The 129516-nt window shown below is 35.4% G+C and overlaps 2 protein-coding genes across 2 annotated transcripts; both read right to left on the reverse strand.

Moving 5' to 3' along the window:
- Positions 1 to 1910: 1910 nt before the first annotated feature.
- Positions 1911 to 8348, reverse strand: LOC126973886 (zinc finger protein 277). Its single transcript, XM_050821246.1, has 2 exons — positions 7938 to 8348; positions 1911 to 7155 (listed from the first exon to the last, which is right to left on the reverse strand). The coding sequence occupies exons 1-2, from the start codon at positions 8182 to 8184 to the stop codon at positions 6119 to 6121; spliced, it is 1284 nt and encodes a 427-aa protein (XP_050677203.1). The 5' UTR covers positions 8185 to 8348; the 3' UTR covers positions 1911 to 6118.
- Positions 8349 to 17092: 8744 nt separating this feature from the next.
- Positions 17093 to 95914, reverse strand: LOC126973870 (protein NDNF-like). The gene is made up of 13 exons (XM_050821224.1): positions 95610 to 95914; positions 53576 to 53743; positions 50564 to 50673; positions 49927 to 50015; positions 49121 to 49239; positions 30697 to 30953; positions 30127 to 30218; positions 26574 to 26732; positions 25910 to 26018; positions 24341 to 24510; positions 22645 to 22793; positions 20589 to 20699; positions 17093 to 19919 (listed from the first exon to the last, which is right to left on the reverse strand). The coding sequence occupies exons 1-13, from the start codon at positions 95612 to 95614 to the stop codon at positions 19781 to 19783; spliced, it is 1677 nt and encodes a 558-aa protein (XP_050677181.1). The 5' UTR covers positions 95615 to 95914; the 3' UTR covers positions 17093 to 19780.
- Between the last annotated feature and the right edge of the window lie 33602 nt (positions 95915 to 129516).

The following is a 129516-nucleotide window of genomic DNA, read 5'->3' on the forward strand; positions in this document are numbered from 1 at the left end:
ATAGGTATCTACTGTTGTAAACCCGTAGAAATGTAGCTAAAAACACAAATAAACAGGACCAATATAACTTTCTCAATGCCTGCTAAACGAGTAAAATCCTCAAGAACAATAAAAAGATACGCGTCTTTCATAAACTTAATCTTTTCACAAAGGAAACCGTTTACAAAGAAGCAAAGTCATAAAAGGGTAATATTCAAAGCAATAAGAATAAAAGGGTAGGTGTCATAAAAAGTATTATTCAATGATTGCGAAGAAATATTTTTTTGTAGTTAAGTGGATGTCATGGGTCACCAGGTATAATGTTTTTTACTGGTGGTTTGACTTTTATACCCAGGTGTCGTGGAAGGCCATTGATCTGGGACGCGACTTGTGTAGTAAATACGATAGCGATCCCACACCTTGTTACTTATTACACATTTAAAAGGCGACTGCGAAATCTATTCAGAACTTGATGTTTCCTTTTCCGCAATAAGACTCCGTTATTTGGTCCATTTTGCTAGCTTGTTACTCCGACCAGCCCAAATTGCCCCAGAAGTGCAGCTGTTCAAGAACATTAGAATTTGGAGGATTTTTTACCTTTGGTTGGCCACTCCCGTGATCGTTTCATCTTTGACCAGATATCCTCTGCACTTAGGCACGTCCGTTACGCCAATTATGAAAAAGAGCTTAAGATTAGAGATTTAAGCAACGACTTTAAATACTTTATTAAATTATCAGAAAATAATATAAAGACATGCCCCAAAAGTATTTGGTCTTACGTTAAATCCAGAAGAAAAAATAACAGTAACAATCCTAAGCTGATGTTCGATGGAAATGATGAACTTTCCTCGGAAAAGGAGATAATAATATGTTCCGCCTTTAACAATTTGTTCTCTAGGAATTTTAATAGTTCATCTAACGATCAATCCTTGCCTGGAAATATTGTGGCTCGCGATCCACACACACTATTTATACTGGTGAAAATTTTATAATTAAACAGCTCAAAAGCATTGATGCGACGAAAGGAAACGGTAGTGATGCAATACCCGCGTTATTTTATGCCAAGTGTGCGAAGCGTATTGCGCGGTCTATTTCATGTCTGTTTAACCGATGTTTTCGTGAAGGTTACTTTCCGAAAATTTGGAAAACGTCCATATAATCCCTATTCACAAAAAGGATACGAAGACGAAGAAGATCTATTGAGAACTATCGCCCCATCTCAATACTAAATACACTTAGTAAGCTCATGGAAAAAATAACTCTTCAATATTTTTATCAAATATTGTATTGCAATATACCTGCACAATAACATGGATTTATATAACATCGCTCCACTAGCACTAACCTAACCATCTTCACTAACGATGTATTGCAGAGTATGGTTGCTGGCGCACGGGTGGACGTGATCTACACGGACTTTGAGAAAGCCTTCGACCGACTAGACCACACTATCCTGCTAGGCTGCTACTAAGTTACAAGAGCTAGGTATTTGCGGTGATCTCTTGAGGTGGACGGAATTTTACCTGCGCAATCACCGCCAGTTAGCAGTAGGTGGGCATCGTTCAGACTACACAGACAACCCTTCCGGGGTACCGCAAGGATCGGTGCTTTCACCTTTGTTACATACCGCATACTTGATGTAGGAAAATAATTTCAATACACAAAATTCCTTATCTACGCAGACGACACAAAAATCTACAATAATAACTGATTAATAACCAATCTGACTGTCTGAAACTCCAAACTGATCTAAACAATTTGAGAAATTACTATAAGGCTAATAAAATGAAAATTAATAAAAGTAATGATTAATTTCATATCCTATTTTGAATAAAAATGTTTAAATTTGAATTGTTAATTGGTTGGTTGGTATTACATACTTATTATCACATAGAATATACGAGATGTACTTAGGTAATAAAACTAAATCATATCATATTAGGGTATTTTAAACTTTATTATACAACCATTTTACATTGTTGATATTATACTATTCACATGACATACATACAATATGTTATGTTTTTAAAGTGATAACCCTCACTTCTAGGATTAATACACAAATAAAATTTGAAAAACAAAATTTTATAAACGATGAGATGAAGCCACAACCTGAGAGTTGAACAAAGCAAACAGAATTTTATAACGAGGAGGTACTCGAACGGTTAGCTCAAGTTCAGGTTAGAGCACCGGCACGGAACGTCAGAGGTCGTGGGTTCGAGTCCCGCATCGTTCATAAAATTTTGTTTTTCAAATTTTATTTGTGTATGACCTACATAATATTATTCACATAACAGAATGTCAGAATTATGTGTTTTTTTTTAAGAACCCTGAGCGACGTATTATGCCACAAAGTACTTTTAGGTGTACGTCTTTAGTTGGGCGATATACATATGTTTACAAAAAGTTTCCAGAAAAAGTAAAAAAACAAAAAATGTATTACGAATTTCAAAAGAATTGTTAAAATATGTTTATGTAGGTCACTTAACATAAACCGCCGTCAGGCTAGGTATTTAAATTATAAATTTGATTGTAGGTATCGACATTTTATAAAAAAAACCTAAAAGTTCATTATTCGCAGGTCGAGACATTCATTTCCGAATGGGTCCCTATTGTTTTTGACTTAAAACAACTCAACTTAAAGTAACTCAACCTCAGAAAGGGAAATCATTTCAGTGCGGCTCTTCGTAAACGTCTTGCCAGTAGTGCGGACACGCACCTAGCGCGTAATTTTTGGGATTTATTATAGTATAGAGGGCGCTCTATTCGCGTGTTCATCTAGTGTCAGAGGCCATTATTTTCTAAAATACTTTTTTTTGTTTGCTTTTTCTTAAGTTTTAGGATTTCATGTTGTGTTACTGTTTTTATATTATTATAAGTTATAATATATTATATTATTATTATTCAGGAATTATTCTTTTTTTATATAATTACCATTTAATTACCAGCGTTATTATTACATTATAATTTAACCTGCCAATCTATGTTAAAGGCATAAATACATGTATAGTTTATAGTATTAATTTACAGAATAGAAATGCTGTAAAGTTTGCTTGAATAAATAAATAAAATTCATCAACTATTTACCTATCAACAAGTAAAATGATTACCATTATTAATAAGTGATTTTATATCCAATTTTAAATAAAATTATTTGAACCTGAATTAGGCAGATCGTACTGCTTACAATCAGGTGAACGTAGATGTAGTCTCGTCATCTCTTGTCATAAAAAATAGAATTTAAAAAAATACGAAAATATATACCAAATCATCGATGTAAAAGTCAGTTAAAGTTACACATTTCTTTATCCTTTTAAAATTATATCATAAAATCTGATATAATCGCACTAATCAAATAAAATAAAACACTTGTTATTTAATAGCACCATCAAAATTTTGGTTAATTTAATGACGAATTTTGGGCTCCATATTAAAGAAACAGATGTGTGGCGTTCTTCTACAGTACGGTTTTCAATCAACTTTCTGCCACAGCTCTTGTGATTCTCGTAAGCTACTGAAATCTTAGGGTCAAAGATTTTTAATGTTTAATAATGTTAAAAGTTTAATAATGGCCACTTTATATGTGTATGTATGTATGTATTCAATTTGTGATGAATTAAGTAAAATTAAAATGAAATGAAGGTTTGCGGTTTCTTGAATACCCATTTAATATATTATTTAATTCAAAGTCTATGTATTCATTATTTCATAAGAGGAATTCAATCTCTGTTTGGAAGACAGTCTCACACTTGCCCATTTTAGCTTCATTGAGGACAACATCCCACATGTTAAGACATTCGTTAAGTTATCACAACCATTCCTTTTAGATAGCAGACGATGAATAAATCAGAAGCGTAACAGGAACTTATTTTTATCAGACTTTGCTCAAAACTAATTGCAACAAATCACAAAATAATGAGCTATTTAGACAGCTGATAATTTCATTTCTCATGCTCGGAAAGTATTTGTTGTCGTTGTTGTTTGTGTCTTAATCTGATTATTGGGTTGAAAATGCTGCTTCCCTCCATAGAGAGGGAAAAACTCATACAAAATACTTCCTACCTAAGGGCCGGAATGAACTTTAAAAATAGAACTGCTGTGAAGTGAAGTTTTATGTAAAAAGAACTAATTAAAAAAAATGCTGTGGCCATGTGACTTCCTAAACAGCCAGTGTGAACTTAGCGCAAACTTCTTTGAGAGGAATAAACCGCAACAATTACGCGGTAAGTTCTATATTTAAAATTTAAAAAGTCGACATTAATTGGCGGGATACTAATCTGTGCTTAGATGAACAACTAGTTTTATTTTCCTCATATTCGAAATGAAAATTAGAGTGTTTAACTCGGGTAAAAGTATCAATTCCTACTCGGACTATAGCCGACCTCGCTGCGCTCGGGCGTCTAAATACCTCGGGAATTGATTCTTTCGACCCTCGGTTAACAGTCTACTATTTTATCCTAGCAATCATCCTATTCGCATATGACAGCATATAATATTTCATACAATATTTTTTTTTTCTTTCATAATATTATGTTTCAGAGGTTATACCTTAAATAATTTTTACGTCTCGACAGACTATGACAGCTGTGAAAACGTCGAAAAAAATTGAGTTTAGAATTAGTACGAGATTAGCCTCTATTTTGAGCAATTCACGCACACTAAACTAATATTCCTGGCCTGTTTTTATTGGTTGTCTAACAGCAAGAGACTCTGTCTAGATATATTAATTATCTAAGTATATTACAAATACTTTACATATTTCATGCTTTATAAGTGGTAGTTAAACAGATTTAGTTCCTATCCCTATGATGAAAAAAGGAAGCAACATTTTAAAACTATATGTAAGATGCAATCAATCAACTGTCCGGTAATAAGTTATACTCAACAATTAATTTTTTTAAAGTATCACCCTAACTTCTGTTTAATTACACAAATTAAATTTGAAAACAAAATTAATCTCGCGTTCCGTGCGAGCGCTGTTCCACTACCATACCAAGATTTATGAACGTGACGTCACTATAACGATTGGCTCAGTGGAAGAGCGCTCGCGCGGAACGCGAGAGAGAACGCTTCGACCATAAATTTTGTTTTAAAATTTAATTTGTGTAACTTTTACTCATTTAGATTTTTCAGAATATTGCAACTTTGTCAGAGAAGTGTCATATATAAAAATATAACAACAAGGAATTGTGTAAGAACTATCACTTATAATGCATATACACAAGTTTTTTCACAATGCTTAACTTAAAGAAGTAATAATTTGTTAAATTGAGGTGTCAAAAAAGGACATAAATCTGAATATATTATCTATTTAATTTTTTTGGTTAAACTAGATTATCCTCCGCCAGACCAATATATCCTTTTCAATTATTATGGGGGAATGCGAACAATTCATGGACCACTATTATTTAGGGATGTAAACTGTTAATGAAATTTTCAATGTCCACAAAAATATCACAACCTGCAAAGGCACCACAACTTCACCTGTCAGGCCAAAACCCTTTTTTTTTAGAAGAGAAGGGCAAACAAGGCTCCATGCACACGGGTCATATGGTGGTATGATCACTGTGGTCCATCCTGTCTCTCCAACCTTGTAAAGCATACTCAACAGGGTAATAATATAAATTGGTATCTAGCAGACAAAGATTGTACCGGGATACTGTAGTGACAGTCTACCTGTCCATCCATATCTATTCCATATATACCAGTACTTCAAAACAACACCTACTACGGAACTATTGGGTGATCACTTCTACGCAGAATCTGACTTCATTTTGTGTGAAGAACTTTTTCTACTAAAATCTTATTGTATGTAGATGATTGTTAGGCCTGATTTCCAGTAAATGTTATGCTAAGACTTTTATAGGTTAGAGAAAGTACGATTTCAAAATATTTTTATCAAGGGTTTTAATAAGTATCATGAAAAGTTATTGCTCCTTGCTTCCCTCAGTACTATTTGCACTGGTTTCGGACCCAGTAAAGGTTTTCACTTCACCCATACGATAATTCTATTTGAAGTACAACATCCTAATTTGTCTTTAACACATTGACTTGGGTTTAGTGAGGCATCACACAAAGCACAATATAGCAATGTAGGCCAAAGCCTTAAAATCAGTCTTCTGCTTAATGTAGCAAATACCTAATCACTCAGCACGGCCATTGCCATTTCCTTAGATATATTATCTGACAAGTTATTCTCTCTGTCTACTTCTGGATCGTCACTGGACCACCAACTTTCATCATCATCTTGTATAAAACAAAGGAACAAATCGTCTTCATAAGTAGGAAAGTAATATTCCGGTTGGTCCCAGTTTGCCCTCTGTAGAACCCAATGATTTGTCTCTTTAATGTGCTTTTCTAAGTTAATTCGATCATCAAACTTAGTATCGCATGACAAACATTGTTTTAAATGTATTTGACGTCGGATATAATTGACAATTTTAACTTTTTGGTAAAAATCCATACCTGCTGTTGCCTTTGCAAAGAAGAATTCATGTTTTCTTTCCATGTGGTCTAAAATACTCTCATATTCAGTCTCTGTATGATCACAAAGCAAACAGGTGATGGCAGGTCCGTTTTCTTCAGTCCATTCGGACCACTCAGGGTCACTATCCACATTAGAAACATTATCAACATTAGTCCTAGGCTTACTCAATTTCTTGTGTTGATTTGGTTTTACAGTAGGTTTATCTCCAATATAATGCACTAGGAAAAATTTGTCATACTCTTTATTTTGAGCATTAATTCGCTTATGGCCCTTCTTGCGCATATGCTCCTTCAGTATAGTGCGATCTTTGAATATACCTTCACAATATATACAATGAAGCTGCTCTAACTTGGAACTGATAAAGTCAACTAGATTGTCAATAAATACAAGGTTTTCTGGCTTAGCGATATGAAAGTTGTGTTTTTCATACAAATGATTGAGATACATAGCTCTAGTGCCTACGGATGTGTAACGGCAGAACAAACACTCCTTTGTGTAGTTTTTATCCTCCCTTTCATACGCATGTCGCTCCAGTAGTGATTCTAATTTACTTTGTCTTAAGTTTAGCCTCAACTCCTTATCTTCTGGTAAAACATCACTTAACAGGAAGTATTCTTCATTTTTGGATTTTGTTCCATCAGGTTTATTATCTAACAGCATAGTTGTACAATAGTATGGTAGATTTTGATCTGTAATGATAAAATCAGAATAGTAACCAAAATAACCAGTGGGAGGCTCCTTTGCACAGGATGCCAGATAGATTATTGTGAAGCAGTAATGTGTAAACATAACTATGGAACTTACTAAAGGGCACTATAGCTAATGAAATTACTGAGCAAATGAGACTTAACATCTAATGTGTCAAGGTGATGAGTGCAATTGTAGAGCCGCTCAGAATTTTTTGGGCTATTCAAGAAGCCTGAGCGGCACTGCATTATAATTGGCAATAATCAATTACCATCAACTGAATGTCTTGCTTGTCTTGTCCCTAATTTTCATTAAAAATAAAAAAACACAATATTAGATTAAAATATAGAATTGATTGAGGAAATTCTATAGGTCTTATTTTTCATGAATACTAAGAGAAGAATATTCCTTAGCACCAGAGGTGCTTTACATGATGAGAGTCCTCTAAACCTCCTCCAGTATAATCTCAGACCCTCAAAATGCAACAAGGCATATGTCTAGCTTGAATCAGGGATTCAGATGTTGAGAACAGTAATTGCGGCTGATAAGTGTAGGCTGATGCTAGAAGTGAGTAACAATAATCAAATCAACAAAAGACATGCTATATCTTCTTAAGAAATCTGTTATCTCACGCAATCAACAGTTGGTAACAATGGTACAAAATAATGGTGTTGATTTTGCGATTTAGAATTTAAAAAATAAAACTACTTACTAGAAAGGACTAATAATTGTTATTGTACTTCGGAAGCCAAGCACTTTATATCTGAATTTAGTTTGATCATACCTTTAAATCTAGACTTCCAATACTTTACATAGCCCGGCAAATCAGCTATGTCGCTTACATCAGCTATTACAAGACGATGTTCCATAAAAAAATGCGTCAGCATATCTTTTTCAAAGGTGGGTAAAACGTATTTACTATCACACAAAACACATTGCACTTCTACAGGCTCATCGCTCTTGAATATATTATCCTTTTGAATTTTCTGGTGTAATGTTAAAGGTCCAAAGAATTTATTTTCGGCGGACATTTCGCAAATTTTCTTGCTTCTACTTGTATTGTTAAGTAGTTCCGAAATAAAAATATAAATAGTACACTCTTTAACCAATGTAATAATTGGATTTTTGAGCCTCTTTATTTTTATTATTATTTACAGTTCACATGATTACATTACATTATTGTGTTCAGTGTTCACCGATATTTTTTTTTTTTTAATATTAATTCGTTCTTTCGAACAGGCTATAGCCAGGGGCCTTACTGCCTTGTCGTTAGTATTTTCATTTCTTTGGTATTTATTATTTTCACTATTTTGTTTTACAAAAAGTCCAATCCAGTGTTCTCATTTCATCTTACATTATTTCCATTTTCCTTTTCCAATTATGTATATTCGATAGCGAATATTTATAGTAGTTTCTTTCATCAAATCCAATCCAGTCTTAAAGTCATCAGTTATTTTACCATTTCCGTTAATGTATAATTCTCTAAAGAATATTTTCCATATTTTCCTTTTAGTAAGTCCAAATCCAGTAATATAGTCTCTAATAATTTTCCCCTTTTCTTAAAGTCAAATCCAGTGTAATTTGCATAACTTTTTAGAATAATACCTACCTATTTACATTATCTGTTCAGTTCGCGAATTGCGCTATGCTATTACTAGTTGTATATGTACAAGTTATAACGTATTTACATAATTATAAACAAATTTACAACGTATGTATCTACAAATTACAATGTATTTACAGTACTACATACAAATTTATACAAGGACATATAAGTTGATGTGTCCTTTAATAGGTCTATTACTGAGAGCGGGATTATATTGGGTGCACCATATATTTCCAGTAGCTCATCCATCAGCACAAGGCGCTGTATGCCAAAGGACGAACAATCAAAAAAGATGTGATCCAGAGACTGATCTTGTTGCTTATTACAATGGTCACAAAAAGGAGAGGAGACAATTTTTTTGCGATGAAGATGAAAATTCAATCGATAGTGACCAATACGCATTCGTGTTATTGTAGAATAGAACTTTCTGTGAGCGTTATTTTTAAACTTACAAAACCAGGGTGTGCTATTAACGGGATTATCTAACAAAGTATACGAATGAGCCTTATTTTCAACTTCTGTATAATTGTACCAATATCTTCCCCAAAGAAGAGTCATACGCTGTTTTAGATTACTTATTATATCTGTATATGGTATGTTAATGTCTAGATCTTTGCAATCAGGATATAGGGATAGATCGGATATATTAATGATAGTTCTAGCTAGAAAATCAGCGCTTTCGTTTCCTGCTACTCCTATATGGGACGGGACCCAAACGAAATCCACTTTAATATCGATTAAACATAGTTCGAACCACAATTCCTTTATAGCAAAAATGATGTAATTGATGTTAGCACTCATTTTGTTATTTGACAAACTTTTTAACACACTCATACTATCACTAACTATTACCCACTTCTTATTAAGTTGATTTTGTTTCTTAATATGCTTTAAAGCAAAAAGAATAGCGACGGCTTCAGCAGTAAAAATACTGGCATATCTATTAATCTTAAAGCCAATACCCTTCCTAATTTCAGGAAGGTAGATTGCAAAAGAAACATTATTATTGTTTTTTGCGCCATCCGTATAAACAAATTTACAATTAGACCATTCTGACAATAATACATGAACCTCCTCTTTTGAAGTTAAATTTGGATCTATTACAACATTAATTGCAGAATATTTACATCGAAAAGAACCTGCATGGCAGGGAAGTATATCATTATTCCGATGAATATTTAAATCTTGTAGAAATTTAAAAAATGAAGAAAAATCTTGCAAGATAAACAACTGTCTCTGAAATGAAGACGATTGATAAGCAATAAGATTCTTAAGAAGATTGTTCGTCGGCAAGCTATAGAGCTTTAAAATAAATCTTTCTTTAAGATAACTAAATCTAATACACAAAGGAGGAAGGTTGGCCTCGATTTGCATAGCAGCTATTGGGCTAGTTTTAAGTGCACCCAATATTGTACGCATACATTTATTTTGTATTTTATCCAGACTATTAACAATTTTGCTGTCTGCGGCGAAACAATGAAAGCCATATTCAAAATGACTACGAATAAGCGATTTATACAAAATTAACAATATTTTAGGGTCCGCTCCCCACGACGTTGCACACAAAGATTTTAATACATTATAAGCTTTATTCGCTTTAATTATAACACTATCTGTATATTTTTTCCAAGAAAGTTTTGGAGTAAATGTTACACCTAGAAATTTTATGTCACATGAAATAGGCAGTGGAATACCATTGTATAAAATGGGAGGCAATATGATGCGTTTACGACCAATCACAAAGACTTTTGATTTGGTTGGATTTACATTTAAATTAAGATAAGAAAAGTATTGATATAAATTTACAAGTGCTTTATTAATAGTAGCGGCTAAATTAATCAGATCAACTCCCGATACATAGACGACTAAGTCATCTGCATACTGTAGGTTTACTATATTTGGCCCCAAAATAAGGTTCAATCGTCTTATGTACATAATAAAAATTAAAGGAGACAATATTCCCCCCTGACAAACACCTAGAGAAGAAAGTCGTGGTCCATACAAATGTTTATTAAATTTTACATATACTTTTCTGTCAGTCAAAAAGGATTGCATCCAATTTATTATTTTACCTGGTATCCCTAACATTGATAACTCATCACAAAGCACGGCAATATTTACACTATTGAAGGCACCTGAGATGTCAAAAAATACAGACAAAAGATACTGATTACTTGCTAAACATTGATGCGCATCAAGCTGTAACTGCGCTATACTCTCCCTAGAAGACCGACCTTTGCGAAAACCAAACTGATTATTAGGCAAAAGACAATTTTGTTCTATAAAGAACTCGAGACGTTGTTTTAGAAGCTGCTCAAATATCTTCCCAACACAAGACGTGAGAGCTATAGGTCTATAAGAGTCAGGTAACATTTTATTTTTGTCTGGCTTTAAAACTGGGATTAAACAGTCTGTTTTCCATTCTGCAGGAATAGTATTCTCCTTCCATAGGCGATTAAGATTATTTAAAAAGATGTTGAGACTGTGGCAATTAAGTTTTTTGAGTAAAATATATGGAATGGTATCAAGACCGAAAGATGTATCTCTTCTAGTAAATAAAGCGGATTTTAGTTCTTGTAAAGAAAAAGGCTCTATCAAATATTTATTACTATCATTAACAACATTTACATAGTTAGTTAACTCATTTGATACAAAGTCAGAAGTATACTTTTGTAGAAAATCTGGAATCCAACTATCATTCAACACACTGTCAGGAATGTAAGTTTTGTTAAATTTGAGCATGTATTTCCAAATTGAAGACAAAGGAGTACAACGATTAAATGAATTGCACAAGCCTATCCAGCTATTTCTTCTTTCACTTTTTAAGATAAGTTTTTTTAAAGCCCGCAATCTCTTAAACTCCACATAATTTTCATCAGTGGAGTTGTTTTTAAAATTAATGTAACCATTTTTAGCATTTAAAACTGCTTCTGTACACCTCTGATTCCACCAAGGCAACCAAGGATATTTAAAAGATTTTTGTGAACAAGAACTAGTAACATTATTACTATTAGAACTTTTGGAAAACAGACAGCTAGGGATTGACTGCTTGGCAGCAGAAAGTAAAATATTACAAAAGGAATTAAAAGCATCTATTGAAGATAAAGTGTCAAATTTAACATCATCCAAATAAGAAACAACTAAGTTACTATACATATTCCAATTCACCTGCTTATAATTAGGGTGAGTGGGCAAATGTAGATTATTACATAATGTGTTTTGCAAACTACTACTATCACTACTTACTGCCATTTTTATTATTACAGGGAGATGATAACTACTGCCCAGAGGACTGTCAATAACTGACCAGTCACATAAAAGAGCCAATGATGGAGTTACCAAAGTCAAGTCAAGAGCATTACGACGCCAAGATGGAGATCCTATTGTGGTAGCTTGACCATTATTCAGAATAACAAGACCATTCTCATCTATAACCTCTAAAACATCTTTACCTCGAGGCAATGTATCAACACATCCCCACAACATGTGATGAGCATTGAAATCACCTGCAAATATCATTGGCTCTGGAATGGACTTAATTAAACTGTTTAAATTGTTTTTATTAAATGGAGGATTTGAATTGGAAGGACTGTAAAAACTCACAATGCTCAGTTCTTTGTTATTAATTTTAATTTTAATGCAAACATTTTGTAGAGCACTATCAAAATATGTATTTATGTTAGAAAATGTGATATTATTATGAATAAAAATTGCTACACCATTGTGTTTATTACCACAATCATTCCTTATTGTGTTATAGCCTTTTATTAAAAAATACTGATGTGGTTTTAACCAAGTTTCCGAAATTATAGCAATATGGATATGATTTTCATATAAAAACCTTGTAAAAATAAGCCTATTACTAATAATACTTTGAGCGTTCCACTGCACTATATTCAATGTATCCATAATAACAATTAACTAGATGTCTTTTTTCTAAAAGTGTTATTCAGAATTTCCTTAATACTATTTGAATTTATAGTTAACTTATCTTTATTCGTACAAATTTGTAAAACTGCTTCAACCAAGAGGTTCATAAATTTGTCAGATTTTATAAGATTGCTCAGGTGTGTGTCAATATACTTTGAGTTTAATTGAGGGAAAGCAGATTCATTGAAGAGATCTGAGTATCTAACACTACGGGACTTCACTTTGTTTTCTTCAATTTTTTGTTTTTTCAAAGGACAGGTAGATGAGATAGCTATGTGATCTCCACCACAGTTGGCACATTTTGTTAAAGTTTTTGGACACATTTTAAAATTGTGATTGTCAGAACATATGGAACAAACTTCATTGTTTCTACAAAATTTAGCAATATGGCCAAATTTCATACAGCGTAGACACTGTTTAATAGGGGGTACATATACATTAACCTCATGCCTCCAGTGATCAAGTGTTACATACTCAGGTAACAACGTTGATGCAAATGTGACTGCAACAGTTTGCGTTGGAACAAAGGAGACAACACCCTGTGGGTCCTTTACTCGCCGCATGAACCTTCTCACAGCAATAACTTTTTTACTCGATGCAATTAATTGATGAATTTTTTTGTTGGAGTAATCAGTGGGAACAGAAGTAAGAACTCCAGTGACCTCCGTTTCAGAAGCCGGAATTGAGGCAACCATCTCCAACTCGCTAAGTAACTTTTCATTTTTTAAAAATACATTCGCATTGTTAGGCAGGTCAAAGGTAACACCAACTTTAAAAGCATTAACGGACCTCAGGTGCAACACACCCGATACGCAATGCCTCCTGATTCCATTTGACAGACCCAACCTGTCCTTGTCTGATATTTTGACTTCACCCTGCTTGCGATTGAGAAATACAATAAATTCCTTCTTATTTGAATTTTCGTCGTACAACCTATAATAATTTGTCGCTCTATAAGGGGTATACTTCTCTTTATCCTTTCTTCTTACAATGAGACGTTCAGTCACCTCCGCGTCAGATACCGAGGATTCGGATAGGGGAAGTTCGTCTGCTGGTTCTGCGTCGCTCTGGCCGTTCTTCGGCCTTTTACCTGTACGCTTCCCCATGGCGATGGGGAAGCGCACTTAACAATTTATATACAAAAATCGAATATTTATAAACCAGGATAAACAATTTACAAGTATGAAAAATATATGCACAATGAACAATAATTTAAACAATTTTTTTTTGTATAAGCGCGCCTTCCTTCGTTCACTCGTTCCCGCCAAAAAAAAAAAAAAACTGTTCACCGATAAGAATTTTCGTTGCCAAATGCCAACAGTGAAGTCAAGATCACTGTCAGTGTCAGTCATTACCATTCTTTTTTTGGATATTATGACCTGGTAACTAAGACCTTTACGTCGAGATTTTTTTATAATCTAAATAATATTTATACTTTTCATTTCACAGTTCACTTATCACTTCACTTTATATTGTTAAAATTGTATTCTTAATATATTTATATCATTATATATTAAACCATTGTTTATAACAGTACGCAATGATACATAGAGTACATACTCACACAGGCTTACAAAGCTACCATAGTTGTAAGCATTGGTAGTTTTCCAATTAAAGAGCATAATGCGACTCAGTGCCGAACAGTGCCGAATTGTGCTGATGCTTAATTATTAGAACATGCATTAGTTTTAAAATGCACCAGCGGAGTGCGTTTGTTTAGTTCAGTGTTAAAAAAAAAAAAAAAACATAGAGTTAGCAATCTAATAAGAAAATGAGATGTTGTCTTGTTCATTTAAATATGTTGATTTCCACAAAAACATTTATGATGTCTGCTCCATTAAATGATTCGATCAATCCATTGCAATATTGACAAAAGTATAATTCTGTTTAATAAATTTGTATTAGTATACAAATATATATAGAATTCTAAAATGAAATTGTATTCACATTTTAATTGTGGTATATAAAATTAAATAGTCAATGTTTGTACCTTCATTAGTTTTAGTTATTTAGAGCATTGGTAACAAGACCATCAGCTCAAACCAAAATACAATAAACGAAGAATATTTAAATCATTTTTCGGTAAATTTGTACCTTTATCCATACTTGCATTTTTTTAACACAGTCTGAATTAAGTTTTATTATTTCTAAAAAACTACGACGAAACGAAGATGGCGAATGTGACATTTTCAATGAAATCAATATGGGTATCATTTTCAAAGTTTTGGGAGTGTCAATTACGAATATAACATTTATTTTGAGATCCAAGATAGCGGATGTGACTTTTTCAATAAAACAATATGGGTATCATTTTCGACAGCAAGAAATGTTTGCGTGCCCATAAACATGTCAATGGAAATTGAGCTCTCTGTGACGCAGCGATTTAATGACGAAGCTCAATCTAGACATGTTTAATATATAAGCTGCAGAGCTATTCCACTATAAAACTGCAACTGCACCGCAACGCGATGCCTGTCAAAAAGATCATTTTTTTATATATAGATTTGATAGATATTCGTATTCCACTGAGCACTATTATTTTGCAGGATCGCTGCGATGCTCTCATTCTGTATCTCAAACACAATCAATGTATGGTCGGATATAACGAAGTTTATCCTTAGGTGGCATGGCATGTAAACAAAATACTATTGCAAATAAGCCTGCAAAGTACCTATTTGCAATATATAAAAGTGGCAAGTGATTCGCCCTGCAAAATATGCTCGTTTGCAACGACAGAGGAAAGATAAGGGATCAAGGAAATTATTTCCACACACTTTAAACAACTTTATTAAGATTCTTGATTCTTTAAGTTTAAGGTTTTGTTAATAATACGCTTTAAAATATTATTTTTCAACAACCTATTTTCAATTTTAGTTATATTTACCTACTTAATATTGGTGGGCCCTTAACCCAATAATTTAATAATTAATTAATTAATGAGGAGGATGAGGATTTTAATAAGTATTGCACTCGTCTCATTTAGACTCCCGTGAATTCGCCGGCTAGTGAGGCTAAAGATAGAACAAACATTTTAACCATTATTAATCGATATAATATATAAATATAATAAGTGGAAATGAAATTCAACAAAATAATTTTATTTTTGACGCACGTCCCGTGACAGGTGTAGTACAAGACGTAGAAAGACGCAGTATCTTGTTGAAACACAAAGGAATCTTGTCGTTCAAAGAGTACTGTCTCCCCAGTAATTCGCGCAACTGTGATGCAATTAAGTAGTAAATTGATACTCTGAGTTTATAGTCTTGCATCTTTTTAAAGTTTTTTTTAAGTGAAACTTCTTCAGGCGCATGAGGGTAACATTTTTACGAATGAAACGCAATAGAGCGTCACAAAAATTTGAGACGTTTTTGTTCAAGAAGAGAAAGAGGTTATTGTTCAAGGGAGAGATCGATTAACACCGATTGAGGAAGAGTATATTTTTTTACTCTCGGGCTTCCCTACTAGCCTAAAAAAATCCTGCACGATACACGTGCAGGATTTTTTTAAATCTAAGACGGCCGCCGCGCAAAATTATGATTTCAACATTATGGATATCGTATCCGAGGTTCTCGAGGGTGCAGAAAACGAATTGGGGATCATTTTTGAAATCCAAAATGGCCGCCGCGCAAATATATGATTTCAATAATATGGATATTATCATCTTTTTTTAAATCCAGTGTCTATATGTACCAGTAAAGTGTCACAAAATGTGGGACGTTTTTATCCAAGAAGAGGGAGAGGGAGATTGAGACCAATTGAGATAGAGTGATAAAGGGCGAACGTAGCATGAAGCACATGGCACCATTAGTAAGTAAACAACTTCGCTACTAGCTTTATATCAGACAGTATTAGCCTGCAGCTGTGAGTAAATAGAACATCTTATAATTTCTAATATTGACAAAATACATTTGGTTAAGAGAACAGATTTGTATAATAAAATTGATATAAACGAGGTTTCAAAATTAGTTTTCCAAAGATGTTTCACTTCTGACATGTGTTTTTTATATTGTAAGGTACATCCACCTTCCAATATAAAAAAAATGGCGTATAGGAAAGTTGTTCTGAGTAGAAAGTGGATAACCACGTTCCACTGACAACTGCAAACTTGAGGCCTTCGCTGATCAGCTTGGTCATTTTGCTAAGACGATTTTTCCGCTCTCCGATGTAGGTAGTTATCTCACTATCTGAACTTCCAAGTGCTTGCAGTAAGTGATGATTTGACCGAACTCTTACAGCATCCCTGCACAGAGGTGCTTAGTGGTGGTTCACCGGCTTAGCTTCTAAATATTCGGTTACGGTTGCAAACTATAACTAGCGGGCGACCACGTTATTTATTTGAGGGAGGATGAAGGGGGTTTAATTATTTCCCATATTATATATTTTTATTTCATTAAAAGAATCAAAAATGTTCAAACATTTATTTATGTATTAAGTAGGTACTTACATCTTGATGTAAAAATAATAGGAACTTGCAATTTGTTCAGTTTTAAATGCCATTTTACAAGAGAGAGTTCGTTTACTACAACCAAATTTACCACTTGAAATAATATATGATAAAATTATAGAGTGCTACATTAAAAAAATACTTATAATAATTAGGTATTTTCAATTTTGATCGAAAACAATATCAAAGTAAGAAGTTTATAAGAACGTTTATTTACTTATTATAATCATAATTTAATGTATTTTAGTTATAATTAAATTACTTATCCAGAAAAAATATATTCTCGTGACAAAATAAGAAGACCAGACTTAAATAAATGTAGGTTAGAAAAAGAGGAATCCGTTAAATGTGAAATCATGAAGGGTTTCATTTAAAATATTATATTATGTATATCAAAATAGTTATAGGTATGTGCACGGACTTGTAAAAAAAGAAGAACTCCGCGCCGTGATATTAGCAAGTGAAGCACCTTTATGCTAGTGTGTGTGCGGTTACGGGGGATACCTGATACACAATTTATTCTCACTTAAATAATCATATATCCACAATTACTTTTATAGTATTATTTTTACACTTTTTCACAACAAAATATTTTATTGCGATACAAACTGATCTGTCACAGACGATGGAAAATCTCATAATGGCGGCCGATCGGCTTATTTTAGTGTAAGTGTGGGCGTGGGGCTATGTATTTACACGTTTACCGGCTTGTTTTGATGCTTCACTGTAATGTAAGGTGACATGGAGTCCGTCTTTTTTTACTCGTCCGTGGGTAGGTGTAATATTTGGCCATAATATAAATATTCCTTTATTTCAGGATCGTTACTTAAAGACTATTAGGAAAAAAGCTAGTCGGTATGTACCTCTATTTCATGAACTATTTAGAAAATAAAAATAATGCTTCTCTTAACATTAGTCTAGGCCTATTTCTGAATGTATTTTTTAAAAATTGTTAAAATACTAAGTACTAGGTACATAAGACCGAATTTTCAAAGCTTTATTAGATAAGTCGCTTAAATATTAAAACAAAATATTACCTAGGTACATTATTAATTATTAAAAACAATTTAATTCTATTTACAGTTACCTACACTTTAAATTGTATTTATTAGATTCTTAGGCTTAGGTTCCTAATCAGAACCTGTTTATTTAACTAGTTTTTCGGATTGACTACTGTTTCAACACTAAGGACTCCTTGTTAAAATTTTACCTCCTGTTAAAGTAGACATGTTAGCAATACGACTTCGATCTCCGCAGATATAATCCCAACCAAAATAAAATAACTACTTAACTCTAGGAAAACAGTAAATTTTATAAATAAAAATAATTATAACTTTTTTTATATTTTTCATCCATCCATAAGAATGGTTTGAAAAGTACATTAAAACCAGGATTTTAAGTATTTATTGATTCGTTTCATTCATCAAATTTTGAAGGTAGAAGTCATAAAACCATGGCATAACAATTACTTATTGTTTTTAAATCATATTATTACAAATAAAATCAGTAACAGTTATTTTCTTTATTCGTAGTGGACAAAGAATTTTCTCTTCTAAATGTCATAATGTACCATTTACCAAAGAGGATGTAAATACTACCTAATAAGAGCCGGGACTGTCGAAATAAAAATTTAGTGTAGTATGAAACGTGCAGTGATATTTGATGTAAGTTTGAAATAGTAATTACAATTGGGCGACGATCTGGCTAAGATTGTCATCAAACAACTGTAAAAACTCCTTAAAACGTAGTGGATTTCGGATATCTCTGTTTTTACAAGATTATAGCTGTCATCTGTCAATCTATCAATGACTGCACGTTTCATACAATCGAGTGAATCGCTTTCTTACGGCCGTTCCCAATATTCAATCTATCTCTTCGAAAATCTTAACGGTCGTTGAATTTTCTGTCCCAATAAACTTATCGACGGTAACTCACTGTCTGTCAATGGGACGACGTATAGCTTACCATCGATAGAAGTTTGTATGGAAATTGCTTTTCCTGCGTCCGAATATAAGGCGATAAGAATGACTTATAGGATATATTGAGACAGCTTCAGATTATTAACAGCTAATTACTGACAGTAGAAGGAAGTAATTTATCTCTATCTGTATATAGTATATTGGGAACGGCCGTTAAAGAGTTTCGCTAAGCTGCCATTTACCATCTCTTCGGGAAAGGTGAAGAAATGAGAAAAGGAGAGAGAGAAAGAAGTGAAGTAGTTTAATGTGACGAAGTCAAAAAGATACTCATTGCGACACTTTTAAATAACATTTAAAACTTCGTCGTTTTACAAATCATTTTAATTACAATATAATATTTGAAGTGATGCAACAAAAAATACTCAATCGTCAAAAACTTAATGATTTACTTGAGTAAGTTAACAAAAAGAAATGTAAATTAATAAAAAAACACTACAGATGTTATTGAGTACAGTAGTCTGATGCATCAATACACACACGCCATTAATAAATAGAGGTATAATGCGAGAATTTTATTAACCTATACCACGTATAAAAACATAATATATAACTATATATAGGTACATAAGATCTTTAATTTTAACAACATGAAGCAGAAAATCCGATGTCGGTTTTATCTATACAAATTATTAATACTGATTCACTAAATCTCTCTATTTTACAATTAATTAATCTTTGCATGAAACATTCGTGTCTACGTATAATATTTTGTACGGGACAGGACTGCCCTTGTTGGCGGCTGTCACTTGAATGGCGTATTTGCGGCCCGCTCTCAAACCAGCTAACTTTTGCACGATTACCCTCGTCCTGAAAATGTTACATGTTGAGATCTTGTTGCAATAATAATGGAAAAAGACCAATTTAAATGTATTTTTGTGGAATATTTTTTTTAAATATCATATTATTAATATGACATAAAATACAAAATATATTTATCAGTTCAGAGGATCCTATGAAAATGGCGACTAGACCACAGCGGTGCCTATTTCTACCGGAAACCGAAAGTGTGCAAAAACGTTGTCTATTGGGAACGAAGTAACTGAGTTACTGGGTTGTTGGGACTTAAAATCTTATGTCTAAATACACCATGAGCATAGTTTGCTCAGAATTTGGGATTTTTCTGAATTTTGTGCGGCACTACTTCAAGTACGTATAGGCAACACGTACGGGCAATTTTATGCTCGTTTTTAATCGTAAAAAGTATTTTGTCTTTCCTGCATACATATTATTTGCATAGTTCGTCAGATAAGTGAGTGAAATGTCAAATGCTTTCACATTGGAACTAGACAATGATCCATCATGGATATGATGTTTTCTCTGACTTGTTTCAATTATTTCAAGCGTCAAAGGCAGAAATTAACTCTAATTAATTGTCGTTGCTGGTTATTGGGACAATAAATACAATAACTAGGTAAACATAGCCTGTGCATGTACCTATCTTATTAATAAATATTATCGTAAAGTAGAAATACATACGGTTGATGTTGCACGTGATTTTTACATTGCACTTTTGTCTCCGAGCCTTTAGAAGTTCCGCTACAGCTGTAGCCGTCATCCGAAGACGTCTCTCTAGCGACTATACAATATCTAAAAGAAAAAAAAGGAACAACTGTAACAATTAGCCATAAAATTAATGTAATATGAAAAAGCACAAAGAGACTTTCATTTCATGTAGACTTAAAGCTCTGTTCAAACTAAGCCAAATAACGCGCGGGAAACGGGACGCGACTTCCCGCGTGTCATTTTTGGTTCTTCAGTGGAGAAACACCATGCATTTTGAGATCCAGCAACAAACAATCCCGCCGGGCGTCCCGCTCTTGTTTCGCTTCAACTTGAGCGACTACTCGCGTCAATTTGAACAAGTCCATACAAGTTAGCTGACACAATCGGCGCGAGCGACTTCCGTCCCACGTCCCGCGCGTTATTCGCCTCAGTTTGAACAGAGCTTTAGGCTCATTTGGCATTGTTCACGTTAGATCTCTTTTCGGGGTTTCACAGGGAAATTTAGCTGTTAGTGTATCTAAATTCAATGAGGAAATTATGATTAAATCTCATTAGAAATATAATTGAATAAGCTGCTCTTTTCTTGTGTAAGTAAAATATTTTCGTTATGACATGAACATATAATATTCTAATATATAAAATTCTCATGTCGCGGTGTTTGTAGTTAAACTCCTTCGAAACGGCTTGAGCGATTCTCATGAAATTTTGAGTGCATATTGGGTAGGTCTGAGAATCGGACAACATCTATTTTTCATCCCCCTAAATGTTAAGGGAGGTCCACGCCAATTTTTTTTTTAATTTTTTAGAACTTTTTTTAAAAATTTGTATGATTATGAGTCAGCATTAAAAAATACATACAACTTAAAATTTTCACCCATCTACGATCAACAGTTACTTTTGTATCGTGATTTTAATATTGGCAAAACAACGTTTGCTGGGTCAGCTAGTCTAGTATCTATAAAATGAAACTAAAGTAAAATCTATAATACATTCTGAAAATATTTAAATATAACGAATCAATAAACTAGTGAATGAATATTTGAAAAACTTATTTAATCTTATGAATGAATAATAAGGAGAATGTTCAAAATACTATTTTCGCGCCTCAATAAGGCTACTGGAAACCCAAGCGCTGGCAGCTATCTCGGTCAACGGATCAGCCCAGCTATCCAAGGCGGAAATGCTGCCAGTATACTTGGTACGCTTCTACGTAATGATAGTTTAAATTTTATGTACTCATAGTATTGTAAATATAGTTATAAAATTTGTTTTGTTTGAAATAAATAAAGCAACTTAAAATTTTGTCTGTTATAAATGAGTCCATTTTATCGTTGATTAAATATTACTCAATGTCATTGTACACAATTTAATACGTAATTAATAGTAAGGCAGTTCTAAAACTATATATCTTATCCCGTCCGTTGGGCGGCCGATGCCAGAAAGCGCATGGCGCCATGGCCAGTCTTAAGCCGCCGCACGTTACCGAAGCCAAGGTCAACGGGCTCGGGTTACACAATAAAATTTATTGCTTTTGAAGTGTTTCGGCTTGTTTATAAAAACGAACGTCAATGCTTTTGTTATTAAACAAGCTAGCGCTTATATATAAACAATAGATACTGCGTAATTTAAACAAATTTCGTTTTAAATAGGGCTGTCATGTATTTTTTATGATTTTTTTAGATTTACCTACATTTACATTTCGATTATTACTAATGAATGTAGTAATTTTTTATAACTAAAATATACTTCAAAGTTACTAAAAAGTAATAGAATAGTTACTAAAACATCATAGATAATACAAAAAAGAATTTTTAAATCGACTGCTACAGATAATTCTTAAGGCTGACCGCATTTTGACGGCTTGTCGTATTTTACACAGATAAAGTTTTGAAATTAATTATTTTTACTTTTATAGTCTGTTAAATTAGTAAAAATACTGGGCTAAGCCAGGTGTAAGAATAAACTTATATTACACCAACAAAAACAAGACGTCTTCTTGTAATACTTAGAAGAAATTAAAAAAGAATACCTTATAACATTCGTTGAGTTGTGGTAAGCAGGTAAAAAAGCAACATCAACGGATTTACAGGATCTTCGCGGTCGAAGCTCTCTAACAGTTGAGCCGTCTTCTAGAAGTTCTGGACTGGTTAATCCCCAACGCGAGGTTGATGCTGTAACCTGGAAGAAAAAAGGGTAAAGAGGTGTCTCTATCATAGTAAATGTGTTTTTTTTTTAAATCTCATCTCCTACCCTTCCGAGGATACCACCAGTGCTACCACGCACCCGGCCGAGCAAGGATGTATCATCTCGCTCTCATTGTTGTATAAAAATAATTTATTAGAAAAGGAGGACAAACGAGCGTACGGGTCTCCTGGTGTTTAGTGATCACCGCCGCCCACATTCTCTTGCAACACCAGAAGAATCACAGGAGCGTTGCCGGCCTTTAAGGAGGGTGTACGCGCTTTTCTTGAAGGTACCCATGTCGTTTCGTCCCGGAAACACCGTACAAGGAAGGTAATGAGCTCATTCCACAGCTTTGTAGTACGTGGAAGAAAGCTCCTTGAAAACCGCACTGTGGAGGACCGCCACACATCCAGATGGTGGGGATGGTGATATCTTAATTTGTGGCGTGTCGTGCGAAGGTGGAATTCGGCCGCAGGAATCAGGTGAAACACGATGTTGTATATTTATCTATAATATAATATATGCGTACTCTGTAGTTTGTCTATTGTTATATATTGCAACACAATACCAATACATACATACATACATACACACTCACGCCTTGTTCCCGTAGGGGTAGGCCGAGAAAATAGAATGCCATTTGCTTCTATCCTTACAAACCTCATGCGCTTCCGCTACATTCATTACTCTTTTCATATATGCTCGCCGGTCGCGGGTGCTTCGGACCTCTCCTTTTTTCAAAACGTCCCCAATTTGGTCGACGAATGTTCTACGAGGTCTCCCGCGATCGACTTGCCCACACACACTTGCCTTATATATTTGATGCGTCATTCTTTCTTCACTCATTCGCTCCACGTGTCCAAACCATTTCAGCATTCCTTTTTCAGTCCTTGTCACAACATCCTCTTTCAAACCACAACGCGCTCGTATTACCGCATTCGGAATTCTATCAGTCAGTCTTACCCCACACATACTACGCAGTGATCGCATCTCAACTGCGTTAATTCTGCTTTTATGCTAACAATACCAATACATAGTATTTAGAATTAACATCCTCTTTATATACAATAGTTATCAAAGAGAATTTAAACACTACGTTCAATAGTTATCTAGATGCAGTGAAATTCCCGGACTAATTCAAATATAAAAACGAGTGTGTTATAGACTACAACTCGACTGAATAAAAACAAATTAATATTAATTTATAAAATAAATCTTATAACTATATTTACAATACTACGACTACATAAAATTAAAACTTTCATTGCGTGGAAGCGTACCAAGAATACTGGCAGAATTACCGCGTTGGATAGCAAGGCTGATCCGTTGACCGAAATAGCTGCCAGCGCTTGGGCTTCCAGTAGACTTATTTATAAAATTGTTCAAGAACGAAATGCAAATCAAATAATCACCGTTCGCAAAACGCTAGCGTAATTTAGGTAGCAGATTCTAGTAAGTATGCAACTTTTCCAGCCAAGATAAACTTATTGAAACTAATTATTCTAAACAAAATATAACATTTTATTAACAATAAAACCAACCTCAACATTGACGCCTGAATCTCTGTACCACCTAATAGGTACCACGCGTACCACATATCGAACCTTGGATTCTTCAGAACTGGAATCAAATTGCACTGAGCTCTCGTCACTTATTTCTTGTGTCGAAGAATTTGGAATTGGAGCTGCTACGAAGAACTTTGCGTGGGGATCTGAAATTAGTTTAATGTCTAAATGGCTCAGATTTTTAAATTTCTATCATAGAAGATTTGATAGTTCATATGTCTAGATAGAGTCTTTTGCTGTTAGATAACCGATAAACACAGGCCAGGAATAATAGTTTAGTGTGCGTGACATGCTACGTCTTAACACGCGATTTGTATCAAACTTTGTGCTAGTGTGCGTGAATTGCTCAAAATAGAGGTAAGTTCTAAACGTTTTCACAGCTGTCATAGTCTATCTAGACATATAAATATGCGCAGAAGTTATAGTAGGTACCTATCTATATAACTGCTATACAGTTTGATAATTAGGATTTACTTAGGATTCTAATATTAAACTGTGGAGGAAAGCAAACGTTTTATAGTTTATTGTGTGTCTGTTGTCTCTCCCGTACAAACTAATATAAATGTAATATTATCTTATATAGTACATAGGTATTCCCCACGAACTTTTAGATAGAACAATAATTCTGAATTTGAAAGATAAAAGAAAGATTGCAAGTACTATCTTCACTAACCAGAAGGCATAAAAGTATTTTGGTAAATTAAGGCAAGAATATGTTATTGTTTTTTTTTTAGTCATATTCTGATCGTGCTTGTATAGGAATGAATATTTTAATATCTGAAATGAACATACATTATTTGATTAACATTTTATGTTAGTTAACATATAGTTTTTAGATAGATAGTTTGTTAATTGTCAAACCAGATTTAAAAATAACTGTTACAAAATAAACATAAATACATACATACATATAATCACGCCTCATTCCCGTAGGGGTAGGCAGAGACCACTTCTTTCCACTTGCTACGATCCTTACATACTTGTTTCGCTTCGTCCACTTTCATTATTCCTTTCATACATGCTCTTCGGTTTAGGGTACTCTTGACCTGCCCTTTTTCCAAGACGTCCCTGATTTGATCTTGAAACGTCAGCCTAGGTCTACCCTTTCGAACACTTTCATTCACACTGGCCTTATACACTTTCTTCGTCAATCGTTCTTCATTCATTCTCTCGACATGTCCAAACCATCTCAGCATTTTACAAAATAAACCGGTATTATAATAAACCATAGCTGGATAACCATAATATGACAGATAATTTTAACAACGAATTTATAAAATTGTAATTAGAACAGTATAAATCATTAACTTTACTTTTAAAAGAAAACGATTATCTAATTTAATTTAATTATTGCAAAATGTAACGCCTGTTAAATCTTACAGCAATTATTATCTATTATTGAAACTGCAATAGACATATCATAGAAGTAAAACGTAGCATTTACAGTAAGTTTTAAATAATATAAATGAGATTTACAATATGGTAAAATAATTTTAACTCTATTCATTTTTAATAGCGTTTGTTTTTTGTTGGTATCAGTATTACCTATGTCTTTAATCATATATAGTCGTTTTCCTTTGACCAGAACTTCAACGTCGACAGATCCTCCACAAGTTGAAATTGCCAACCATAGACCACCCTTCTCCTGGGATGCCTAAAAATATATCTATTAATTAGTGAACTACCTTCCCATATTTTTTTACTTATTACATAGGACACCAAGCAACAATAAACATCTTCCAACCCGGTGTGTCGCCGTGAAAGGTTACAAAATCTACATATAAATTGGGCATTTAAAAGCATGTCTTCACCTGCAGAAGGGTTCTTTTTTTTTATTAATTTACAATTATTTTCTAGAAGTTACCGTTTCCGAAGGTATCTTAATATTTTTATGAAAATAAGGGACGAGACGAGCAGGACGTTCAGCTAATGGTAATTGATACGCCCTACCTATTACAATGCGGTGCCGCTCAGGATTCTTGAAAAACCCGATAACTCTGAGTGGCACTATAATAAATTGCGCTCGTCATCTTGAGACATAAGATGTTAAGTCTCATTTACCCAGCAATTTCACTAGCTACGGCGCCCTTCAGACCGAATCACATTACTGCTTCACGGCAGAAATAGGCGCCGTTGTGATACACATAATCTAGCCGGCTTCCTGTGCAAAGGAGCCTCCCACTGGAAAATAACATAATACTAAGCCCACCTTAAAATAATAAACGCTCTTCGTCTTTATGTCGTTTCTGACCGGGATGTTTTCTTTGAGCCGTTTAGCTGTTGAAGTCTTAGGCTTAACACTACCAGTAGCTAAGAGAGAGCCTGCTCGACGATCCTTTGCCACGCCGAATACACTCACAAAATATGTCTGAAAGTATAAATATATATTACTAAATAAATACTTGGGAAAGGTGTATTTTTTGAGTTCGTATGACTTAAGTGGAAATGATATTCATCATCAGTCGGAAGACGTCTACTGCTGTACAAAGGCCTCCCCACAGATCTCCACGACGATCGGTCGTGCGCTACACTCATCCAATGTATTCCGGCGATCTTGACTTCGGTTCGATTGTCGGTTCATATTGTGGCCTTTCAACACTGCATCTTCTGATACGTGGTCGCCATTCGGAGGAGGACTATAACTTTTGCTCTTTTGCTTTCCTCTTAATAGTGATTTTCATTATTATAACACTAGAAATAAACGATTGCTTGTAACTAATTCTAGTAGGCTTCATAAGAAACATAATAGCTTTAAGGGTAAATGTATACACTTCTATAATAAAGTCGCAGCCACTGTTCAGGCATTATCTATAAATAAATTTAAATGTTTTATAAAAAATTGGCTCTGTACTAAATCCTATTAGACCACAGCTGAATATCTAAATGATCGGACAGCCTGGGACTAGATTGTGATTATTTTATAGCGATAGAAATGACTGTACAATATTGTATATTTTTATTGAAAAGAGCGCAAAAAAAGAATGCGGGGAGAGTTTCTTGCGCCGCTTCTTCTCTCTCAGAGCGCCATTTGTTTCCGAAGCGGTAGTAGTATTTAGTAGTTATTAGAAATGACATCAAAAAGAATTCTAAAGGAATAAATTTTGAGCAAATAAATGCCTTTTATGTCTTTACTATTAGGAGGAGGGTATTATGTAAAGGCTAAGTTATTTCTAAGCTGATAAAAAATTGGATCTAGCTCGACAATGCGGTAGGGCGTATCCCGACCTACGCGAGTTCGAAGTGCGCGTCTTCCATATATTTAGGTATGTACATTAAATGTATTTTTTGTGTGTAATAGGTACTTCTACTTTTACCTACAGCGATTTATGTAATCAATTATTATTAAGCCTTAAATTATTACATAAATCCAAACTAACACATATTATAAGTTATTCATGTGCCATTTTAGAACACACCGTTTTTTACCCCGATCACCTAGAAACCCAACGATTTTAAGCCTTTTTTAACCTACTTCAAAAAGGTTCTCAATTCGATCAGTATTTTTTATGTGTGTACACCGATTACTCTGAGATTTATGATCCGATTTACGTAATTCTTCTTTAGTTCGATGCAGAATATATGCCATTTGGTCACATAAAATGTTGATATAGTTTTCATTTTATGAAAATTTTTGTCGACGTGGATGATATTTGATTTTTTGTGTAAGCCGTACACAAAAGGAGGAGGTTAGGAGTTTTCATGAAGGTTGATAAAATATTATTATTAACTGACACTAAAAAGAATAAAATAAAAAACTACGTCTAAAAACCCGACTTAAAAAACTGAAAAGTATCAAATAACTAAAAATTTAATTTAATACTCCTCTTATGCAAACCTTTACCTCTAATATAAATAAAATACTATTATTCGTTTGTGCTACATATTGATGGTTTTGAAGTTAATAGACCTTTGGCTTGGCACCGACTAGGTACCTTCACTCGCCACGCGTGACTTTGAGCGGGATAGCTTCGTCTAGAACAAAACAACCCAAGCGGAGAGACACGCGTGGCCAGATCTCTTGATATCTTACAGTAAGTAAGCTGTTTATAATATTAAGTTTTAATTTGTTTAGGGCTTGGCACCGACTTAAAACCTATCAATAGTTAGCACATATAAATAATAGTATTTTATTAATATTAAAGGTAATGGTGTGCATAAGATATTAAATTAAATTTTTAGTTACTTGATACTTTTCAGTTTTTGAAGTCGGTTTTTTTAAACGTAGTTTTTTTCATTGAGACCTTTCCAACGAAATAATCTGTATCTATTGTGGTTACTGAGGAATAACATTTACAGAGCAAAGTATATACTCGAGAACGGACTATTTATACCAAGGAGAAAAAATTTGGGTAGAATAATGATATATTATTATAAAAAAAACATTCAATAAAAGCTAAATTGAGTTATCGCGGTACATCGAGTAAAAACAAGCGATACGGTCGTAGCACCCTTATCTCGAAGCAGTTCCGACCATTTTCTACCCCCAATGACTTCGTTGTGGATAAATTTAGAATCCTGAAGAGAAGGCCTTACTTGGCCTTCTCAGGCTATTCTATGTATTTATTTAGCAAATAAAAATATTTTCAATATTGATATGGTCACTTATAAGATGTTGATAGGTTAGCTAATTATGTAATTACTTGTAATAATATTGACACACTTTTTACACAAATTTTCTTGCCCCAAGTTAAGCATATATAGCCTGTGTTATGGGTTACAAGACAATGATATATTTAATACAATATACTTACTTAAAAATACATAAATTCATATAAACATACATAAATACATTTAAACATCCACGACTCGGAAACAAACATCCATATTCATCATATAAATGCTTGCACCTACCGGGATTCGAACCCGGGACCTCTAGCTTAGTAAGTAGGATCGCTAACCACTCGGCTATACAGGTCGTCTTATGGCAGAAGGATCCTTAGGTAGGGACTGTATAAATTGACAATCTTGGTATTACATGGATCTTACAACTATTTACAGTAGAAGAACTGAGTTGTGAGACTTTTTTACAAGTTGTTTTTTTAATGGCATAAGGCGTATTTCAGTTAAAAATGCTTTTTGTTATTATATTATGTAATTACAAAACATTTTTGCTCACTGAGTCTCTTCTGGCTTCTTCTCAGGTGAGACGCAATAGTGAAGCTGACGAGACGAAGCGATTGACCCTTTTGAATAAAGAAATTTTTGTACAACCAAAAAAATCTTATGTTTGATGACGCAAGCTTAAGAATTAGGGACCCAACAAGTATAGTAGATAGTATAATAGATAGGGCTATAACTCTTTTTAGTTATGCAACAACTATGCCCTTCTATATCTGCTTCTTTTTGATAATGTTGTTAAGTGATCACCGCCGCCCACAATCTCCTGCTACACCAGAGGAATCACAGGAGCGTTGGAGCGGCCTTTAAGGAAGGTGTACGCGCTTTTTTTGAAGGTACCCATGTCGTGTCGTCCCGGAAACACCGCACAAGGAAGTTCATTCCACAGCTTTGTAGCACGTGGAAGATAGCTCCTTGAAAACCGCACTGTGGAGGACGCCACACATCCAGGTGGTGGGGATGATATCCTAACTTGTGGCGTGTCGTGCGCAGATGGAATTCGGCGGTAGAAGTCAGGTTAAACAGCTCTTCGGAACACTCCCCGAGATAAATGCGGTAGAAGACACACAATGAAGCGACGCGACGTCTCTACGCAAGGCCAAGTGATCCAGCCAAGATCTAGATATTAATGAGAGTAAGCTTACCGTACTGATATCCAAATTTTCTATTAAGTGATGAGTTCTGTCACCAACGCAAGCAATAACCGGGTCTTCATTCGAGACTCTTGTGCTTCGACCTATAATTCATTCAACAATGAAAGGTATAAAATATTATTTATTAATTATATTGTAGAACTATTTTTAATTAATAGAATAATAATTATGTAAAACAATAGACTAGTAATACAGGTTTATTTTGTTGACTACACGTACTCAAAAGCAATTAAATACTGCCATTTAAAATAAACGTTATTTATCAGTTTTCAAAAAAACTGATTTATCTGTTACTACAACTTAACACATTTGTGAAAAAAATGTATCCAACGAAACAACTTTTACTTTTTTGTGCTTAGCTTTGTGTGCGTTCGTACAATTCACAATTGTATTCATAAATCTCCAAACATAGTTGACGTTTCTGTCCACTCGCTACTCGTTTCCCGCAACTGGTGGATCATGTTGCAAATATGAGAATTATGTGCAAAAATATGGGCAGGATTTTTGTATGTTATAATTTTGTTAGATAATCGTACAAAAAAAATAAATCAGAACTCTCACCGAATTTTTTTCTCCGATAGACACTTTTGAAATTTCCTTTGTAAATATCGAATCTGTCCAAGTCGAACCCCACTGAGTTTTCATCGTGGCTTAAATTATGATCCTTTTTAGTGCTCTCGTTAGATTTTTCATTACTATGTCGATTTGATTTCTCCAGTCGACACGATCTCGTGTCAAATTTTGCAGCGCAAAGGGACGTGTAGTTCTTCCGTTGTGACGCAACCACACAGTATGTTGTCTCTTGAGGGTCGACCGGGCTGTAAAAAAATAATATGATCGCCTGGTACCAAAATACTCTATAAAATTAATTTCAACGACTGTTTAACAAATTTTCAATCAGAAGTTTTTACTGCACCGCTACCATATTTATGTTCTCCTAGTAACTATGCAGTAATTACGTCGTGCAAATGTCGGCAGAATATATTAAGGTATACTCGCGTCATACATAAGACAATCTCTTCTTCAACTATGATTGCCTGGTACGAAAACACTGTATAAAATTCATTTCAACGACAAGTTTTCACTTTAGCGCTACCATATTTATGTTCTCCTGGTATCTATGCAGTCATTACGTCGTGCGAATGTCGCCAGAATATTATGGTATAATAATTACATCATACATAATAAAATATCTTCTACAACTATGATTGCCTAGTACTAAATCGCTGTATAAAATTGTCTTACAAATTTTTGATCAGGTCACGTGTCATGACGCGAGTTTAACATTTTATACCCATCCCAAGAAAAGTGCTCAACGCCGCTAAAGAAGATTTCACTTAAAAAATGTTTTGTTAAAGAAGAATAGATAGCTGATGGCGGACAGGGGGTCAAAATAAGAAAATGATTGAAAAGAGCGCAAAAAAAGAATGCTGGGAGAGTTACTTGCGCCGCTTCTTCTCTCTCTCTCTCAGAGCGCCATTTGTTTCCGAAGCGGTAGTAGTATCTAGTAGTTATTAGAAATGACATCAAAAAGAATTCTAAAGGAATCAATTTTGAGAAAATAATAACTGCCTTTTTATGCCTTTTTTATTAAGTTTTATCATAGGGAAGTAATGCTGAAAGCTTAATTACAAATTAAGTAAATTAATAAAATCAATTTTTCAGTAGCTCCTGCAAATTACCCTACACCACCGTTCTCCCACGACTTCAGCGAATAAACCTCGCAGCATCAGGCCTCTTTCTATCTTCTCTTGAAATACTTTCCCCCTTATTCATAATGGTCGGCTAACTTTAAACAGCTGCTTAAGAGTGTTTCTTCTCATTCTGACTTAGGTCAATAGATGAAGACAGAGTGAGAATTAGCAATGGTTAAAGTTAGCAGACTATTATGAATAAGGGGGTTTGACTCTAAGATATCTACCGCGTTGATGATAGGGAGAAAAATATGACTTTATATAAATAAAATAGTTCACCAAATAATTAAGGTTAGATCACGGTTGGTGTTTTCATTTACGCTTATTGGATTTGTATGAAGTGGGAAATCAATTTGAGGCTACATACCTGCTAAAATACACTACACTTTTGTGGGTTCCAGTAAAGATCGTCTGTATATTTCCCGAAAAGTATGTATGTTAAGATTCAAGCAAACTTTTGTTCCCACTATGTTTGTAGACTTTCTAGTATTGGTGGATGAGAGGTCCACACTTAGTACAGGGACTATTGCGATTAGATTGGAAGTATTTTTTAGGTCACTAAAATATTTTAACTTCACCCTTGAAAATTTTGAAAAATCGGGAATTTATTGGTTTTACCCCGTTTTTCAAAAATCGAGATTTGATCAGATCTCGACGTTTTAAGGTCCAAGGAAGCTTCCCTGACTGTTCCGGCGATGGTGTCCGTACGTCTGTATGTATGTGTGTGTGTATGGATGTATGTAAACCTCTAATAACTTTTGAACGGCTCGACCGATTTCATCGCGATTGGCGCAATTCGAAAGGGCTTGACCAAACTTAGATATTTAATACAATTAAGATTGAATTATATAGATTTTGAGAGCTCTCAAATCAACTGTTTTTTTTGGGAACGATTATAAATGAAACGGCTTTACCGATCGACTGAAAACTGCGTGAAAATCGGATTATTCGTTCAAAAGTAATTGCGGTTTAAAAATTTATAAAATAGGGTTTTGTTTAACCTTTATCAGACATGAGTTCGAAGAGCTCAATTATGGAAGGTCGCAGGGATGTCCTTAAGGGGCAACCGCTTTCCTAATTTATTTTATTGTTATTTCATAGTCTTTTGTCTCTGTGACTGCTTGTTTTTAAATAATATCAGCGACACTATGATATTTGGAAGCTTCAACTTTACGCTCAACCTTACATGTACAAACTAATTCAAAAACGATTCATCGCCTTCCTTGCTTAGATTTAGTAACGTCTACAATATTTGTGCAGGTGAAAGACAATATACCAGCGACAAGTAAAAGTCAATTAGTATGTATCTAACGTATTGGAACAACTTCAAGGTTAACAGTTACCAGTCATTCCTAGTTGAAGTATTTCGTCAATCCTATTCAATCGCTTTAATGGCAAGATGAATCTTCCCTTTATAGAATCTTGCTGATTGAAAAAGTTGCTTCAACTTGCGAGTTTATTCTAAATGGGCTTAATTATTTCTCTGTAATTGTATGTTTTTCTTTCAGCAAAGTAAGGCATCATACTAAATAAAAACTAACAATATAATAATTAAATTAGATTTATGAGACTATATTTCTTATGACGTATTTATTCTAGTATATTAGATATAAGATACATAATAGCTTTTAGGGTAAATGTATAACACTTCTATAATAAAGTCCCAGCCACTGTTCAGGCATTATCTATAAATAAATTTAAGTTTTATAAAAAAATGGCTCTGTCGTAAATCCTATTACTCCACTGCTGAATATCTAAATGATCGGACAGCCTGGGACTAGATTGTGATTATTTCATAGCGATAGAAATTACTGTACAATATTGTATAATTTTATTGAAAAGAGCGCAAAAAAAGAATGCTGGGAGAGTTTCTTGCGGCACTTCTTAACTCTCAGAGCGCCATTTGTTTCTAAAGCGGTAGTAGTATCTAGTAGTTATTAGAAATGACATCAAAAAGAATTCTAAAGGAATCAATTTTGAGAAAATAAATACCTTTTATGCCTTTTTATAGTGTGAATTGACATTATATTGAGATGCACTAAAGAGTCTGTGGTTAAAATAGTTTTTACTTCTTACTCTGCGGTCACAGCATCTATCGCTATTATTATATTAACAGATTTGGAGTGATTTTTATTTCGTTATGCCGAAGGAGTAAGAACTTTCGTGCGTACATTTTGCGTACTTTTCTTCCCAATTCTCATGACATGTAAAGTATTAAATTTCCAGTTGATAGCTTTTGTGCCAATACAAATTTTTTCTCACACATTCCTTTGAGAATAGATCAAACTTTCATTTCAACGACGTTTTTTGTTCCCTGTTCAAATATCACGTGAAACGGCTTCGCCCGCGTAGCGCTCTTAATATAGAAATATCTCTTAAGGCATTACGTATTCAATAGATTCAAATTATTATTCTGTAATACCGGTAAGTACAGAGGAAGATGAATGTAAAGGAAAATATTTAGTGTAACGGCTCTCTTTTTATAAGAGTTGATATATGGCATTGATGTAAGTGTTAATTACAATTAACAGCGTCTAATTAGCTGATCTCTTTGAAAATATTGTTGCGATAAAATTAAACGCTGTCCAGAAAAGGACATAAGTGCCTATCGACTACTCACTTAATTGTCGAACAGTTATGAGGGAAAACAGTCGCACGTGTTGAGAATAGTCGTCTTCTTGATACGGTTAGCTAAATGGTTATCATTCCGACTTAGAATCGACTTGACAGCTCTTGAAAGTCATTGAGCGAGACGTAAAGCAATTAATAAAACAAAGGTTTTGAAATTAAATTAGTTATACGTGAGAATAACCCAGAAAATGCAAAATGTTTACAATTAGACATATTTTGACTTACGATCAAAGAGAATGTAAATACTACGTAATAAGAGGCGGACTGCCTAAGTAAATATTGAAATTTAGTTTAGTAGTGATCTGACATAAGTTTGAAACAGTAGTAATTATATTACAGTATGGCGATTGGCGACGAACTATAATCAGCCCAAGTTTGAAGGCGAACAATTGCTAAAACGTAGTGGATTTCGGCTATCCCCTGTTTTTTCAAGAATATAGCTGTCAATTATGGCTTAAACTACAGCTAACCTACAGCTAATGTTACAATTACATATATAATAGTATGTTGAATATAGATGAAAACATTGATATCTCCTTTTCAAATTTTCTTAATTTTAAATAACAAATTTATATTGCTCTCCAAAATTAGTAGATTTTAGATTTTGAAATATCACATGTATTTAGTATGGTTATGATGTGCCTTACTTTAATGTAAGTACATTTAAACAGTTTTATTATATTTGTTTAATTGTCAGTGTATAAGTTAATAAATTCTATTTAGTTGGTTAACCTTTGTGAATAAATAATACTCATTCAGCGTCACCTTAAACTTTTTAATCCCCAAGAACCTTTACTTAATTCAAATTTATACAAATTCGACACCATGTTCCGATAAACTTAAAACAATAGACTAAATTTCTAAGAAATAAAAGATATTCTAACTTTTTTTATCTAATCATATTTTCAGCTTTACCAGCCAGTTTTTAATTGGTTAATGTTTACTTATATTTTCATTCTCAATATTTTGTGAACTACCTATAGTCGGAAATGTAAATAGACAATTCTATGTAATTCGAGATTAAAAATAATAAAAATTCAGAGCTTCTCAAAATTTTTCTAGGTAGTTTATTTTTTATTTACATATGTCAATGACGTTCTATACATACAAACAATGCACCTCATACAAAATCAAAGCCGAAATATGGTACATGCCTCAAATGACACCATATTATGGTCCTTCTTGGTACTTGGTACCTTAGTACCTTCGACTGCTATGTCTATACATTTCTGCGTTTACTCCAGTTGTTTAAAATATGGTTGGACAATAGGCAGCAATGTAAACACTATTTCAGTTTCAGCTGCCTATTTTGAATTTAGAACGCGATTTGGACAGTGACATCAGTGGAGTAGTTAGGTATTTTTTTAAACCCAGACAAATATAAGTTATAGTTCGTCAGCCTGTCTCTATTTTCCGATCAAGATCTGTTCAGTCGGAGGGTTCTTACGTTTTTAATCAAAAATCACATTCATACTACTAAGGGGAAAGTTTGTAGGTTTATTTATTGGTTTGTGTTTATATTTGTTAATTCTTTTGCGTTCTAGAGGGATTTGGATTTCATAAGTTAACCTTTAAGGTAACCTTTAATATGAGAAACTAATACTCAAATATAATATTTTTATTCACAAAAAATAATTCGTTAAACTGGTTATTTAAATGTTAGGTTCTTTGTATTAAATAAAATTTGTCTTTTAGACTTAGATTCTAGGGTATCTTTTTGGTATATTTAGTGTGAACGGACATCAACATATATATGTATGACAGGTTTTGTCAAATTTTAAATGTGGTTAAATCCATAAAACTTAAAAACTATAGTGGTGTAATATAAATTTACTTATTTAATTTCTTCACATCTCTCTCTAGCTACCTGGCGCCAATTCTCTTTCATTATTTCGTGTATGGGAAGGCTGAAAAATATTAGCTTTCACATATTTGCGATGTAAATAAGTATCGATTATCACTAGGTAACGATACTTCCGTGATAACGTGTAAATAGCACTAGTATGTAATTGTTCACGTTCTTGTAAGCCGTTTATATTACACAAAATACAATATTGCTAATCATTGTTCACTAGGCTTTTTACATTTTTAGTGAATTTGAACTACACTAACTAATAATTTGTCTTAATTTGTTTAGATTTACAAAATTTAGTGCATTGCAACATTATTACAGATTGCTAGAAATTCAGCCACAGATCGCACCCTTACTGTAAGTAGTTAACGAGCTTCATTGATCATCATATTTTACTACGACAATTACTTGACCATAACGACGTCATGGTTGGTGACTCAAATATGCAAATAGCACAAAAAAGATTTGGCCTAGTATCGTTGAGCACCTCCTCCTTTTTTGAAGTCGGTTAAAAAGAGCGACTCTATTGTTTTCATTTCTGATTGTGTCCCATTCTGACAAGTGGGTCTTGTCTGGGGTCAATAAAAATGATATTTATTGTTTTTATTGATTGATATTTTAATTTACTTACTTTTTGCATATCAATCTTATATAAATAAAATAACCGTACCGATGATAAGTCACACCATCTTTTTTTGAGTCGTTAATGTATTATTTAAGCACTTTTTATAGCACACTTAGGCTTGACGCACGACTAAGGAGAAAAGTGTGCTTACATTGTATTTAAGCACACTTTTGCCGTTCCAATATCAGTCTGCGAATGATATGGCCATATGTATAGAACGTCATTGACAAATGTCCTTATTTCATTTACCAAAAAAACGCTCTCTGAAGAGCTTGATGATGATGAATCGGAATTGGTTACTCTTATTATAAATTATATTTTCCGCAGCCAACTTGTCCACCGCAAAAGTTTGAAAATTTGATTTTTATCTTTTTAAGATTTCAAATAACTGAGCTTTTATCATATTTTCTTAATAATTGATATTTTTGGATATGAGCTAATCAATAATATGAGCTTTCCGTCAGGCAGTTGCGTGTTTCTATTTTAACCTTCGGGAGCACGGACTAGTAAAAAAATAAGCCGATTAACGTGTAAATACATAGCCTCACGCACACACTTACACTACTACAGGCCGATAGGCGGCCATTATGAGAATTGTCATCGTCTCTGACAGATCAGTTTGCGTCTCAATAAAATATTTAAAAAATGCCGTCGTGCGTTGTGAAATAGTGTAAAAACGATACTATATAAGTATTTGTGGCCATATATGATTATTTAAGGTAGAAAAAATTGTGAAACTCGTATCCCCCTAACCGCACACACACTAGCATAACGGTGCTTCACTTGCTAATATCACGGCCTTCTTTTTTTACTCGTCCATGTTCGGGAGTGGTAAAGGGTATTATCTAAAATTAATACCGAATTATACCTTACTAGCTACTGATAAATTATTAACAGCAGATAAATTTATTGACACTGCAACAACTTCACGTCATAGCGTTTGAGAACATATTTAACAATTAAAATATAACCGATCACTTCAAATAAACATAAATAATTCTTTTTAAATACAATACAGAAGAATATTGTACTCAAATTGAAATCTTATATTGGTATATTAAAGTATAAAATCGTACAACTGCTTAATGTCCTTGCATAAAAAGTTGCAGAATTCAAACTTGCCTTATCAGATTCTTTAGTCTATTTAAGTCGGTGTCATCCCGGTTAGTTCGTGCTACAAATAGTATGGATTGCTTGCGATGATATTAAAAAATAGGAGATGAATTGAAATGTTTTAAATGATTGCCTCTGTGGTTACAATGTGGTTTATAACGATAGTTATTGAATTACTATAATTTCCATGATTTTTTTTATGTTTTTTGTTCTACGTATTTTTAGCGTTTCATTATCATACCTGTAAGGTATTATTGTCAGGACAATAACCTTATACGACAAGATCATTGATACGTCTAGATCTTAAAATGCATAAAAGGCATTTATTTTCTCAAAATTGATTCCAGTGAATTTGAGATTGGTTTAGATTCACAATTGAACTACCTCCTAAACAGCTCGACCGATTTTAATGAAACTTTCTGTGTGTCTTCAGGTGGATTGGAGAATGGTTTAGATTCACAACTGAACTAGCTCCTAAACAGCTCGACCGATTTTAATGAAACTTTCTGTGTGTCTTCAGGTGGATTGGAGAATGGTTTAGATTCACAATTGAACTACCTCCTAAACAGCTGGACCGATTTTGATGAAACTTTCTGTGTGTCTTCTGGTGGATTGGAGAATGGTTTAGATTCACAATTGAACTACCTCCTAAACAGCTGGCTCGATTTTGATGAAACTTTCTGTGTGTCTTCAGGTGGATTGGAGAATGGTTTAGATTTACAATTGAACTACCTCCTAAACAGCTGGACCGATTTTGATGAAACTTTCTGTGTGTCTTCTGGTGGATTGGAGAATGGTTTAGATTCACAATTGAACTACCTCCTAAACAGCTGGCTCGATTTTGATGAAACTTTCTGTGTGTCTTCAGGTGGATTGGAGAATGGTTTAGATTTACAATTGAACTACCTCCTAAGCGACTGGACCGATTTTGATGATTTTTTTGTCTGTTCCAATAGGAGCTCAATTGAAATGTTTTAAATGACTGCCTCTGTGGTTACAATGTTGTTTATAACGATGGTTATTGAATGACTATAATTTGCATGAATATTTTTTATGTTTTTTGTTCTACGTATTTTTAGTGTTTCATTAGCATACCGGTAAGATATTTGCTAATTATTATTGTGAGTACAATAACCTTATCTATATCAATGATATAACTTGATTTTTTTTATAAAACATTTAATTTTTTTTTATAGATAATGCCTGAACAGTGGTGGACTTTATTATAAAAGTGTATACATTTACCCTTAAAGCTATTATGTATCTTATGAAGTAATCCCTTATTTCTAGTGTTATAATAATGAAAATCACTGTATAGAAAAAAAGCTTAGATTAAGGATTGGTGTCCGCTGCACTCCAACTAGATACCTACTGCAGGCGTAGTCGAAATTAATAAATACAAAATACTTACTGATGAAATGTGTCAGTGTCTTTCTTATTTCTTGTAGTATTATTTTTACACAGTTTCACTAGGCTACGCGGCCTTCTAATTTCAATTATTAGCAAAGATTAACAAAACATGTGGCACGTCAACGTCACTCATTGTTCGAGACTGGCTCGAGTACGCCCACTTGGGCGTAGTATTATTTGCCGCGATTTGCGACTAACGCCTGCGGTAGTTGGAGCGCAGCGGAGACCAATCCTTAATCAAAGAGTTTTGAGAAAACAAATGACGTAATGAAAATAAAGAACGAAATCTTTGAATTGTTCCTAATAATAATAAACTTTATATATCTAACTAGCTGACACAGCAAACGTTGTATTGCCATATAAAGTAATGAATAAAATCCATTGCCATCTCGCAACTCTATTGCGGATCTGTGGAAGTAATAGAATAATATATAAAAATCGCGATAGAAAAATAGATGTTTATCGTAGACAGGTGAAAATTTCAAGTTGTAGGTATTTTTTAAAGTTGTATCATAAAAAAATAAATAATTTATCTAAAAATAAAAATAAAAAAATTTTTGGGGTGGACTACCCTTAACATTTAGGGGGATGAAAAATAGATGTTTTCCGATTCTCAGACCTACCCAATATGCATACAAAATTTCATGATAATCGGTCAAGCCGTTTCGGAGGAGTTTAACTACAAACACCGCGACACGAGAATTTTATATATTAGATTAAAAACTAATAAACTAATTACTAATGTGACTACTGTACAGCTTAAAGGAATTTATATCTTGTTTTTGCAGCGGTTAGTTGTTTTCACATTTACTCTTTTACGGGAGGCTCAATTAAGGATCGCTGTCAGGTATTTTATTGCATTGATCGCACTTTGATCGCTAAAATGTCTTGCCGGTTTCAACTTGACTATGTAAACATCCCCAATATTGTATCGATAGCGAGAACTTGAAGCATTATAGCGCAAATAAACGATTATTTTTAATTACAGAGGCTAGATTAACAAGTTAAATACTTTTATAAAAGAGAAGTAGGTACTATAGGCACATTGACGACCCCTATAGCCCAGTGGTTAGTGACCCTACTGAGCTACAGGTCCCGGGTTCGAATCCCGGTACAATCATTTGTATGATGAATATGAATGTTTGTTTCCGAGTCATGGATGTCTATATTATGTATTTATGTATGTTTAAGTAAGTATATTGTATTAGATATATCGTTATCTTGTACCCATAGTACAGGCTATGCCTAGTTTGGGGCAAGATAATTTGTGTAAGAGTGGGTCAATACTATTATTAACAAATTTCTAGAAACTGTGATAATTTTAATGTTTACACCAGTAACAAACATTTTTTTGAAGTGAAGGTTACTTTAGCTGCGATAAGATTTTTCGTTAAGAACGTTTGGGCACGTTGTGGTAGGGGAAAATCTTATGAGTATAATCCCTACTAATAATATTACAAATGTGAATGTAAGTTTGTTTGTTACGCTTTCACGCCTAAACCACCTAACCGATTTTGATAAAATTTAGTACAGTGATAGAAAAGGACATAGACTACCTTTTATTGCTAAAAAAAATAAATGGAGGGGTTGAAATAGGGGATGACAGTTTTTATGGAAATTCGTCATTATCGAAGATAAAACCATTGAACTTTGTATTTAGGCACTCGATAAGAAATAATTTATTAATATTTGTTCGAGAATTTTTAAAACTTTGACCTACATATGGATTGAATAGGTTGTAAATTAAGGTTCACAGGGAAATACTATAAAAGAGATTGTCCATAATGATAAGGTATATCCGCTGTGTCATAGAAGAAACGCCAGCAGCAGCGGAAAGAGCAGTTTGTATATTATGTGTATTATTTGAAAAGTATCCTAAAATATAAAGAAAATTGCCCAAACTATTCAACGCAGACATAGTTATAAATATATATAGTTAGACACTTTTTGGATGAGTGAAATCTCGTGAGTTCGTGTCACCGAAATTCTTATAGCAGTATATCTGTAGCTATACAGCTGACGTATTTAATGGATTTAGAGAAAAGTTAAATGTGAATATACTGTGCATTGTTGAAATAGTGTTGTTGTTTGATTAATATATTACCTACTGAAAAAGAGTTTTAAAAATAAATTTTAATTAAAAATTCAAATGTTTTTGAACATAATGAAATTTCAAATTTTAATACTAAAAGTTCTTAGTTTTCACTTCTATCTAACTAATTCTAGTAGGCTTCATAAGATACATAATAGCTTTAAGTGTAAATGTATAACACTTTTATAATAAAGTCCCAGCCACTGTTCAGGTATTATCTATAAATAAATTTATATGTTTTATTAAAGGTATCTAAATAAATAAATGTCTAGGTCATCGCACAGCCTGGGACTAGATGAGGATTATTTTATAGCAATAGCAATGACAGTACAATATTGTATATTTTAGTAAAGAGTGCAAAAAAAGAATGCTGGGAGAGTTTCTTGCGCCCCTTCGTCTCTCTCAGAGCGCCACTTGCTTCCGAAGCGTTAGTAGTATCTAGTATATTAGAAATGACATCAAAAAGAATTCTAAAGGAATCAATTTTGAGAAAATATATGCCTTTTATGCCTTTCATCCTGCTGAAAACAGAGGCACGAATGGACAGCAGAGTCTTAGGCTGAGAAGTATATAGTGTACTTAGACTTTGCTTAGACTTTACTTAAGTAAAACTCAGCTGAGTGCGATAAAACGCGAACTTGACTTTTACATAGCGATGTCTTAGCTTAGGCTCAGCATAATTTCAGTTTTAAAATTACTATAAAAACGAAACCAGAGATGCTAAGTTAACACTCAGCTAAGTTTAAGTACCAATTTATTACAGTGGGAGGCTCCTTTGAACAGGATGCCGGCTAGTTTGTGGGCACCACAACGGCGCCTATTTCTGCCGTGAAGTAGATTAGTGTTAGTATAGAAGTATTTTTAGTGATGTGTAAATATTACTGTGTTGCGGTTTGAAGGGCGCCATAGCTAGTGAAATTACTAGGCAAATGAGACTTAACAACTTATGTCTCAAGACGAGCGCAATTGTATTGCCGCTCAGAATTTTTGTGTTTTTCAAGAATCCTGAGCGGCACTGCATTGTACTGGGTAAGGCATATCAATTACCATAAGCTGAATAAAAAAACCTTAGTAAAATCTCAGCAAAGTCTATGTACGCTATAGATCTCAGCCTTAGAGGGCTCTCGTTGGTAACTCTTGTATTTAGAACACTAAAAGCAACATGTAAGTTCGGTGGCCTTTTAATAAAATTTGCAAAAATAAAAATGTTAGAGCGGTTATTTTTATTATGTAGAGGAATGTTGCCACGGAAGCTGGGCGGTAGGCGTACTGGTTCAGGATCTTTATTGAGCGCAGGAATTCCCGCAACTACAATGTTGTGGAAATGAGAAGACAATCAGAGGCTTTGAGTGTATAATTATTTTACAACCGCGGGGACAGGTTGTCTCGCCTTCTAGTAAATATAGTGGTAATAACTCCGGAATGCTTTATTTTTGAACGTTTAAGGCTTTTATTACATTATTATCGTAATCGTTAACTTGCATGTATTCCTATTAAAATGCTTGCCTGTGCCCACGATTTTGATCCCATTAGGCCTTGTTCACATAGTGAGATGAAATATATTTATTGCGTCGAATACAGTACCTATACATTATAGATCTTAAATTTATTGCAGTGTTTTCTTTTTTTTATGAAAATAAGGGAAGATACGACCGAGACGTTCAGCTGTTTATAACTGATACGCCCTGCCCATTACAATGCAGTGCCGCTCAGGATTCTTGAAAGAAAAAATTCTGAGCGGCACTACAACTGCGCTAGTCACCTTGAGACAGAAGATGTTAAGTCTCATTTGCCCAGTTATTTCACTAGCTACGGCACCCTTCAGACCGAAACACAGTAATGCTTATACATTACTGCTTCATGGCAGAAATAGGCGCCGTTGTGGTACCCATAATCTAGTCGGCTGTGCAAAGGAGCCTCCGATTTCGATCACTTAAGGCCTTGTTTACATAATGAAATGAAATGAAATTTATTTATTGCGTCGAATACAGTATACATTATAGATCTGAAATTTATTGTAGTGCCTTGTATTCGGCTAATTTAAATTAGCATGCAAAAAGTATACTTAAAATTTAACAAATTATTAACACTATATTTTTTTTTCATTTAAACAGGAATCCAGTAAATTGTTTATGGGGTAAGTTTTTAACAGGTAGATGATTGAAAAATTTATACACATTGCGTTGCTTCTATTTAGGTATAATGTTGTTCTGGGACAGTGGCCATGAACCAGTCATAGGGAGTTGTCGAAAAAAAAAAGAACAGAAAGTCAGATAACGGCTCATCTCACTACACAAGCGAATTCTCCTTTATTCTTTAGCTTTCTTTCGCCGTCGTTCGTAAAATGTGAACCTACTGATGAACAGCACTAAACAAAAGACAGATTAAGGTTTCCTTCTTCTTCACTCACCAGCTAAACATATTCGTTCTCTTTCGTCTCATAGCTCACTATCGTCGTCGTTTATTATATGTGCACCCGGCTTCAGAGAATGACGGTGAATGGAAGACAAATAAGTACTCCATTCTCCTTCACTCACCATGATACACATATTCTTTTTCTTAGGATATTAAATAATAAGTTTAATTATAATTATTGATTAATTTCTCAGGCTATTATTTAATAGCGTAATATTGTTATTACTTTGTTAACATATCTTTTGATGAAAAAAAAAAACCCGCTGAGTTTGTTGCGCCCATTTTTCTCAGGTCTGAGGCATTCTTTTTGGAATGGTAGTTTTTGACTTGCAATAAGTGATGTCACATCCTATTTTGAATAAAAATATTTGAATTTCGTTACATATCTCACTATCGCCGACGTTTGTAATATGTGGACCCGGCCTAAGCAAGATGGCGGCGAACGAATGACAAATAAAGATCTACAAACTCCTTCGCCATCCTTGCTATAAATATTCTTTCTATTTTCTATAGCTCTGATATTTGATTGAGAATTTTTATAAGATAGCTCTCTTTCGCAATCATTCGTTATATGAAGAGCAGGTATAAAATTCATATCCCATAGATCGTAAAAAGTTTCATAATGTGTGCAAAATTACATGACGATTGAAACAACTAATATTATACTATTTTTTATGAGAAAAGTAAAGAGACTAGCTATACGTTCACGGTGGGTATATACGCCCTGCCTATGACAATGCAGTGCCACTCGAGATTCTTGAAATACCCAAAATACTGAGCTGCATCTCAACCACAACTGCGTTCGTCACTTCGAGACATGAGATATAACGCCCTTTAAACCGAAACAGAATAATGCTTGAACACTACTTTTTGAGGCAAAAAAAGGCAACGCTGAGGTACTTTTCTAGATGGTATCCTTCGCAAGTATTTATTACTCCTCATAAAAGATCTGACACATGATACACAAGATGTATATGCTTTTACAATATGATCCCAGAAAATATGTTACGAAATTTAAACGCGTTGTTAAAAAGCGACCAAGTGCAAGTCGAACTCGCCCATGGAGGGTTCCGTAGCAACAAGTAAAATAATATAAAAGTTCTTGTAGTTCGTTGTAACTTTGATCGATGTTTTAATAATAGTATATTTTTGTAGTTATTGATAATACTATTTATTACGTATTATATATTATCTAATATATAAAATTCTCATGTCGCGGTGTTTGTAGGTTAACTCCTTCGGAACGGCTTGACCGATTCTCTGAGAATCGGATAACATAATATATATTTCATCCCCCTAAATGTTAAGGGTGGTCCACGCCGAATTTTTTTTGTCATTTTTTTTGACAATTTTTTTTAGATTCGTTTGATTATGAGTCAGCATTAAAAAATACATACAATTTCAAATTTTGACCGATCTACGATCAACAGTTACTTTTGTATCGCGATTTTAATATCGGCAATACAACGTTTGCTGGGTCAGCTACTTATTTATAGTATTAATGCTGCTTTAGGATCCACATAAATGACGTCGTGGGCAGCATCTAGTGACGAAATAGGATTCAAATGACCAATAGTATCTAGAAATAAGGTAAAGGTTTAGTGTATCACTTAAATTTTGAAATACAGTTAAGGGAAACAATTTTGTGAGAAGAAATTTGATTAATAATTAGGTACTTAGGCCCCATATCCACCACAGCAGAGAGTAGGGGGGACGAGAGGAGAGGAGGAGAGAAATGAGACATCTTCTATCCTCTCCTCTTGATCAATTTCCACCGAAGCTAAGGGGAGAGGAGAAGTGGAAATAATGAAATCTGATTGGTTATCAAAATACATCTCCTCTCCTCTCCGCTTTGGTGGATACCGGCCCTACCCCTTTTAGGGGTATGAAAAATGGGTGAAAATATATTTTTTTATTTTTTGATAAATTTTTTTATTGTATTTTATTATGATTCAGCATTAAAAAATACGCACAACTTCAAATTTTTAACCGTGTACCATCAATACCTATTTTTGTATCGCGATTTTTATATTGTTCTATTCCATCCACAGATACGCAATAGAGTTGCAAGATGGCAATCGAATATAATGATTATTGTAGTACGATAAATTTTATGTACGATATATTTGGTAGGTCTGAGAATCGGTCGTCATCTATTTTTTATACCCCAAAATTTTTAAATATTGTTTATTTATTATTACTTTATATGGCAATTGAATGATATACCAATCTAACTTTCTCCATGCAGTTAGACATGAGCGCGAGTTAAAGCTAGTTAAAACATTGAACAGTGTGAACAATTCCATAGTAGTAAGTATCGAAACCATACACGGCAGCTCATAAATTGATCTATTTGTGACGATCAGACAGCTTGTATGGTTTGAGAGAGTAACGGTGCCAACTTGGCAAGTTTTTACCCATAACCAGTAGATATGAATTTAATAACTGCGATATACACGCTCAGATAAAGGCAATAAAATAGACGGAGCTTTTGCTATTGGGAGCTCTGTAATGACCGTGGGGAGTTGTCAAGATACGTCATATTCATGCACCACACAAAAATGACTTCCGAATATATTATGTAGATACTATTAAAGACATATTTTGAGAGAACATAATTACGCCGTTGCTATGTCAAATATTAATATTATGTAATATAAAATAACGCCTCAAGCGGTTAATTTTCAGACACATATTCACTTGTTAACATTTATAAAGTACTAGCTTTTACCCGCGAAGTCGTCCGCGTAGATAAAGGGTTTCTAAAAATTGTTTGGAATTGAAGATTATCTCATGTCGTATTCCAGTTCCGGTTCCCGTTTTAGCTCCCATTTGTTCGAGGAAGATTGCTATTGGTATAGTTATGACTCATCGACGTGAATTTCAATTTTAACAAATTACGCGGGAACCATATATTTTATCGTACTAAAATGTAGCCTACGTCCTTTCCCAAGCTCTAGTTTATCGCTGTACCAAATTTCATCAAAATCGGTTCAGTAGCTCCAGCGTAAAAGCGTAACAAACAAACTTACATTCACTTTTATAATATTAGTAGAGACATTCTAGTTAATTCATGTCAAAGTCGATTACAACGTTGTGTATACTTTTAAACTTAATAACCAGGGCTGCCAAAGATATTTTGACTAAATTTCATTCTCTACACGATAAACAAAATAATATTATTCTACTATTCCACAATAGCGTATTTTTCTCTTAATGCTTATAATATTAATTTTTCAAATGTCTAGACTCTCTTACCATATTTCACACAATATAATTAAATACTGTCGAATAATACCTGAAGATTTGTGAAAATCAGTTAAAGACATTAAATTCTTCACCAAAAATATATATAAATCTAATTGATTAACTGGACGCGGTCCGTCTATTTTTTCATTAGCAGAATATCTAACAGTGATGAGAAATCCTTTCGCAGCTCGTTCCATATCGGACTTGCTCAGATTTTCCGCAGAAAAACCAAGTTGCTTCATACTTGTTATTTATGAAGAAACAGCATGCGGTCTAATTTTCGCAATTAATTGATACAGTTACGAACACATACATAAATGTAACAACTGATTATGTGAACTCATTTGCGCCTTACAAGGTCAAAAAACCGGAACGACATGTTTTTTCTACGGTTGCGTTTGCTTCTGTTGTTTACACGACATTTACGTCAAAATAAAGCCAACTCCTTAAGGCCCGGTCTCCACCAAAGCGGAGAGGAGAGGAGATGCGTTTCGATAACCAATCAGATTTCATTATTTCCACTTCTCCTCTCCGCTTAGCTTCGGTGCAAGTGGATTAAGCGGAGAGGAGAGATGTCTCATTTTTCTTTGATTTTGTGCCGCGAGCGAGCAAGCGGCGCGGCAAAGCGGAGATGTGAGATGTCCATAGTAGTACGGCCGAGCGGCGTGGCGCCCTTTTCCCACATCTTGCACACCCGAAATCGTAATTTATTCGATTGAAAGTACTCGAATGCAAAATGCGTTCCTTTCCTATCTTTAACCGACGATGAAAAAAAGGAGGACGTCTTCCTTTCGTACATATCAGTTGACTGATTTCGAGCTCTCACAGCTCACGTCCCCGCTATGCAGAGCTCTCATCTCCTCCCCGCTTTACATTTCCTCTCCGATTTGGTGGAAATACCTTTACCGCTTCGAGGCTAATCTCCTCTCCTCTCTGCGTTGGTGGAAACCGGGCCTTTGGCTGTGGACCGAGCCAATGGCTTGGGTAGTGGTGCTAATAGTGGAGCTAGATTATCTCTCTCGCACAAGATCGCAATTATTGTTATTATTAATTGAAGAGGTTGGCTATTTGACTAGTCATGGTGAGTCCTAGTAACACGGCGTCCAAAATTGAACTATTGTTGTTCGCCACTCATACTTATAGCTCGTCGTCAAGAACTGTCGCATTTACGAACCGCAGTATATTCTTGACGCAAGTATTACAAACAACATCTGAGAGCAGGGTGTAGTTACCAAGAATGGTGCTACGTTTATGCATTAGTGGGCCGCAATCGCAGAGGCGATGAAAAGGCGTTTCATTAGCATCAAGGCATAATCTGCAAGTTTTATCGTTTTTGATTCCGACCACATAGAGGTCCCTGTTTAGGCGACAGTGCCCAGTTAGCATCCTGGTGAGTATGCACAATTTTTCCTGTACGGCTCCAATCGCGTATCTACTGTTGAATGCCGTAATCAATGCTCTGGAATGGTTTAATTAAACCATTATTAATTAAACATATTACAATTATCGTCCAATTTTTATCCAACTGTAAAAGTTAGAGTAGTGACTTATTTTCGCACTGTCTGTAAAAAATAGATGTGTAAAAAAAATTGTCTCATATTGTGTAATTTTTTTTTTTTTAAATATAAGCTTTATATAAATTGTCAAGAACTGGTTAATTATGCGCTATTTTGGCGATTTAAATGATTAATACGGCTGCACGGGACGGAACCCTTTGCCTGTCCTAATAATAGATGAAGAAACCAAAAAAAAACGAATGACGCAAACGTCAGGTATTTTAGGAACCAACTTCGACCTGTTACTTTTGTGTTAGAGTGATGCGCGCGCATCTTAAAATTTCACTCTCATAATTTTTTCATAACGCGCCTGAAGAAGTATAACTTCAATATGAAATCGTATGTTACCTGGGGTCCCAGTTAGCTGAGAGTCTCCGACGTGACCTGGTACGGAGACGGATTCGTACCAGGCGTGGGGCTTCAGCCCGAACGCTAACAGCGGCCGTGCCCCCCTTTGATGAGAATAGCTGTAACGATCAAATTCAAATTCAAATATTTTTATTTCGAAATAAGATATGATATTACTTTTATAGATCCACAATATATATTACAAATACATTATATTAGATGCAAATTTCTTTAAATAACTACTCAACTAAAATAAATAATATTAACTTACAAATTTAAGCAAAATCTAAATCTAATCTTAAGTATATTATTTACAGGAGTCCTTTCAGGCAAGGTTCCGGAGATACTGGCAGCGTTACCCCTTTGAATAGCTAGACTAATACTTTGTTTGATAATATTTTGATATTACTTAATTAATTAATTTACGGGTAATTGATACACCCTGCCCATTAGAAAACAGCGCCGCTCAAGATTCTTGATAAATCCAAAAATTCTGAGCGGCACTACAATTGCGCTCATCACCTTTTGACTTAAGATGTTAAGTCTCATTTGCCAAGTAATTTCACTAGTTACGCCGCCCTTCAGGCCGAAACACAGTAATGTTTACAAATTACTGCTTCACGGCAGAAATAGCCGGCATCCTGTGCAAAGGAGCATCCCACTGGTACTTAAGGCTCATCTGAAGGCTTAATCTGAAGGGCCGGTCTGTCTAATATACAGATAAGCCGACACTTTATAACAAAATTCTATTACATGCGGTTGAAACCGCAAGGAGAAGCTAGTCTAGTAATAACCAAATGACGTACTTGTAGAACATATCTGTCCTGTTTCCTGATGACTGCTGACAGAGTGTTTACATCCCCGCCACTGAACTCCTGGACTAGCTCCAACGTATCTGTTAACGCATCGTTAAATTAATTTATGATAACATCCTCCATTCAATACATCTTAATTAATGTTCATATCAAAAGTAATGCTTCAAATCAAAGTAACATCTCGGGGTCACATCTCATTATGCCATTGCATGTCTTACGGCCATTTTCAATAACGTATCTCTAGTTACGGATACATTGCTGTCACTGTTTAATGACAAGATTTCATCTATCCATAGTAATGTCCAATATAGTTATAGTCCAATGTTTTATGTCGATAGGTTTTTGACATGTAAGTAAGCCTAAAAGGATAGATTTGTCTACATCTAGTAAGTTAAACTAAGGATAGATAAGTTATTGAAAACGGCCGTATGGGCATTCAAATAGAAACCCCGTGGGCGTGGCTTAACCGTGAGCTAATCTCTTTCAACCCTACACCGGATAAAAGAGATAGCAAGTACGCAAAACCGTCCAAAATCAATTAACATAAGTACTTTTTAAATTGTCGTTTATTTAATATTATCTTAAAGTAATAAATATTCTTGTATTTAGCTATTAATGTGAAACATACCGTCTCCGTATTGGTCCCCGCGATACAATGCCCAGTGGAAATCCCTTGAGCAGGGACTCACAGTGATGTAAACGACCGATTGTGTTGTCAAATTTGTATTTAATTGCAGGCTGTAAAAATAAATAAAATATTAAATTATAAGCAACTCAATTTATTGCCAGATGTTAAAGCAGGGATGCTCAAGCTTGAACTGCGGCGACCCAGTGCTCTGTGAACGGCTGGATCAGAGACATCGCGTAGGGAGTGTTCGGAAGAGCTGTTTCACCTGATTCCTGCCGCCGAATTCCACCTTCGCACGACACGCCACAAGTTGGGATATCATCCCCACCATCTGGATGCGTGGCGGTCCTCCACAGTGCGGTTTTCAAGGAGCTCTCTTCCACGTACTACAAAGCTGTGGAATGAGCTTCCTTGTGCGGTGTTTCCGGGACGATACGACATGGGTACCTTCAAAAAAAGCGCGTACACCTTCCTTAAAGGCCGGCATCGCTCCTCTGGTGTTGCAAGAGAATGTGGGCGGCGGTGATCACTTAACACCAGGTGCCCCTTCGCTCGTTTGTCCTCCATTTCCATAAAAAAAACTGCTGGCGATTTACCTCAAAATTACTCGACTAGGATCGATCTACTCTGAGAGCCTTCAAGTTTGTGTGATGAAGGATTGTCGTCTAGGTAGAGTGTCACGATGACATAGATATTAGTTTTGCGCACAATAATAATATTATGCATTTTCTTAGTCAAGGTAAGTGTATTTCTGCTCTAAAATGACAATGAAAAAACTCATAATTATTCAAAATTGCGAGTTTATTTGTTCTTACAAAAAAACGCGGTCTAGTGTCTAAAGTTCTTAACTTAACTAAAGAGTGACTTTGGATGTTGAATCTGTATGACACTGCATGTGCTGAGCATACTTTTCATAAGATGGTACGTAATTACTGATTTTAGTTACCTAAAATAAAATCCGTGAATAGTTCTATATCGGATTTTTTTCTCGAGATCAACTCAAAATACACTCGGTCGGTCAGGTCTGCGCAGCGGTCGATCGCAATCGAGCACCGTTTGAGCACCTCTGTGTTAAAGCATTAGCCTTGACTTTTCAATCTGTATTCAAAAATAAGTTCCGAGCTTGCTATCTCCAAATATTTTTCGCTTTCACACGACCTGATACGATATGAGTACCTTCCAAGAATCGCGTACACCTGAGAAATCTAAATAAGAAGGTACTAGAAGTGACAAAGACGTGTAGGCTTTGAATTTAGAACACCAGCGAGAAGGTAGTGATTTAGTATTTTTTGGAACGGAGAACGTGAAATGTATATACATTTCGATATATCTAACTGCAGCGGTAACTTTCATTAAGGTGTTATTCAAATTGCACAGCGCTACTAACCTACATTTTTATTCACCTAGAAGTTGCCTCTCTTTCTGTCGCGTGACTCTTACCTCTTCTGACGACATTGGGGTTGACTTTTTATCTAAAACTGTACCTACCTAGTATAAGGTTATCTTTTAAAAATACCTCAGTTTTTTCTATAATACAGATAGGTATGTAATGTGTGTTGAGAAATCTAACCAAGAAGGTACTAGAAGTGACAAAGACGTGTAGGCTTTGAATTTAGAACACCAGCGAGAAGGTAGTGATTTAGTATTTTGGAACGTAGAACGTGAAATGTATATTAATTTCGATATATCTAACTGCAGCGGTAACTCTTCCAGAAGCAGAGATCTTTATCAATCAAAATATAGCATTTCATCGGTAAATCTTTTATCCCTTTAATTTACCACGGGGAGTGTTCCGAAGAGCTGTTTTACCTGATTCCGCCGCTGAATTCCACCTTCGCATGACACGCCACAAATTAGGGTATCATCCCCACCATCTGGATGTGTGGCGGTCCTCAACAGTGCGGTCTTCATGAAGCTTTATCCCACGTACTACAAAGGTATGGAATGAGCTTCCTTGTGCGGTGTTTCCGGGACGATACGACACGGGTACCTTCAAAAAAAGCGCGTTCACCTTCTTCAAAGGCCAGCATCGCTCCTGTGATTCCTCTGGTGTTGCAAAAGAATGTGGGCGGTGGTGATCACTTAACACTAGGTGACCCGCACGCCCGTTTGTCCCCCTTTTCCATAAAAAAAACCCGTGACAAATGCCGTAGAAGACACACAGTGAAGTGACGTCTCTACGCAACGCCAAGTGATTTAGTCGTTCACAGAGAACTGGACCCCTGACAATTCAAGTAAGCGACTCAACGCTCCTTTTTGGGAACCTAGCCTTAGACCACTCGCCAATCTGACTTGAAAGCAGTAGTGGAAATTGATAATTCAACTTCACTACGCTGCGCGGCCGGCTGTAAATCGGCATGCGATAGATGGAAGAAATAATTTGAGACGATGTAGTTAAAGTTTCACTTTAACTAATGTAATTATCTATGTAACATCTAGTCTACCCTCAGTGCACCCCTATTTCCTCCCTTAATAATATATAAATCAAGATAATAAACTAAATCTGAAATCAAAAATCACATTTCTTACCCTTATACGGCCGTTCCCAATATTCAGTCTCTTACTTGAGATAAAAATCGTAACTATCGTTGACTTTCCTGTCCCAATGAACCTATCGGCGGTAGCTCACCTTATCCGTGCACGCCGTCTGGCAATGGGACGACGCTTACCAGCGATATAAAGTTTATATGGAAATTGCAATTCACGCGTCCCAATATAAGGCGATAAGAATGACTTATCGGGTATATTGGGACAGCTTAAGATTATTTACAGCTAATTACTGACAGTAGAATGTACTAATTTATCTCTATAGTATATTGGGAACGGCTGTTAATGTACTGTCTATCTCTTTTATTATATTTTATTATATTCTGTATTACAAATGGTTGCCTGAAAGAGATCACTATATATAAGGCCGCAATTTGCATCATATGATAGTATGATGTATGTTAGTATTTAGTTTATATTTTGTTAATGTGATGTCAAAAAAGTGTAATAAATAAATCTGCTTACTTTCTGCTTTCACCTTCACCGAGTCTATACAGCGTCTGGTTATCTGTCGGAAGCCACTCCATAGTTCGTGATATGGGCCTGGTCACTAGAACACTTGGAGCTGCTAAACCTACACCAGCAGCGTGGAGAGCAATAAGAGCTAGTCTTAACGACAGCGTGTTCAAGTTGCTGGAACAAGGAATATCAATTTAAGATGATGATTTATACATTAAGCTTCGGTTGCACAATGAGGCGAACTTTTGAATCTCTCAATGAAACCCGTTTATGTTAAATACGTTTTCGTTTTCTTCAAATTTTCAAAAAAATCAAAAAATCAAAATTCATAATTCAAATTTTCAATATTTCAAAATGTTTAAATTGTAAGTATGCCACTAAAATAGCATGCCATTTAAATGTTATTAATAATAATATAAGTAACCTATTTATTAAATAAATTTTTAAAACCCGATATATTTTACATTTATAATTATTATTACACAGCTCATTCTAAGCTAACTGAAATTGAGTAGCTTTGCTCTAATGCTATTTGTCATCCAAATAATCATTTTGTAGTATTATGTAGTATTTTATGCGTATTGAACTAGACTGAGTCAACCTACGTTAGGGTGAAGTCGGCTCGAGTAGACTAACACCCTTATTCATAATGGTCCGCTAACTTAAAACAGCCGCTAAGGAGTGCTGTTTCTCATTCTGACTTAGGTCAATAGAAGAAGACAGAGTGAGAATTAGCAATGCTTTAAGTTAGCAGACTATAATGAATAAGGGGGTAAAGATATAAATACATCATCGGATTTGGTACGGCCGAACTATCGGATGCGGTTGTGTGTCGGACCCTATTCGATGTTATCGCATGGTCAAAGAATATAATATATTAGTACAAGTTACGGAAGTCTCACTCTGCAAAGTTAATTAAAGAAATAGGGACTCTTGTTGTCATTCAATAAGGTGTAATTCAGATCACACAGCGCTACCAGCCTACATTTTTATTCACCTAGAAGTTGCCTCTCTTTCTATCGCGTGACTCGTACCTTTTCTGACGACATTAGGGTTGACTTTTTATCTAAAACTGTACCTTACCTAGTATAAGGTCATCTTATAAAAATACCTCAGTTTTTTCTATAATATAAATAGGTATGTAATCGTTATTTTTAATCAATATTCTGTCGTTGTCAAACCTACATTAGTTGCAGATAGTAATGTTTGTGTTGGAAGGCCACGAAATAGTCAAACCTACTTAGTTTAAAGGAAATAAATAAGTAGCTATCATGAACGGTAATTTCATTATAATAATAATCATTTTAAATTAGATTATTTCAGTCTTTAGGAAGCTTAAAAAGATTTAATTTGGGTCGCTGTGGCCTTTAATATGCTTTGCTTTATTTATGTTTCTTCATTTTTAAAATATCGGTGGGAACTGTGAAGCAGGTGACAACAAAGCTCGCGCATGCGCACTGTTTGCTCGTGAGTCCCTGCTGCCTGGCCTACTCTACTGTGTACGTACTTACGATTTCGATACCTACACGGGGAGTGTGACAGGCCTGACATGGTCTATCGCACAAAATTATTATTTTTATTACCGTACGGACCGTACCGAGTAAGACCGCGGACCAATTGATACGAGGCGTCCACCGGACCGTCCGATGGTCCAACCGGACCAAATAAGACCGTGAGTTTTAAAAATTACTAGATTAGTCTAAGTATAAGACAATATAATATTTTTATAATATATTGTAAATGTTAATATTCATAAATATAAAATAATAATATAACTGTAACAAGTATTATTAATGATGAAATAAGTGTGAAGGTTTCATTTTTGTCCTATGGCCTTAAGCACACTTCGTTTCTTCGTGTCGCGCAGTAAAGCTACATTAATTGAATCACCCTACAAATCTTAGCGGATACTCCATAGGGAGTGCCGCTTGCGCCTCTCTCTCCCCAAGAGAAGGTCGCCTTCGATGAAGGCTTAAAGGGCACTTGCCCAAAGCCAATCTCAGGTGGTGTTAAGTGGGTAGGCACCAAGGTTTTACGTGAGTCCCACATAACCAACGCAGACTTCGGCTGCGTTGGTATGCATAAGCTTTCACCAACTTCCTCCCGTCGTTATCCTGGAGGGTAGCCCTTTCCCTTTGCTTGGGCACAAAAAAAATCACCATACAACTGATTCTCTAGACAGAGTAACATTTATAGATAAAATTGAATGATACACGCATAACCCTTTTTTTTATCGCGCAATCGGGTAACAACTCAAAATCTCATTGCTGACAACCCTATTCCGATTACTCGGGTAAGATCGCCAAACATCGATGACAAACATGCTCATTTGCACTCTTATACAAAAACACTGACCGAAGTCAATACACCTTAAAGCTTACACTCATCAGCAACCAATAACACGTGCCATTTTTTCATAAGGTTATTGCAACCGCGTAATACCATTCGGTTCAATATGCTCACATGACGAAATGACCATAAATCAGCACTCGCACCACAAGCTCTCATTGTTTTCTGCAAAAAGCTGCTCAAAGATTTCTCAAATAAAATAATTTAAGCAGAAATAACCCTAATAGCTTTAAACATACCAGTTATATTGGCGTGTTCATTTTTATTTAATCGTACGTCGCTGTGCCGCCGAACAAGAAATCTTGGAGTAGTTTTAAGTTGTAAATTTCATAATGATTTAGTGTTTTCATTTGTTTGCTGCGTACAGAGCTGTTGCTTGCGAGTACTTAATTTTAAGTTATAGGGATGTTGTAGGTGTTGTATAAGTAATTAAAGATTCAAAGCGCACAAGTTTCTTGAAATAATTTGAAGTTAAGTGTATAAATGGTTTGACAACCCGACAAGTAATTGTTAAGATACATATATCTTAAAATACAGATTGGGCTATTCAACTAGATACAGCACAACCTAAGAACAATAGCTTTTATATTACGGCAACTATTAGATGCTTGTGCGCGTGACATCTTGACACTCAATGGCGTCTTTCAAATTTTGTAACATACGCTTCGTGTTATTTTATATTGAAATAAATAAAATACAAAAAAAAATACTGATGATATGTGATCCCAGTGTCTTCCTTATTTCTTGTAGTATTATTTTTAGAAAGTTTTATTACGCAACCCGACATTTAGGTTCCAATTATTAGTAAAGTTTAACAGAACATGTGGCTCGTCAACGTTACATATTGTTCGAGTACGCCCACTTGGACGTAGTCAGAGATAATCTAAACTAAATCTGGATATGTACAATATGGAAGTAGTAGTAGTTGGCGCACTTTGCGACTAAGCCTGCGGTATCTAGTTGGAGCGCAGCGATGACCAATCCTTAATCTAAGACAAGGTCTCTGTCTATAAAATCGAAATCAGGTTGAGTTTGTTTTTATAGGAGCCATCAATGGACAAGTCCTGTTAATGCTGACAGGGCATAGAAGTATTTTAAATTGATTTATTTATTTTAGTTATTTTATTTTATTTACTTTTATTTTTACTTCCTTCTGTTTTAGTTCACTCAGTATTGAATACGATATCCGATGGTGATTTTAATAACTCGCCTCTCGCCTCCTCACAACTCAAGCACATCTCACCTATAACTATGTATGGATTTACAAACCTATCATGGATGACGCCGACTCAAAAAATTACAATAATCGTAACTAGAATTAGATTAATTAATTAGATTGTATAAAAATACGCAATTATTTTTATACTTTTTAGTGCATATTATATCTATTGTTTTGAAATAGTGTTTTTGAAGTCGGTTGTTTTTTTTTAATTATTTTATGATTTTTAGCAATTTACTATGTACTTCAGTACACTAACTAACAATTTGGCTAAATATGTGTAGATATACTAAATTTTTCAATGCAGCAATAAACGTAAGCGCTTCGCAATTTGATGACAGACAGTAAGTAATTCTGCCACAGATCGCACCCATACTGTAAGTCGCTAAGGAGTCCCATTGATCTTCACATTCGACTACGACAATAACTTGGCCTTGACTATGTTATGCTTGATGATTTAAATTTTCAGATACCATAAAGAAGAATCGGCCGAGTATCGTTAATTTACTCCTAAGAATTGAAGAGTTCCGTTACTTTGTCATGGATTCCGTAATCAGAACTTAATCAAACTATCACCACAATCTTTGAAGTATATCCTTTCCAATAGAAAAGAATCATGGAAATAGGTTGGCGCGATATTGAGTTAATCGTAAATTTATCATCCACATTGCTATATGTAGCAAATTTAAGACTTTTATGGTTTTCTCATGGATGCCAGTGTCAGATTTGGACAAAATTACCACACGGGAAGCATCAGCTTTCAAATAAAAAAAGAATCACCAAATTCTGCTCACTCAGTCGAAAGTTTGGTAGTTTTTTTGAGGTGACAAACATAAAAAAACATACCGACGAATTGAGAACCTCCTCCTTTTTTGAAGTCGATTAAAAAATGCCTCTCAAAGAATTTATCACTTCAATTTTACTGAAAGAGCTTATAGGTATGGTGGGCCTAAATTAGGATATAGACATAAATATTTATTGAGACTATATCATAATATACCCTTTTAACGGCACTATAAAATAGAAAAAAGTACTTTGTTATAATCCCTACTAATATTATAAATGTGAATGTAAGTTTGTTTGTTACGCTTTCACACCTAAACCACTGATCCGACTTTGATGAAATTCAATACAGAGATAGACTAGAGCTTGGAAAAGGACATAGGCTACCTTTAATTGCGAAAAAATAAATGGAAGAGTTGAAATAGGGGATGGAAGTTTGAATGTGAATTCGTAATTGTCGGAGATAAAACCATAAAATTTATATTTAGGTACTTATAAGTTGTAATTTATAAGCATTTGTTCGAGGATCTTTGAAAGTTTAAGCTACATGGGGATGAAATGGAATATTAAAGTGCGTAGGGAAATACTATTAAAGAGACTGTCCGCAATGACAAGGGATATCCGCTGTATCATAAAAGAGCGCCACTAGCAGTGGATAGAGGAGTTTGTAGGTAAGTATGTATTATTTGCAAAGTATCCTAAAAACTGAAAATGCTGCCCAAAGTAACTATTCCACGCGGACAAAGTCGCGGGTAAAAGCTAGCAGAATTGTTTATAAATTGGCAGATTTTCAAACATAACTAGTTCCAGATTTGACCAGCGTTGACAGACACACGCGTGGTGCCAGTTGCGAAAAATTCCAACAGCATTTATTTCTCTTTTCAGTGGAGACATTTTGACGTTCCAACTGTAACGTACCACCTGCTACTGTGCTTTCAAAATATATACAAACATTTACATTTATTGTATCTTTATATATTACTAGCTGACCCAGCAAACGTTGAATTGCCAGCATAGTATCATCATCAACTGTAGTTAATCTACCAACTACAGGTAGCTAAGATTAAGTCTGTTTTTTACTTCCTCAGAAGACGGATACAAAGATTCTAATTAGCTATTCATTTATGCTATTCTTTCAATTTGATTTCTGAACGACGGGGGACTCATCAAAGAAAAAAACAAAATTGTTTTTTTTTCCATTCCGAACATTTTCATATTTATTCAACTTTTAAACCTTCTCTGGATTTCCACAATTAATTTAAGACCAAAATTAGCCAAATCGAGTTTTAGCGAGACTAACGAACAGCAATTCATTTTTATGTATATAGATAATTCTTCAGTACGTGTGTTGAGAGTGAACTCCTCCTAAACGGCTGGACGGAGTTGAATGAATTTTTATGTGTGTGTTCAAGTGGATTCGAGGATGGTTTAGATTCACAATAATTGTACTACCTCCTAAACGGCTAGACCGATTTTGATGATATTTTTGGGTGTTCCAGTGAATTTGAGAATGGTTTAGATTCTCAATTTAGTCCGATACGGATCAGCCTAGCTATCCAACGCGGAAATGCTGACAGTATTCTTTGTACGCTTCCACGTAATGATAGTTTTAATTTTATGTAGTCATAGTATTGTAAATATAGTTATAAGATTTGTTTTCTTTAAATAAATTTATCAATTCAGTCCATATATCATTCTCCTGCCCATGTGTATGTTAGTGAACTCCTCCTATACGGCTGGTACCGATTTTTGTTCAGGACAACGTCTGTAGGGTCCACTAGTATAAGTATACATAATCGTATCATTTGAAAAATGTGTAACCGATAAATCTTGATACTTATTCGATGTCACCTATCACTATTTATTATAAAACATAGTCGTCCGCCGCGTCTCTCTGTCTGTTTGTTCGCGATAAACTATAAAACTACTACACCAATCTTCATCCTGTTTGCCCCAATGGATAGCGTGGTTCTTCAGGTAGGTTTTACTATATCATTTGTTAAAATTTTATGTATATTTTTGTACACCTTAAAGATATTTGTTGGAGGTGTCAGAAAAAATATGCCGTCAAGGAGCTTACAACGAAAACGCTGTCTAAGCCCTTTGAGATATAACAAAATAATGTATGGAGGAATTGTGCATCTTATGCTGTGTTGCCGACCAGTGTTGCCGAGTCACTTCTTTTGTAAATGTTAAGGAATGTAAACAAAATTTCAAATTCAGTGTTGTTAGCCCAGCAGAAATAATTAAAACTTTCAGATCCTTAGAAATGAAAAAAACTGCTGATATATGGGGCATATCTGTAAAAATAATAAGTTCTGTTATTGACGTCATAGCACCATATCTAGCACTAGTTTTTAATAGCTGTATTGAACATGGCGTGTTTCCTGACCTTCTGAAGTATAGTAAAATTACACCAATATTTAAATCGGGACTCACTTCTGACCCAAATAACTATCGCCCTGTTTCGGTGCTGCCGACCCTTAGTAAAATTTTTGAAAAAACTATTTTAAGTCAAATGCTTACTCACTTTAACACTTATAAGTTACTTCATATAAAACAATTTGGCTTTACTAGGGGACGCTCGACTACGGATGCAGGTGTTGAACTCATTAGGAATATTTTTGAGGCCTGGGAGGAATCACAGAATGCACTTGGTATCTTCTGTGATTTATCTAAGGCTTTTGATTGAGTTCAACATTCAACGCTGGTCAGGAAGCTATGCCACTATGGTATAAGAGGATCTGCACTGGATCTTTTGATCTCATATTTAAATAGTAGGATTCAGAGAGGCAGGAGATCTCCTGGGACTCCTCTCGGTATGGGGGTACCACAAGGGTCTATTCTTGGACCCTTCCTCTTCCTAATTTATATAAATGATCTACCTAACCTTGTAGAAAAAAAACACAAGGTGGTATTGTTTGCGGATAACACTTCACTTATATTCAAAGTGAAACGAAGCCAAGTTTTATATGACGAAGTAAACAATGCTCTATCTGACATCGTGTACTGGTTTAGCGCCAATAACTTATTGTTAAATAATCATAAAACCAAATATATTAAATTCACCGCGCCAAATGTCAAAAATGTAGATGCGAATATTTTATTAAATGGAGAGGTGGTAAAACCAGTGGAATCTGCTGTATTTCTTGGCATTACTCTTGATTCCAAATTGCAGTGGGGCCCCCATATTGAAGGATTGGCGAATAGGCTTAGTTCTGCAGCATATGCGGTTAAGAAAATCAGACGGTTAACTGACATAGATACGGCGAGATTAGTATACTTTAGTTATTTTCATAGTATTATGTCCTATGGTATATTGTTATGGGGCAGTGCGGCCGATATTAATACTATCTTTGTGCTGCAGAAGAGGGCTATTCGCGCGACTTATAACCTAGGTCTTAAAGAAACATTAAGAGAAAAATTTAAAGAAATAAACTTTTTGACTGAACTTGACAATACATTTTTGATAATGTTTTGTATGTTCATAAGCACATTGAGGAATTTTCTAGAAACTGTGACATTCATAATGTTAACACGAGGAACAAACATAAACTCGTTATGCCTACTACTCGGTTGGGTCGAGTTAGTAAGTCTTTTGTTGGGCGATGTATATGCTTCTACAATATGATCCCAGAAAATGTACAAAACAAATGTGTTACGAAATTTAAAAGAATTGTTAAAAAAAGATTGTGTGGGAAAGGTTATTATAGCATAAACGATTTTCTTAATGATTTCTGAATTTCACGGACTGGGATTAAAGTGAACACCCTCAGGCTCTTTAATTATTAATGTTTATTGTACGATATTACATTGTAATCCATATTTTATATAAAAAAAAAGCCCGCTGAGTTTCTTGCGCCCATTCTTCTCAGGTCTGAGGCAGTCTCTTTTGAATGGGTGGTAGATTTTGACGTTCAATAAGTGATTATACATCGTATTTTGAATAAAAATATTTGAATTTGAATTTGAATATACTGGCCTACAGAGAAGTCAAGACAAGTTAACTCAGTTGGAAGAGCACTAGCACGGAACGCGAGAGGTCGTGGGTTCGAGTCCCGCATCGTTCATAAAATTTTGTTTTCAAATTTTATTTGTGTATTAATCCCATAAGTGTAACTACAACTTGTGTAACTTTAAAAACATAACAAATTGTTTAGATTTACAAGAGCGACATCTCAAGTCAATTTCCTAATATGCAAATATTGGGGTTGAGCAGGTTATCAACTGTAAAGTAGATCCTGTAGATGAAGCCACAACCTGAGAGTTGAACAAGACGTACAAGATTTATCAACGATTCGTTACTCGAAAGGTTGGCTCAGTGGTCTTCCACTCGCGCTCGCAGGGAACGTGAGAGGTCACAGTTTCCCGCATCGTTAAAAAAATTTGTTTTCAAATTTAATTTGTGTAATTAATCACAGAAGTGAGTGTTATCGCTTTAAAAAAATAACAAATTGATTAAAATATAACTACTTCGAAGTCTTTGGTCATAAATATAGTATATATATAATATATATAAATGTATACACTTCTACAATAAAGTCCCAGCCACTGTTCAGGCATTGTCTATAAATAAATTTAAATGTTTTATAAAAAAATGGCTCTGTCGTAAATCCTATTACTCCACTGCTGAATATCTAAATGATCGGACAGCCTGGGACTAGATTGTGATTATTTTATAGCAACTGTACAATATTGTATATTTTTATTGATAAGAGCGCAAAAAAAAAGAATGCTGGGAGAGTTTCTTGCGCCGCTTCTTCTCTCTCAGAGCGCCATTTGTTTCCGAAGCGGTAGTAGTATCTAGTAGTATAAGAAATGACATCAAAAAGAAATCTAAAGGAATCAATTTTGAGAAAATAAATGCCTTTTATGCCTTTTATGCCTTTTATATATATATATATATATATATATATATATATATATATACGTATATATATATATATATATATATATATATATACGTACTTACCGTAGGTAAAAAAAATATCGCAGTAATCTGAGAGAGTGCGTGGTATATGATAAGATTACGTACATTAATGTGCGTAAGTAAAATTGTTCATGTAAATCAATTTCTGTTTTATTTTTCATAGGATAAAAAAAAGAAACAGGTTTTTAGTTCGTCTGAATTTTTTTCTTGTGTGTAGATAAGTTACTGAATTAACAAAACTTTTCTGCCTATTAAGTTTGAAATATTAAGTAAAAGTGAAACCTTCTTTAGGCGTGGGTATTACTTTATAGTTATTGAATGAGACTGAGTCGTCACGCTGTCCGGTATTCTAGTTAAATAATAAAATATAATTTAAATATTAACATTCATATTATAATATGTTATGTCTGCTTAACATATAAATAATATTTATGTTTAAGGCAACAGTAGGATTTCAAAGGTGACGTCACAATATATTTTACGAAAAGTCTAACGTTTTGAGATATTTTCGCAAATAAATTAAGGGTTTTAAAATTTTCAAGTAAGAATTCACAGATTGTTAATATCACTTTTTAAACATCAAAATTTAACACTTATAGGCCGACTGTTTATCTGAGTCCTCGCCTGCGGGGTACAGGGGCGCGGGGGTATGACGACAAAGGGGACCGAGACAGGTGCGGGCGGCAGCGGTCGGACTATAGATTAAGGATTGGTGTCCGCTGTGCTACAACTAGATACCGTAGGCGTAGTCACAAAGTGCGGCAACTAATACTACGCCCAAGTAGGCTCACTCGAGTCAGTCTAGCTTGAGCACAGCGAATACCAATCCTTAATCTACGATCTAACATCTAACATCTATTCGAAAATAATAACATGCCTCAGATTAAGCCTATGATTAATGCCAGTGGAAGGGACCACCTTCATTCCGAAGGTGTTGCATTATTGAGAAAGTCTATATATGTTATTGTATATACCGTTTTTATTATTAAAAATAGATTGGTAAATACTGATGATTGGTAATGACTGTGAGAAGAAAAAGATCAATGCTCTTGAGATGTGGTGCTGGAGAAGAATGTTCGGTATAACGTGGACGGAATTCCGTACCAATGAGTCCATTCTTCAGGAGCTCGGCATCAAACAGAGACTGTCTACTACCGTACAAGCTCGCATTCTGACTTTCTTCGGGCAAGTATCGCGACGTGGAAGCGACTCCATAGAACGCTTAATAGTGCAGGGTAAAGTCGAGGGCACTAGACCACGAGGCAGGTCCCCGATGAGGTGGACGGACCAAGTGAGGCAAGCTGTCGACGGTACTCTGCATGAATGCACGAGAAGAGCGGCAGTTCGCGACGAGTGGCGTCGCATTGTGAAACAGGCCACTCTCTAACCTCGACGTGACGACCACGATCACTCTGACAAGAGTTTAACGCCGATGAAGAAATACTGATATAAAATGTTTTTTTTTTTATAATAATAAGGAGCGAGACGAGCAGAAGGTTCGGCTGATGGTAATAAATACGTCCTGCCCATTACAATGCAGTGCCACTCAGGATTCTTGAAAAACCCATAAATTCTGAGTGGCACTACAACTGCGCTCGTTACCTTGATATATATATATCTATATACCAAAGATATTAAGTTTCATTTGACCAGTAATTTTACTAGCTACGGCGCCCTTCAGACCCCATTTGCCGTATCACCGCTCTTCGAGAACACTTCCCTTAAAGCCTCGCCTAGTATCGGAATACTGGGTCTCGAAATCTCGAGCAATTGCCAATTCCGTGGCCATCTGGAGGGCAAAGCCAAACTGGCTTCAAAGACACTGGGCGTCATAAATAGAGCACGGCAATACTTCAAGCCGGCCCACATTCTAGCGCTCTACAAAGCGCAGGTCCGACCTCACATGGAGTATTGCTGTCATCTCTGGTCTGGCGCACCCCAGTATCAGCTCGATCCATTTGACCGCGTGCAACGCAGAGCAGCTCGAATTGTCGGGGACCCAGTACTCTGTGAACGGCTGGATCACTTGGCGTTGCGTAGAGACGTCGCTTCATTGTGTGTCTTCTACCGCATTTATCACGGGGAGTGTTCCGAAGAGCTGTTCAACTTGATTCCTGCCGCCAAATTTCACCTTCGCACGACACGCCACAAGTTACGATATCATCCCCACCATCTGGATGTGTGGCGGTCCTCCACAGTGCGGTTTTCAAGGAGCTTTCTTCCTCGTATCACGAAGCTGTGGAATGAGCTTCCTTGTGCGGTGTTTCCGGGACGATACGACATGGGTACCTTCAAGAAAAGCGCGTACACCTTCCTTAAAGGCCGGCAACGCTCTTGTGATTCCTCTGGTGTTGCAGGAGAGTGTGGGCGGCGGTGATCACTTAACACCAGGTGACCCGTACGCTCGTTTGTCCTCCTATTCCATAAAAAAAAAAAATGTTACATGTTAAAATACATGTTCTGCAACAACATTACTGTTTCACGGCAGAAATAGGCGCCGTATCTAGCCAGAATCCTGTATAAAGGTTCCAGTATTACAATTATTGAAACAGATTTACAATCTCCACTAGATTCGATGAATCACTAAATTTATTGAAAGACGCATGTCACTGCGAATGTCGTAAATATTTTGTAGCGTTGGTGATTTCTAATTTTACATTATTTATCGGTGAAACGTAGATCTCGACAAATTTCTATGAAATAATATTGTGTTATCAAGTCCTTAGTTTTTTATAAGGTGTGCTTGGTAATGGATGATACTGTAAACTTTTAATTCAAGAAAGTATTAATATTATTATAATTCATTATATCATAATAATATATTCATTAAGTATATCATATATAAGATGCTTTAATTCATTTAAGAAACATTCAAATTTGTAATAGAATTTTTTACTTTAAACTAAATTAATGAATTAACTTGTAATAGTCTTACGCTCATATTTATCATTTTGTTGTAATTTTGTTTTTGAAAATAAGGGACGAGACGAGCAGGACGTTCAGCTCATGGTAATTGATACGCCCTGCCCGTTACACTGCACTATCGCTCAGGATTCAGGATGGAAATATTGGGGTTGAGCAGGTTATCAACTGTAAAGTATATCCTCTAGATGAAGCCATGAGAGTTGAACAAAGACATATCGAGATTTATGAACTTTACGTCACTCGAACGGATGGCTCAGTGGAAGAGCGCTCGCACAGAATGAGAGACGTCGCGGGTTCGAGTCCCGCAACGTTCATAAATTTAATTAGTATAATCAATCCCAGAAGTGAGGTTATCACTTTAAAAAATAACAAATTGTCCATATGTTCGTTTATTCATCTCTATAAAATCGGCATCGATCTCGTAATTCCACTTCACTTTAATTCGAGATGCTTAAAAAAAATCAATTTTTGGTTTATTTTATTCAGACATGCCAGTGTGAATATACCCTTACGGCCACAGAGTAACAAAAGTGAAACTATAAATAAACAGTCTGCCGGCCCGTCTGTCTGCAATGTCTTCTGTTTTGATGTATTTTGCTTTACACACGGATTTGGAGACGTCTGCGTATTTATAACTTCAAGGATTAACACGCTTCGATTCAAGTACATTCGTAAGTGACTTGTACTTTTGTTACGTTCGAGCATATCCGTGTATTATAATTAACGGCTTTTCACAATATACTATCTACAGATAGAGATAAATTACTACCTTCTTCTGTCAGTAATTTGCTGTCAATAATCTGAAGCTGTCCCAGTATACCCGATAAGTCATTCTTATCTTCTTCGAGTTTCTTGCGCCCATTCTTCTCAGGTCTGAGTCTCTTTTGAATGGGTGGTAGTTTTTGACGTTCAATAAGTGATTTTAAATCCTATTTGGAATAAAAATATTTGAGTTTGAATATCGCCTTATATTGGGACGCGAGAATTGCAATTTCCATACAATCTTCTATCGCTGGTAAGCTATACGTCGTCCCATTGATAGTCAGCGTGTACGGATAAGGTGAGTTACCGTCGATAAGTTTATTGGGACAGAAAAGTCAGCGATAGTAACGATTGTTATCTCAAGTAAGAGATAGACTGAATATTGGAACGGCCGTTTATCAACACAATGCATCCATTAAACGATAATTTATATTTATTCAAATAATTCTTTTATAACATTTTATGAAATAGCTTATATCATTTCAAGAGGACTCATATATTGGATGTAGCACCTAAGAAACTAAATTTGTTATGTATATTACAGCCATTGTAAATTACTATATTTGATCAGAAAGAGTGGCTGTTGAGTTTCTTATATGTTCTTCTCACGAGCTCAACTTCTTACGAACATATGGTAAACTCAGTAAATTAAAAGTAATATTTGTAGTGACGATTCAAAAGAGCTTTGTTTTGAGCCTAATTGAATAAAGTTCATTTGAATTTGATTTTTTTTATGAAAACAAGGGATAATACACATTCCAATGCAGTGCCGCTCAGGATTGTTGCAAAAACCTGATTGTTGCAAAAACCTGAAAATGCAATTCTGAGCGACACTACAATTGCGCTCGTCACCTTGAGACATAAGATGTTAAGTCTCATTTGCCCATTAATTTCACTAGCTGCCGCGCCCTGCAGACCGAAACAAAGCTGTAATGTTTATACATTACTGCTTCACGGAGAAATAGGCGCCATTGTGGTACCCATTTGACGACTTGTATAGCCGAGTGGTTAGCGATCCTACCTACTAAGCTAGAGGTCCCGGGTTCGAATCCCGGTAGGTGCAAGCATTTATATGATGAATATGGATGTTTGTTTCCGAGTCATGGATGTTTAAATGTATTTATGTATGTTTATATAAATTTATGTATGTTTAAGTAAGTATATTATATTAAATATATCATTGTCTTGTAACCCATAACACAGGCTATATATGCTTAACTTGGGGCAAGATGATTTTTGTAAAAAGTGTGTCAATAATATTATTATTATTATTATCTAGCCGGCTTCCTGTGCAAAGGAGCCTCCCACTTTGACAATGCTCACAATATTCAACTTAATATAATTACAAGTAGCAAAATATAGCGATGCATGATAGTACTAAGAAATCAGGGAGCATTTCCGCATAACATAGCTAGGCTGATCAGTTGACCGAAATAGCCGCATGTGATTTCCGGCAGTTCTATTGATACTCGTTGATAGCACTTGGTATAATCTCAGCACACCAGGATTCCATAGACTTAGTCTCTCAAAAAAAAAATGGCGCAAACGTATAAGCCTTTTAAACGTAAAAAAAAATATTGAATTAGGCGTTACTCTGCGGAAACCCATAATTACACAAATGATTTAAGTTTTAATTCCGCCAATGTTTGTTTTTAAAACAATTCGACACGTGCTTCGCTTCTACACGAGGCATCCTCAGGACGTGTTGTCTCACCAAAATCTGGCACGAGACTGTCAACAGTCTAAAAATCTACAGAAAACTTAATTCATTTGTATATTTAAACGTATTTTACCAGTGGGAGGCTCCTATGCACAGGTTGCCGGCTAGATTATGGGTACCTCAACGGCGCCTATTTCTGCCGTGAAGCAGTAATGTGCAAGCGTTAATGTGTTTCGGTCTGAAGGGCGCCGTAGCTAGTGAAATTACTGGGCAAATGAGACTTAACATCTTACATTGTCTCAAGGTGACGACCGCAATTATTATAGTGCTGCACAGAGTTATTGGGTTCTTCAAGAATCCTGGACGGCACTGCTTTGTAATGGGCACGGCGTATTAATTACCATCAGCTGAACGTCCTGCACGTCTAGTCCTTTATTTTCATAAAAAAAGACAATGCTGACGATATTCAACTTGATATAATTATAAGTAGCTCTGTAATCTCAGCACCTGGATTCTTACCCCCTTATTCATAATAGTCTGCTAACATAAAGCATTGCTAATTCTCACTCTGTCTTCTTCTATTGACCTAAGTCAGAATGAGAAAAAACACTCCTAAGCGGCTGTTTAAAGTTAGCAGACCATTATGAATAAGGGAGTTGGTGTCTCGACAAAAAAGGGGGAACCATATAAGCCTACATATATGTACATATATACCTACATGTATATATAAGCCTTACTGTGACTGGAATAGTTGTGCTATTTGTCGACATCAAATTCAAATATTTTTATTTAAAATAGGATTCAAATATTGTTACTATGGATTAAACTTTTAGCTTAGCTAATCGAAACACAATAATGCTTGCACTTGCATAACGACAGAAAGCACCGAAGCATCGGGTAAAAAAATTAACCCACCAGATATATCATGGAAGCCAATAAAATAGTTCTTAGAATTTTTGTATGTATGTCTATGCGTTTGTGCACGCTATTCTCAGAGAGTGCTAAATCGGTTGAATGCGGTTTTCACTGTTTCAATTGAATTTGAAAACAAAATATATAAACGATGCGGGACTCAAACCCGCGACCTCTCGCGTTCCGTGCGAGCATTCTTCCACTGAGACTTTTGTTTACAAAGTTAATTTGTGTAATTAATCCCAAATGTGTGGGTTAACACTTTAAAAAAAATAACAAATAGTTTTGGTGTAATATAGTTTAGATTTTCGCTTCTTTCCAAATTCTAAAAGAAATCCATTTCAAGGATTAGATTGTCATTTCGATTGTTTATTGCTTGTACGGAATAAACGAGCGAAGTCGCGGGATGAAGCTGTACTCAATATATTCCTACGTTGTTAGAAAACACTTTTCAAGTAAACGAACAAAAACTAATTTATATTTTACTCATGAATCAAATTCATTATTTCGAAAAAATGTTTACTTGTAGCGTATAATACACGTTAATGATATGCAAGAGACAAACAAAAAAAAGTGTGTGTGTCAGCTCCGACGCACGACTGGAGTTTACTCCTCAAGAACGATTGTCTTTGAACAGGTACTAAACAAAATCAAGTCCAATGGAGTCGGTTACAAACAGACATACAGCAGAAGCTAATAAAAGCGTATTAATTACAAAATCAAATAAATCATTAACGCTCAAAATTTGTCAGGAAATGCCCAAACACAACTCCTGTTAAAAGCGGAACTCAAAAATCCAATTTTAAGAAGTCTATCAAGGAAGTTACTTTTTGGCACGCCCTAATAGGTATATTATACTACATGCGTCAGCTACCACGCAGTATACTGTGTATGCTGGCTACACACAAGTATATAATATAAACACAGACACACAACTGAAAAGTAAAAGGTGCGCGAGAAATGATGCGCACCAAAAACGTTACTATCCCATTTGATGAGTAGGTTTTACTCTCCATATTTTTCTCATACCTGGCGCCTTATATCAAAATCGATTCTTAAGGAGTAAACTCCAAAAAAAAACTGCGTAATATTATTTCTATACGTCACAAAGTGATCCCGACTCAGGCATTTGGTGACGTCGCGATCTCAGTTTCGTTCTCAACAATATTGTGTTAAATATTTTTTTGTCACTAAACCTGAAGACGTGATTATTGAAGCATTTTTGGAATTAGCATTAAGGCGATGGATGTTAAAGATATTCGTGTGTTTTGACACATGCTGGCAATAGGGCTGCCACTCGTAAATATCTACATATATACTAATCTCATTTCTTTTTATGCCAGTAGGTGACTCCCATCTTCTATAGAAAAGTAATAAACTGCACTTCAGCTAAATGCGGTTATGGATACGCTCTCTCACCAACAACCTACCCAAAACCCGGTGGACAAATGTTTTAGGCAATGGACAGTCGAAAAAGCGATTCCTGCACTATCGCCCAATTTGACACGTCGACTTATTAGCCTAAATAGACATGACATCCGAATCATGGTCGGCACCCTAACGGATCACACATCACTAAACAAGCACCTATTTACAATCGGCTTAAGTCCTAAGTGCAGGGGCTATCTAGCCGCAAATGAAGCGAATGTTCTGGAAGCAGCTGAGCTGGTTGGAATCTCTGGCCAACACTGCACGCAAAATGAACCCAACTTAGCGGTCTAATTGCGTGAACAGGACCCCTTACCTTACAAATACATATAAAGTAAACCAATCAATTTTATGGCAAATTTGAGCAGTAGGAATATTAAGAAAATTATCTTGAAATGTGCATTCAACTCTGAAACGTAAGATGGTAAGTCTTAATAGGCCAGTTATTTCACTAGCAACAACGTCTTTCAAATCAAAATAAATAGTGCTCGACAACATATTTCCCCTTATGGCACCGCTGTAAATAGATCTTTTATTACAATTTATGTAACAAGCAATCATATCAGATAATTCCATTAAAATCGGTCCAGCCGAAAACGGCCCTATAAATCGTCCATATGGAAAGTATATTTATACACTCGTAATTTTCATGTATTTAAATTATGCTCTATCTTAATTATTGCCTATTAAAAGGGTATCAGAAACTGTATTGGATTTATTATGAAAAATATACATATTATTTACACATAATTCATTCACACACTTACATACACACTCACGATTACACATACACACACTTTTTGACCTTTCGCTTCTTATTGGTAACCATAGAATGTGAATTGGTTGCCTACAGGACATTCTATGCCTAGTGAAGGGACCAAATACTATTTTTTTATTACGAAATAATAATAATAAATTCTTTATTTCGACTAACAAAGGATCATAATGTGTTAGTAACAAAATACCTTAAAACCTAGTGTTAGTACAAGATATCTTAAAATCTAAACCTTCCTAATCTAGGACTGGACCGACTTGTCAGTACATGTAGTACACAGCAGTGGTTCAGGTACTGACTATCGAACTTGTGAGAAAATAATGTGTCTGTTTAAATAATTGTAAAAGTTGTTATTTGCTATGTTAGCTATTATCCAATTGTTAGAAGCTTAATGATTGGTTATATTTGGATTGTAACATAGGCATTTCTTTATTGTATTAATGCTATAGTTTTTGTGTTCAATTTGATGACTTTTTTTTATTTGCTGTAATTTGATACAAGTGACAGCCCTACAGAAGGTGTGAACGTAAGCTACAGGATGTTGTGATTTGTGATCCCTTAATTAATATTAGTACAGTTTATTGAATCGGATTCTTCGCTGTTATTGTTATACGAACATATGGTACTCAAATTAAAAGTAATAGTGGTGAAGATTTAACGGGTTCCGTATGAGAATAATAATATGGTATCTCTTTATGTACTTATGTCTCCAGAACGAAAGTTATCTATGATACAATATTTTTCCTTATCGATTGTTTTTTTTTTAATGAAATTAAGGGACGAGACGAGCAGGACGTTCAGCTGATCGTAATTGATACGCCCTACCCATTACAATGCAGAGTCGCTCAGAATTCTTGAAAATCCCAAAAATTCTGAGGAATATAATTGCGCTCGTCACCTTGAAACATAAGATGTTAAGTCTCATTTGCCCAGTAATTTCACTGGCTACGGGGCCCTTGAGATCGAAATACAGTAATGTTTACTCATTACTGCTTCACGGCAGAAATAGGCGCCGTTGCCGCACCTATAACCTAGCCGGCTTCCTGTACAAAGGAGCCTCCCACGAGTAATTAGTATAAAATCCTCACTTTTACCATTAATGGAGCCTTGTATTTTGGTCTTCAAAACAGGAAATCTCTTAGAAGAAAATCCTGCGGAACAGTAGCGGGGACTAACTTCATCGGGTGAATATTCAGGACAACCTCCAAGATGATAGAAATGCGGTTCTCTCACGACCTGACCAGGGTACGATAGGCTGTAGCAGGTAGTAATAGAAGTGTCAAAATAGAATTAAATTCGTTATTTTACCGTCTTTTCCTTACAAAAAGGTATGTGGGTCTATCATAGTGAACGATATCCCTACTAATATTATAAATGTGAATGTAGGTTTGTTTGTTACTCTTTCACGCCTAAACCACCGAACCGATTTTGATAAAATTTATTACACAGAAACACAGATGTAAGAGATAAAAGGCTTGGCGCGGTTCAAATAAGGGGTGGAAGTTTGTATGAAAGTTCGTCATTATCGAAGATAACACCATGAAAATTTGTATTTAGGCAAATGATAAGAAATAAACAAATATTGTTCGAGCGTTTTTAAATTTAGACTTGTGTGGGGATCGAAAAGGGGCATGAAAGTTCCATAGTTGGTAGCTTAGCTTGTAGTGTATTGTTTGCAAAGTGAGTATATTAAAAAATAAAAAATACTGGCCAAAGTAACTATTGTACGCGCACGAAGTATTTACATAATTAAACCAATGATTACTACCACAATATACTTATAACATACTTGTAGTTATGTACTATTTATATTTTCATAGTAAACAATCATTTTGAATAATAACGTAGCAATCGCTCCGTACGTGCTTTTAAACGATTCTGTGAAACAAACTTGCAATGTTTCGTAAATCAATCCGACGCTAAAAGCTATTTGGTGTGAATAATCTGAGCGCAATAAACTTAAACCACGATGTAGGACTTTGTACAACATTTGTGATGTATGTAAAGCAGTTTTTTAACTTAAGGCTGGGGACCGAGCCAACGGCCTTGAGGAGTCGAGCTAGATTACCTCTCTCGCACATGATTGCCTTTTTAATTTAGATTAAGAAGCATTTTTCATTTATTACAAACATAATACAATTTTCTTTACAAAAATAACAAAACTATTTCATGTTAAATAGTATTGGTAAACAGTTTACTCAGTTTTTATCTAGATTGAATGATTAGCATGGCTCTAACTAGGAGATTAGTGGTACTTTGGTGATTTTTTTTCGCAATGTCTATTATAGATAAAAATTTAAAGAAAAAATGAATTTTCTTCTCATATTCTGTAGACATTCAATTATTTATTGTAAAAATAAAAGCTTTATATAAATCGTTACAGAATGGTTTCAATTATGCGCTATTTCGGTGATTACTCAATTCTCGGGATGGCGGCCATAAGTTTGCTGTTCTAGCAAAAAATTGTTATATCTTTTAGACATATTATATTGTTTAGCCAGTACAGGTTGCCTGGAAGAAATCGCTGCTTAGCGATAAGGCCGCCTATTGCTTGTTATGTATTCTTGATTTATTTTGTGGTGTGCAATAAAGACATATTTCATTTCATATTGGTATTCGTATTGTTTTATTAAATTTTTATTTAAATTTATTGAAAATGAAGAATCCTGAGCGGCGCTCCTTTGAAATGGCAGGACCATAGATTTAAAATATACTAGCGTACATACTAACAAAGCGTGCCAGAGAGAAGAACATCTCTAACGAATAAACATACACACAGAAAGATAGAAAAGCGAATTTATTTTGACTGTAACCGATTTTGATTGACAAGTCGTAAACAGTCAGCCACTCTTGACATTAGCTGCATAATATGTTCAATATTAAAACACTGGCTAACGCACACATTGTGTGTCTTCTACCGCATTTATTACGGGAAGCGTTCCGAAGAACTGTTTCACCTGACTCCTGCCGCCGAATGCCACCTACGAACGACAAGCAAAAAATAAGGATATCATCCCCACCATCTGGATGTGTGGCGGTCCTCCACAGTACGGTTTTCAAGAAGCTTTCTTCCAATTACTACACAGCTGTGGAATGAGCTTCCTTGTGCGGTGTTTCCGGGACGATACGACATGGGTACCTTCAAAATGCGCACACTTTTCTTTAAATCCGACAACGTGTTAATCCGACAAGTGCTGTATATCAGCTTGGTTATAGACAGTCTCTCAAAGAACAATTTAAAGAAATAAATATTATGACTGTTCATTGTCAGTACATTTATGAAAATTTAATATACGTTCACAAAAATCGTCACCTTTTTGCTCTTAATAGTGATTTTTATTATTATAACACTATAAATAAGGGATTGCTTGTAACTAATTCTAGTATGCTTCATAAGATACATAATAGCTTTAAGGGTAACTTCTTTAATAAAGTCCCAGCCACTGTTCAGGTATTATTTATAAATAAATTTAAATGTTTTATAAAAAATGGCTCTGTCGTAAATCCTATTACTCCACTGCTGAATATCTAACTGATCGGACAGCCTGGGACTAGATTGTGATTATTTTATAGCGATAATAATGACTGTACAATATTGTATATTTTTCTTGAAAAGAGCGCAAAAAAAGTATGCTGGGAGAGTTTCTTGCGCCGCTTCTACTCTCTCAGAGCGCCATTTGTTTCCGAAGCGGTAGTAGTGTCTAGTATTTTTTTTTTGTATGATAGGAGGCAAACGGGCAAGAGGCTCACGGGATGGGGAGAGGTGAGGCAACCGCCCAGCAATCCGCAACAACAGGTGTGTCAAGAAATGCGTTGCATCGACGCCAAGTATGCCAATACAGGCTGTGGCAGTTAGAGGAGTGATCTCGAATCGAGGGGATACGACAAAGGGAGACTTTTTAGTGGTGAACGCACAAACTTGTGTCTTCTTGGGGTTGAATTGGACTAAATTTTGTCGGCCCCATAGTCTCGCTATGCTTTGCAAAGTCTCGGAAATTTCAGACACAAGTTTGTTCCGGTTCTCGTCGACGCTATGCCGGGACATGTTGGCACGGCCGGTGTACGAAGCAAACCCTGTGCTGTCGTCCGCATAGCAATGAATATTGCTGATTTGCAGCATATCATTGATATGCAGAAGAAACAGCGTAGGGGATAGCACGCAGCCTTGCGGGTCACCAGCGTTTATGGGTTTTAAGTCGGAGCATACACCGTTGATAACAACCTTGATGCTCCGATCAGCCAAAAAGCTAGTGACCCATTTGCACAACTTCTGAAGCCCTTTGAACTTTGAAGCCCATAGGATGGCAATTTCGCTATAAGCGCTTTATGCCACACCCGATCGAATAGTTATTAGAAATGATATCAAAAAGAATTCTAAAGGAATCAATTTTGAGAAAATAAATGCCTTTTATGCCTTTTAACGCTCCTGTGATTCCACCAGGTGATCCGTACGCTCGTATGTCCTCCTTTTCCATAAAAAAAATTGTTACATAAAATGTGTAAAAGTCACAAGTTCAAAATACGACCTGCGCATAACAAGCACACACACACACACACACACACATACTCACGCCTTGTTCCCGTCGGGGTAGGCAGAGACAATACAATGCCATTTGCTTCTATCCTTACAAACCTCACGCGCTTCCTCTACATTCATTACTCTTTTCACACATGCTCGCCGGTTGCGGGTGCTTCGGACCTCTCCTTTTCTCAAAACGTCCCCAATTTGATCGACGAATGTTCTACGAGGTCTCCCGCGACCGGCTTGCCCACACACACTTGCCTTATATATTTGATGCGTCATTCTTTCTTCACTCATTTGCTCCACGTGTCCAAACCATTTAAGCATTCCTTTTTCAGTCCTTGTCACAACATCCTCTTTCAAACCACAGCGCGCTCGTATTACCGCATTCGGAATTCTATCAGTCAGTCTTACCCCACACATACTACGCAGTGATCGCATCTCAACTGCGTTAATTCTGCTTTTATGCTTCTTCTGCCATACCCAACTCTCACTTCCATACATTAACGTGGTGACAAGCACTCCATTATGTACAGCCATTCGCGCTTCTATTGGCACAGTCTTACCGTTTATAAAGGCATGCAGCGCTCCATTCACACAATTTCCCGCAGTCACTCTCCTTTCAATATCACCTTCATATCTTCCGTCTCTTGTAAACATGCTACCCAAATATACGAATTCTGTAACTTGTTCTACCCTTTTATCTTCAATCGTGATAGTACACTCAGTCAACCTTTCATCCTTCTCAAATACCATCACTTTCGTCTTTCTTGCATTTACTTTCAAACCTCTCTCTTTAAAGCTCCCGTTCAAACAGTCAATCATTTGTTGCAACTCATTTACCGATGATGAAAAAATGACTTGATCATCGGCGTACAAGAGGCACTTAACACGCAACCCTTCCATATTGATTCCACATTGCATTTCTCTCACATCATTCATGCATCTATCCATGAATAGGTTAAACAACCAAGGCGACGCTACCCAACCCTGTCTGACACCTTTGGAGATATCAAACCAGCCCGTATAGGCACCATTAACACGAACATTGTGAAGTGAACGAAACGTGTGAAGATAGCTCTTGTCTTTTTAATTAAGTTTAATAGTTAAAAGTGGATATATTATCATTATTATTAGTGTTTCTGTTTTAAATAGTACCTTAAAGTAATACGAATAAATAATTTTTGTGTGTATCTATTAATTTGGACGGATTTTAAAAAATTTGAAGTGAACAATTGTGAGATTTTTTGACGGTGAATCTAAAATACACGTTAAAAGAAGACGCATAACTCGTTTACTACGTTGTAAAGGCATCATACGACTATAAATTTCAAACTAGCTCGTATCGACTACGTAGTCGAACGGTGTCAACTTCAAAGATAACCTTCGGGGGCCGGAGATCGAGTCACCTCGAAACTTTCGATTTTTGGTTTTTTTTTTTTTTTTTTTTTATAATGCCCCAGGACTGTCCTAAGTGCTCCATATCTATTTTGGTTACGCAAAAAAGACTGAAATGCTTGAGATGTAGTAAACAATACCACATGGAATGTGTCGGATATAGCAGTGACTCACGACCGAGATCTCAGTGGACTTGTCCCAGTTGTTCGCCTTACTCTAAAACGCCGCAAAATATACCACCAACGTCTTCGGATACTCATATCCCACCTAATATAATTAGCAAAATCGAAGACAAAATTGTCACTGCTATCAGAAAGGAACTACAAAATATAATTCACGAAGTTCTGGCCTCTGAATTGCAACCATTAAAGGAGCAACTCCAACTTTTAGAAGATTCCAATACTTTGCTCAATAATCAGTACAAGGAATTATTGGAAGTCGTCAGTAATAAAACGAAGGAGATCGGTGCCTTGTGTACAGAAAAAGAAATTCTGAATGTGACTGTGAACGACTTGCAACAGAGACTTTCTTCTATGGAACAGTTTGCTAGGCAAAGTAACGTTGAAATAGTTGGAATTCCAGAACACCGGAACGAGGATACAAATAAAAGTATTAAAGAAATTTGTAACGTGGTCGGTTTTAGTCTTCCATCACCGCAGGATATTATATTCACCACAAGGGTCGCTAAAATTAATCGGGAATCAAAGAGACCGAGAAATTTAGTCTGCCAATTTTCGAACAAGTTAGTACGTGATAATTTTCTCGCAGCTATCATAAACTATAATAAATCGCACAAGGATAATAAGCTTTCCTCATCACTCCTTGGAATCACGGGCTCTTCAGTTCCAGTTTATGTTAATGAACACTTAACCCCCGCGAACAAATCACTGCATGCTGAAACACGTAAATTAGCCAAAACTAACGGCTATAAGTTTGTTTGGGTAAGAAGTGGCAAAATTTTTGTTAGAAAAGAGGAGACAAGTCCTGCTAAGAACATATTGAGCTCTGAACATCTACATCAATTATTTAAACAACAATAACTATAATAGAACTCATATATTATAGTATTTAGATTTTAATCATTTTAATTTTTCTCTATTTTTTGTGTTCCATCTTATTCTTTTTATGAGTTTTTCTAAACAAACTAATAATGAACTCATTAGCTATGAGAATATGCTATATTACCAAAATATTAGGGGAATGAGAACTAAGCTCGACTATATTAATAAAAATGTTTTAACACAAAATTACAAGATTATTGTGCTGGTTGAAACCTGGCTCAATGATAACATATTAGATGGAGAGATTTTTGATAACCGCTACGAAGTCTATAGAAGGGATAGACAGTCCAATCTATTGCTTGGCCACAAGGAGGGGGGAGGTGTTTTGATCGCCGTGCATAAATCTATAAAATCGCACAGGGTTCCAAAATTCGAAAGCAAAGCCGAAGACTTGTGGGTGGAGCTAGAGTACTCTAACTTTAAAGGTCGATCTCAAAACATAAAACTATGTGCTGTTTATATACCACCTCCAATAAACACAGTGATACTTGAATCGTTCATGACAAACGCCTCAAATATAGTTAATGACTCGGGGAACCATCTTATACTGGGGGATTTTAATATGAGTAATATTATTTGGACAAGAGAATATAATAATAAGTTTTTAACACCTACGGCTCCTGATAGTTCCATAGGCATCTCATTTATAGATTTTATGGCTCTTTGTAATAGCATGCAATTTAACTCTGTGATCAATTGCAAAAACAGAATATTGGACTTAGTACTATCAAATATAGAGGACGTGACAGTCTGTGAATCTTCGGAACCTATCGCGAGTGCCGATAAATATCATCCACCTTTAAATATCTCTTTGAGCTTTATGCGTTACAGTTATTTAAAAGAAAATAGGGAACCAGTAAACAAGATATTTAATTTTTATAATGGTAATTACGAAGCGATAAAACAGACACTATCTTCAATTAATTGGTCAGATATTTTAGGTACATGTCAAGATGTCGATGACATGGTTTTCGAATACTACACAATTTTAAAAGACCTGATTAAACAACATATTCCTAAAAAATACAAACGAAATAATAATTACCCTCCTTGGTTTAATAATAAACTTATACAAGTATTGAATGAAAAAGAAAAATATCGAATACGTTATAAAAAATATAATAATGAAATGGACAAAATACAATACAATATTTTAAAAGAAAGAACACGTAAAATTATAGATAAATCTTATTCGGGCTATATTGAAAAAATACAAGAAAACATTAAAAGCAACCCTAAATCTTTCTGGACATATATCAAATCTAAACGTAACAACACTAGTACCATTCCATCAACGATGCAGTTACATCATAATTCAGCCAATGGAGGTTTCGAAATTAGTAATCTATTTGCGGATTATTTCTCTTCGGTTTATAATAAGCCACTTCATACAAATAACACGGAGTCAGTAAATAAATCAAACACTAATCAAAACACGCAATTTTTTACGGTAAAGGACGTTGAACTGAAGTTAAAATCACTCAATAAAAATAAAGGTGCAGGATGCGATGAAATTCCTCCAATATTTTATAAGTACTGTGCTAAAGAATTGTCATATCCACTAAGTTACATCTATAACGCCTCAATAAGTAACGGGTTATTTCCGAGGGAATGGAAAAAAGGCATAATAGTGCCTATTTTTAAAAATGGTAATAAATGTGATGTTGTTAATTATAGACCGATAACTATTTTATCAACTCCTGCAAAGATCTTTGAATCAATTTTATATCCTCACTTGTTTTGGCAAACTAAGCACCTTTTATCTGACAAACAACATGGCTTTATAAAAAAAAGATCTGCGACGTCAAACTTGTTAAACTTCACTAATAGAATTATAAATGAAATGAGTAATAATCATGAAGTTGACGTCATTTATACCGACTTCAGTAAAGCATTCGATAAAGTGGACCATTTCCTACTAATAAAGAAACTTAGGGACATCTATGGCATATCGGATGAATTACTGACATGGTTAACATCTTATTTGGATTCTCGACCACTTATGGTTAAGATTAGTGGTTATCATTCTCGGGATTTTTATCAGCTATCCGGGGTACCACAAGGCTCACACTTAGGCCCCTTATTATTTACCTTATACATAAATGATATCACTAAATTAATAAAATCAGAATATGAACTATACGCAGATGACCTAAAATTATACAGGACGGTAAAATGTTTTGAGGACCAAAAAATGCTTCAAGATGATATCGACTATATCTACTTATGGTGTCAAAATAATAGTATGGAACTGAACGAAGGCAAATGCAACTTTTTAAAATTTTCCAGAAAACATATTAAACTTAAAACTAGTTACAAGGTAAATGACGTGTTCATTGCTGAAAAAAAATATTTTAAAGATTTAGGCATTATATTAGATAGTGAACTAAGATTTAACAAACATATAGATCACATTGTTCGTAAGAGTTTTAAAATGTTAGGTTTTATTTTCCGTAATACGAAAGATTTTAGAAGTATTTTACCACTCAAGATACTTTTCAACTCTGTTGTCAGATCTAATCTAGAATATAACTCAGCTGTTTGGTGCCCATATCACAAAATATATATATCACGAATAGAATCTGTACAAAAAAAGTTTCTTTCAAAGTTAAGTTTTTTTGCAAATAAATATATCCGTAATGATAGCTATGAGAATAGATTAAATACATTTCAAATGAGGTCTCTGCGAATACGTAGAAATGCTTCACAATTGCTGTGTTTACATAAACTTTTAAGCTATGATATGGACTGTCCTTCGCTTTTATCACAAATCGGTTTGCATGTGCCTGCCTTTAATTGTCGGCTTAGTACTTTTTCCCCATTGCACATTAAATTCCACCACAGTAATTATGGCTTAAACTCTCCTCTACAGCTAATGTTAAAATTATATAATTGTATTTTTAATATAGATGAAAACACTGATATCTTCTTTTCAAACTTTCTTAATTTTAAAAAACAAATTTATATTGCTCTCCAAAATTTATAGATTTTAGATTTTAAAATATCACATGTATTTCTTATAGTAATGTTGTGCCTACCTATAATTTAAGTACATTTAAACTATTTTATTATATTTGTTTAATTCTTAGTGCATAAGTTAGTAAATTGTATTTAGTTGGTAAGCCTTTATAAATAAATAAATAAATAAATAAATAAATAAATAAATAAATAAACATAGGCTTGAGAATCCCTGTACAGAGATTTCAGAGCCCTTATCAGAAAATTGTCCACCCCATACATAGATAAGACCTTCCATAATTCCTTTCTATTCACCCTATCATATGCCTTTTCCAAGTCTATGAACGCGCAATATACTTTCTGGTTTTTTTCCAGACATTTTTCAGTGATGCAGCGTAAGGAAAAGACTTGATCCGTACATCCCATTCCCTTCCGAAATCCCGCTTGCACATCCCATACCTTGTCATTAGTCACATTCATTACTCTTTCAATCAATATTCTGGCATACACTTTTCCAACAACACTAAGAAGGCTGATCCCGCGATAGTTTTGACTTTCCTGCTGCGAGCCTTTGCCTTTATAAATTGGGACAATCACTGCCTTCGTCCAATAGTCTGGAACTTGGCCCTGTTTCCAACATAAATTAAAAAGGCGATGCAGCAGGCTCACTATTAGTCCATCGCCAGCCTTCAACATTTCAGTCGTCACTCGATCATACCCAGCAGACTTTGCCGACCTCATACCTCTTAACGCTTTCATAATTTCATCCAAACCTATTTCATCACTCGGGTCCACAAACATATCTATTATCTCTTCTTGCTCTTTTTCACTTACATCTTTCTCGTATAAGCTCTCAAAATAATTCTTCCAGCACTCTAGTATCATACTTTCTTCATGTATGACCTCACCTTGTTCATTCCTAATCAGTTTCATAGATGAATTTATATTTGTTCCCCGCGCTTCTTTCACGAGTTTCCAAAACAGTTTTATATTATCTCGGAAACTTGCGCCGAATTGTTCCTTATATTTCACCTTTTTCTCATTCCTTATCTTCTCTATACATTCTTAAACTTTCGCTTTCACGCATCTATATTTGTCCTTGATTTCTTTAACATTATCTTCATTCATACCGCCACTCGCTCTATTTGTTGCTTCTATTGCCAAGACATCCAGCCATGCTTTTTTCTTTTCCTCAACCATTCTTCTAGTTTCATCATCCCACCAGTTGGCATTTTGGCATTTCTTGCGCCTTCTTTTACTCACACCGCATACATCATCAGCACATTTAATAATGTTGGTTTTAAATACCGACCATACATCATTCACACTTTCCTCATTAACATCACTCCAGCTTTTTTCTAGCCGTTCACTCAATTGCTTTTTATACATCTCTTTTACTTGCTGATCTTTCAATCTTTCCACTTTTATACGTTCTAATTCAGTAGTTGACCCTTTTGATCTGTGCCGCCAGCGCTTAAACAAACCACTTATTCTGCTAATTACCAAATAGTGATCCGTGCCGACATCTGGTCCACGATAGGCTCTAGTATCCACTGCTTTCATTTTTATTCTTTCATCGACTATCACAAGATCTATCATACTCCTTAACACAACATTGCCTTCCTTCAAAAGAAGCAAATACATATGTACACGTGGCAAAAGCCACGTGTACATATGTATCATCTTATGCTACGTATTCATCACAGACAGACCCATCTCCACACATATATCTAACAAGTATACGCCGTTGTCATTCACACTCTTATCCCCAAACGTCCCAAGGACATTTTCATACCCATCACGCTTCACTCCAACCCTTGCATTGAAATCTCCAAGCATGACAATACGTTCATTCAACTTACGCAATAACAAAACCTCTCTCGTTTGTTCCCAAAATTCTTCTCTTACCGCCTTACTATGGGAAGAGTCCGGAGCGTATACACCTACCAAAAATAGAGGTGTCAGACCTACTTTCAATCGGACCCAGATAAGGCGGGGACTTACGCACTCATACTCTCGCATGCATTCTGACATTCGCTCTGAAAGAAGTATACTGACGCCTTTACTGCCATGTTCTTCATCTGGAACTCCCGACCATATTTCTGTGAACGGGCCGCGCGTCAGTATCTCTTTCCCTTTACGTTTTGTCTCATTCACACACAGCACATCTAATTTTCTTTCATTCATTAACTCGTAAATTTCAGTCCAGTTTCTCATTCATTCCTCCTCTAACATTCAAAGTCGCAAAACGGCATTCCGATGCCCACTTTCCGCCCCGGCGAGAACAATTTGGACTTAGGTTTTGGCGTGACGTATGGCGAATATCGTCGCCGCCTACAGCTGTTAGGTTGCTCCCCCCAGAATACGAGGAGCAGCCTCGTCCTGCAGATACAGGAGGAGGAGGGGATTCTCCGGCTCTGCCGGTACCCCCCTGGGGTACAGTTACAGTATTTTTTCCTACAGCCATGTTCCCGACGGTAATTGTTTGTTAGGCTGTATGATGTCTTTGGGGTTTGACAGCCAGCCCCTAAGCGGCGGGACAGAATACCGGGTTTATTTCAAGTTTTCCTTATCTAAGATCGGAGACGTCAAAAGCTTGATGATATTACGGACGTCAAAATACCTTAGTCGGCTTTTACGACGCCTCGGTAAGAGTGAGGGAGGTCTATTCTACTCTGCCGGATACCCCACGGCATAAGTATATTACAAGATATTAATATAAGTTAAATATGCATTCAAATTAACTATTGATTTGATAAAAATGTGGGTACTTTAAAAAAAATCTATTATTGCGACATTAACAACAAGAAAAATTTATTGATTAAAACAAATTGAAATCTCAACAGTACCAAAACTATCAGTATAACATAATGCCATTAACATATTGTCAAATTTATAATTTAACAAATTGTACCTAAATAGTTATACATGGAGGCATGAGAAATTATAATAACAATGATGATAAAAGTTTAAGAACAGTAGTAAGGATGCAGTAACAATTTTCTGTTTCACAGTGAATCATCAAATTGAAGTATTAATTTTAATACATGTTCTCTATACACACAATTCTATGTATAAATCCAAACTCCATCGTTTGTTAGTCTGAAGTGACTGAAAACTGGGGAAATAAATAAAAATGTATTAACCACACTATAATACTTTTTGACATCTTTCAATTTTAGTGTTTTATATATTATATTTTCTAAGTAAGTAAATATCTGCTATTATTAAATATTAATTATGTGCTCCGTCGTAGCTCTCCATTAAATGCTGTTCTCTAATTCGTTTGTCAAATTATCTAGTATCTGTTAGTGCCGAGGTTGGTGTTGTACTGCGAGTTGACTGCGGCGGCGGCCATGTTGGTAGCGGCGCCTTGCACGTGCTGGTTGCGGAGGATCTCGCTCGTGAACTCCGCCTGCGCCTTGGCGAGTGATGCGCCCGTCGACCGGTATATGCGATGTACCTTCGTAATGAGCATGATGTCAGCAACCACAGCCATGATGAACCCAATAGTGACCAACAGTGTTATGATGCCAGCACCCACGCTCACTTTGAATGTGGCGATACATGTTATCAGCCCGCATGAACCTCCGTCACTGAATCCAATGGACTGCACCAAAGTGATGATGCCTTGGAGCATGAATATAAAGAAGAACACCATAAAATTGAACGAGGAGTCACTTCGGAAGGCCTTGTATATCGGTCTGTACCAGCAGATGAAACTGAACGGTGTTAGCAGCAGGAAGTACAGAATGGACAGGCCAAATACTGTGACACCTTCTCCAGCAATCGCAAGCGCAAGACCGCCGACTATATTTAACGCAAGCACCAAAGCATGAAACATCCACAAATGGTACAAGTGTCTAACAATTCTCTGAAACTCGAGTGGTATGTCAACATTGATGTCCTGGTAGAAGCAAGGCTGTATCGGGCAGAAGGAAGGTAGTGGCGGCCAGTTATTTCTCCCACCAGCTGATCCTGCGCGAAGTTCAGCTTCGCGTCTTGCTAGCTCTTCCGCTTTCTGCTCTAGTTCCTCTTGCCGACGCTGTAATTCAGCAGTGGAAAAGTTTGTAGGTGGTCCAGGAGTTGGCTGTGATAACAAGCATAAAGTAGTAAGTTTGGTTTTTTGTATTTTTTAACCGACTTCAAAAAGGAGTAGATTCTCAATTCGTGGGTATGTTTTTTTTTTATGTTTGTTACCTTAAAACTTTCGACTGGGTGAAACGATTTCGATGATTCTTTTTTTATTTGAAAGCTGGTGTTTCCCGTGTGGTCCATTGGTTAATTTGATCCAGATCTGACAATGGCATCTATGAGAAAACCAAAATAGTCTTAAATTTGCTATAGGTGTGTGGATGATAAATTTACGAATAACTCAATATCGCGCCAACCGATTTTGATGATTATTTTTTTTAAGTTTTTGGTTGAGTTCTGATTACGGAATCCAAGACAAAGTAACGGAACTCTTCAATTCTTAGGAGCAAATTAACGGTACTCTTTTTTATGCTATTAGGATATTTAAGTCATCTACCATAACATAGTTACCATATCAAGTAATTGTCGTAGTCGAATATGATCACAATCAATGGGACTCCTTAAAGACTTACAGTAAGGGTGCGATCTGTGGTAGAATTTCTGTCTTTCATCAAATTGCAAAGCGCTTACGTTAGTTACGTTAATGTACTTCAAATTCACTAAAAATCAAAAAATAAAAAAAAATAAGCCAAAAACAACCGACTTCAAATACACTATTCCAAAACAATAAATATAATATGCACTAAAAAGTATAAAAAATAATTGCGTATTTTTATACAATCTTATTATTTAATCTAATTCTAGTTACGATTATTGTAATTTTTGGAATCGGCGTCGTCCATGATAGGTTTGTTACTACATACATAGTTATAGGTGAGATGTGCTTGAGTCGTGAGGAGGCGAGAAGCGAGAGCGGTTAGCCGCGGTAGGACACCGATTCCAATAGTAAAAATAATCGTAACTAGAACAGATTAATTAATTAAATTCTATAAAAATACGCAATTATTTTTATACTTTTAATTAATTGCATATTATATTTATTGTTTTGAAATAGTGTTTTTGAAGTCGGCTGTTTTTTTCTTCTACGACAGTTTTTGTTATAAAAATAACTATTTCAATTAACATTAAATTAAAAGCAGGAAATAAATTGATGGTCTATTTTATGTTAAATGTATTAACATCGGTCTTCTATGATGAGATTTGTTAAATCGATTGTATTAGATACAGCCAAACACAACTGGAGTTTTTGGGATAGTGGCTAAAACGCTTCGATTAATACAATTAAATGAACAGGATGATTGGATGTAGTTTTATTAAAAAATATTCAAGTAATATCAAATAATTAGTGGGAGGCTCCTTTGCACAGGATTCCGGCTAGATAATGGGTACCACAACGACGCCCTTTTCTGCCGTGAAGCAGTAATGTGCAAGCATTATTGTGTTTCGTAGCTAGTGAAATTACTGGGCAAATGAGATTTAACATCTTATGTCTCAAGGTGACGAGCGCAATTATAGTGCCACTCAGAATTTTAGAGTAGGTATTTCAATAATCCTGAGCGGCACTGCATTGTAATGAGTAAGAGGTATCAATTACCGTCAGCTGATCGTCCTGCTCGTCTCATCCTTTATTTTTATAAAAAGAACGATAATTTCATTATAGTAATAATCACTTTAAATTAGATTATTTCAGCGTCTTTAGGAAGCTTAATTTTTTTTAATTTCGATCGATTGGTGAAGTTCGGCAGCAGTTATCACATTAAACATATCTTGAAACAAGTGATCAAAAAGTTGGTTATTTAGAATATAATATTATCTGCACACATAAAATCACAGTGCCACCAGTCTTCCAAAGAAAGATTGAAATAAAAAAAAGCGAGTAAAACAACGTGACAAATAATTACTTTACAAAGTAATTAATTACTTCATTCGTTATAATTATGTTGAGACATTCAAGTTTAACTGGTAAAATAAGGCTTTCACCAATTAATTAAGATTGTTTATCAACTAAAGGCTACGCCTCTAGGAGCCTGAAAATTCAACTTTATTACATACAGCATGACGGGTAATACATTAACTTTTTTGAGGACGTGGTATTTGGCAATATTAAATGTATAAAGAAAAAAAATAACATTAAATAAATACTAATTGACGACTTAGTAAAGTGAACCGAAACAAGGATACCGCGCGGACGAGGGTCGCGGGGTGCGGAAGGGGGAAGGGGTACACACGGACCTGTCGGTGCTTGTGCTTACCAACGAAAGAGTCATACAGTGTGGTGATGTATCCACAATTTATTTATTACACGCTCTTCATTAGCTTCAGTTGTATGTATATTTCTTTGTAACCGACTCATTTGGGCGCGAATTTGACCCATTTAAACGGCCAGATTTCGTTCAATCTTCGCAGATTATCGAAGACCGATGACAAAACATCGATTTGATAATTCCATTTTTCAATTTGCAAAATAAGATTTTTGTGTTATTTATATAACGTTCATCTATCGTCGATAAGGCAGGAATTGATGTTAATTTTAAATTTCCACTAAATAACAAATATATTTATCTAATATCGAATACCAAAGAGAATTGTTTGCTCTTTAGAATGTTTTAAGTCACTATTATATAATATTATTTATAGGGAAAAAATAGGTATCTAAGTTCATAACTAAATTGGAAACGAGATTTGTGTACCGAGTACACTCATTCAATTTAATTATTATTGTCTTATTAGTACTGTATATTATAATATCCCAAGATACGCAAATACACGTAAGCTACTAAGTTATTGATTTACCAGTTTTTTTTGATAATTTTAAAGTTATAAATGATTGATTTGTTGAAAAAAGTAAAAACGCTTACTGTAAAATTTGGAGATTTACCTCAGTTATGGATTTTAATGTAAATCTGCACTTTATCTATCTATCACTATATATATACTAGCTGACCCAGCAAACGTTGTATTGCCGATATTAAAATCATGATACAAAAGTAACTGTTGATCGTAGATGGGTGAAAATTTGAAGTTGTAAGTATGTATTTTTAATGCTGACTCATAAACAAACATTTAGGGGGATGAAAAATAGATGTCCGATTCTCAGACCTACCCAATATGCACTCAAAATTTCAAAGTTTAAGACCATGACACGAGAATTTTATAATATTATATTAGATAGTGAGAATGGTCTTTGTTTGAGGCTTAATCACGCCTAAGCCACTGATCTTATCGACATGAAACTACCACCATTCGATGCGAAATTTATCCTAGATGGCCTATTTTAAGAAATCCAACTTTCTTTCCTTTTAAAACTCGCACAGCGAAGCGGGACAAGAACGGATAGTTCATAATAAAACCAATCTGGATGTATTATTTCAAATGGATATAATATAACAAATGGGTCCCATCCATAAGCAACGTAGTTCTGAGGTAAGAAACAAAAAAAAAATATACGAATAACTTGATTTACTTCTTTTATTTGAAGACAGTTAAAAGTCTTAAATATTACAAAAATTTTTTGGCCAAATAAAACTTAAAAAATCGTTAATTCATTTCCGGCGATCTAGTTTTTGTCAAAATGTTTAGTCAATGTTTGAATTATCATTCGATTCTTATTTATCTCACATCACTGTATGAATAACTGTATCTATGATTTGCATGTGAATGTCATTGTAACTATGACGTCAACAGATTTCGAGGCTATCTTGGACACTGGGAATAATATGGGTCTTCTACGCCGTATTTTGTACTGCAAAGCTTAGTATGAAAAGTTATAAAACCTTATTTGTGATGTGTTTGAAAATAAGAATCCAGAGATCCGAGTAGCAGAGCTATCATTTGGAATTTTCGAACTTAGGCAATACTTTCTATACATTTTTCATTCCATTTTCCAAGAACTCCAGCCCGTTTCTTATTTTTTCTTCTATGATATAAGCGCTATAATTAGTTCGGTTCTTCTACGAATTTCAATATTGTATATTTTACCGGATCGCAGAGTGTAAAGTTTAACATTTAAATCTCACCCCACAAATCAGTATTAGGTTGCAATATTTACATAAGTTTAGAAGTTCTAGACCAGGGTCGAAAATTATTGAAACCAAAAAAAAATAGTAGAATGAAACCCATTGGAAAAGGTGACACTGAAATAAATAAAAAAAATGACAAAAATGATGGGAACAATAAATTAGAGGCGATCTGAGGTCGGGAAATAAAGAAGGGGGTGCTTAAGAGTAAAAAACGGTTTATCTCGATTTCCAGCGAAACTACTACGGGAAAAAGTTAAAGGTAATAGCAAAGTTGTACTAAAAAGATCTACAACATATATTTTATTCCACTAAATTTGGTGAAAAGTTACCTTTTAATATCTGCCTAACATAAATGTTTTTTATTGAAAATATTTATTTTTTCACCTTATTTTGACTCAAATATCGAAAACCAACCCTAATTTTCACTCAAAAATTCTCACGTCAAAAAATGATGGGATTTTTGTTCGTTGAAATCTCTACTTTTTGATATACATTACTATGGTTATGTTCGGAAAATTTAAGACCATCAAAAGGCAATTCATAGAGAATTCATACCTGTTATTACGTAGCAGCAAAAATATGGATTACAATTAATCAATTCGTAGTCGTTTCCATTTTCCGACCTCAGATCACCCATAATTAATTTTTCCTTTCAGTTTTGTTACATTCTCTTCCTTTAAAATGGGTTTCATCGTACTATTTATTTTTTCACTTATTATCATTTTCAAAGGCTTCAACACTGCGTAATTCATAATTATTGCGATTTCAACAACATTGAGTATTAATAGACAGTTTTTAGCAAGAAAAATATAAAACTAAATCAACTAGAAAGGACAAACTTCGAACTCAAAACAGATTTTGAACTCAAATAGCCCAAGAGTTAATAATGCCTTGGCCCTTCGTCGAGTTCATTCAAATGTGTTATACGTAGTTAAAAAAGAACACACATTGAGCCGGCGGTTGCAAGCTGAGTCATAGTTTATACTAGTTCGGGTGCCTTTTATTTTTATTTGAAATACCTACGATTATAAATGACTATCTGCTTATGATTTACTTCTTTTATGTGTTGATTGATGATTTTATATTTTATAGATCGTGTTCCGTTTGAAATAGCTCACTCAATTTTAATTACTGTCTTCTTTATATTTATAATGAAAATGGTCTTTGTTTGAGGCTCAATCACGCCTAAACCACTGATCGTATCGACATGAAACTAACACCATTCGATGCGATATTTATCCTAGATCGTTTAAGGCTACTTATTTTTCTTTTTATTTTTCGAATTGCAGCGTTCCTTCCTTTTAATTCGCCCAGCTAAGTGGGCGGAAACGACTAGTTCATTATAAAAAACAAGATATTATCACCATTCAATTTCTAAGTGTTTGTTTGATCTGTTAACTCTAATCTTTAAGATGCACTTTTATTCATTTTTACCTTAAGTTATTTCTTCTTTACTTTTTTTGAAATGAAAATAAAATATGATAATTTGTAGCCTTAAAAAATTAAATTACTTTAGTTGATCTCATAACTATTATTGTTATTTAGTTATGTATGTTTTTGGATTTAGATTTTAGTAATTAGCATCGCAAATTTCCGCTCTTTTATCTTTTTTATAAAATGCTTTATAGAAAATCCAGTGTCTATTTATTTAAAAAAAAAACAATATTGTGTATCATTTTAAATGAATACTTATTAGTATTTCTGAAATGTTTTAACGTATGAAGTTATTTATATTTTACACGGAAGAAACTGATTCCGCCAATATCAATGTGTTTTCGATATACCGAATTCAAAATTACATAATTTTATTCACCTCTCTTATGTTCGAGGTTTTCCGCGAGCAAATCTTATAACATATCCTATATATAGGCTTAAAAGAATTTTACACAGAATAGCAGCCCAGGAGAAGTTGAGTTGCTGAAAAAAAAACCGTTAAAACTTACACACATACACAATTACCAGAATTATGTTTTTGTGCTTAAAGCTACAACTTAAGTTGTTTAAGCTCCGTGGAGGTTGAGTTAATTAACACACGATTCAGGACATTATTGCAATAAAGCCTTGCAATACCGTAAGATTAAGATAAATTTGCTTTGGTCTATAGCCACTTAAGTTATTAGTTTCGCTCTCGGCGACTCTCATAAGCTTTTGCCGTGACTGTGTGCAGTGATGAACAATATTTAATTTGTTAAGTTGTTTTAAGCATTGTCAAATATTTTTTTATTTTTACCAAACATTATTGTATTGGCTTAGGCACGGGGAAAGGCGCTAGTGTGGAACGCGACTTGCGTCGGCACTCTGGCTCCTTCTCATGTCCAAGTTACGTCAGTTGTTGCTGGGGTTGCTGCTTCGACTGCCGAAGACAGCAAACGTCAAAAAAATGTTGGTCTCAGTGAGTCTTACATCTTTGTTCCGTTTGATTCTTGGTCCATGGGCCCCAGAGGCGCTGAGAATGTACAAAGTACTATCTTCTCGCCTTAAAAGGGGTACTGGCAACTGAAGCACTGGCAGCTATTTCGGTCAAAGGATTAGCCTAGCTATCCAACAAGGAAATGTTGCCAGTATTCTACTAAAAAAAAAATCCCCTAATGATAGTTTTAATTTAATGTAAAATTATTATAATATTGCTTTTGCTTACATGATATTGTTGTGCATTCTTCTTTATAAACAATTTGTTGTTTTTACCGTTATATCTCTCACTTCTGGGATTAATTATTATACAAATTATATTTGTATACAAAATAATGAACTAACTACTTCAGACACCAGCTCCTCACAATTTACCAGCAGTTGAAAATGTAACACTACTGTAGGTACTGTTTTAGCTTTAAGATCTTTGTGAGAAGAAAAATAAATAGATATTTATTTATTAACTATGTGTTTGAGCGCTCTTACCGACTTACTCGAACGGTTAGCTCACCGAACCCACATCGTTCATAAATTTTGCATACAATTTTTTTTTTATAAATTTGGCAAAACTAGGAGGCTTCCATGCATATGATTCTGGGAAAATAGGGTACAACAGCGGTGCCTTCTTATGCTAGAAGCAGAAGTGACTTTCAGTTTGAAGAACATCAGAACATGCAGAACATCATCATCAGATAATGGACGAGACGGCAGGACGTTCAGCTGATGGTAATTGATACACCCTACCCATTACAATGCAGTGCCACTCAGGATTCTTTATAAGCCCAAAAATTATGAGCGGCACTGCAACTGCACTTGTCACCTTGAGACATAAAACATAGACGCAATAATGACCACTTCATACTACCAAAGCCAAGGACCAATTATGGACTGAAAACAAATACATATAAAGGTGCTAAACTGTACAATGGACTATCTTGGGATATCAATGATGCAGGGACTTTTAATTTATTCAAGTTTCGTTTAGCGAAATGTATTACAGATGATACTTCCTTTTTCTAGCACACACTTATATTTAGTTTTATACCTGTTTTTTATATATGTTTATAATAAGGAAGATTCATAGATTATTATTTATAAATATTGTTCTCATGTAAGTGACAGTTTGTAATGTTTTTAATGAGAATAAATGATCTTTAGACTGAAGTGTCGGACGTAAGGCGCCCTTTAGACCGAAACACAATAATGCTGACACATTTAGTTTTAACTAGTTATCGACCGTGACTCCCGACATTAAAAGAACAAAATCAACTACAAGCAATAAGCGAAAATAATTGTCTCCAAAAATCTATCCTGATGCGTCCTGCTTGTACAACCTGCAGGCGGAGTTTATGTGGGAGTAAAACACACGATTTACTTTTCCTTGATCATTGCATATACGAGGAGTGGCAGTGAAAATTATATTATACAAGTTTAGTACGCGTATGCATTTTAGTCGCTAAAATTTAAGACAATGTAGTCATTTATTGTAACTTGTGTTATTGTTATTTATGATACCACAGATTGGGAATGGAGTGACCGCCCTTAGGCTATTAAATAATAAGTTTAATTTTACAACATTACTTTGTAAACATATTTTTTCGATGAAAAAAAGAAGCCCGCTGAGTTTGTTGCGCCCATTATTCTCAGGACTGAGGCATTCATTTTGGAATGGGTGGTAGTTTTTGACTTTCAATAAGTGATGTCACATCCTATTTTGAATAAAAATATTTGAATTTGATTTATGTGCTAATAGATATGTACTCCTATGTAGTGCGAAATTACTGCTTCACGGCAGAAATAGCCGCTGAGTTTCCCACTAGTAAATATATATAAATATATAGTTATAACTAGCTGACCCAGCAAACGTTGTAATGCCGATATTAAAATCGCGATACAAAAGTAACTGTTGATCGTAGATGGGTGAAAATTTGAAGTTGTATGTATTTTTTAATGCTGACTTATAATCAAACAAATTTAAAAAAAATGTCAAAAAAGTAAATATTCGTGTGGACCACCCTTAACGTTTAGGGGGATAAAAAATAGATGTTGTCCGATTCTCAGACCTACCCAATATGCACTCAAAATTTCATGAGAATCGGTCAAGCCGTTTCGGAGGAGTTCGGTCCCGCACACCGTGACACGAGAATTTTATACATTAGATATTATAATGTACGCACGCCCTAAAACGCACTTTCGCACAAGTATTGCCGCGCGTTTCAGCAGTTAATTGTCGTGTTAAACAAATCGATTGTAACACGATCGTCGCATGTCGTGCGTTTAACAAACAAATTGACGAGGGATCATGTGTCGTGGTAATGTGGGATGTGAGGCTTCGTTATTATGTTACCAGGGGTTAAACGTATCGATTTGTTTAGGGTGAGAACACATTTGCGACTACTGCTTCTTATTACATTTAAAAGTACTTACGTGTTTAAAAGAGATTATGTGCACAATGTTAATGAATTGTTTGTCTAAGAGTTTAGTATTTAAGAATTTTTGTTTAAATTTGTTTTTGTTAATTGGGTGTTTTAAAGATACAAATCATCATATATCATTGCTAAGTAATTAGTTATTTTAAAAATAAGGAAGTAATGAAAATTTTGGGTTTAAAAATTATTGGTACTTTACAAAAATTAATATTTATAGTATATATACTTATATTATTATTTTTTATATTTATACATAAATTCATACAATATATTTTGATTGAAATAGTTATGTTTGTTTAAAAGATATAAAACTCAAGAGAATTTATTTTCCCCCTTTTTTGTATAAAAATTATCAAATGTCTATTAACAAGTAACTTGAAATTAGTTTTTTTTTTAATATTTTATTCTTATTATCTTTTATGTCTATTTCTTATTTTGAGAATATACAAACACCACTCGCTTTTATTTTATTTATCATTAGGTTGTTGTGAATATAACAAATTATATTTTACTATAAAATATTACTGCTGAAGAGTAATTTAAGCTGAAAGAATAATTTAAATTTAAATTTTCTAATTTGTTAGAATTTATACCAAAAGATTTTTGAATAACGTTAAATTGTGAGGATTTTCTGTACTATCTATCTATCTTATATCTTACTGCTATTACTTCTAGAAGTAAACATCATCAGCACTGAGACCAGTATTTTTATAATAATTTCCACTAGTAGGTATTTATATAAAAATATCATAATATTTCTCATTTTCACTATTTCGCACGGATATGCTTACGTATAAAGGAGTAGAGAAATTCACAGGAAGCAATATAACTATTTATTGTAATGTCTTTTGTAAAAACGTCTTTTTGAAAATCTTTCAAATAACTTTTATTTATTTTTTATTTATTTAAATTAAATACTAATTGAACAATTACAATTATATTATATATACACTAGCCGATCCAGCAAACATTGTATGGCCGATATTAAAATCACGATACAAAAGTAACTGTTGATCGTAGATGGGTGAAAATTTGAAGTTGTATGTATTTTTAATGCTTACTCATAATCAAACAAATGTGAAAAAAAAAATGTCAAAAATATTAAAAAAACATTGGCGTGGACCACCCTTAACATTTAGGGTGATGAAAAATAGATGTTGTCCGATGCTCAGACCTACCCAATATGCACTCAAAATTTCATGAGAATCGGCCGTTTCGAAGGAGTTTAACTACAAACACCGCGACATGAGAATTTTATATATTAGATAAAAAGGTGAGGTACCTATTTAATTCTCAAAATTGTAGAAAATCACTTTGAATTATAAACACAATATCGCTTATAATTTTAATTCGAATTTGGAGTTTTATTTAACTAAAGCATTTTATTGCCAAGCAACATTAAATGCTTTGAGTTAAATACAAATTTATGCGTGTTCTATACAGTGCTGGTGATAAAAATTACTTACCCCATTTTCAGGCAGAATATTACCACACAAAACCACTTCAACGAACATTCAACAGGAAATAGAACATAGTACAAAAAGATCAACGCTTATAAAGGCATATTTGAAATTCAATGTGATAGTGAAAAATTGGTTCGTATTTGAAAACGAAATCAAACGCTCAAAATATTCAACCGGCAAGTGGCAACACAATATAATTCGCACGTTCCGAACTTCACTGATAAATTGTCCGTTAGGGCTGATTCGCATTAGCGACTTTACGACTGAGCTTTGCTGCAGCTATCGCAGACGTCGGGACTGCACCGATAGTGCGTATGCAGTGGGAGCTATGCATCGACGCTATCAAATAAACAAAAGCTGCAAAGGGATAATCTAAGGCGCGCGACTAAATCATTTGATGTTTGAACAGTTTGCTCATTTTAAAAGCCATACATAACAAGCTAGTGGTATCTAAAATATGTAACTATTAGGGTATGCGTAGCATGCAATGGGTATATACCTACATTAATTAATGAATTAACTACCCATATAGCGTCACAATTGTCGAATTGTAAAACAAAAAATCAAGTGAAAATTATTGCGAAAGTACTACTTACCACAATGTCCATAATAAATAATATAAGAATAATAATAATATTGACACACTTTTTACACAAATTATCTTGCCCCAAGTTAAGCATATATATGTTATTTATATGTATACATATATATGTTAGTTATGTGTTATGGGTTACAAGACAATGATATATTTAATACAATATACTTACTTAAACATAGATAAATTCATAAAAACATACATAAATACATTTAAACATCCATGACTCGGAAACAAACATACAATATATTCATCATATAAATGCTTGCACCTACCGGATTTTGAACCCGGGACCTCTAGCTTTGTAGGTAGGATCGCTAACCACTCGGCTATACAGGTCGTCATATAAATAGACTTAAGAAATACTGGTAGGGACTATTAAATTGTCACACACAAAAACATATCATTTCTTTGATAATTTGCTAAACACGAGAATTACTGCCGACAAACTGCTGCGCAGTTCGGCAGAATAATATGTGTATATCGCTTTGTAATTTTGTATCAGAAATAAATGATTTAAAATAAAATGTCATGTATATGACTTATCAAGATATTATACCTTATATCTTTAAACGAACAATTCTTGTATATATATATAATCTGAATAATAATAATAATAAATCTTTATTTGTTGCAAAAAAAAAATACAATTTTGCTTAAAATTACCCTCGACCCCCAAACTAGGACGACATGGGGGTCGATCTCTTCCCAGTTGTGCAATGTAAAATGTCAAAAAAACAAACATCAAGATTTTTTAAGCTAACAATGGAAGGCTCTTAACAATCTCGGAAAAGGCTCCAACGATTTTCATGCAATTTAGTGTACTGTGTAGTGGGATTGCGGTGGCGATAAATCGGTTTCAATTAAAAAAAAATGTAGTTTTATTCGTGTTTTAACGAGAAACAGCTACAATATACAAAACTATAATTAGATGGGACATTGGGTGATCCGGAAAGCAGAAGACCCCGGTTTGAATCCAGATGTCCTATTAGTTTTTTTTGTTCAAGTTTTGTACATTCTTAAAAATCCGAGCAAGGATCGGTCGTCCGGATATTTAATAATAATTCACACTAATGATGATAGACTTTATATATTGTTACTAGCTGCCCCGACAGACGTTGTTCTGTACATAATAAATAAAATACTGTTATAAATCTGAACAATAATTTCGTAAAATATGCTCCCTGTTGTTTTAATGAAATTCTTTCGCAGCAGAACTGACAAACCATGCGTTACCATGCATACAAATATTGGAAATAAAAATAATTATGGGTCCCAAATCGAAATTAAAACTATTATATCTCTTGAGTTGGACTAAACTGCACTCCATGAAGTAATCACATTTAAAATCCGTTCATTAGTTTAGGAGTTCACTAGGAGACAAACATCAGGACACTGGATTTATCTTCTTCTAATATATAAAATTCTCGTGTCATGGTGTTAAACATTGAACTCCTCCGAAACAGCTGGACCGATTCTCATGAAATTTTGAGTGTATATTGGGTAGATCTGAGAATCGGACAACAATTTTTTCAACCTCCTAAATGTTAAGGGTCCACACGAAGTATATTTTTTTAATTATTTTGACATTTTTTTTTAAATTTGTTTGATTATGAGTCAGCATTAAAAAATACATACAACTTCAAAATTTCACCCATCTACGATCAACAGTTACTTTTGTATCGCGATTTTAATATCGGGAATACAACGTTTGCTGGGTCAGCTAGTATATATATAAAGATTTGCGAATATTTCGGTATAACTATAACATTTTATTAGGATTTTATAAATAGCTCACAATATATTTTCTATAATATTTTTAAGTCGGCTTTATCGATAATACTAAATGTTATTTAGTCGAATCAAACTCTCTTTAAATTTATTTATTTACACACAAAAAGATGTAACACACTTATTACAAAAAGCGTACTAATATACATTAACCTATTTGGGTTTTACCATGTACTCCAGTCATCGATATAAATAATTAAAAATTAATTAAAAATAATGCTTACATACTAACAATACTTTTGAAATAAGTTAGTTTTAAGTATTGATATTTTGAGCAAATTTTTTACGTCTGAATGTTAAAGTCAAAGTCAAATTCGAATAAACTTTATACAATCAAGCATGAAATAAACGCTTTTGAATCTTCATATATATATTTTTAAATTACTGAATCTATATTCTTGCTACTTCTTATTAGCTCAACCCTTTACGAAGTAGCGGGAGTTCAATAAGAAAAAATATTTGTTTGAGATTCATAAGTGTCATTTCCGTGACCTTCAAGAATAAAGTGATTTTGATTTGATTTGATTTACCATATTATGTCCGGAAAAAGTAGAGCTCGTGAGAACTACTAAAATTTTTAATAGTATAGAATGGTTAAGATAGGATAAAAAGACTGTAAAGTAGTACTTAAGAAAAAAATTAAAAGAGCACTTTCTTAACGTCTCCACATAAGCCTTAATATGTTTTTAGGAATATTATGAATTGATAACTGATTAATGATATGTATGTAATATTATATGTGTATTAATAATTGTGTATATAACTAACAAATTAGGTATAGCATAATTTATTATAGATGCACAATAGTATAATATAGTCTAAGAGCGTAAACTCGCCAACAAACTGTTGCAACAGTTTGGCGACATGTAAAATTTAAGTACCAACTGTGCATATATTTATGAATAAATAAATTAAAAAAAGAACATACAATAAACTCAACGGCCACTCTTTTCAATCAAATAGAGTATTTTACAATGGCTGTAATATACAAAACAAAATTAGTTTGTAAGGTGCTGCATTCAATATATGAATCGTGTTCAAAGTGAAAAGGGTCTTAAAGGCATAAAAGGCATTTATTTTCTCAAAATTTATTCATTTAGAATTCTTTTTGATGTCATTTCTAAAAACTACTAGATACAACTACCGCTTCGGAAACAAATGGCGCTCTGAGAGAGAAGAAGCGGCGCAATAAAAATATATAATATTGTACAGTCATTTCTATCGCTATAAAATAATCATAATCTAGTCCCAGGCTGTCCGATCATTCAGATATTCAGCAGTGGAGTAATAGGATTTACGACAGAGCCATTTTTTTATAAAACATTTAAATTTATTTATAGATAATGCCTGAACAGTGGCTGGGACTTTATTATAGAAGTGTATACATTTACCCTTGAAGCTATTATGTATCTTATGAAGCAAACTAGAATTAGTTACAAGCAATCCCTTATTTCTAGTGTTATAATAATGAAAATCTATAATCTGATAACTAATAAGAGCAAAAAGGTGACGATTTTTGAAAACGCATATTAAATTTCATAAACGTACTGACAATGAACAGTCATAATATTTAATTATTTAAATTTTTCTTTGAATTTTTTCTTTAAATATTACATATTTCATGAATCATAAAAGGTGATAAAGAATTTTTTTATTAAATAAATTATTCTATATTGGATGCATCAACCTTTTGAGCTTGAATTCATTGTTTGTGTAAGGATGCGTCGTGAACATGATCCAACAAATACAATGATTTATTAACTATAACACGTCGACCTGGCACCACAAGCAGCACCCGTTTTTTTTGTTTAATTGTTAATTCCTACGGGGCAGTATACCACCCCTCACTGATGTAAGGATCTGAAGTGAGAGTTGCACGTTTAAGATACCGTTGTGTTAATATTCCCTGTACTAGGAGTTAGGACAGTTAAAACTCAGCGGCTGAATGACGTAATGGGCGGTTGTGATCACCCAATACTACGTGAGTTACTGACGCTCAATAAATAATAATAATAATATAATAATATTGACAAACTTTTACACAAATTATCTTGCCCCAAACTAGGCATAGCCTGTACTATGGGTAATGCTTACTTAAACTTACATGAATACGTATAAACATCCATAACTCGAAAACAAACATCCATATTCATCATATAAATGATTGCACATACCGGGATTCGAACCCGGGACCTCCAGCTTAGTAGTCAGGGTCACTAACCATTCGGCTATATGGGTCGTCTAATGACCTCAGTATTCAGATTCGTCCATTTATTTGTGTTTTTGCTTTAAGAATCCTGTAACATTTTTCTTAAATATATTAATGTTATTTCTTCCCAAGTAAGGAATATAGAGAATATTATATATTTATTATATATGATACGGTATTAATAAAAAAAACACCATATTTTAAAATAACAGTGAATTAGCGCGAACCTCAAAGGCCGGCAACGCTTGTGGGGGGTTTCTTTGCACAGGGACCCGGTACCGGCAAAGCCCTGACAAAATCTGGAGAGTATCTAAAACAATTAGATAGACCGAAAGTATTCTCCAATATTTATATTACACAGTACACAGATACTAGGAGATAAGAAATAGAGCCTGATTTACTAGCGGGGGTTTCTTTGCACAGGGTACCGGTACCATCAAAGCCCCGACAAAATCTCCATAACTATCTGAAACAGTTAAACAGACCGAAAGTATTGTTTAATATTTATTTTACAAAGTACACAGATACTAGGCGATAAGAAATAGTTCTTGATTTACTCGCGGGGGGTTTCTTTGCACAGAGTACCGGTACCATCAAAGCCCCGACAAATTCTCCATGACTATCTGAAACAGTTAGATAGACCGAAAGTATTCTTTAATATTTATATTACACAGTACACAGATACTAGGAGATAAGAAATAGAGCCTGATTTACCAATGGGTGGATTCTTTGCAGATAATGTCGGTTAGATACACATAGAGCTAGCCACAGCAGCGCCTTGTTCTGCTGCGAGCACGAGAGTAACTGAAACAATTAGATAGACCTAAAGTATTCTTCAATATTTATATTACACAGTACACAGATACTAGGAGATAAGAAATAGACCCTGATTTACCAATGAGTGGATTCTTTGCAGATAATGTCGGTTAGATACACATAGAGCTAGCCACAGCAGCGCCTTGTTCTGCTGCGAGCACGAGAGTAACTGAAACAATTAGATAGACCTAAAGTATTCTTCAATATTTATATTACACAGTACACAGATACTAGGAGATAAGAAATAGTTCCTGATTTACTAGCGGGGTGTTTCTTTGCACAGGATACTTTGCTGATAATGTCGGTTAGATACACATAGAGCCAGCCACAGCAGCGCCTTGTTCTGCTGCGAGCAGAAGTTTGCAGGCATTTTTGTATTTCGTCTTAAAGGTTGCTTTAGTTAGTTAAATTACTGAACTAAAGACACTTAACATCTCAATGTATGATAGAGTTTATTTGGCTTTGACATCTCTCAAAGCGACGAGCGAAATTCCAATGACACTAAGAATTCTGGGTTTTTCAAGAATCCAGCAAGAATTGCAGCGTCACTTAGTCTCATATTGACTCTCCGCTGCACTCCAACAAGATTCCGCACTACCTTAGAACAAAAACTTTTTATTACGGCCACTATTAGATTTTTTAGATATTTGATAGACGCTATTCAGTCGCATACAAGCATGCGACTGAATAGCGTCTATCAAATAAAATCAAAGTTTTATGACGCAACCTGGCATTTTAGTTTCTTTTATTTGCAAAGATTAACAGAACGTGAGGCACGTCAGCGTCTCACATTGTTCGAGACTGGCTCAAGAACGCTAACTTGGGCGTAGTATTACTTGCCGCACAGCCTGCGGTATCTAGTTATAGTGCAGCAGAGACCAATCCTTAATCTAACAAAAGACACTTCATTTTCATTTATATAATAACATTTTAATAGTGATTAATTTTGTAGAAGGTATCATATGGATAAACCCGTATGCATTAAGAGCTTTAGTAAAAAAAAAGAAGCAATAGATATGGTATTGCATACTGCACTGGTCGGGGACGTAGAAATTATCGCGTTTTCAATCTAAGCGCTTAATTAGAAAGCACTGAACCTAACTATACATAATGCGCGTGCGCAGAATGTAAGACACGGATTCGATTATAAATAGACAGTGACAATGGACATCGCGGATGTTAATTTAAGAACTTCATTCGCGTCTAAAATAAACATTTACAATGAACGGGTTCATCCATGATGCATCAAGAGAAAATACCTTCTAAGCGTAACTTTATCAAAAGCACGTCCTTATTTTGAGAATAAGTGAGAGTACGAGCCGATGGGCTACCTATTTGTGAAATTTAAGAGTGACTTTATGATGTCAGTTCTAAGTCAAAGTCAAAGTCAATTAAACTTTATTCAATTAGGTTTAAAATTTAACATCGTCATGGACTACATCATCAAAGATCTTCAAAAACCGGCCCCGTGGATACTTTTATATGCGGATGATGTAGTTCTAGCAGAGGAATCACTGCCGGAACTTCAAAGAAGCCTCGAAGCATGGCTGATAGCATTGGAGGGAAAAGGTCTAAGAGTGAGCCGACAGAAAACTTAATATATGCACTGCAATTTCTTTGAAAGCGACACATATACCCAGCCACCACCCACAATCGAGGGCAACCCCTTGAATAAGGTAGACGAATTCAAATATCTCGGGTCCATTATTAACACTAAAGCCAATATCGAAAGTGATATTCAAAATAGAATAAAAACAGGATGGCTGAAGTGGAGATCTCTTACCGGTGTTCTATGTGACGCAAAAATGCCAATTAAAACTAAGGGCACCGTGTTCAAACGAGCAGTGAGACCAGCTTTGCTCTATGGATCCGAATGCTAGGGAATGAGAAAGTGTGACCAACAAAAAATGCATGTCACCGAAATGAAAATGTTGCGTTGGTCTGGGGGTGTAACACGGTCAGACAAAATTCGTAATGAGTATATCCGAGGCACCTTTAAAATTACACCTATACATCATAAAATGCAGGAAGGCCGATTACGCTGGTATGGGCATGTAATGTGTAGGGACGAACACCATATGACGAGACGAGTCATGGATATGGATGAGGCAAAGAGAGGCAGAGGCCGCCCACCAACTACCTGGACTAGAACTGTTAACAAAGACATGACGATGCTAGGCCTAACGCCAGTAATGACCCAAGATCGCAAACAGTGGCGATCTTGTATCAGGAGGGCCGACCCCAAATAGGGAATGTGCCAGGGGAATATATATATATATATCAATTAGGTTTAAAAAAAAATTATGAAAAAAGGGACCAAACGAGCATGACGTTCAGCTGGTGGAAATTGATACGCCCTGCTCATTGAAATGTAGTGCCACTAAGGATTCTTGAAATACCCTGAGCGGCACAACAATTGCGCTCGTCACCTTGAAACATAAGTTGTTAAGTCTAATTTGCCGAGTAATTGCACTAGCTACGGCGCCCTTCAGACCGAAACATAGTAAGTGTTTACACGTTACTGCTTCACGGCAGAAATAGGAACCGTTGTGGTACCCATAACCTAGCTGGCATCTTGTGCAAAGGAGCCTCCCACTGGTTAAGCGTTAAATTAAGCGCTTTTGAATCGTCAATATAAATATTTCTTTTAAATTACTGGATTTACCATATGTTCGAAAAAAGTTAAGCTCGTGAGAAGAACATACAAGAAATTCAACGGCCACTTTTTTCAATCAATAGAGTAGTTTACAACATAACAAATTAGTTTGTAAGGTGATGCATCCAATATATGAGACGTGTTTTTTTTATGGTACAGTAGGACAAACGAGCGTACGGGTCACCTGGTGTTAAGTGATCATCGCCGCCCACATTCTCTTGCAACACCAGATGAGTCACAAGGGCGTTGCCGGCCTTTATGGAAGGTGTACGCGCTTTTTTTGAAGGTACCCATGTCGGATCGCCCCAGAAACACTCACAAGGAAGCTTATTCCACAGCTTAGTAGTACGAGGAAGAAAGCTCCTTGAAAACCGCACTGTGGAGGACCGCCACACATCCAGATGGTGGGGATGATATCCTAATTTGTGGCGTGTCGTGCGAAGGTGGATGGTGTTTAGATAACATAGATTATTTCATAAAAAGCAATAAAGAATGAACTATACATATTATCGTATATTAAATGCATCAACCTGTTCTTGTTATTAAAAATGAAATTTGTTAACAAAAAAACCAATACAAATTAAAAAAATAAGGTTACGTAAACTTTAATAAATATTCTTATCCCTTTAAAATACAAAAAATATCTGGATCGGTTCAAACTTCAGACCTCTATCGCTTAAACCAATCCAGATTTTTTTTAGGTACATAATTGCTTACTTATGGTATTAGGCACAGTGTAAAAACGAGCACAACCCTCGTTACTTCTCCATTGGTTAATTTGTTTTAGCACGCAGTAAACGATCTCATTGAAAGAAACTATCAAAACACTTCCTAATTTTAATCTTCTATGCGTGTAATCATACATAAAATTACAAGATTTTAAGTGATTGTTCGCAGATTTCTCTATTAATTTTCCGTAATATTTTATTAATGTTATATTCAAGCTTCAAAATGGTATTTGAGTCATTAAGTTTGATGGAAAATTATGGAAGAAGGGCGCAAAAAATTTTGAGAAATGAGAAGACGTAAAAAATACGCTTAAAATTTATACAATGTTAAAATATAGAGAGTTGGTTCTAAAGCGATATTGGTAAATTGGAGATGTTTTAGTTTATAAACCAGATCTCACGAAAAGTTTTATGTATTCGTTTTGTTTTAACTATAATTCCTATTTTTACTATTGCGCTTTAAGAACACTATCAGAAATACTTATAAATAAATATTGCCAGCCCATTACAATATAGTGCCACACAGAATTCTTGAAAAACCCGAAAATTCTGAACGGCTCTACAATTGCGCTCGTCACCTTGAGATATAAGATGTTAAGTCTCATTTGTCCAGTAATTTCACTAGCGACGGCGCCCTTCATACCGATACACAATAATGCTTACGCATCACTGCTTCACGGCAGAAATAGGCGCCGTTGTGGTACCCATAATGTAGCCCGCATCCTGTGCAAAGAAGCCTCCCACTGGTAAATACCATAAGTCACCTCTTGAGGACACCCTTGGGCCTGGGACTTCCCTTAATAATATTTATTCTTGTTTTAACTTCAAGTTCTTAGGAGATTCAATAAATTCGAACCCTGCAATTAACATTATATGACTTCTATTTTGTAAACAGTGTTTAGTTACACCATTTAAATTTCTTCTCAACATTCTCACCATCCAAAACATGACCGTTATCCTACGGGATACACTGCTTGACATAGATCTTATAGCCCATAGACGCGTAAAGAGTGAACGTTTTCACATTACATTAGACCCCGAAACGAAGCCCATATGTCGGGCTTCCTACCGACTAAAAAACTCCTCTATGCTAGAGAGGCTTTTCCAACGAAGCCGGGAGGGGCCGTGGAGGGCAAAAGTGTAGCTCACAGACGCGGAAGGATACTCGAACTTTATACCGACTGCTCTCTAGACTGGATGGACAAAAGATCACTAACGATCTAATATGTTAGTTCACTGGATTCTCAAGTTTTGAAGACACTTCGCAATCGCTGGCGAGGCTGGTGACGAATGTATGTATCTGTATCTGTGAGTATCAAATAAGAAACACTGATCTTATATAAATCCACAGTAGCCAGTAGCGATTGTTAAAGATATTATGTTGTGATTGATACCTGACCAATTGCGATGTGTTATGATTATTACCTGGCCAATGAGCATTCAGTATCACGCGCCCGCTCACCTCAGTTGATTAATCGAATTGTGTGTATTACAAAAAAATTTCTGCCGCCAAATAGCAGTGTCCAAGGACTATCTGTGTTTCGATTTGAAGGCTTCGTAACTAGTGAAATTACTGGGCTTATGGGACTTAACATCTTACGTTACAAGGAGACGAGCGCAGTATGATGCTCTGAATTTTGAGTTTTAAAATATTTTTTTTTTTTTTTTTTTTTTTTTATGGAATAGGAGGACAAACGAGCGTACGGGTCACCTTGTGTTAAGTGATCACCGCCGCCCACACTCTCCTGCAACACCAGAGGAATCACAAGAGCGTTGCCGGCCTTTAAGGAAGGTGTACGCGCTTTTCTTGAAGGTACCCATGTCGTATCGTCCCGGAAACACCGCACAAGGAAGCTCATTCCACAGCTTCGTGGTACGAGGAAGAAAGCCCCTTGAAAACCGCACTGTGGAGGACCGCCACACATCCAGATGGTGGGGATGATATCGTAACTTGTGGCGTGTCGTGCGAAGGTGAAATTCGGCGGCAGGAATCAGGTTGAACAGCTCTTCGGAACACTCCCCGTGATAAATGCGGTAGAAGACGCGCTTTGTAGAGCGCTAGAATGTGGGCCGGCTTGAAGTATTGCCGTGCTCTATTTATGACGCCCAGTTTCTTTGAAGCCAGGTTGGCTTTGCCCTCCAGATGGCCACGGAATTGGCAATTGCTCGAGATTTCGAGACCCAGTATTCCGATACTAGGCGAGGCTTTAAGGGAAGTGTTCTCGAAGAGCGGTGATACGGCAAATGGGGTTTTTTTAGTGGTAAACGCGCAAACTTGAGTCTTCTGGGGGTTAAATTGAACAAGGTTCAACTTACCCCATTCCGCGACCTTCTCGAGAGAGGACTCGATAGAAGACACAAGTTTCACCCGGCACTGGTCGACGTTTTCCCGAGAGAGACCTGCATGGCCCGTGTATACGGCATCACCATCATATACTGCATTCGAGCAAATAAAATAAAATCACTTAGCGACAGCCATCAATTTGCCTCAGTAATTAAAATCCATAAAAAATTAACAGCTGCCTACAATTTTATTGAGTACAACTATAAAATTCGGATATATCATATTTCATTAGCCTTAAATATTTACTACTGTAAGATAGTGCCATTTGATAATTTAAACTATAAGTGTGGTTTAAAGCTATCGAACTATCTTAAAGGTTGGATCACACTTTGGCGGAAAATGCTATTATTAAATATTCAGAACAGTTAAATATTATTAGCGAATTCTAGAAGTTTATATAAATTATTTTGGCTTTATTAAATTTTAAGCAGTGGCTATATTTCTATATATATAAAAAAAATTACTTTTTATCCCCTATGCGTTCTGAAACCATTGATAGATGTGCAAGATACGCACATAACGCCCATACAGCCCATATATATTTATATATGTTTGTGTTTTTTTTCTTTACACTTAAAATTAAATTGCAACGCTTGCTTGTAACATAATAAAAAATATCGATTTTAGTTTTGATATTTATAATGTATATAAAATAAGTCTTTATTAAAGTGAAAATGTCTTAAGGATCGTTGTGATTTGAAAGTCGATGAAACGACAAAGCGCGACAGTAAAAAGTGACAGACACATAAATTCATAAGATTTAACGTAGGAGAAAATGAGATAGGAAGAATTATACAGTGGTTTAGTACCAGACGATCATAGTTGAAAAAGAGGTTGTCACATGTATGACGCGAGTATAAAAATTTAGTATATTTTGACGTCATGCGCACTACGTATTACTACATAGACACCAGGAGAACATAAATATGGTAACGGTGATAGTAATGTCTTTCATATCGGTTGAAATCATGTACCAGGACTTGATAAGCAGTTTAGACGTTGATGCACAATGCAGGTTTAACTTCTGACATGTGTTCTTTGGACGCATGCAATTTTTTAATTTCCAATGCCTTGCGCGGTTTTTCACAAACAATTTTTTACTAGCATTATGGAAATATTTATTCTTATCCTAAATATTTCTCGATTCATAAGAGAGTGATTAAAAAAAATAGAATAAGGTATTTTATATATTATTGATTGGTGCCCACCTGGCCGTTGAACAAAAACTTACTTTACTGCAAGAAATTGATTTAGCTTCTTATACTCTCACAATATCACGTCATTTTTCTTATAATAACAAAGTCTCATCGCAAAATTCAAAGTCACTTTCAGATTCCCAAGACCTAAAAAATACATAAATGACCACATCAATCATCCAATCACTAATAAATGTGTAAAAAATGCCTACTTAAATCAAAATTCATTTACCCGAACGCATCGCCTTCAAAGAAACGATTAATTTATTATTTCGGTGCACCCTTTTCGCTCATCCAATTTAAAATTTGACATCTTAAACAGTCTTAAATTACCCGCGAAATTATTTTATTAGCGCCGATACGACGCACCCGCGAGGTCTCGTAACGAGAGAGAATTTTTTCGACACCGAATATATAATCAACACGTCAATGTGGCCACGCCCTTAGCCGTTCGTTAATAGCCAGATCCGATATCGACTCTCTGTAAAAACACTTATTTTCATTTTAAACAGGAAATACTGAAATTTCAACCCTACCATAATGGATTTAAGTTGAAATTGCGATGCAGTAGCTACAATAATTTTGCGAGGTAATAATTCTGTATTTACTCGTATAGTTGTAGGTACGTTTTGTTTGTTCATACATTGCGGTTTATAGGAATGCTCATAAACATAAATCTATCTGAGGTTTACTATGTAGTTACGAACCATAAACATGAGATAAAACCACATATTTTTCCGAGTCGTTACAAGGATTTTCTAATAACAATAATCGTAACACATATTTTGTTTATTACGGAATAAGTGTGATTTATGTGATTTAAATTTATCTGTTTATCACGAGACTTCGTTAACGTTAAATTCGATTATGTCTCGTTCCCTAGGGAAATCTTCAAAATTTTGTAATATAAAAAACTACGCTTAAAAAACCGTCTTCAAAAACTGAAAAGTATCAATCAATCAACTAAAAATTTAATTTAATACACCTCTTATGTATTAAATACTATTACTCGTATGTGCATATTGATAGGTTTTAAGTCGGTGCCTAGCCAGATATATCCACATAGACAGAAATTTTCATAAAAAATGTTCATAAAATTAAAACTACTGGGTCAAACTATGTAAAATTTTTATTGGACCAAATCGCATCTATTCCGCATCGAACTAAAGAAGAATTACATAAACGTATCATAAATCTCAGAGTAATCGGTGTACATACATAAAATAAACCGATTGAATTGAGAAACTCCTCGTTTTGGAAGTCGGTTAAAATTGTCGTAATTTCTGAGTTTTACTTGACACTAACTGCAAAATGTTGTAAAAATATTAAATCTGCAAATAAAATATTTTTTTTTCTTTTATTATATATTTATTGAAATGGATATTAACTCAAAATGTTTTAATCCTTTTATTTGTACCATATCCCATAGTACTCCCTCTTTTTATGTTTGTTGCATCATTTTACATATTATATTGTAATTGAAATGATTTGTAAATCGATGGAAATGTAAATCTTGATATTAAAGAGAGGCAATGAGTTTCTTGCTACTTTTTCTCATTAGCTCAACCCTTTACGAAGTAGCGGTAGATTCAATAAGAAATTTTTTTTTGACATTATGTGATAATACATGAAAAAAGTGATTTTGATTTGATTTACATATTTTTTTTTATGAAAATAAACGACAAGACGAGCAGTACGTTCAGCTGATGGTACTTGATACGCCCTGCCCATTACAATGCAGTGCCGCTCAGGATTCTTGAAAAACCCATAATTCTGAGCCGCACTACAATTGCGCTCGTCATCTTGAGACATAAGATGTTAAGTCTCATTTGCCCAGTAATTTCATTAGAGATAAAATAATATATAAACTGCTTCAATTACTCTAAATGCTTACAATATTTCCTATATCACTATCGTCACAAAACTGTTAATACATCTTCGATAAAAATATTCCCTTAAATTTAAAAACACTTACTGATAATAATGTTATTACGTGATTATTTGGTAAAGGTGCGATTACACTGTGCTAAAACTTCAAACAAAATAAAAATTACGAAGAATCTCTTACTAAAACAAATAAACCTATATTATTGTAAAGTGTTAACATTTTACCTCATATCAATTTGTATTTTGTGTATCTGTCAGCTACAGATAGTCCAGGGTATTTGGCATTGCAGTCAAAAAGTTACTTGTGTATTTTAAAAATAGCAATGCACCGTGGTTTCACCCGCTTAGATCTCGTGGTAGTGGTACGTTACCAGTGGGAGGCTCCTTTGCACAGGATGCCGGCTAGATTATGGGTACCACAACGGTGCCTATTTCTGCCGTAAAATAATGTGTAAACATTACTGTGTTTCGGTCTGAAGGGCGCCGTGGCTAGTGAAATTACTAGGCAAATGAGACTTATCATCTTATGTCTTAAGGTGACGAGCGCAATTGTAGTGCCGCTCAGAATTATTGAGTTTTTCAAGAACCCTGAGCGGCACTGCATTGTCAGGCAGGCCGTATCAATTACCATCAGCTTAACGTCCTGCTCGTCTCGTCCCTTATTTTCATTAAAAAAAGTCTACTAGTATTTGAGAGGTATTGAAATGATCTTTAATAAAATATCATTTAATGGAGTAAGGATTAATACAGAGGTTTGAATAATATTATCGTTTGATTATTGTCGGCACTTATATGAACTTTTAAAATGTAAAAAAGGTGTTATAGTGACATAACTACAGTAGTTGGACATATGCTATCTCAGACTTTTTTTTAGATATTGATATGTTCTATAATACTGTAGAACATTTTATTGTTCTATCATCAATAGTTTCCGCACGCGATGATAAATTATTTTGACAGATTTTTTCACACCTTGGGTTATTTTATGGATTTTTTATTAGGGATCCCTATTTTTTTTGCAAATTTTATACAGACAAGATAACTCAGTAAGGATGCAGCTTTCTAATGGTGAAATAATTTTTTCCAGTAGTTTTTGTGTAAAAACATTACAAACATACATACAAAAATACACATGTTTCCTTTTTATAATATTAGTTTAGATAATTAATAAGAAAACATAAATATATTGGTTTCTCATTTATTCTGTAATCACCCTGTTCTGACTAAGACTTAATTTTTAAAAACTTAATTATTAAAAAAATTTCACCTTGTCACTGTGCCTTTGTCAACACCATTTATATTCGTTCTTCGCCCCCAGACAAATGATGAGATGCAAGCCACCATACCATCAGAAAAAGCTTCTTTAAATAATGGATGTAAAGTAAAAATTTATCGTACCAATGGGAGGCTCCTTTGCACAGGATGCCGGCTAGATTATGGGTACCACAACGGTGCCTATTTCTGTCTTAAAGCAGTTATGTGTAAGAATTACTGTGTTTCGGTCTGACGGGCGCCGTAGCTAGTAAAATTACTTGGCAAATGAAACTTAACATCTTATGTCTCAAGGTGAATAGCGCAATTGTAGTACCGCTTAGAATTTTTGGGTTTTTCAATCATCCTAAGCGGTACTGCATTGTAATGCGCAGGGCGGATCAATTATCATCAGCTGAACTGGTTATAAGAAGTAAGTAAGTGGATCTCGTACGACAAGAGCGTCTGAAAAAGGTCGGTCGGGCTTCATAGACTGTGGCAAAACCAGGATTTTTTTAAATAGTCACCTGGTGTTTAGTGATCACCGCCGCCCACAATCTCTTGCATCACCAGAGGAATCACAGGAGTGTTGCCGGTTACCCATGTCGTATTGTCCCGGATACACTGCACAAGAAAGCTCATTCTACAGCTTTGTACGTAGTACTCTAGTACGTGGAAGAAAGCTCCTTGAAAACCGCTCTGTGGAAGACCGCCACACATCCAGGTGGTGGGGATGATATCCTTACTTGTGGCGTGTCGTGCGAAGGTGGAATTCGGCAGCAGTTATCAGGTTAAACAGCTCTTCGGAACACTCCCCGTGATAAATGCGGTAGAAGATTAACACACAATAATGTACTGGTGTAGTTTGTATGGTGGGATTTGAAGAGCTTTGTTCATTATGAGATTTTACCGCCGAGCAGAACCATCGATCGGATCTCTTCTGTCAACAACTGATGAGATTTAATAAACAAGTTGAGGGAAAGTGGCCGGAATTTATCAACAGGTTCAGTGCGTTAGGGGATCTAAAAGGTGTCGTGCGAGGATTTCAGCCAGTGCTTTGCCATAAATCGGGTTCTCTCCCTCTGCGCATATGTATACCACAGAGACAAATATACAATATGTTTCCCGTTTCAAGTTTCACTTAAAAGTTGATTAAAAATAATAAGAGATCGAAGAGGCCTCTAACGCACTAAGTAAGGATTGTATTTTTTAGGAGATTCTTCAGCTCTCATACGTACTGCGTTGCTATGTACAATACGCACGTTTATGAGATGTAATCGATCGCTAAAGCACTGGTTATAAGTTTGTCGAAAATGGTCCCGTGGCTAACGTGTTAATAGAAAGCCTTTGCGTCCGCCATATAGTCCTGACTTTGCACGTTCAGATTTCCATCTATTTCGGTCTTTTCAGTATTCTTCAGTCAGTGCAAGGCTAAAATCAAGGGAGGATTGCCAAATCTAATGTTTTCCAAATCAGAAATCCTTAAATCTACAGCAACAGGATCATATCACATGGCATACATTATGATACTGAAAGATGAACTTTTTCCCGAACATAGGTACATAAAAAAACTACGTTTAAAAAAGGGAAAAAACTCCAAAGTATAAAATAACTTAACAATTTGTTATATTTTTAAAGTGACTCACTTCTAGGATTAATACACAAATAAAATTTGAAAACAAACTTTTATGAACAGTGTGGGACTCAAGCCCACGACCTGTCAAAAAAATACCAATCGAATTGAGAACGTCCTCCTTTTCGAAGTTGCTTAACAAACAGGAGTCAGCTGAGTTTTTTTCGCCCGTTACATCTCTTCGAACAATTTTGTACTTCAACATTTGATTTAAGTTCTTTGACTAAATTGACCAAAAATACTTAAAATTTGAATCTGGTACATCGAATGCTTAACACGAAAGTAATTAACGCGTCCAAAGTTGCTTCAACTTCAAAAATTAACAGATTGTGAAACTGTCACTAAAAGCGGTTATTCTCGTTTTGAATAAGAAATCCAGCCAGTTTTTATGTCAGCTTTATTACTCACACTTATTACACGCAATTAAAAATAAATAAGTCCTATTTATTTATTTGCTGTGCTAACGACACGCGGTCGCAAGCTATATTTAAAGCGCGATCATTCGAAAAGATTGATGGACACTCTCGAGATGATAATCAGTATCAATAATATGCCGATTTATTTATAACTCGAGGTATGTCCTCGAATAGGTAGGCTTCATGTTGTTTGATAGGATCAAAGCAATCTTCGCTGCAGTTTCTAAGGTGTGAATAGTTTTGAGGAATAATATTAGCTCAATCATCATTATTACAATATGTTATGTTTTTAAAGTGATAACCCTCACTTCTAGGACTAATACACAATTTTGTTTTTCAAAATTTTATTTGTGTATGAATCCTGGAAGTGAGGGTTATCACTTTAAAAACATAATATATTGTTTAGATTTACAAGAGCGACATCTCAAGTCAATTTCCTAACATGCAAATATTGGGGTTGAGCAGGTTATCAACTGTAAAGTAGATCCTGTAGATGAGGCCACAACCTGAGAGCTTAACAAAGCAAACAAGATTTTATAGCGAAGCGTTACTCGAACGGTTAGCTCAGTAGATTAGAGCACCGGCACGTAACGCCGGAGTCGGTAGGGTTCGAGTCCCGCATCGTTCATAATATTATGTTTTTTAAAATTTTTATTTGTGTCAATCATCATTTTTATATACAACTAGCTGACCCAACAGACGTTGTCCTGTCCAAAAAATAATGTAGTCTAAAGTATGATGTTGTCAAACTTTTTAAAGTATTAAAATTGATGTAGTATGTTATCCTTAAGAGATAGACATATACCCCACTGGAATACTTTGTAGACCTATAAAAGATACACAATTCCACACTACATTATTTTGTTGTATCTGAAAGGGCTTAGACAGCGTTTTTGTTGAAAGCTCCCAGTTGGCTAACCTTTTTCCGACAACTCCGACAAATATTGTTAATGTATACAAAAATATATGCAAACTCTTAACAAATTATATACTAAAACCTTACTGGAGAACCACGCTATCCAATGATGAAAGAAGCATGAAAATTGGTGTAGTTTTCGAGTTTATCGCGAACAGTCGGACAGACAGACGCGGCGGAGGAATTTGTTTCATAATAAGTAGTGATAGTTGTCAACGATGCCTACATCATTATTTTTTCAAATTATATCATATATTGATATAATCTTTGTCTGTTGCTTTTGTAAGTGTTTCTTTGTCAACTGTGCTTTTTGCAGCTTTATCAAATCGGCCGCAAGTAGAAACAAATTTAGAACATTCCGACACATAATATTCATTAGTTGCATTCAGTTTCCTAAGTTTAGTTACGATTGGTAAAATTTCCGTGTAGAAAATAGATTAGAACGAAATCTCGCTTTAAAATTTTTTTGTTTCTGGATTTTTAGTCTCCAACTAAGTTGAAGTTGTCTTTATCGCAATAAATCGAGAATCGAGAATTAAAATAAACATAAATTAATTATAAATTAATTGTTCTGTTTGACAATCAGTCAGATCAAAACATAGCCTAAGCCTGGAGGAACCATAAACTGAAAAAATCCTTAAATGATGGGAGTGACCACTGAGAAGGTTCTTGTGTATTTCTAAGGGATAAGTAAGAATGCATATAAAATTCACTGGGGATAGATGAGTAGATGTACGAAATGTTGAAATTTATCAGTAAATTTTTAAATTTTACCTCGAAGATATTCCAAATTTGAAAAAAAAATGTAAAGAAAAAAAGGTTTAGTTTTATTTTTTATTTGTAAAACTTGTACTAAGCACTACACAAAATCAAAAGGTTTTGTTCGCTTTAGTGATCTTACGCAATCAGTGTTGTCAAGGGCTTGCCTCGACATTCACGTGATGGTGAAGTCTATGTTGATGATTGTACAATATAACTATATTTTGTGCTGACATCTTAGAGTGTCTTCCTAGAAGCCAGAACATAATATTTTTAAAACGAGGTTGTACTTGTTCTATTATTTTCTTAACGTGCGCCTTCCAGAGGAGTTTGGTGTCAACAGTCATGCCCGGATATTTAGGTTTTTTTCGTATGGTACTTTTTCTTATTAATGTAAACTGGCTCGTAATCTGGTTTCTTATTACTTAAGTTTACATAAACAGATTTACTTTCATTAAGCTTATTCTCTCATTTTTAGTCCACTTAAGTATTGTATTTACCGCTATTAGAACGTTCTCTGCTGTCTCTTTATGGTTACTACTTTTTCCACGCTCTTGCTTTTCCAGCGTAGCAAAAATTTATAGAATTGAGCTTATGGCAGATTTCGAAAGCCATACCTAGCTCTATCTTATACCTACTTCTATGCCATATTTTAGTTTACTACGTAACCACTTCTTTTAGTTTATTGTTCCACATATTTAATAATTAACCGCCAGCTCTTGTTTGTATACCTAGAGGTTCACCAGTTGATCAACGACCGGCAGTACGGCTTTCGCCATGGTCGGTCTGCAGGCGATCTTCTGGTATACCTAACACATAGATAGGCGGCGGCTATATATAAAGTAGTCAGTTCGTTTTGTAGAAGTAGGGCAATACATGGAGGTTCCCTAATTATTATTAATAATAGATTAAAATGTAAAAATAGAAGAGATATTGTTAATCTCTCTATAGAACAACTAATTGAGATAGCTTGTATAGAACTAGAGCAATTTATTATTGTAAGTGTATACCGCCCCCCCACTGCATCATATGAACAATTCCAACATAGAATGGAGGAGGTACTATAAAAATTTAGCAAAACTAGCAAGTCAATTATAGTGTGTGGAGATTTTAATATAAACTTGCTTGAACCTTCGGCCAATTGTACTAGCCTTAAAAATTTATTTCAAAGTTTTAATTTGTTCAATGTATTTTGGGAACCTACTAGAATCACTTCTACAACAGCAACCTGTTTAGATAATATTTTTACAGATGTTACTATTACTAGTAAACTCATAATTCATAATCTTCAGTCCGACCATAGTGGGCAACTTAAAAAAGTAAATACAAGATTGGACAATGTCAGACCAAAAAAGGTGACGATTATACCAGTTACGGGTAGCCGTCTTGAGAGGTTTAGAAATAATTTGGTAAATACGATACCATTTTTACACTGTGGTGAAACTGCTAATTTTCACTATAACTTAGTCTTCAACTCCTTCTGTGAGGAATTTGACAGGATTTTTACTCCAGTAACGGTGACAGTAAACAACACACATAGTTTTAATGATTGGGCAACAATGGGTATCCACAAAAGTCGTAAACGCTTATATGACCTTTATTATGAGAAACATTACAATAATAGTGAAGAATTTAAAATATATGTAAAAAAATACTCCAAGCTTTTTAAAATAGTTTGTCATGAAGCGAAAACACGTTTCATTGCAGATAAAATTAAAAACAGTAATAATAAAGTAAAAGCGACTTGGAGTGTAATTAACAATGAAACTGGTAGATCGAATTGCCGTAACACCTCTATCTGTTTAAATATTAATAATCGCGTTATAAATTCGGAAATAGAAATTGCAAATGAATTTGATAAATACTTCTCCGAAATCCCGATTGTCACGACCAAATACCTTAACTCTTCGCCAAAAGCAGCATATGATATGCTTAAATTACACGTACCAGTATCTTCTACTGACTTGAAATTTAAGTATGTTACAGGTAGCGATATAATAAAAATCTTCAAATTAATTAACCTAAAAAATACAAAAGACCTATGGGGCCATTCGACTAATATTGTTAAATACATACTTGACATTATAGCACCTGAATTAGCAATAATATTTAATGAATGCATAGATGAGGGTGTGTTCCCTGACCTCATGAAATACAGCAAAGTTATACCTTTGTTTAAATCGGGCAGTTCTTTTGACCCTGCTAATTTCAGACCTATTTCAGTGCTGCCTGTTTTTAGTAAAATTTTTGCAAAACTTTTGCTTCAACAGCTACAAATGCATTTTTGTAAATTAATGAACAAAAATCAGTTTGGTTTCACTAGGGGTTTATCAACAATTAATGTGGGTACTAGACTCATTGAGCACATCTTTGACGCCTGGGAAGAGTCACAGGATGCATTGGGCATTTTTTGTGATTTGTCAAAAGCATTTGACTGCGTCCACCATGAAACTTTACTCCTAAAACTAAAGCATTATGGAGTGAAAAATAGAGCCCTAAATCTGTTAAAATCATATTTAAGCGAAAGAGTTCAGATAGTCGATGTAAATGGCAAACGGTCTTCGGGTAAACCTGTGGGAATAGGTGTTCCACAGGGTTCTATTCTCGGTCCTTTCTTGTTTCTTATATATATTAACGATCTACCGTTTGTGGTAGATGATAGCCATGAGATTGTATTGTTTGCTGATGATACTTCACTTATTTTTAAAGTGAAGCGACGTGCGGATATTGATGACGAGGTAAGCAATGCACTCTCAAAGATAGTGCGTTGGTTTGAGACGAATAATCTGCACTTAAACAGTAAAAAAACAAAGTGTTTACGGTTCATTACACCAAACACAGCGGAGGTACAAACCAACGTACTTATAAATGACCAGAGATTGGAACTTGTGGACACTACGGTCTTCCTGGGTATCACGTTAGATAAAAAGCTTCAGTGGGGTCCACATATTACCCATCTAGCAGATAGACTCAGCTCTGCGGCATATGCAGTTAGAAAGATTAGAGAGTACACGAATGTTGCGACCGCTAGATTAGTGTACTTTAGTTATTTTCACAGCATCATGACGTACGGTATATTACTATGGGGTCATGCTGCTGACATTGATATAGTGTTTGCTCTGCAAAAGAGAGCTGTTCGTGCTATATATCAGCTTGGTTATAGACAGTCTCTCAAAGAAAAATTTAAAGAAATAAATATTATGACTGTTTATTGTCAGTACATTTATGAAAATTTAATATATGTTCACAAAAATCGTCACCTTTTTGCTCTTAATAGTGATTTTCATTATTATAACACTAGAAATAAGGGATTGCTTGTAACTAATTCTAGTAGGCTTCATAAGATACACAATAGCTTTAAGGGTAAATGTATACACTTCTACAATAAAGTCCCAGCCACTGTTCAGGCATTGTCTATAAATAAATTTAAATGTTTTATAAAAAAATGGCTCTGTCGTAAATCCTATTACTCCACTGCTGAATATCTAAATGATCGGACAGCCTGGGACTAGATTGTGATTATTTTATAGCAACTGTACAATATTGTATACTTTTATTGAAAAGAGCGCAAAAAAAAAGAATGCTGGAGAGTTTCTTGCGCCGCTTCTTCTCTCTCAGAGCGCCATTTGTTTCCGAAGCGGTAGTAGTATCTAGTAGTATAAGAAATGACATCAAAAAGAATTCTAAAGGAATCAATTTTGAGAAAATAAATGCCTTTTTATGCCTTTTTTATATAAAGCAAGGGCGAAGGCCTCTCAAAACTTCCATCATTTGGGCTTCCCGAGAGCTTGTGCAAGTGGAGCTCCAGCTTCCTCAAAGGGCGCAGCATACAGGTCGTTGTCGACGGTTATTGCTCGAATCCGAAGCCCGTGAACGATGGAGTGCCCCAAGGCTGTGTGCTATCTCCCACACTGTTTCTTCTGCACATCAATGATATGTTGGACACCTCTAACATATCGATATCTCAAACGATTGCTGATTCCGTGGCCATCTGGAGAGCAAAGCCAAATTGGCTTCGAAGAAACTAGGCGTCATAAATAGAGCACGGCAATACTTCAAGCCGGTCCAAATTCTAGCGCTGTACAAAGCGCAGGTCCGGCCACATATAGAGTATTGCTGTCACCCCAGTATCAGCTCAATCCATTTGACCGCGTGCAACGCAGAGCAGCTCGAATTGTCGGGGACCGAGTGCTCTGTGAACGGCTGGATCACTTGGCGTTGCGTTGAGACATCGCTTCATTGTGTGTCCTTTAAATCTTTACGGCATTTATCATGGGGAGTGTTCCGAAGAGCTGTTTCACCTGATTCCTGCCACCGAATTCCACCTTCGCACGACACGCCATAAGTTAGGATATCATCCCCACCATCTGGATGTGTGGCGGTCCTCCACAGTGCGGGTTTCGAGGAGCTTTCTTCCACGTACTACAAAGCTGTGGAATGAACTTCTTTGTGCGGTGTTTCCGGACGATACGACATGGGTACCTTCAAAAAAAGCGCGTACACCTTCCTTAAAGGCCGGCAACGCTCCTGTGATTCCTCTGGTGTTGAATTAGAGAATATTGGCGGCGGTGATCACTTAACACCAGGTGATTTGTGTGCTTGCCTGTCTTAGATTATGTTCAAGTGATTCGTACATCAAATGATCCATTCATCTTTGTAGAGCTTTTGGCAGTTTATCTGTACCGCCCACTCTATCAATAATACGTATTAATGAATTACAAACATCAAAGACTTATTTTGAGAAATCTACATTTCGAGGATTTGTAAACAGTAGTTCGATGCTCTTTGGTATTGTGTGCAATCATGGCGAAGAGATTTTTGGAGTTATACTTCTTTTGGCGTGTTATGAAACAATGATGAGAGTGAAATCTTAAGATGCGCGTGCATCACTGTAAAACAAAAAGAAACAGGGTGAAGTTGGTTCCTAAAATTTTCTGACGTTTGCGACTTTCGTTATTTTTTTTTTTTTTTTGGTTTTTTCGTTCAGTTTTAGGACAGGCAAAGGGTTCAAGCCCGTACAGCCGTATGCGTTATTAAATAATTAATTGTCAAAGCCATCTTTGCAAGCTTTTTACAATATTGTTCATTCTACAAACGTAGAATAGCACGAGGTATAAATAATTTTAAGGATTTTTGCTTCGCTACGCCAAAGAAGTATAACTTCTTGCGTGCATATACACAAGTACACACACACTTTTTTTTATCCAAAAGAGGAGAAACGAGCGTACGGGTCAGCTGTTGTTAAGTGATCACCGCCGCTCACATTCTCTCGCAACACCAGAGTAATCACAGGAACGTTGCCGGCCTTTAAGGAAGGAGTATGCGCTTTTTTTTTTCATTGTGTGTCTTTCGCGCATTTATCACTTACTTTTTTTTTCATTATGTAAATCTATGTCGCTGTATTGTTAAGGTATTCAAAAATAACTCTCAAAATATTTAAATTGTAAAATTTTTATTCCTTTTATAACTGTATTATATTCATTTCATAGCTTTATTATTATTTCATTACCATGTCGATAAAACTTTTGTTAAAAATATCACATTGCTTTACGGCCGTTTTCATTAACGTATACCTAGTTACGGATACATTGCTGTCACCGTTTAATGACAAGATCTTATCTATCCATAGTTATGTCCAATATAGTTATAGTCCAATGCTTATATCGATAGGTTATTGAAATGTAAGTAACCGTCGAAGGATAGATTTGTCTACCTCTAGTAAGTTAAACTAAGGATAGGTTATTGAAAACGGTAGTAAATGGAAGAGCGGAGACACCGGGTATAGGCATTATTTGCCTAAAAGTTGACTCCGGCCCCTAGCTGCTGTAAGCCTATGTTTTAAGAGAAATAAATTATTATTATTATTATCATGGGGAGTGTTCCAAAGAGCTGTTTGATGTTATACCCTTTTATACCCACAAGTGAAAGCTCAAAAGGGCCACTGTTGCGATCCAGTCAACAATCCAACCGAATATTAATGTATAAATTATCGCAAAGGTACACTTATGTGATATAAATCACAAACAAAATACATTTTAATTAAACTGGAGAAATCGGCTGACTGATTACTTGGTATAATATGTTCTCTCTTTCAGACTTAATTAAAATTAAAATGACTCTATCAGAGAGATAATTAGGGACAAGACAAGCAGTACGTTCAGCTGATAGTTACTGATACGCCCTGCGCATTACAGTGCCGCTCAGGATTCTTGAAAAATAAAAAAATCTGAGCCGCACTACAACTGAGCTCGTCACCTTGTTAAGTCCCATTTACCCTGTAATTTCACTAGCTACACGTCAGACTGAAACACAGTAATATTTCACATTACTGCTTCACGGCAGAAATAGGCGCCGTTCTGGTACTCATTATCTAGCCGGCATCTTGTGCAAAGGAGCCTCCCACTGGTGGGATAAATTATTAGCCTTACATCAAATACATAAGTTAGCTTCTTCTGATGGTATTGTGGCTTGCATCTCATCAGTCGTAATAATTAGGTTGCTTACATTTTTTTACCTTGATTTTTTTCTACATTGATTTATATAGATGCGCCGCTATAATAACAATTAAAAAAAAAACAAATGGCCTTCAACTAGAATCAAATAGAAAACTGTTTCTAAAAAAGCACAAATGTAAAGGGAAAATTATGAGGTACACATTGTTATGTCTTTTACAATGGTATGGAACCCATTTTATATGGATTTTAACTTAGAAAACTAAAGAAATTAACATAACGAATACAAAAATAAATATGCACGATTAATCGTTGCCTGGTCGGAATTTATTGCTTAAACGTTACACCTACCAATCAGAACATAGCCAAATAAAATCACAATCACTCAGATGTGGATTTCTTTTAATAATGTAAGTGGGAGTCAAATCCGCACCATTTATACATCTGAAGCACTGTACTTACTATTAGACAGACAGTTTTTTCATCTAAAATTAATGTTTATGTTATTGTTGCATAATTCAACAGCATAACATTAATATTATACAAGCACTTGAATGATAGAGCATGACCCCCTATTTTCGTGATTATTCGAACCATGATATGCATCACAAAATAGTCCACCGAAATTGACAAAAATTGTATAACCACTGAAAAACATCGATGCCAATTTATCAAGAAGACATTTGCGTCACAGTTCCTATCAATAAAATATCTTCGCCTAATCCGATCACGTAATGAAATCACTCCGCTATGTTTTGCTAATAAATATACAGGATTCACCTGCCGTTTCTTTATTCCCATTCGGTCACATTTTGACATCGCCCCATCGAATCGCTCTAAGGTGGGCAGCACACCAGACAAGTTTAGTAAGCGATAATTTACTTCTACAATATTTTTGTATAGTGTTTAGTTATGATTAATTGTATATGATATTAATTATATATCATGTGTAATAAAATATTGTTAATATGTTATTTATTTTATTTATTTATAGCTTTATTTCCTTACATCTATACATTAAGATATTTACTTATAAATTGTATTTGTTAGTATGTGTTAGTATTCACTATTTTAAATAAAAATATAAATTTTGTTATTATAATTAGTTATTAATTTCGACATAAGGACCGCCTTTAGCGGTAAAAGCCTCCTCCATTGATTTCCACTTGTCCCTGTCTCTTGCAATTCTTGTCCACATCTTTACTGCTGTTTCTACTATGTCATCGCTCCATCTCTTATTAGGCCTGCCTCGATTTCGTTTCCTATTTATAGGGTACCAATTCGTTACTACTTTGGACCATCTTTCGTCTTTTGTTCTTTGTATATGTTATAACACACTATTATATAGAGCAAGAGCCTGTGAAACCCAGACCCAAGTTATTTTATAAAAGCTGAAAGTTTGTCAGCGCTTGCTCCCAACACATGTAAGAACGATGGACCATTAGGAAGTTCTGGCTACCGTGGCTTTGGCAGGTAAACGGAACTAAAGGTGTGTAAAATATCGATCTAAATTCATCAAATAATAAAGTGTGACTTTCTGGTATTACCTTCAGAATATATATAGTTAACATCATTATAATTCTACTTACTTTAGAGTATAAATGCTTATTTTGATATATAATGCTTGGGTAATAATTAGACGATATTTCCTCTTTAGCCAGATATTTTTGATAGTTTCAACCCCTTGCCAGACAAGCATACCCTTTAGCTGTAGGAGGGAGTGCAAGGCTATATAGATATGAGTGGGTGTAAAAATATAGTATCACACTTAAATGTAAGACTCAAATTAATAACACAATATCTTCACCGGCAAAAATATTTGTCAACAGCGCATGGCATCATTATCGAGAGTACCACCAAGAAGCTTTCAATGAAATTAGTAGCATCATAGAACAAGATATTATCAACAACGGCTGCTGTCATATATTGATTTATTTACATGAATTATATACTGATTCATTGGAGAGAATTTATACCGAGAATTCGATTGAAATGGATGCTACTCTTAATGCACACCACCAGCTAAAAAAAAACATTTTTTTTTTCCATAAATATTACATTCTTAATAATATTCAGAATAAAAAAATAAAAGCAATATTTTTTTATGCTTTTAATAATTTGTAACTTACAGACGTGTTTTTGGAATAGTTACGTATTCAAAGAAACGATAGAGTTACGTGTATGGCGCCAAAGTTTGCTTAACATAAGTTTGGTGTGCGGCCTGATTTATACTGAAAATATATTAAACCCGTGTAAGTTTTGCTACTTAAAAAGTCACTCTATATCTTATGATGAAGGATAATTTTTCTTTGTTAACAATTTTCGATGGATACATTGACCAATTTCCTGTTTAGGTAATGAGTATAGACTTGTGAATAAATATAGATGGATATCGAAGAAGGCAGTAGTAGCTGTGAGTTAATATTTATTATTAAATTTATATAAGTGGAAAATTTTAGATAATAAGCATTAGCGACATGCTAACTAAAATCTATATTAGCTAAAAATATAAGTACGACATTACGCGATGATTTTTGGTGGGTGATTCAGGTAAATTAAATAAATAATAAGATAAATAATGTTAATCAAAATGAGTATCTAATTTAAATAAATTTTTATATATTGTGCTGCCCATCAAGTTTCTAGTAATTATAAACATGCGGTTAAAATTATAAACCTAACTGTTCTATACTAGAGGCTAGTTTATTTGTTAAGAAAAAAATAAATTTAGTCACTCGGTTAGGCGATTGTTCTTTGTTTCCATCGCGTGATCCTAGTAGACTTCGTGTACCCCACATTAGAACCACTAAATTACCAAAAGAAATAAAAGAGGAGAAAAAAAAAGTGTGAAATAGATTTACATTTAAATTATTAACACTATTTAAAAAATATTGTTTTCACTCCATACACAAATATTATCAAACGACAAAACCATGCACAGAAGCTCGAGATGACCGCTTCCTGGTGCACCAGGTATCGCACATCTTCTAATGTCGACCTCAAAAAGACTCAAGAGGAAGTGAAAGGCCTGAAAACCAGCTTATGGACTGAAAGGAGGAGCCTAGTCGCTGTTAATATGCAGTCGTATATGCTGGGGTAGAGTTTTATTCTCGGATGAAACCAGAATATCACTATATGGTGAGGACCGACGTCGGCGAGTACTGCGAAGATGGGAACGTTTCGCAGAAGTTTGCATTGAAGAAATAGCCCCTTATGGTGGAGGCTCAGTAATGTTTTGGGCAGTGACTAATGTATTGGACTGTACGGAGCTAGTCTTCATAGAAAAGAGGCTTAAAAGGCTTAAATGCACACCGGCATAGATGTCCAAATTCCTTAAGTACTTTAATGGGTATTTCTTCTTTCTGGAGCCCGTTTGTGTAAAGAGTCTATAAGTTAAGGCCGATTCTCTGGATGACCGCTGGTAAAAATAAAATATATAATGTGTAAAATCATCCTTTGTGTCTGTCTATAGTTATAGTAGTCTGATCAATGAATATGTGATATAAACATGAAGTTATTTTAAATTTCAATAGCGATCGGCTTTTGTCAATGCGTGATGAAGAACCTGTTGCATTTTGGATTCAGTATGATAGGTGCATGGGTCTCTTACAATGTTAATGCGATGTTCGACATGACAGCGCGACTTTTTGTAGCGACTCTTTTCTTGTGATCTTATTCCCGGAGATTCTTAACGGTTTCCTTATGTTTTGAAGTTCCGAATTTATTAATATCATTTAGCTTTATAGATGTCGGCCCTTATTTATGTCTACTTATCTTTTTTTTCGTTGAAGCTTGGGTGTAATTATGTATTCCCAAAAAGATAAACATCATTTAGACTCATAATTACATGCAGCATTCATTAGACATAAAAAATATATCAAGTGAATTTTTTTCCTCCAGGAAAAACGAGTATACCACTCCCCTGCTCCCCTGATGATAAGCAGGCACTGCCACTAACGGCGTTGTGCACTTAGAGGAGTTGGAGGACGGGCCATTTGACAATTGGATTTTTTTTTTTATGGAATAGGAGGACAAACGAGCGTACGGGTCACCTGGTGTTAAGTGATCACCGCCGCCCACACTCTCCTGCAACACCAGAGGAATCACAAGAGCGTTGCCGGCCTTTAAGGAAGGTGTACGCGCTTTTCTTGAAGGTACCCATGTCGTATCGTCCCGGAAACACCGCACAAGGAAGCTCATTCCACAGCTTCGTGGTACGAGGAAGAAAGCTCCTTGAAAACCGCACTGTGGAGGACCGCCACACATCCAGATGGTGGGGATGATATCGTAACTTGTGGCGTGTCGTGCGAAGGTGAAATTCGGCGGCAGGAATCAGGTTGAACAGCTCTTCGGAACACTCCCCGTGATAAATACGGTAGAAGACACACAATGAAGCGACGTCTCTACGCAACGCCAAGTGATCCAGCCGTTCACAGAGTACTGGGTCCCCGACAATTCGAGCTGCTCTGCGTTGTACGCGGTCAAATGGATCGAGCTGATACTGGGGTGCGCCAGACGAGAGATGACAGCAATACTCCATGTGAGGCCGGACCTGCGCTTTGTAGAGCGCTAGAATGTGGGCCGGCTTGAAGTATTGCCGTGCTCTATTTATGACGCCCAGTTTCTTTGAAGCCAGTTTGGCTTTGCCCTCCAGATGGCCACAGAATTGGCAATTGCTCGAGATTTCGAGACCCAGTATTCCGATACTAGGCGAGGCTTTAAGGGAAGTGTTCTCGAAGAGCGGTGTTACGGCAAATGGGGTTTTTTTAGTGGTAAACGCGCAAACTTGAGTCTACTGGGGGTTAAATTGGACAAGGTTCAACTTACCCCATTCCGCAACCTTCTCGAGAGAGGACTCGATAGAAGACACAAGTTTCACCCGGCACTGGTCGACGTTTTCCCGAGAGAGACCTGCATGGCCCGTGTATACGGCATCACCAGTGCTGTCGTCTGCATAACAATGCATGTTGGCGGTGTCCAACATATCATTGATATGCAGAAGAAACAGCGTGGGAGATAGCACACAGCCTTGGGGCACTCCAGCGTTCACGGGCTTGGGATTCGAGCAATAACCGTCGATAACGACCTGTATGCTGCGCCCAGTGAGGAAGCTGGAGGTCCACTTGCATAAGCTCTCGGGAAGCCCAAATGATGGAAGTTTTGCGAGGAGCACCTTGTGCCATACACGATCAAAGGCCTTCGCTATATCCAGACCAACTGCCAGGCCTTCCCCCTTGCTTTCAATAGCCGCCGCCCATCTGTGTGTTAGGTATACCAGAAGATCGCCAGTATACCGACCATGGCGAAAGCCGTACTGCCGGTCGTTGATCAACTGGTGACCCTCAAGGTATACCAAGAGCTGGCGGTTAATTATGCTCTCCATAATTTTGGTGAGTAGGTAGGTAATAGCAATAGGCCTGTAGTTTGCCGGATCCGAACTGTTTCCTTTTTTTGGGATCGGATGGACAAGGGCTGACTTCCATGAATCAGGGACTACGCCTTTTGAATAAGAGTGCCGGAATAAACGCGTTAGCACCGGCGTCAACTCAGGGGCACACGTTCTAAGCACGATTGGAGAAATGCCATCCGGCCCGCTCGACTTCCTGACGTCCAACGAAAACAGAGCTCGCCTAACAGTTTTCTGTCGGAACTGTACTTCAGGCATGGAGCTCTGACACCGCGGGATGGTCGGCGGTGTTTTTCCGTTGTCGTCAAGAGTCGAGTTGGAGGAAAAAAGAGTGCACAGGAGATCGGCTTTCTCTTTTGCCGTATGGGCCAGGGTGTCATTCCTCATGTGCAACGGCGGCATGGACGGCTGGTTGAAGTTACCAAGAGCAGCTTTCGACAACGACCAGAACTTGCGTGTTCCGGTCGGGTAACTGGAAAGCTGCTCGCCAATTTTGACGACGTGCTTCGATTTCGCACGGGCGATTTGCCGCTTAAAAAATCTGGAGGCACGGTTATATTTCCTCTTCAGAACTTTGCAGTTCGGATCCTTTGAGCCCAGCGCCGCAACCCAAGTTCGATACGCCTGTTTTTTGCAGTCAGATGCTGCTTTAACTGACGCATCGAACCAGGGCTGTGATCTGCCACCGATCGGTACTACAGAGCTTGGTATAAAAATATCCATGCCCTGCAGTATCACATCGGCTACTGCAACGGCGCAGGCACTAGGATCATCTGAAAGGAAACAAACCCTGCCCCAAGGGTAGGATGCAAAAAAGGAACGCATCCTATCCCAATCTGCTGACTTGTAGTGCCAAACGCGGCGGGTCGCTGGTGGTCTGCGACGTTGGCGCCGGATAGGCACTACACTCCTGACCAGGCAATGGTCGGACGTTCCGAGAGGGGCGTCGACAGAGACCTAAGTAACCTACAGTAACCATCGGGATGTGTAGTCAGCAGAAGATCTAATAAGGACGGCATGTGGCTATCCACATCCGGGAGCCGCGTCGGCGACTCAAACAATTGGGACAGACCATACGCCAATGCAAAATTATGCACAGATTGCCCTGCGTAGTCTGTGGTACGTGATCCAAGCCATTCGGCATTGTGCCCGTTGAAATCACCCAAGACTACGATTTCAGCGGAGGGGATCTGAGCAAGCACGTCATCAAATGCCGCTTGAACGCAGCCCATGAGGTGATCCGTTTCTGCGTTACCACTATGGGACCTGTAGACACACGCATAGATGCGGACGCGGTCCTCTAAATCTACGCGGAGCCAGAGAGTAGACAGGCCCCTACCCTCAAAATTGCCGAGACGGCGACAGCAGATATTTTCCCTAACGTACACACATACCCCGGCGTTAAATATGACATATCGCTAGGTCGAGATATCTGCGTCTCCGTAAGGAAACACAAGGCCGGCTGCGCCGTCTCAAGGTGGTGGTGGATGGCGTTTAAGTTGGAGTGAATTCCCCGGATGTTACAAAAGTCCACATTAAGCGTGGAGCGGGGTGCCGTGGTGTTTCTGCCCTGTTTGTCCTGTGACATACGCGGTACTGTGCCCTCCCCAGAATACGAGGGGCAGCCCGAGCGCGAATGCTCGGGGAGGGATTCTCCGGCTCTATAAGAACCGGTACCCTCCTGGGGTAATTTATTTTTTAGGACCGCTCTCATATTTTGTTGGGGGGGGGGGGGAAAGGACGGGGGGGAATGACCTCTGGAATTGGAATTTTTAATAAGACCCAAATTTGCACGTTGTTCTTAGCAATTATTATGGTGTGGGTTTAAATGAAAAAGGTTCTTTAAGCCCCATTTTGAAATCTATACAACAGAAGTCTCGATATAAATGCAAGCTACTTTTACGTTGATTTTCCTGATGGAATGACCCTGGTGGCTTGGGCACGGGGAAAGGCGCTGGTGTGGGACGCTACTCAAGCCCTAATGTGCTCTTCTCATGTCCAAATTACGTCAGTTGGTGCTTCGACTGCCGAAGAAAGCAAACGTAGTAAATATGTCAGCCGCAGAGATTCTTACATATTTGTGCAGTTTAATGTAAAGACACTTGGCCCGTGGCTAGGCCGTGAGGGCTACTAGAAACTCAAACGTTGGCAGGTATTTTCGGTCAACGGTACAGCCTAGCTATCCAACGCGGAAATGCTGTCAGTATTCTTGGTAAACTTCCCCGTATAGATAGTTTTAGTTAAATGTAATCAAACTATTGTAAAAATAATTATAAGAATTGTTTTGATTGAATAAATTTTACAAAGTTTTCTTATGATGAAAAACCTCTGAGAAGCGGGATGGAGGCTTCAAGAGAAGCCTTGTGTCATTCTCGATTTGAAATATCCCGACTAGATTCCAAGGTTTGTGAGCTGCAATTAAGATTGGTTCTTCTATATGAAATACTAAGATTGAGATTGCAGATCAGCTGACTCTAAGCCATCACTAATCATACTCCGTTACAACTCCAGAAAAATCCTGGAACTTTTATCATAAGTATCATAAAGATACTTTTTGTGCTTGTGTGTGTCATACCGAGCTTTAAAGAATACGGAGAGAAGTTCTTGCTCAAGGTGGTTTGGTTGTTGATTGTTTTAGAATAAAATCCCTTGACTACCCCACTGTGGAAAATCGCCGCATGTCCCTTGGCTGTGGGTGTTGTGGGGTAGGTATTCGGTATTTAAATTAGGTGAAAGGCATAAAAAGCATTTATTTTCTCACAATTTCTTTCCTTTAGTTTCCCTGTGAGATCGAATCAGAAATGAGGAGATCCGTAGGAGAACCTAAGCTACCGACATAGTCCAAATGATTGCG

This window comes from Leptidea sinapis, chromosome 30 (genome assembly GCF_905404315.1).
Source record: "Leptidea sinapis chromosome 30, ilLepSina1.1, whole genome shotgun sequence".
Classification (NCBI taxonomy): domain Eukaryota; kingdom Metazoa; phylum Arthropoda; class Insecta; order Lepidoptera; family Pieridae; genus Leptidea; species Leptidea sinapis.

What these genes read in the sequence shown, in the direction of transcription:
- LOC126973870 (XM_050821224.1), bottom strand. An exon ending in CGGGGACCAATACGGAGACG is followed by an intron (nt 50,016 to 50,563) that starts GTATGTTTCACA and finishes ATGCGTTAACAG; the next exon opens with ATACGTTGGAGCTAGTCCAG. An exon ending in ATATATGATTAAAGACATAG is followed by an intron (nt 24,511 to 25,909) that starts GTAATACTGATA and finishes AACTAATTTCAG; the next exon opens with ATCCCCACGCAAAGTTCTTC.
- LOC126973886 (XM_050821246.1), bottom strand. Translation starts at nt 8,184, where the DNA reads ATGTCCGCCGAAAATAAATTCTTTGGACCTTTAACATTACACCAGAAA. An exon ending in TTGGAAGTCTAGATTTAAAG is followed by an intron (nt 7,156 to 7,937) that starts GTATGATCAAAC and finishes TTATCATTACAG; the next exon opens with ATCAAAATCTACCATACTAT.